This window comes from Blennius ocellaris (genome assembly GCF_963422515.1).
Source record: "Blennius ocellaris genome assembly, chromosome: 10".
Lineage (NCBI taxonomy): Eukaryota > Metazoa > Chordata > Actinopteri > Blenniiformes > Blenniidae > Blennius > Blennius ocellaris.
The window spans coordinates 8880789-9024571 of NC_137659.1; the positions used below are offsets into that span (position 1 = coordinate 8880789).

At 41.0% G+C, this 143783-nt stretch overlaps 11 protein-coding genes across 12 annotated transcripts in view; 3 read left to right on the forward strand and 8 right to left on the reverse strand.

Annotated features, from left to right (window-relative positions):
• The window catches only part of pter (phosphotriesterase related), a 5164-nt gene extending 3062 nt beyond the window's left edge, over positions 1-2102 (forward strand). Inside the window, exons 4-5 of the mRNA XM_080503360.1 lie at positions 831-971; positions 1615-2102. Coding sequence (XP_080359486.1) covers positions 831-971; positions 1615-1825 — 352 coding nt within the window. The 3' untranslated portion in view covers positions 1826-2102. The remainder of the gene's footprint in view (positions 1-830; positions 972-1614) is intronic.
• Positions 2103-4149: 2047 nt separating this feature from the next.
• Positions 4150-5189, reverse strand: c1ql3b (complement component 1, q subcomponent-like 3b; the record flags this gene model as incomplete). Its single annotated transcript, XM_080503362.1, has 2 exons — positions 4150-4329; positions 4569-5189. The coding sequence occupies 2 exons, from the start codon at positions 5187-5189 to the stop codon at positions 4150-4152; spliced, it is 801 nt and encodes a 266-aa protein (XP_080359488.1).
• A 17655-nt stretch (positions 5190-22844) lies between these two features.
• On the reverse strand, positions 22845-47276 carry gpt (glutamic--pyruvic transaminase). 2 transcript variants are annotated; one of them, XM_080503668.1, is made up of 12 exons: positions 47138-47276; positions 41622-41808; positions 33771-33860; positions 33174-33282; positions 32957-33090; positions 31532-31775; positions 29784-29863; positions 29537-29673; positions 29288-29462; positions 28467-28622; positions 26846-26958; positions 22845-24369 (listed from the first exon to the last, which is right to left on the reverse strand). In XM_080503668.1, the coding sequence occupies exons 1-12, from the start codon at positions 47170-47172 to the stop codon at positions 24279-24281; spliced, it is 1551 nt and encodes a 516-aa protein (XP_080359794.1). In that variant the 5' UTR covers positions 47173-47276; the 3' UTR covers positions 22845-24278. The 2 variants fall into 2 exon arrangements, with proteins under 2 accessions (XP_080359794.1, XP_080359793.1); XM_080503667.1 differs by lacking the exon at positions 47138-47276 and having other exon boundaries at positions 41622-42124.
• On the reverse strand, positions 44838-47127 carry fuz (fuzzy planar cell polarity protein). The gene has a single exon (XM_080503669.1). The coding sequence runs from the start codon at positions 46985-46987 to the stop codon at positions 45725-45727; it is 1263 nt and encodes a 420-aa protein (XP_080359795.1). The 5' UTR covers positions 46988-47127; the 3' UTR covers positions 44838-45724.
• Positions 47277-48106: 830 nt separating the features above from the next.
• Positions 48107-51858, reverse strand: LOC308135044 (guanine nucleotide-binding protein G(I)/G(S)/G(O) subunit gamma-5-like). Its single transcript, XM_080502919.1, has 3 exons — positions 51713-51858; positions 50080-50226; positions 48107-48393 (listed from the first exon to the last, which is right to left on the reverse strand). Exons 1-2 carry the CDS (start codon positions 51791-51793, stop codon positions 50101-50103), a joined length of 207 nt encoding a protein of 68 aa, XP_080359045.1. The 5' UTR covers positions 51794-51858; the 3' UTR covers positions 48107-48393; positions 50080-50100.
• A 784-nt stretch (positions 51859-52642) lies between these two features.
• ssx2ipa (synovial sarcoma, X breakpoint 2 interacting protein a) lies at positions 52643-60807 on the reverse strand. Its single transcript, XM_080503188.1, has 14 exons — positions 60684-60807; positions 57780-57904; positions 57446-57609; positions 56931-57140; positions 56142-56252; positions 55921-56056; positions 55775-55850; positions 55516-55696; positions 55285-55432; positions 55065-55201; positions 54383-54556; positions 54184-54301; positions 53150-53285; positions 52643-53061 (listed from the first exon to the last, which is right to left on the reverse strand). Exons 2-14 carry the CDS (start codon positions 57811-57813, stop codon positions 52917-52919), a joined length of 1770 nt encoding a protein of 589 aa, XP_080359314.1. The 5' UTR covers positions 57814-57904; positions 60684-60807; the 3' UTR covers positions 52643-52916.
• A 1469-nt stretch (positions 60808-62276) lies between these two features.
• mcoln3a (mucolipin TRP cation channel 3a) lies at positions 62277-68069 on the reverse strand (the record flags this gene model as incomplete). The annotated part of the gene is made up of 12 exons (XM_080502997.1): positions 62277-62417; positions 62501-62707; positions 62828-62950; positions 63037-63138; positions 63264-63413; positions 64345-64457; positions 65018-65117; positions 65200-65296; positions 65525-65606; positions 66980-67133; positions 67221-67388; positions 67854-68069. 12 exons carry the CDS (start codon positions 68067-68069, stop codon positions 62277-62279), a joined length of 1653 nt encoding a protein of 550 aa, XP_080359123.1.
• Positions 68070-69629: 1560 nt separating this feature from the next.
• bcl10 (BCL10 immune signaling adaptor) lies at positions 69630-73728 on the reverse strand. The gene is made up of 3 exons (XM_080503185.1): positions 73415-73728; positions 72213-72501; positions 69630-71328 (listed from the first exon to the last, which is right to left on the reverse strand). Exons 1-3 carry the CDS (start codon positions 73463-73465, stop codon positions 70922-70924), a joined length of 747 nt encoding a protein of 248 aa, XP_080359311.1. The 5' UTR covers positions 73466-73728; the 3' UTR covers positions 69630-70921.
• Positions 73729-78941: 5213 nt separating this feature from the next.
• LOC308135124 (CCN family member 1-like) lies at positions 78942-81073 on the forward strand (the record flags this gene model as incomplete). The annotated part of the gene is made up of 5 exons (XM_080502998.1): positions 78942-78983; positions 79067-79280; positions 79363-79695; positions 79981-80168; positions 80812-81073. The coding sequence occupies 5 exons, from the start codon at positions 78942-78944 to the stop codon at positions 80854-80856; spliced, it is 822 nt and encodes a 273-aa protein (XP_080359124.1). The 3' UTR covers positions 80857-81073.
• Positions 81074-82718: 1645 nt separating this feature from the next.
• On the reverse strand, positions 82719-88553 carry LOC308135125 (protein BCAP-like; the record flags this gene model as incomplete). The annotated part of the gene is made up of 14 exons (XM_080502999.1): positions 82719-83808; positions 83891-84016; positions 84406-84568; positions 84655-84755; positions 85238-85342; positions 85526-85625; positions 85673-85803; positions 86357-86542; positions 86618-86734; positions 86808-86879; positions 87035-87109; positions 87911-88030; positions 88188-88299; positions 88390-88553. The coding sequence occupies 14 exons, from the start codon at positions 88551-88553 to the stop codon at positions 83674-83676; spliced, it is 1707 nt and encodes a 568-aa protein (XP_080359125.1). The 3' UTR covers positions 82719-83673.
• A 714-nt stretch (positions 88554-89267) lies between these two features.
• Positions 89268-91551, forward strand: ift22 (intraflagellar transport 22 homolog (Chlamydomonas)). The gene is made up of 5 exons (XM_080503186.1): positions 89268-89449; positions 89921-90003; positions 90205-90288; positions 90921-91123; positions 91209-91551. The coding sequence occupies exons 1-5, from the start codon at positions 89411-89413 to the stop codon at positions 91355-91357; spliced, it is 558 nt and encodes a 185-aa protein (XP_080359312.1). The 5' UTR covers positions 89268-89410; the 3' UTR covers positions 91358-91551.
• Positions 91552-143783: the final 52232 nt, after the last annotated feature.

Here is a 143783-nt window from a genome sequence, read left to right on the forward strand (position 1 = left end):
CTAAACCTCTTCTGGTTCTCGTGTTTTTTCCCCCACTGCTTTGACTTTCTTACCAATCCTCTCCAAATTTGAGCTTTTCTTATTGCAAATTCAGATTTATTTATTGTTTGATCCATTCCTCCACCAACAACTTCAACTTCAGTGTCATTTTTGATTTGGTGCTTGTAGAGGCTGTGTCCAATTAACCTGAACTGAAGCAGTAATGCCCATAAAATCCTCCCGTTTACATGTGATTTCACTGCAGCTGCTGATGATTACAATGATTACAGTTGGATCACAACAATGGACTTCAGCAACTTTTTTGTTATATTTAACATGTTTTCAGATCCCTTTCTTTCCACTTTTTGTCAGAAAATGGATTTCCGACCTCTGTTCCCCCCCCCCCCCCCCCCCCCCCCCCCAGTGTGTGGAGGATGTCTTAAAATTTCACATGTCAAATTATCCGCTAATATTCAACCACACTGACAAGGACTCCTTCATGCTTTTTATTTATTTATTTATTTATTTTCAATCGTTCTGCAATGAGCAGTAACCGCTGCCGTCTGAGGACGATCAACAGTTACCATGGAAACCGGAGGATCAGAAACACCAGCTTATGTTGTGATTCGTGTTGGAGACGGAGAGATGTCAACCCGGCCGCTCTGCACGTCTATCACTATCGGCGGAGGCATTGTTTTAACGGCTGGCGTCGAGCCGCTCTGAATTTAATGCCGACTATAGTATATTTATCGCTTGAGTCTCAAGTGAGCCATTGATAAATCAACTGATTCTAATATGTGATTACAAACCAAAGTATCAAACACGTCCGGCGCTTTCTGCCCCTCTCACAGGACTATTTTCGACGAGGGCGAGTTGCTGGAGTTCGCCCAGATGGGGAGTTACCTGGAGTACGACCTGTTCGGTACCGAGATGCTGGACTACCCATACGACCTGGAGGTGGACATGCCCAGCGACTCTCAGAGAGTTCAGACGTGAGTAACTCCGGCAGGTTTCTGTAAAACCTCTGAAATATCCACCGTAGTGGCTCCCTCGACCTTTCAACTCATTACATGTAAAATCACATTTTTAGGAGGATAAAAATCCACATGTAGTCTTTTTCATTCTATTGGCACACATCACTCATTTTCAAAAAGTTCTTCTGTCCTGACTAACGATGGCTTAAAGGGAGCAGATGAAAGAAAAGAGGCTAAAACTAATAAGAAAGGTTAAAAAGGAAAATTGGAATAGGGCGAAATGAGTCAAAATTGGCTTGATCTGCTAAAACCACTTTAAAAACTAACTGAAAAAATATAAACAGCGAAAAGCTGAAATTGCTTGAATAGCTTCAATAGAAAATCAACATATCAAACAGCTTAAATAGCTTAAAATGGTTAAAATAGCTTAAAAATCTAGAGAATAACTTTTTTTTTAATTCATGAAAGAGTCAAAACAGCTTAAATGGAAAAGATGCAACTGAATCCACTAAAAATAGCTCCAGAAAAGGTTAAACTACAAAAGGCTCCATTTACACGATTTCATCGCTCATCTACTCACGCATGTGCAGAAGAACTATTAGCTACGGCCGTGGTATGCATGCACAGTAGCAGGAGTTCAGAAGTTTTTCTCCGGTTCCAGATTGGCGTTTCTGATGAAGGAGGGCTACGAGGACAAGGTCGTGATCGCGCACGACATCCACACCAAGAACCGGCTGACCAAGTTCGGCGGCCACGGCTACTCGCACATCCTGAAGAACATCGTGCCCAAGATGCTCAGGAGGGGCGTCTCGCAGCACCAGGTGGACAAGATCCTCGTGGACAACCCCAAACGCTGGCTGACCTTCAAATGAATCACAGAGAAAGAGAGGGGGGGGGGCGAGCGAGGCAATCAGCTGTAGCAAATTTTTTTTTCGAGGAATGATGACTCAACAACCAAACACAATGAACACTTTGAGATCTTTGTAATCACTACGGTTTGGTTTATTAATGCTTTTTGGACCTTTAGTTCACAAGGTCTCTCTGAGTTCGTCCTTAAGTTCAATGTTCACAATGTTTTGTAAGTTTGTCTTTTCAATCTGAATTGAGGATTACTTTTATAGAGGCTCTTGTTAATTAAAACCTATTTTCCTGGTTTTCATATGTGATTTACTTTTTAACTTTTAAGTCCAGCCTCATTTAATGTTTTTTCTCAGGATGTTTCCTGTCCTGCAGCACTCACACAATAATTAATTGATTTCTTTTGTTTTGGGGGTTTTTTTCCCCCCACACATCAGTGTCATTGTTTCTTTGTACCCGCGAGTGACATTTCTATGAAATAATGAGCGTGTCAGTAATCAGTATGCCGCTCTGCTCCTGTGTTGGATGAGTTGTCCCGTTGCCCCTCAGTGGGGAGGCCACGGGACCCCCCCCCCCCTCCCCCTCGATGAAGGACACATTCTCCTCTCTTCTGGGAACAGGTGGCATCGCAGGGTGACTCCGAGACGTGACCGACGCCGCGGATGAAATTCTTCGATTCTCCGGGGTCAATAGGCGAGGCAACGTCACACATCATATAAACAAATATACACGGCTGTACGTATTTGTTTTCACTTCAAATGGCAGAATTGCTGGAGACGAGCGAGCAGATTGATGGCTTGCTGTCGAGGAAACTGTCCAGTTCTGTGACGGTGACTAAACCACCCGGACCACCCCGTCGCCTCAACCAGCTGCCATTTGGACACACACACACACACACATTCTTACACACACAAGCAAGAAAAATGATCAACAACCATGACACCTCCAACACCACAGTGCCCCTTTAAAGTCTTTTTATCCTGCACAGTGTTAAAATGTCAGATTTACACAAACATGCATAAACAGATTTTGTTTTGGGTTTTTTTTGTTTTTTTTCTTCCACAGTTTCACCCTGATGCAACACATCTTGTTGGAAAAATAACACAGCACACAAAAAACACATGAATATGTGAGTATATGCAGCGTATAACTGAGTGCTTAAAGGTCAATACATCAGTCAGTATATGTTACCACAGCAGCAAGGGGGAAAAGATTCATTGTTTGGGGGTTAAAAAAACAAACAAACATTAAAATACATTTTAAAAACTGCATAATTGATCCTTATTGTTTTAGAAGATAACCTCACAAATCTGTTTATCATTAGCCCACATGCTTTATTTTAACAGACAGAATATGTGATATTGGATTACATTAATGTAAAATCAAGTGGACCCCTTCACACACACACATTGTTCCAAGTATGCACATTAGCTATAGTTTTAATGTAACTGCGGCTCGTCACTGTAAGAAGTGACCAGGCGTTGTTGTGAAAAAAAGAAATATGACTGGAAGCTGAATGCGTTTCAAACAGAAAGTAAAGGACCGAGACCAGGGGTGTCAAACATACGGCCCACGGGCCAAAACCTGCACATCAAAGGGATGGATTCCAGGCCACGTGTAGGTTACCACCAAAACCTTAGCATTCATTTTTGATACACGCGATTGGTTTATGCACAGGTGACACTATGTGTTTGAGTTTTCTAGAGAAGTATAGCACAGTGCAAAGGTGAGATTATAAAAACATGCGAAAGGTGCAAAATACAAGCGACAGATTTTTGCCAAGAAAGACATTTCAGTATTTTTTGCAGCTGAAAGCAATGCGTAATTCTGCAGCTGCACGATTTCTTTTCATTGGAGAATTATAATTTTCCTGATTTTATATGAACTCCTCCTTACATTTGGAGCACTTTTAAAATTTAAAATTTGGCAGATTTTTCATGATCATGTTGGTCCACAATTGGACTGCATATGCCTGCTGATGTGAAATGAGCTTGACACCCCTGGTGTACACTTGTGACCTTGAATCCACATTAAGGATGTACTTAGTAAAACATACTGTGTGACATTTGACAATGCTGAAGTAGTATTCTTGTTTTACATCTTTAAGATCCAGTCAGAAACTGGACCAACAACAGCAAAGTGAATAAATGAAAGTTGTTGTGTTTTCCCCCCCGCCACTTGTCTGTATATTAAAGAAAGGGGTCAGAGGCAGCCTTCATTTTTACCCCCCTTGATGCCCCCCACCCTTTCACTGAACGGAACACGGAGCGGTGAAGCAAAGTATTACGCAGATCAGCTCTTGAATTGGGACATTTCCAGTCTCCTCTTCTCGGTGCGCTCAGTCAGCGTACAGCATGAAGCCGGAGAAAGTGCTGTACTTGTTGTTGTTGCCCCCGTGCGCCTTCCCTCCGTCCAGCTTGATGTAAATCTCGTCTCCGGGCTCCAGGTGGAGGACCACGCTGTTGCTGGCGTAGTCGTAGTTCTGGTCCGCGTCCTGGGCGATGGCGCTGGCTCTCACCTGCAGACAGATGTCACATTTGTGGTGATGAGGGGTTGCTGTTTTTCTTTCCCGACTCGGTGTCAGAACCACGGACAGCTCCGTGTCACTTCTCATTGCGTACTAGTTTTTAAATGCGCCACAGAACGCGTGCGTAAAAGCGCATAAACTCACACAAACGCGTTTATGGATGATTAATAATAATGCATTTAGAGTGAATGCAGCCCTCAGGGTGAAGTTAAAGGAAAAAAGGTTGTTACCTGGTTATTCTTACAGAGGTCAGCCCACATGCTCGTTCCGTCCCCGCCTCGCATCAACACATGGTAAACAAAGAAGTAAATCCCGGGAATCGAACAGGTGAACTTCCCTGTGGACGGATCGTAGTGGTTGCCGAGGTTTGTGACCACGTCGTCGAATTTGAGCACCTCGTATCCTTCGTGCTGCTTCTTCAGTCCCGCGTAAAACGCAATCTTTGGGATGGTGTTGTAAGTGGCCGCGCTGATGGCTCCGGTCGGCCCATTCGCTCCTGGGGCCCCCGGCGGACCCGGCGGACCGGGCACCCCTCTCTCCCCCGGAGGACCCGCGGGTCCAGGAGGCCCGGGCTCGCCGAGCGGCCCCCTGGGGCCCATCCTCCCGACGCGCCCCGGCTCCCCCTGGGGACCTTGGATAAACGTCGGGAGCGACTGCACCAGGCGGTTGTCTTTAATGGGGCTGGTCGCCTTGGCCGTGGCCGTGGCCGCGGTCCCGTGGGAGTCGCACACCATCTGACAGGAGCCGAGCATCTCGTAACGCGCGGGAGTCCCGGCGGAGTTGACCACCACCGGGATCAGAACCACCAGGACCAGCACCAGCGCGACGCCACACACACCAGTTGCGATCATCTGCGCTCTGCGGACTCGCTGCGTTCTGCCGAGTGGATGGTCTTCCAGCCTGCTGGCGGGCGAGGTTTTCGCGGAGGGATGAATTGTACCTGCTCCCGCACTGCGCCGCAACTTTCAGAGGCAGAACAGTCCCTTAAATTTCTGCGCGCAAATGGAACCATCCACAACTTTTCTTCTGTTTGAGTGTTTTATGCGTCGCGGCGCGCGTCCGGCTGATTCATCTCCTCCTTCTCCCCCGCAAGGAAAAGGCGACAGAAAATAATTTGTGAGAGGGGAGGGGAAAAAAAACAACTTTTACAGCCTTGCCTGTTCAAGTCATGGAGCAGAAGTTGGAGCGTCGCACGGTGCCACGGGAGAGAGAGTGCGCTCCAGACGAACTCGTTTGTGGGTTTGGAGAGAGCGAGGGGAGGGGGGAGGTGATGGATGGGACAGAATCCGTGCGTTTCTTCAATCAGAGAGAGAGAAAGTGGACAACATGCAAACTTCCCAGTTTCTGAAACGTGACCGGATTTATTGGATGTCTGTCCGGAGCCGCAATATTGAGAATTCAACCAAGATATAATGCAGTATGTATGACTTCTTCTTTTTTTCCCCCCTATTGATCACTGCACCCATAGCATCCCACCACTTGTTATTATCTAACACTTGTAAAGGTCTTAGGCGTAATTAGGCCAATTTAAGACAAAAAGCTATACCAGGCTGGCACCTGGTCACACCTCAGAGGGCTTCCCTGTCCAATTTATCATTTGGTGAAAATCTATAGAGCCACTAAAAGGAAGAGGAGAGTCACTAGGAGCTGGCAGTGAAGGATGACCTCACACTGATACACTCATCAAATGAATGCTGAAGGCATTTAGATGGAAAATAGTGTGGAAATGACCAGAAACTACCAGGTAGGATTTAACTTTAAGCCTTCTAGTTTCTGGAATCAAAACAAATAGAAATTATCTGAGGACTTGAAAAAAAAAAAAGCCTCAATCTGCAGGGTGGCTTTCTTCTGTGAGCGATGAAGGGCTAATCCCAGGTGAGGAGGGCAGATGATGCGCTCAGGAATGCAAAGGATGTCACTCTGTGGATGGCACCTCCCTGCCAGGTGGGGAGATGGATCACACAGGAGGTAAAATCCACACGTAGTCTTGTTTGTTTGGGAGGAGCCGGGCTTTTGATTGCAGCCCCAAATTAAATTCTGAGGAAGTAGTGGGATGCAAAAATGTGTTGTTGTTTTGGAGGGATTAGAAATCCAACCATGTGCAGCTCAAAAGTGTCAAAACTGGGGGGGGAAAAAGATCAACTTCTGAGGGTGGAGACATAAACAGATAAAAGTGGAGGTGTTTTACAAGCCTGGGGTTTCAAAAAGGCTCATTGGATGATTTTGAAATCAGACTTTGTTTTTCTTTTTCTTTTTTGTAGCCATTTCAAAAGACAAGAAAGAAACAAAAAATATTCACATGCAATTATAGTTTGATTTCACATCCTGACATGGTAAGGATTTTTCTGCTTCACTCCTCCCATGCAGGTCAAATTAATGTTTTGAATTTCAATTAAATTTCAATTTCAGCAGGTTTGTTTTCCAGAACGAAAGCGTTTCATTCCTCCACAGTTTTTATGCAGGCGAAATAAATGCAGCCTCGCTCAGGCACCGTTTCCATGGCAACATTTCAAGTGAAAATTCAGCATTTTTACATTCTGGTTTCAGTTTCACATTCACACAAAAACATTTGAAAACACACAAATGCTGGAAATGATGTCGTTTTCATGTCGGGCTACTGTTGGTTGTTTTTGTATTTAACGACACTGATAAAAAATATTCTACCAGATCAACATTAAAAACTTTTTGAAACTTTTTGCATAATTTATTTGTTGATCAAGGAAGATTGGTCTTTGCTTAAACTACTTATTTTCTAATATACAACATAAAATCCAAGTAAAGTGAACTTTTGTATCTTGTGTATCTTGTCCCTCTATCTGTGGGGAACAGTGATGGCTTATGGGTATTGTAGTGTTTGGTGTTTTAAAATACCAAATGAAACACAGTAAAGATAACAGGATTGTTTTTGGTTGTGTTGATGAAGATCGACTCACCTTACTTAAAACATTCATGTTTGAGAGTAAAAACAGTATTTGGAAAAAATACATTTGACTTCAATACTAGATATATTTGTGTAAAAGCTACTAGGTTGAAATTTGATTGTTGATTTCACAGATTCAGTTGAATTTACTTCAAAGATGTATTCTTCTTGGCCTCTGAATGTGAACACGTGCAGCAGTTATAAAAGCTACCTGCAGATCTGGACTCCTCCAAACTATTACAGATGGAGAATCTGATTATCTAAATGATTAGAACCAGTGGAGTTGAGATCTGGGCTGCACGGTGGGGTAGTGGCTAGTATTCAAGCCTCACAGTGAGAAGTGTCTGGGTCTGAGTCAACGCTGGGCCTTTCTGTGAGCAGTTTGTTTGTTGCTCTTGTCCTTGGATTCACTCTGATTTCATCCCACAATCCACAAACATACATATGAGGCTAATGAGTTATTCTAAATTGTTCTTAAATGTGAATGTGAGTTTGTGTGTGTGTGTGGCTGTGTGGGTGGGATCAAGAGGCTTTAAATACAGTTCGCGTAGTTTCCTTGGATGGCAACTATATATATATATATATATATATATATATATATATATATATATATATATATATATATATATATATATATATATATATATATATATATATATATTATTTTTTTTCCCCTTAAAGTTTCCATGCAGGTATAAAATAATCTGTAGTGATAATTTTAGATCCATCAAGACCTCTTCTTAGGGAGTTTGCTAGTTTTCTCTCTGCGGGTCAAATTGTTGCAGTCTGCTTCAGGTTTCAAACTCACTTTGAGACAAACAGTTATAAAAGCTACCTGCACATCTCTGGAGTCCTTTGAGACTTTTTGGCATTAATCAATCAACTATTCCACACCACTTCATTTACAGCTATACCTCCACTTGAGAAGACCTTGTAGAGCTTTTAAGATGTGGACATGATGGCCGTGCACACCTGAATAGCAAAGAGGGCCGAAATGTCAAAGATTTAAATCAGACTGGGTCAACATGTCACTTTAAAAGCAGGTTGTAATCTTTCACCTCCAATCTGGAATATAAATATGCGTTCACACTGAAGACAAAAGTGGCTCAAATTCAACTATCTCACCCATATATGATTCTTTCTGATGGTCCGATCAACATACAGTCAGGCGACTTTCCTCTGTGGTCCTTAATCTGATATAGGTCAGATTTTCGTTGAAATTGATTTCAGTCTGAACGGTCTTGTGGAATTTTATCCAACTTTCATGTCATTGAAGTAACAGTTCTGTGTCAAAAGAGGTTAGACACGTAGAAAAAATCCAAGAAACTTCATATACCTCGTCTACATCACTCGCTACACACTACTCACACCCACACACAGTGCCCTCAGCTTATTCCTCACATGGATCTCATGCCTCCCTTTAGCTATGGTTTCTCTCATGCTCTGGTTCCACCTGCTCCTCCCATCGTGCGTCATCTTCACCGCCACCCAAAGTGTTTGAGGCGCATCATTTTAAAGCCTTGAAACAGCGCGTTAACAACAACTCCCTGCATCCGACGCTTTTCATCCCCCTGGTATGATCACACTCTTGACATTTGAGTGGTTCAGTCAGGTGTCAAGATAACCCTGATTCTCCACGCTTATTTTCTGCCTCTTATGTCTTAAATACAGTAATCCTGTGAACAAAGCACGCTGTGAGGACCATCACTTCTTTTGCATGTGAAAAACCCACAAAATCTGATCTTAGCAAAGAAAAATGCAAAATGAGCACAGTGTTTCCACCGTTCCACTGTTGTGTGGACTTGGAGAAGGTCTTCGACCGTGTCCCCCGAGATGTCCTGAGGGAGGAGCTTATGGAATATAGAGTACCACAACTGCTGCTTCGGGCTATCTGGTCTTTGTACTCCGCGTCACTCTTCGTGATAGAGTGAGGAGCTCAGCCATCCGGGAGAGAAAGTCGAGTCGCTGCTCCTCCAAATTGAGAGAAGCCGGTTGAAGTGGTTCATCTGATCAGGATGCCAGCCTGGTCGCCTCCCTCTCGGGGTTTACCAGGCATATCTGACTGGGAGGAAGCTCCGAGGTCAACGCACCGGAGAGGTTATGTCTGGTTCGGTCTGGAAGCAGCTTGGGAAAGAAGTTATGGAGAACGTTGAAGGGGGACAGAGATGTCTGGGCTTCTTTGCTCGCTGGACAGCCACCGTGACCCCGTACGGACTAAGCAGGACAGAAGATGGATGGACAGAGTCAAAAAGCCTGCAGTGCTTTTGTAGCTTAATATTATAATCTGAGGGACTTTTTAAACAGAGATCACCACAGGGCTGAATGCACTTTTGCTGTCCATCCATCATCTTTCTAACCCTGTTGGGCAGGCCAGTGTTCCTGGAAGCCGGAGCTGATCCCAGCCAGCACGGGGTGAAGGGCAGGGGACACTCTGGACAGGTCGTCAGTCATCGCTAACACAGAGAGACGCACCGTCATACACGCACATTTTCATACCTGAAGGCAGTTCACAGTCACAAACATGTTTCGTGATTGTGGGAGTCAGAGAAGACAGATGGATCACACAAAACATGCAAGTTGGAACAAGAAACGCTCGCACCACCACTGCACCACCGTGCTGCCTCGTGAGAGAGTTTCACTTCAACAGCATCGTCTCTATTTTCATTGGGATCAAGAAAATAGCCTTGCTTTGGCGCGTACTTGCACTGCAGAGAGCAAAGAGCAGCATTTTCTCTTATTGTTACAGAAAGTACAGATGTTTCGTAAGAGCTTTTCACAACTGAATGGATTCGATCTCACACAAACTCACATCCTGACTTCGGACCTTCTTATTGAACTTCTGAGAAATTAAAACCGTTGCCAATGCGGTTGTGTAGAAAGTTATATACGTGATGTGGGATAATTGGCCCACTCTCCATTGAATACTGTTCTCCTGCTGGCATTTGCAACTAATCTGAAAGCTCCGTTGTGGATTTTATAGATTTAAGGGTGCATGTGAGCACTGTACTGCTGAAGTCATTGCATCAAAAATATAGAGTCATGAGTCCGAAAGTATATTGGGGATGAGTGGAAATAAACTATCATTTAAATGGGCCTGTCTTAGTAATGATAACACAGCTGTATTATTGTCTAAAGTTAGTGTGAGGAAGATGCTCTAAATCAGTGGCGTCAAAGGCGTTTTGCTTCAGGCTGAATTGGATCCTCTTGCTGACCAGTTTTAGCTCATGAGCCTTATGTTTGATGCAATAAAATTCTCTTTTTTACTTTTTTTTTTTTTTTATTACTTTTTCTTCATGTGTGCTGGAATGACCCATCCAATCCAAAACAAAAGAACAATACAAGTTCTAGCACATAAAACCCTGGTTTGAACACTCCTGTTATCGGTGCTATTTTTAATAAAACAGCCACAAAATTAATGCAAACTAAAGCACGATCCATGTGTCTAATTTTAGCTTTATCTTTGTAAATCAGGCCCAAAGTGTTTCTATATAGGACCATCTATATAGCATCTGTTGATCCCACCGTAACTGACCTGGTTATTATGCTCACTTTATAAAGAATTATTTCTCCAGTCGCTGTTGGTGGTGGTGACATGCTGGATTGAGGACATGTGAGGATCACCTGCTGTGGGTTACTATCTTAGTTCACTTGACACATAAGCTTCATCTGCCCCCCCACACACACACAGGTTTTATGATGTGATTAATATACAATGATTCACAGAGTGCTAACATAAAGCCACGTCACAGATCACTGATTTGCTGCATGAATCAGTGAACAAAGAGGATCACTATTGGCCACGGATACATTTAAACGTCTTGTGAAGCCTTTTTTTCAACTGCAACCAGTGAAAAAACGATTACATTTTGGGAACGTGGTGTGAAATACATCGTGTACTCTGCTAGCATTTTTTCCAAATATTCAAAGAACCAGTTGTTTAGATGAGGAGTTAAGATTACAAAGAGAATTTAAAAAAGAAGCTGATGATTATTCAGTTTTATACGTTCCTGACTTACAACTCGACCTCCAAATGGACAATGCTGTCAATCGATGTAGCTTTCAGTCTGACTCTTAGCGTCTTAACATGGTTCTTGTGAAGAAAATAATTGTCGCAAAGCGCTACGAACCAAAGATGCAAGATGATTTGTGTCCAAAACCGAGCCACCATGCGGTTCAATGCAGCCCGGACGATGACTGAAAACCCTGAAACAAATTAAACATTAAAAACTACTTCTTTCAAAGTTTCCCAAAAGAATCGTAAGAATAACAGAATAAAACAGCTAGCATCGTAAATTCTGGCATGAATCGAGTATCAGTGAAAATAACAGGCCAACATTATACACATATAACAGGCCTTTATTTGTTTGTTTGTTAGATTTTGTAATAAACATTCTTTTAATCTTTTTTTTGCATGATGATGAGTTTGGAGTTGTGTAAATTTATAGGCTGTAGTTTTGTTTGACCTCTTCCTGTGCTGGAGTGACTCACTACACCATCTTGTGGCAAAAAGTGGTATTTCCACACTGGAACCAGTTTAAATTAACACATTTTATGAGTGTCACCTGCTGTATGATGGTTTTGCCTGAGATTTGCAATCTACACTTCCATAATTCAAATTTGAGTAATCATGCACAAAATCGTATGTTTTTCACACATTATTTGTTCCAGATGTCCCAGAAATTAACAAAACATTTGCTTATTCACGTCCCTTAACTTATCTGTAAAAGTCTTGAGTTGCATTTTAGATCCTCTTGGATGATCTAAAATATGTTTTGCTTCATTAAGAATTGCCAGGAGAAATACATCATGAGAATGATTGTGTTTTTCATACTGCTGATGTTTTTGTCCCTCCAGGCCTAAAAAACTTTGGTTGATATTTATCTTAAAATTGTCTGAAAATGTTTTGTTTAATTGTCTCAAATAATGTCTGTAGTGAAGGTTTTTCCCATTTTATACTATATAAAATACAAGAAATGGATACTCATTTAATCACATTTTTTCCTTTAAATTTCTATATTTCTTTTAGAATAAAATCCCAAATCTTTAGTTTTTTTCAATGTATCCATATTTTCTTTAACATTTCTACCTCCTTTTGTTTCGTTACAGTTTGTCTTTATTGTGTTGACACCAGCATGACTCAATAAAAGTCTTAATATTTGAGAGATGGGACACAAAACTGAGGAGTCATTTATGGAGAACGATGCAGCCAGAAACAGTGACTTATCAACTGTTTTACAGATTCTCCCCATTATTACTAATCATAAATAGAGTCCTCATGAAAAATTTACTGTGATGTAAATGTTCTTTACAGGGAAAGTCAGGCATTGGAGGAAATAATGTTAAGCAACAGCTGTTATTCTTTTCTTTTGACTATTTTCGATTATTCTTTTGAAAATTGTGTAAATACTTAAATACTAACATATATGTTATGGACATATCAGCAACCAAATCAGGTTTGGTTAGATTTTGTATTTTTTTAGTTAGATGTGCTAATACGAGCTGCCTCCGAACAGGCAATGAGGGAAGCACTTAAAATTTTACTGTGGGAAGAAGAAAGTGAAACAAAAACAGAGATGTCAATTTTTGCACCATATAAACACTGTTAATCATAGGAAATATTACATCATCCCCCCAGAGACTGAAATGTATTGTATTTTGGGGTCAAATTATCTTCCACAGAACAATACAGACATAACTTTTTTTTTTAACAAATATGGCCACACTATGTCTGTCGCTGTATGTCGCTTTGTTTTCAGTATTGTAATATTATATGGAACGGCTAATTAAAGGTCTCGTACAAAGATGTCTCAAAAAGCAACGGCTATTATTGTCTCTTGCTTGTCATTTGTTATGTAATTCGCTAACAGTAGTTTTGGAGAGCCTAAATACCATGATCCTTTTCTCCAGCAACACATTTTCTGTGGGCTGGTGGCAGAGTGATAAATAGAATAGTATATAATTGAATAATATATAACGCAGTGGGACATACTGCTGCGGGCTGTGAGTCAGCGAGCACTTGTTAGCGGTCAGGCTCTTTCCCTCCAGTTGGCAGCGGCCTCGGGTGACTCAGGGAGACTTGACGACCGGCAGCCAGAGCGAACAGCAGTGTCAAAATCCACCGAAACGCTGCGGGAACGCGAACCTTTCATCACCCGCTGAACATTAAGATTTAAACAAATCGGAGGGGAGCTGAAGAAAAGAAAAAGCGACCTCCGGTGTGTCCGGGGGTTGATATTTATCACTCATTTTGGGCGCACCGTATCGAGAGTCTCCTCCGGGCGACGCGGGGATCTGACAAGTTGTTTTGAGCCTCGCCTTCGGAGTTCATTTACAACCAGTCAGGCAGGAGTCCTCCGGGAGTCTGATGATTTTTGACACCCGGACAAGCAGATGTTCAGAGGACATGAATAAAACATGCAGCCCGTCTGACCACAGAGACCGGGAGGCCTTTTTTCTTTTTTTTCTAATGTAATATAAGGCGTGATTTCAATTCTCAAAGGACCGGAAAAAAAGGAGAGAGAAACTTATCTGCCTTTGTCAGATAAGTGTGATGCTGCATGAAATATGTATGACCTTCATGTAGCCTGAGCCGATTGGCTAAGCAGGGTTCAGTTGTGGTTATGACAATCAAACCAGAGACAGGTTTTGTCAGGGAGTTTATGTGTGTTGAATGGGAAGGGGAGAGAGTGAATGGAGCTCCTCATAAACAGTCCGGGGAACATAAACACAAGTGTTACGTGACTGTTTGCCATTGTCACAAGTTATTGTCACATGCCTGTGTCTCTTTATGAAATCAGTCGCAATGACTGTGGCTCCTTCTGTATATTAGAGCTTCTGTCTCTTTTCAATGCCCAGGAGAAAATCATTAGCTCTTCTTAGCCTTTAATCCAAACCTGACTCATTCCTCGTCACAGCAACACCAAACACGTTCCACTGTGAGCCACATTAGCATGAACCTGTAACTTCAAGAAGTTACGACTCGTGTTACTTTTAATTGTCCTTCTTAATCAGGATGTCCTCTCAGCAGCTGTGTTGCTACTGTTTTGACAGCATTTCGTTCAGATAAAGTTCCTTTACTTAGTGGAAAGAAGACGCTCTAAAATGTCAACGATTCGCACTCGTCTTGTAGGGGTCTCCAGACCAGTGTTGCCACAGTTACCTTGAAAAAGTCGTCTGATTACGAGTTACTCTTTTAAAAAGGAACGTAGTTACTTTACTCATTACTTGTTGTTAAAAGTAATTAAGTTAGACTGCAAGTAACTTTTTAGTTACCTTTAGGAGCTGCCGACGACACCATCCATCGTCTCAGCATAAAAAAGGAAACCAGTTTTGCTAAAAATTCTGGAGTAAAAAAAAAGGGGGCGATATATCAGGAAAATTACAAAAATAGTGTAACATCTCTGCAGTTGTGTTCTTGTGTGTTTTGTGTTACATTTATGAACCAGTGAAATAAAGCAGTGACCAAACAGCTAATATAAACTACCAACGTTGCGGACACCAGTGGACCGCTCCTAAAAAGTTAAGACCAACTTCACCCCAGCATGTTAACGCTCGTCACAACTACTGTGGATTCAGGCAAATGCTGATAGATTTCTGTTCGTTTAGAATTAATGCTAAGCTACCGTTATGGCTGCAATACATAAAAATGTGCTGCATGCAAATGCTATTTACGAGGACTGAGTTATTTCAGGATGGAACGTATGCCCCTCCTAAAGGGAAGCATTTATGCTCGTGCTAAAGCTAACAGTGAGGGTTCAGAGAGTTCTATCGCTAATGCAGCAACTGGTTTCATCCTCACAAAACTTCAGTGTTGGCAATCTTGTTATTTACACCACGTTATTCCCAACTTGAATTCATTTTAAGTATTCATTTCCTATACATGAGCTCAGTGGGGTTTTTTCTCAAATGTTTGTGTGAACACACGTTTCCGTCTCCGAGACTTTTTCTGCTCTTTCATAATTTGGTTGGTTTTGTTTATCTTTCCCACAGGGAGGGAAAAAAATAAAAAAGATATATATATATATATATATATTAAAAAGGCTGTGTCAGCCCAGCAGGGGGGGATATCACAGTGCGATACCACACCGCCCATTCAAAGCTGCTCCTGTGCCGTATTTAAGACAGAGAGGAGCTTTTCATTCAAGTGGAAGGGCGGGGAAAAAAAAACCCAGAAAAATTAAGGTGTGATTGTGTTGTTTGCTCTCATTATTTGCCTCCAGCTGCCCATATCTGCAGAGTGGGAGGGAGTGTGGTCGGTGCGCTCGGCGGGCGTCCTTGCGTCGCCTTGTCTCTGAAGGCCTGGGTCTGGTTAAAGACGCGATCCTCCCACGGGAGGCAGAGCGTAATCACACAACACTGAGACCATTCAGAGCCTCAAGCACACTCATCTGTGGGGGGCGGAACACGTTCATTGACACGGTGGAGGCCACGTCCCGCAATGCAATCAGAACGCTATATTAGCAGAAATGATGCAGATATTTTCAGCCCCTGTAGTGAAGGTCTAAGTCATCAATTAACCTCAACATGCAAACTTTTACACAGAAATCGTTACCATATATTTTGGACTACATGTTGCATGTGAATTTAATTTACTTTACCATATTTTTTTTTGAATATATCTTGCAACTTATATTTAGGAATATGGCACATACCATCTGGGACCACGAGATGTCACTGTACGACAGAAAAAAACCTCCATGACTACTGTGTTTAACCAAGCAAGCAAAATGTCAACAAATAAAAATGGCTCCGCAAAAGAATTTAAACTTAAAAGTATGAAACATGAAGAGTAGAAAACAGTGCAGCAGAAAGAGAAGTGTCAGAGAAAAAGGTGAGGGACAGCTTGATGGCAAGAAATCAATCAATGTTGTCTCTGTGAAAGAAAGAATGGCGCCAATTTTTTTTGTATATGTTAGTTGACGAATGAAAATGCGTAAACAACACAAGTCTACTTTGTTTCACGTCCTGGTGCGCTGCGGCTTTCTGACCACAATAGAAGCATATTCCCCCCGTTTCCATGTGGACTGAGTCGTGGCGTTTTTAAAAAGTTGCATTTTCAGTGGCTTCCAGCACTGTTGTCATGTAAACAACAATGATTTCATTTGAAAATGTTGTTGTGTAAACTGGCACTAAGATATTGCAATAACTCAATACTGCCACCTGATGCACAAATGTGCCATTACCTGAATTTTCCATCCACACATGAGTTTAATATATAAACTCTATAAACAGTTCTATTCTCAATTCTTGTTCAAATCCAATAAAATAGAGCATATTGTACATTTAAAGCATTTTTTTGCTATTTTGGTTGTTTTTCCTCGCAGACAGAACAGAACCTGCAACCGGCACAAAACGCCCTCAAAGTTCAACTGAACTTATTTGGAATGTTTGTCTGTTTGGATTTGACAAGCAGAGTTTGTTTGCATCCGAGATATATTCCTGTTAAGTAGCTCTTCAGGCCACAACCACATGCCTGCAGCTCAGCAATGAAGCATTCGGAGTGGAAGTACGACGGGGAAATCACGACACCGGCAAAGAAAACAACATAAATAAGGTGAATAGATAAATATTTAAATAGTTTATTAGTCCCAGAGAAAATACAAACTGTCTGAATGACTCTATATTGGGATAATTTGATGAAAATGCAGCAATAAATTTCCATAATAAAGGCAGATTTACACAATATAAGCCTAACAAGTTTTATTTAGTGTGTGTTTTTTTGGCATCTAACAGAAAGTATAAATACTCAGTAATATACTACATACTAATGGTGACATATGTTAAATTTTGGTCTATTTTATGTACAGTAACTGCATGAAATTTAACTGAGTAATCTCAAATGTAATGATGTAATGCAAGTTTTACAAAAAATAAAAACATCTTACATCTTACTGTATATATTCATAATGCCCATGAGTTGATTCAGGATAATGGTTAAAAATAGAGATTAACATTATCCTCTTATATTTTGGGGGTTTTCAAAGAAAAAAATTTGTAATACTTACAAAAGGCTAAAGGTTAAGATTTTGTCATTTCATTATTTTTAATAGAGGAAAACTGATTTTGTATATTGTTGTACACACTCAAAACAAATGTAAGAATAAATGAAGTTTCCTTATTGAAAATGTCTAATCCTGTGTGCTCGGCACTGCCCCCTACAGAGAGGCAGAGGTACTGACCGCTTCAATTTCTACTTGTCTTATTGTGGTTTTATGTCAGATCAGCACATTTTAGACGTATAAACGAAATTACATTGTCTCTGGGAAGTGAAGACTTTTAATAAAATGTCTACAAATAATACATTGAAGGCACAAAGTACAAATAAGAAGTTACGTTCTACAAAATTGCATCAAATGTGAAAAGTTTCTAGATGTATTCACAATTTTGGGAATTAATTTGCAGGTCTGTATCTGTAGGAAATTTACCATTTCTTTATTTTACTTCATCTCTTTTAATCAATATGAGGGAGATCAGTTTAAAATGACCTGTAAACTAAGAACAATCCAGTGTGACTATTTCAGATCATATTGTTGACTAATCTATAATCTAAACTCTGAGGATTATGTATCCAGAAGGGAATTTATCCCAATGAGAGAAATGTTTGTTGGTTTTTCCACCAGATGTTTCTGTATATAAATGACATTAAATGAACATTTCTGTTGAAAAAGTTTCTCGTTCACTGTAGAAATGACTGCAAAAAAAAAAAATTGTAGCATGGATGTATCGCGAACTTCACGGCTTTTTAACTTCAAACCTGTAGATTTCCAACTTTCTCCCGTCACTGTAAAGTCACTTTCCTCTTCCACGGTTAAAACTTTATGTATCCTGTAACTCAGGATTACAGGCGAGGATTATGATAAAACCAAATCCCCCTTGCAACAACAACGAGGGGTGGGGGTGGGGTGGAGGGGGGGTTAAATTGATTTTCACAAGATGTCAATCGATGCTTTGTTTCTCTGATGGCATCAGAGGGCGGAGTGTCACATTTTCTGCCGATGAGATTGAGCGGCAGCGAGGGGCTTAGTGGCAAATACAATCGAGGAGTGTAAACATACCGAGGGCTACAAGAGGCCGATCAATGGCCCCAGTCTGGGATTGATTAATTACCCCAAGAAAGAGACTGAGGTGCGAGGGGCACCAGAGAAACCTGATCAGAACAAGATTTATCACCCAATCTCTGCATCACCTCGTCCCTCTCTCTGTTTTCACCCCTTTTTATGCTTTTCTCGCCCAGCAAATCTGCACTTCAGTGTGTCGTGTCAAACCGGCGGATTGCCCCTCACTGCTGCTCCTTTTTCTAGAGACGAGGAAAAAAACAGCGAAGGATATCATGACCTTGATCCTCGGGATGTAAAAGTCATTAAAAAAAAAAAAAATCCTGAAAACATCTGATAATAAACTGAAATATTGAAAACACACATTAATATTAAAAAAAATATCTTCTCTTTGTTTATTTTGACATTTTTCATTATTTTTTAAAAGATATTTTTAATCCCAATTAGATTGCGAACAATAAACTCAAAGCTTTTCTTAAATATGCAACACTATGGAAATATTCCAATATCTCATAATTACATTCCTCCATTCAACTCCAATTCATTCAAGGAATATCCTAGTGTAACAAGTTATTAACAATTTATTCAAAATGAGTTGAATGATAAAAACACATCAGTGTGCAAAATACAAAACAAAGAATTCATTTTTCAGCAATTTCTGGTATCAACTCAAGGCATGTCCATTTCGTGATACATTTTTCAAAAATCTATTTGAATTGGAAAAAAGAATGTACTGAATACGAAGATGTGATAAAATGACAATCAATTAGAAAAATCTGTATTCATTGGATTTGTGTTTATTATGGTATAGAATTGAGTGCAGAACCTCAGTGTAACCGTTACATTCTAAAGAATCTTGATTGCATTATTGAGCATAATTGATAGTGTGGATCTTTTTTCCGTTTTTCATTCAAGTTAACAAACCTGATTAAATCTGTAGAAAATCGTATTTTCGAAATCACACGTTCGGGTCACAGTTGTTATCACTGTAAGTCTAAAAAAAAAAACATTCTCACGGAGCAAACAAGCGCATTATGAGGAGGAGGAATCTCACCTCCTCTCATTGTAACACGAATCAACTCACATTCAAACGGCGAGAAGCATAAAAATCCTCCTTTCACAGAAATCAGTAATTACGCCACAACTCCGCCAAAATCATATTGTGTTGGACGTCGTGATTGCAACCGCTCGAGGACTCACACCGCTCTCCTCCGACAAAACAATGCGGGAGTTGATTGACGCTGATGGCTTTGCCAGACTCGTCTACGCTGAACAAACTGCGACACTTCAACCGCCTGCATTTCTGAACCCACAACAAAGACATACGTTGTTTATTCATAATCAGGTTGAAGATTTGATTCAATTTGTAAAGCTGTAGTGTTGATATAAGGAATATCACATAGAGGGTTGACTAATATCTCATACCAACCTGTTAAATCTAGCCGCTAACCGCTAAAGGATAAACTTTAAACCCCATGTGATTTACAAATGACCCTGCATTTCATTTTCAAATCCCTGGGTTGCGTTGCTCTGCGGGGTTTGTAGACGGCTCCACGGTTGTTTTTTATTTTTTGTGTGAGCAAAGAACTGCTATGCTATCGCTATGCTATCGTTTTCCATAATTGGCAGTTCATGGGACTAATCAACGTATTGGTCAAAATCTTACAAGAGGAAGTTGCGGTATGAAAAAGGTTCAGATCGAGCTCTATAGTTGATTAATTTTTTTTCTTCTTCTTATAAAATTTTAAGAAATGATTTCAAGACGATTTAAAGGAGACTGGATACATGAGAATACCAGATGACGGCTCCTTTAACAGATCCTAGTGATTCTAGCCCCAAAACACAAGGCCCCCACAACAAGGACCATGAAATCTTCCTGTCAGTTATGTTTTCTCAGAATTTTTCCTGCAGTACCTGCGTCAGTAGAAGTGACTGGAAGACGTCTCGGAGGCAACATCATCACATGTCCTCCTGCAGATTGGACAAATGTTTGAATCCGCCTATAGTAAGAAAACAAGCTCAAGGTCCTGCTCTTGTTTTGCACACATTTAGGTTCAAACTAATCCCAACTGGGTGGAACACTATAGAAAAGTGTTTCTACTTCAAACAGAAACACTAAGAAATACTGTCATTGTTGCAGCTGCAGTGGTTGACTTGTTTTGTCGACGTGCATTAGATCATTTCCTGCAGCAACCTGGCCTGTATGTATAGCAGCTGTCAGAGCGTACAGATGCATCAGAAAGACAAAAAACGAGCACATTCGTAGCTATTTTGGAGAAAATACCTGAGTCATTTTTCAGCAAATGGGGGGGAAAAAACATCATTGTGCCCCCCCACCCAAAGGATTAGCACTTACACACAGGCATGCATGCGCACACACGAAAGTTCCGTAAAACTATATGGTGTTTTATTGTGAATGCTGGGGATAAAGTTGTCTTCAGTACAAAGAAGCCGTGAGCAGAAAACATGCCAACATATTTCTGAGCTTTATGACTCACTGCAGTGACGATTTTCAGTAATATTCTGCATGTTTCAGTTTAGACTGTGAGCAGTGACGTACGGGACGATTGATCTGTGGAGTGCTGCGTGATTTTTTGGGGGGGGGGATTGACGACAGACTCACTGATCACATCATCTTATGGTACAAAGTAGAGTAAACCACTTTTCCTTGGTTCATGTACTTTTTGTTTGGTTTTATGTTGTTTTTGATGAGTTCTAATAAATACACTTCATTAAACTGAGTCATCACTAATAAGAGGACTGACGTCCTTGCTTGGGCCTCAGAAAGGACTTATTGTTGTCCCTTTTCCGTTTTGAGTTTGCATTATTTTTGAGGTCAGATAAGTGTGTTTTTGTGACATTTTTTTTAAAATTCACATCCTATTTCTATGCTAAATGTCTAGAAAAGAAAAAACAACTGAGTGATAAAAACCTGAAATTGCTTTCAGAGAGAATTTTTTTGTTAATGATTCCTTTGATTTCGTAAACAAATTATTTGCTGTTCAAAGCAATCACTCATCACACCATCTTGTGGTAGAAAGCGGTATTACAACACATTAAGAACTTTTAAACAGTTTGTCACTTTTTCTTTGGTTGTATGTAATTTTTGATGCATTTAAACAAAAAATTTCACTTTAGTATCATTAGAATACAAAATAAATGTTTTAGATCAGGTAATTAGTTTCTTGAGCGATTTTCTGATATATCTTAATTCAATGCCAAATCCTAAAAAGATGGAAGATTTGATTGTGTAAACAACTGAAACACTTCTCACACCTCACTGGTTGGATTGAGAACAGACAGAATGCCAAAAGGCTTCTCTAACCACACCCTCTTGTGGTACAAAATGTTACAAAAAGCTGTTGATTAGCATGGGTTTTAACTTGTATTTTTTTTTTTCCATATATTTTTGATAAATTGTACCACACATTTCACCTCTAAATCAAAAAGCTAATTATAAGCTAAAGTGTTGAATGTCCCTCAGGTGCATTTTTGTGACATTTTCCATGAGCTCACCTTAGATTTCTGTGCTAAATGCCAAAGTAAAGACACAAATCTCTTTCGGCCATCACGCTGAATAATGAACACGGTGGGACTGTCACTTCACAAACATCGCAGGGTGTTTCTTTGGCCACTGGCGCCCCTCGCTCTTGTTCGAGGCCGAGCAGAGCGGATAAAGACCGGCCGCTGTCACGGTCCGGGACGGCGGCGTGACAGCGCTGATGTCTGACTGTCGCTCCGTTGCCCGACACCCACAACCCGACTAATGATGACCTTTGATTCCCGAAAGATGTCAGGAGATGAGAGGAAAAACCGCAAACGCACCCAATTAATTTTGGGCGAGGAGCAGTGGAACGTGTGAGTGCGTCAAGCAGCTGGAGTGAACGGTGAAGGGCTGCAGGAAGACACAAAGCTCACTATAATTAGGATTCAGGAGGCCCTTCGTCAAAGATAATTAAAGCTGACAGCTGCTGCGGAGCCGAGACGGAGAGAGCAGAAAACCCCTTCAAAAACTACAAGCTTCACTTTAAAACACACACTTTCACTCCCTTCCTTCTCCACACACACACACACACACACACACACACACACACACACACACACACACACACACACACACACACACACACACACACACACACACACACACACACACACACACACACACACACACACACACACACACACACACACACACACACACACACACACGCTTCAAAACCTGCGGCACCATCCATCATCCCAACTCGCTCGGAAACTGCAAACTAGGCGATAAAATAGATGACAGATTAATGGAGGCAATAACAGTAGTTGTGCTGTCGAACATCTCCGGCCGTTTGAGCCGGAAACGACTGAATAAGATTATCAGATGTGACAGTTTCACTTCTAACCGCCAATCGCCTCACTCTGTACAAATTCTGTGCAATAACTCAAAATCTACACCAAAATGTCGGGCGGAGCCCTGGATTCAGGAGGCACACGGGGGTCGAGTTGATGCCTTTTTCCTTTTAAATGAAGTGGTGAAGGGTCAAACTGTTATTTATTTCATTAAAACAAAACATTTTCATCAATGAACTGGTGGTACATGTAATGAGGACACTGAAATGACCAAATGAGCTTGGATTTCGTGCGTTCAGAATCATGGAATATCAAGATTATACTGATACATGAGCAGTGAACAGCTTCCCCCCCCCCCCCCTTTCAGTATTCATGAATGAAACTATTTCAAATGTATGATTTTTAGCATTTTTCTTGAATTCCCTTTCATGAACCATGCATGTCATGTCATGGGTCGTTTGCACCTTCTCTGCATGTCTGTGCGTGTTTCAATGCTAGTTTCCTTCTTTATGTATAGGATATAAACAAACAGCGCTTTAGATAAGTTCATTTAAATGTTGTAGTTTCATTTAATGTTAGAGTATATTAGATGTACACCGACTGTATACACCATCTAGTGGTGAAATGTGGCATTACAAGACGTGAACAGTAAAAAAAAAAAAAAAAATACGAGAAAGATTTACAAAAAAAATTCTTTATTTTTGACAATGTTTTGTTTTTATTGACATGATTTTTAAGTTAAATTTATGAATTAAAAAAAAAAGTCCTTAAGATTTCCGTTAAACTATTGAAACAAAATTACTTTTTACATTATGTTTAAACTGCTAACCTGATATACAATTAAGAATTAACCTTGAAAATATCGCACAAATTTGACTAAACTGATATAAGGTCAACTAGCTCAAGACGACATATCCATGTAGTACCACTTTAGACCACAGTGTGGTGCAGTAAGCTTTTTTGCAGATTTTTGTGTCATTCTTGTTTACTTTGCCACATTTCGCGGCGTAAATCACATTCAGGCAACAATAGAAACGTGTGGTGTCCTGGAGTCACAAACGATTTCCGTTATTATTCAGTTTAAACCTCCAAAAGCCATTCCAAGCATTGACACATATATTTATTTTTAACTATACAAGATTCCTCCTAACTTGATCTTCATGCACGAGACGTCTTCAGAGTTCGCTCCTGTCCAGCACAGCCCAAAGGAATGCAATATTTGAACAACTTATACACATACTCACAATTTAGAAGCAGCATCGCCCGGTCTTCCTTCATTTGTACCACTAAGCTAAGCTAAGCTAAGCTAAGCTAAGCTAAGCTAGAGTTCACAAACCTACAGTATATACATCCCCTGGGAGGTAACCAGCACAGAAAACACAGGAAACCATCTTGTTTTTGCTTAGAAACTGTCTGGGAGTTTGTTTGTTTTGTTTTTTCACACTTCAGTTCTGGTTGGTTTGGTGTTCCAGCACAAAAAAAAAAAAAAAAAAAAAAAAGCGGCGTCCCCGCGGTTGAGAAGTCCTCCGACGTCCAGGAGACCAACGCGGAGAAGGCACGGTTCTGATTGGCTGATACTTTCCCGTGTGGTGGAGGAGGAGGAGGAAGAGGAGGAAGAGCTCCTCCCTTTAAGAGTACTGCTGCGTGAATCTGCGGTGGAACTCCTTGACGTTGTTCAGGAGGATCTGCAGCTTCTCTTTGGGAGGCAAGATGGTCATTCTGAGGGGGGAGGGGGAAGCAAAGCGTTAAACACCCGACCAACTTTAACCAAGTCATTATATTCATTCATCGAGGAGAAAAACATGCAATCTGCACTTAATTACTGTTGTCAACATTTTAATACATTATTGGCTGCTACGTCAGTCTGATGCTTGTCCTATAAACGCTTTCAAATGTGGTCCCTTTTAACCAAAATGACTCAAATTCCTTCTGGATAGTTGAATAAATCTGGTCATTTGAAACCATTTTCATTTCTAAAGACACATAATAGAAAACAAATAAAAAAAACAAAAAAACAAACATGTTTTGTATAATTAAACTGATTCAAAAAACTGCTGCAGTGTAAAGCACTTTGAATTTGTTGTTGCTTAAATGTGCTTTACTAATAAAGCGGTCTTGGTTATATAAATAATCCTTTTCTCTCGACTTTCAACGTCATCAATGAGATCAATCATCAAGTTTTTGATGATTTGATCTTCTAAAATAGAGTAAAATTGTAACATTAAATATTTTCTAAGAAGCCTTTTCCAGAGGAAGTCATGTTATATGATTAAAGTGCTATACTCTTTTTTTTTAAAAGATTAAAACACATTTTTACGATTGAATTCGTAGGTGTATCGTATTTTCTGGACTATAAGTTGCATTTTATTTTTGTCTTTGGCTATGACTATATACAATGGTACACACTGTGCTTGGCCACTAGATGTCACTGTATGACAACACAGTGCTGCTACAGAAAAACCTTCAATATTACTGTAATTAACTGACAGAGCAAGAATAAATGTCTCTGACAAGAAAAATCTACAAGAGGTACAGGAAGCCAAAAAACCTTTGAAATGTTTGTGATACAATGAAAGAAATGGTATCAGGCTGCTGTGTGGCATTTAATCAGTTAATTAAAAAGAACCCGTGGAGAATGAATCTTCTTGTGTAAATAAATGAGATTTTTATTTTCTGGAGATCCCTACAGTTACTCATAATTTCAGACATTTTTTGAAAACAGCAGGAAATTCAATATTCTGCAAATAATAACTACTTAGTGTGAGGTGAACATGTCCAGTGTTAATAAACAAACCTCAGGGATGTTCTTTTTCTTTTCATCTTATTTGGTCTTTTGTAAAATTTTATATCACACAGCCTTGAATCAAAAACACTTTATTTTGCATCAAATGCTCTAAATGTTGGTCCCACGACGGTAGAAATAAACTCATTTGTTTCCATCTCTTATTAACGACTGAGGACGTTCACCTTGTTCCTCCTTTTCAGAAAAATGTGATTGAACCTTTTTTCAGGAGCATTTTGCTCCCGAGATGAAACTGAATGTACTTTCCTTCCAGTTTTCAATCAGTTATGTTAAATGAAGCTAATCTGGAACCTTCGATTGTGATCTGACGGATGCTTTTTCATTAAATTCACCTGAATTAATAAAATGTTTATGTAGACGAGTGGATGCCTGCTGATGCAACTATGTCAGATATGCCACGCATTGAATGGAGTCGTCCTCCCTCTCAAACTCGCCGAGTGAAGGACTTTCTACATTACATCACTCATTCCAGAGAGTTGGGACAAAACATGTCCGACAAAGAAAAGCGATTAACAGGAAAAATCAAGAAATTCGTCATGATTGTTATACTTGCATTCAATCTAAAAGCGCTTAGTTATTTTTTTTTAACTGTCATTTTCATCTTTTTGGGGAAATTTTCTTTAATTATCTGGTCTGTGTTTAGAAGGTCCATGTTACTGTATTTATCTTGAGCAAGAGTTCACAATTATTATGAATACATATGTTAAATAAATAATAATAATAATAATTAAATAAAAAGGGATGAAACAAAGCGTTAATTGAACATCAAACAATATTTGGACCCGCTTTCATCTTCCTGGTTGTAATGAATGCAACTTTCCCACACATACTCACATACGTTTTAAACTTTCATAAAACTTCAGACAAACGATGTGAATATTCCTACAGTCCCAGCTGGACCATGTCAACTCCGTCTTTCCGCTGTCTTAAGTTTTTTTTTAAACCATAGTGGATTGAATTTAAGCATTTTAACTTCCCCTTTTGTCGACTTTGTCAAGATTCCTTGTCTTGCAGAGTTCACCGGGACAGTTTTTAACATCTGCTATCAGCAGCAACAAGGGAAGTTAAAGGGCACCAGTAAACAAGCAAACCACCTAATCTGAAACACCGGAAAACTCTTCTCCATAAGAGGGGCCTGGAGAAGGCGTGGGCGATGAAAACATCTTGTTCTCAGTAGAGGGACTTTTAGACTGGATGAAATTCAGGACCAAGGTTGGATTTGAGGAAATACAAGTTGAACACAATGTTTTTAGACGTTTAATGGGTTTTTTTATGTGTTGGTTTTTTTACTTCTGCGAATGCTTAGATTGTTTTTCCTTTTTTCCTCACGTTGTCTTTATACTGTGATTATGACTGACTTCGTGTCATTTTTCACAATATGTTTATGTGTACCTGAAGTGATAAGTTCCATCTTTCTGTCCGAAGCCGCTCCCGGGCACGAGGCAGATCCCCGTCTCCTCAAGCATCTTCATGCAGTAAAACATGTCGGGGGCTTGTCCTTTTTCCTAAAAGAGGAAAGTAAAAAAAAAAAGACTTTAAGAGACGAAAATGTGCAGAGGAGGGGTTTTTTGTTTGTCTTATAACAGCTTCTCAAAAGCCTCTTCAATTTGTTCTCGTCGCCGCTCGTAAATGAATCCTGCCTATTCATGAAAACAATTCCCCCTTTTTACTTCCTGCATACTTCCTTAAGCCGCCGCGTCCTTCAGAGAAGTGCTCGAGCAGCAGGCGGCCGCACAACGACGACAAAAGGGTTTGTGTAAATAAAAAGGAAACAGATGAGTATTGATTGGAGGTCAAATTAATCCAGAGCAAACTTAATTTCCTCTCCGATCAAAAGCCCGCGCGGAAGATTCGGGAATGGTTTTCGAAGCAGAGGACGAGGAGGAGGAGAGGCGAGTCGCCGGGATTGATCCGCTGTCGCCGGGTCAGCTCCACTCTGATCACATCCTCAGCGGACCCCCCACCACACTGAAATTCCTCCAGAGTGCCGAGCAACGGGACAGAAGTCACAACACAAGCTATCGGAAATCATTTGTTCTCTTTAGCCAGCTCCTGGCAGGAGCGCGATACACTGAACTTCTCCGAAGAGCCGCTTAGTCCGCGGCGGTGGAGCCGCAGGTTAAGGAGCAACTTATAGATATGCTTTTGTCTAAATCCTTGGAACACAAGGCGAAGGAACATCAATGACAAAAAAGCTCCTCAAGAGCAAAACCTTTTGCTCATTCTACGACAATTAAAAACTAAACTGGTAAAACTTTAGCTCATAGCCAATCGATGGCCGTCTGAAGTTGTGTCGGCATTTTACGACACTTCAGTTTTTAAATGTGGGCAGTATAAAAAAAGAAAACACGTATATCCATAAGCTATAAAATTCAAGCTCGGTAGAGTGCGATCAGTGCATATTATAAGTTCCTGCCTACCTCTGGGAAGAAAAAAAAAAATCGGTACGACTGTAACACAAAACTAGACGCCAACTTTTAATCTACAATATTAGACATTCAAACACTATCTCACACGTATGGTGTCTTTGCCCTCAATAGCAGTGCAAATTTTGGGAAAAATTCGTTGCCCACCCCTGTTCAAGATGACTCAATACACCACCTTGTGATACAAGCTGGTATTATGGTCTAATTAGCCTGTTAACTTTAGCAGATACTGACGCTGCACCATATATTGCAAATATGATGCATTAGCATTAACTCCCCCTGTAAAACAGTTAGTAGTAGAGTTTTACTTAATAATTATTCATTTTATTAACACGTAACATCTGCTAGCATGAATACGTTGGTGACTTTGACCTACCTGTTGGGAAAAATTATAATGTAGAGCTGCATAATATATATCAAATTTATCATTATCGAGAGTCAGAAGCACGAAAATAAAGAGGAAATGAGGAGAAAAAGAATGACCAAGCTGGTTTAAACAGTAGAAATGTAAAAAAAAAAATGTAAATGTATTTTCTCAACTGGCGTCAGACAGGAACACGCCGATTAAAAGCAGGCCGAGGACTGACCGTGGCCTCCTGGACGGCCTTCTCCGGGATGGTGATGCGAGGGAAGGAGTACATGGCGCCCTGCACGGGGTTGCAGCTGACGCCTTCCACAGTGTTGAGGACCTGCTCGGTGAGTTTGGCCTTTTCCGCCAAGGCACTTAACGTGGCTGTGCGTTCCTGGAAACAAGCACAGGAGAAAGACACGGTGAAGAAAAAGACGGAAGTCATGAAAATAAAAAAACAATTGTTACGGGAGGACTGAATTAGAAAAGAATAAATCAACTTGTGTAGGAAACCTTGGGACTGTTCACTCAAAGTGGCATCACAGATTCTCGCTAGCTGGTTTGGCCGATTTCTTTTTATCTTTCTGACTATAAACAATACATGAATGGTATAATCCCTATTATAACATCCACGTGTAAAATGTACACATATCGTGGAAAAACTGGCTGGACTGTGATAAATTGTGTTTCCATGCACAACCGGGATGCCAGTTTTAAATATAAAAGGAGTGCAATTTTCTCAATTAAATCAAAGGAACTTTGTGTGTCTATGATTAACATTAAGTCCAATCACATCATTATCGCAACACTCAACATTATTGTATATTGCATGCTTAATTAATAATCATGTGATGATGTTTTGTATACGGACACACAAAAAAACGCAAAGAAAATGATTGATGGGCCCTAAAACACAAGCATTGTCACAATTTAGGTTGTGGTTGAGCTTAAAGTAGAAGCAGGAGATTGAAACACAAACACCTAAAGCGGCCAGCAGAGAAGGAGCAGCATTTCTGCCACGTAAACTGAATATAGTTGACGACGTTTCGTCCTCGGTACCTTGATGAAGTTGTTGAAGGAGGGCTCCCCGGGCTGCGGCGGGTTCACCACCAGGTCCATGAGAGCCTGCCCGGGAACGGGGGGACACAAGCGGACCGACACCAGCTTGATGAGCTGCGCTTTCACCTCGTCGTCCATGTTGATGATCTCCATGTAGCCCCCACGGAAGCCACATCTGGGAAGAAACGAAGCCACGTGAGGACGGGTGGCGACCTCGGGGCCGACAGTTCACTGATCCGACACGCTTACTCTCCCATGTAGCACTTGGAGGTGGAGTGGAACGAGACCAGCTCCACCGTCTCAGAGTACTCGGGCCCCATCTCGAACAGGACCTTCTTGAAGGAGTGGAACTCGCAGCCGTCTGCGTAAACGTTGTCCTGGTACACCTGTGGGGAGACGGACGGAGGAGGCGATGAGATGAGACGAAGGAGGAGGAGGGGAAGAGGAGGAGGAGGAGGAGGAGAGCTGGTTATGGAGGACGTGCGGGTGCGGTCACCTCGTCTGCCAAGAGGAAGAGGCGCTCCTTGGCCGCGAACCGGATCACATCCTCGATGCACTGCCTGCTCTGCACCTGACCTGAGAGGAGGAAGACGAAGAGGAGGAGGAGGAGGAAGGGTAAGAGAAGGTAGAGGGTGAGAGAAGCTGAGCTGCTGCCATCTAGTGGCGACATTGAGACTGCGCAAGAGAACAATGCAAACCGTTTAAAACACGAAAACCTTTAAAGGATATTTCAATGTAGATAAACACTATGTCTTTCTTTTTCTCTTCAGATTATCCGCATGAAACCAAGTTAAAATTCTCTAAAATAAAAAAAAAAAACAGTTTCTTATTAAAAAGAATAAATAATCCACAACAAATCATCTCCAGTTGACCATGTATTTTTTGTGACATATACATGATTAAATAGCAGTATTAGAAACCTGTTTGATCATCGACAGTCATTATAATCTTTTTTCTTAGGTTTTAAAAATTGTGATTCACATATATTCAAATTGATTTTTTTTGTCTCACCAGACTAGTTTTTTGTACAATTATAACTTTTGGAAGAAACACTGAGAAATGCTGTGAGTTACTAAATATTGTCATTTCACATGAAGTAAGCATTTGTTTATTTAATTTCATGAGCCGTTTTATATTGTTTTACTTCTCCTAAAATGTATTTGGATTTATTGTTGCAAGACGCCAGTTTTACATCAACTTTGATATTTTTAACACTTGTTTTTTATTCCTTTTTTTAAGTTATTCTCAGTCGAAGCAATTAAAGCCTCCTCCCTTTCATCCGTATCTTATTTTTACCGTTTACTGCTTTGTTTGTTTATCACTGTGTCGAGTCTCTGTTAACAGTGTTTCGAATTGAATAAAGTGTTTGACACTCATGAACAATATATCAATATTGTATAAGTATATTTTATAAGTATATCACTGCTTGTGTTTCTCCTACTTTTCGTTCAGGGGTTTTAGTGGATTTTATACTTGATGTGCAAATTGGATGAGACTTAGATTTCGCTGTCCTCGTCACAATGACAATAAAGATATTCTACTCTATTGAGGGATTGTAGCATCCGTCTGCCCTCAAACTGTTTTAGTTTCACACTTTCAGCAGCTTCTTCCAATTTTTGTGTGTGTCTGTTCCATCTGTGTGTCGAGACCTGCTGCTTCCTCATTATTAAAGCCCTGAACACGCTGTACGCCTGAGCGACTCTTCACACACCGTCACGGTACAAAGTGGCATTATTAGGCTGCAGCCAATCTCTAAAGGTACGAGTGGAACATTCACGCGATGTATGATCTCCTCACACAAAGTGTCAAGATAAAGATTAGCGTGTAATCTGATTACGTATGCAACTACAAATAATGCTGTTCTCTTCTGAGGTTTTACCACACAGGACAAAGTTGAGTAGATAGATAAAGTATATAAACACTGTTTATATAGACAGATCATATCTCTAATTGCTTTTAAAGAAAATAAAAAAAACTTTACATTTTGTCCCTTTACAGTCTGTCAGGTTTTAGAATTGGGAGCTTAATCACACAAACCATCTGTGATGATGCTAATACGATTAAACTTTCAGGCTTGACTGCTTAATAATTCAATGGAGCATCTGTTACTGCGACACTGCAGCTCAAGCACAAACACAACTAAATAAAACGCATTAATCAATGCAGAGACTTGATTTCATATCTTTTTTTCCATCCTGAACTTATATGTTTGTTTGTTTTTTTTTGTTTTTGTTTTCTCTCCACCTGTGGGGTTCCCGGGGTTGATGATGCACAGGGCTCGGGGGTTGCAGTAGCGGCGGGCCTCGTTCAGGGCGCGCTGCAGCTCCGAGATGTCCAGGCTCCAGCACGCCTCCTCGTTCAGGTAGTAGTTGATCTGCACGGCGCCCAGCTCGGCCAGCGCCGCCGAGTACAGCGGGTACTGGGGGATGGAGATCATGACGCCAGTGCGGCTCGCACCTTCACCGCACACCAGCAGCTTCAGCATGGTCTGGGAGAGATAGAAGATGCATTTAAAAACAAAAAAACAAAACAACAATTAAAAAAGGACAATCAGAGCGCCAAAATCTTAGGTTGAGTTCTTGGCTTTTTATAATTTACGATTTATTTTATTTAGGAATTAACATGATTGCAAAAACAATTCAATATACATCATCAAACTATAATTTCACTGGTCAGATCACAAGTGGCCCTTAAATTAAACGTAAAAACAGATGATAAATAAGATGTTATGGTAATAAAGGAGCAGAGGGCAGCAGATATTGTTCACTGGCCTGTTTATTAAGCTCCAGTTTCAACTTTAATTTCCAACTCTAATTTGGAAAACCTCTGTCATGCATGTTTTATCATCAGGGGTGTGAAACATAAGGCCCGTGGGAATATTTCTTCAAAACCATTTCTGCCAATATTTCTGGGATTTAGTGCTGCGCAACGTCAGTTAAACACGAGAAAACGATGTGGAGGATCACAGTAACAATAAGACTGGAGATAAATACAAAGAGTAGATGGTACATTATTACAAAAAGTGGCAGATTATTAGAAAATGCAGTGATATTATATGGGTTGAAGAATTATTACATTATTACATAATGTGGCGCTACAGGGTCCAAGCACTGAACGTGTAAAGACTCTATTAAAACTGCTCAGACTTTTTTTCCCCACACATACAAATGCATTTTTGAAAAATTATTATTTATATTTGTGTGTTTAACACAAATTCTGAGATAATTAACATAAAATAATAAATACATATATTATATTTCCATTAACTTTTCATGTACATAAATATTTCTAAATTGTGTATGCATGTATCTAAAATATTAAATATATACATATATAAAAATAAATGTGAATATATATATATTTTAATTTATTCAATTCATACTTTTTTGTCATTTTGATAGGCAATATAATTTAAAATTAGCAGATTGTGACTGCACATTGCATATACACTACTTGTTGCAGTTTAGTCTTTTTAAAGTATTTACACATGAAACGTTGATACTGCAACACAAAAAAATTTGTGATACATTGTGCAGCCCTCCTGGGAATCCAGTTTAAAGTGACGGTTTGTGTTTTTAATAGAGAATTATCTCCGTTTCAACATTGGGTGTGAGGTTTTCAGTTGCTCTGCACTGCGGTGGAGCTGGATCCCGTGCAGCCGGGTCGTACCACGATGCCGTCGCTGGCTCCGGTGGTCAGGTAAATGTCATCGGGGTCGCAGGGCACGCCGCCGTCCCGCCGCTTGATGTAGCGGGCGACGTCCTCCCTCACCGAGTCGATGCCCTGGCTGGCGCTGTACGAGCCTGAGGGAGAGCCACGCCGCCGTTGCGTTAGAAAGGTGAAGTCGGCTGATAATGAGCATGTGGAAAAGGCTGATTGGGCTCACCCATGCTGTGTCCTCCACAGGACTGCAGAATGCGACACGCTCTACTTTTAGCATCCTCGGGGAACGTGCTGTCACTCAGGAGTTCAGGGTAGGAGCACAGAGCCAGGACCTGAAAACGCCGCACACCAGCTAATTTCAGAAATCAGTTTTAAGCCCGCGACACACAGACTACCTGCAATAAAATTCCGACATCCGGGGGTGACACACACACAAATACACATTTTGTGGTTACAATGGCAAAACATGTCAAAGTATGTAAAGGAAAACTTTTTTGTGGTTTTCTCTCCAAACACATAAATGCCACAAGAGCTCCGTTCATGTTTCTTTGTTGTGAATTTCGCTCATGACATTTTACTCTCGTGCACTCAGGTCGAATCATCGACATCGAAGGCTGTGATTCAGCGTGTTTTCATCGTGCAATCTGCACACAGAAAACTTCATGTTGCAATTCCGTTAATTACATTCATGTCGTACAGTGCGACTCGCTGTAAACTCGTAAGATGGTTAAAAAAAAAAATCGCACAGTTTGTGGCCGGCTTCACGCAAACATTCCAGAGAGGATGGACTATATTTAGAGGGGAAGGTTGAGGAACCCACCTGTCTGAAGAAGGTGATTGGCTGCTGGCCCATGGCGTGCGCGTCCCCAATGTTGGCCTTGATGACCTCGTCGAAGGGTTTCTTCATTCCCTGCCAAATATACACACAATGTCTACAAATGTATAGAGAGAACACAGTGCAGCTTCTTAAAGGGACAGGCGTCCGCTGAGCGTAGCTCCATGTGTATAAAACACACACACACACACACACACACACACACACACACACACACACACACACACACACACACACACACACACACACACACACACACACACACACACACACACACACACACACACACACACACACACACACACACACACACACACACATTTTGAATATGAGAAGTAATTGAATGGTTGAGTAACTGGTAAGCTAAATGTGTCACCTCTCATGTTACTCGCTCAGTGTTGCTCAGGTATGAAATGTTAGAAAGGATGTTTTCCCTCTGGAGTGATATAACGCTGACGATCGGTTCCTTAAAGTGAAAGAGTCACTTCCTGCCTGGGAGGTTTATTTCTCAACTTTTGCTGTTGACTTGTCCTCTGTTGTTTTTGTGGGTACTCGTTTACGTATTTTATTAATTTTGTTACTCTATTACCTAAATTTTTTTTTTATGCATTTAAATTTAATATATATATTTTTTCCCATTACGTGGATTTTGTTTTATTTTCTTTTAAATTAACTAATTAATTCCCATCACCAGTAAATGTCTGTGTGTCCAACCTGGTGGGTGAACTAAAATGAATAAAAATGCAACATTATTTTTGTAAAATAATAATATAATCAAAAAGATGTTGAGAGACATAAGCAAACAAATTAGCAAATAAGTAATGACCAAAAGATAAATAATGGAATTAAAAAAATGGCAACAAAAAAAAAGTGAATACAGTAGAACGGTTGACACAGTAACAATGGCTAAATCAGCAGAAAAACAGATAAAACTGGTGGGAAAAAATTAAATAGTGTCAAGAGACAAAATAGCTAAAGCAATTAAAGTCACTGAAAACCTTGATGGCCTCAATGCATCCCAGTCCTCAGCTTGACAGCCAAAGCTCCCACGCTCAGTTTAAAACATATTTCAAGTGAAAATGCATTTTTTTTTTGCTTTGTTTCAGAAAGGTTTTGCATTTCTAAGGCAACGTTTTCAAAATGACGTTTGTTTACATGAAAATGGGGGAAAAAAATGGTATAAACAATGTTTTTAACATGCCAGGCCACTAGAGGGTGCCGTTTGTTTTTTGTAATGAAACTACACACATGCTTGCAGAGCACAATATGCTATAAACATTAACAATGGCGAGCACACGCGACATTCATATGGACAGACGGCGAAGTTGGATTGTTATTACGGTGACTCAACTATAAAACTACCAAGTCCCAAGAGAATATGGACTCGGAGTCGTGGCACACTGGAGGCAAACATTGTTTTTATTGTCCATCCACTCACGCATATGAAGAGGAACCATTTTCAGTGGCTCCAAGCACCGTTGCCATATAAATGGATGCACACAATGCATCAAAATGTTTGCTTTTCTATGTGAAAACAGGGCCGTAAACACAGAAAAGTTTTACCCCTCCGATTTAAACTCACTACTTCTCTGATCTGAAAATAGACGCCTCTGTCGCCTGACGTAGAAAGGTTGTGTGAGGTTACTCGCTCCCACCGTACCCGTCTCACACAAGGACTGAATTACATTTCTACAGTGCCACACATAAGGAAGTGTTACATAAACACTCGACAGAGAACAGCCGGCTTATGAGGGAGGAGACGAAAGCGACTAGATATAAAAAGGTATTGGGTGCAGTTTCTCAGCCTTGGCGAGTCTGTGCAGACGTGTGCACGTTATCACCGTGTAGCACACAAACACAGTGACATACATTACGCAGAGGCCAAACGGGGCGTATGAACGGAGTCATTCACCGTCCTCTGGGTAAAGAGTGATGTTTGTGCAGGATTATCTCTGGCTCGCAACACACACATTGAACACCAGATGTTTCAGGCCACAGCGTGAAGCTGCAGAGAACCCACAAAACAGCCTTGTTTTTCTTTGTCCGATCATGACGAGATGTGAGGAAACCGGAGCGGCTCGCGCTCTCATTGGCCGAGAAGTGAGGCGTCTCTCGGGCTGAACCAGTCAGGTCGCGCAGGACAAATAACCCCCCCCCCACCCACCATCTGGATCAAGGTGGTCTCTGACTTTGCTGACTTCTCATCCCAAGTCATTCCTCTTTTTTTTTTTGTATTTTCTACCTATTTGCAAGAGATTTACTAAGAAATAACCCCCCCGATTACCCAAACAAGCTGCTCATTAGACAAAACAAAGAGTGCTATGTAATAAGCACATGCAAGGCATTAATCAGTGGGTCAAAGTGTGGCCGTGAACAGCGCGTACTTTGTGTTGAGATTTTACAAATCTTTGACCGCGAGCCTCCTGAATCTGGTGCGGGGAGACGGGAGCGAGCCATCCCGGCTCATTGTGTGACCCCCCCCCCCCCCGAACAAAAGGGAGAATACCACAGCGAGCACTTTCCCCGACGTAATCCAACACCCACCCCGTGAACTGTCCGCTGAATAGAGAGGCGAATAAAGGAGAGAGAGTGTGTGTGTGTGTGTGTGTGTGTGTGTGTGTGTACAGCGAGTTGAAGTCACAGTCACAAAGTGTTTGGAGTGGATGGAGGCGTCAACATGGAATCATCTACCAGGACTGTGGATGATTATGTTCCAGCCTGTTGGCAGAGGTACTTTACTTTTATATAAGTCTGGCGCCAGGACAAGTGAGTGGAGTGACTGAAGACACTCCACCCCCGAAGCACAGAACTTAGAACTCTGTGTCAGTTAAAGGAGATCTCCCCCCCCCCCCCCGTCAAGTTCACACATTATATTGTAAAATTGTCATTATCACGATATCAATATTGTGTCTGACCAATACAGTCGCTCGTAAATGTACTCGCACCCTGAAATAAAACATACTGCCTTCCTCAATCGAGTCCACCTGTATCTAATCTCGACAAATCCAGCTGGTCTGTGAAGGCCTCAGATTAGAGAACGTTTGTGAACAAACGGCAACATGAAGGCCGCGGAGCACAGCAGACGGGTCTGGGAAAACGTTGTGAAGACCCCGTTCACACCACAACGTATTCCAGTGCAATTGGAACATTTAGTAAAGACTCAGACTCCGTGGAAACGATGGACAATACGAGTGTCATGACTCCCAGACCATGTTCTCCTTGTACTTAGTAGACTTAGAGTTGACATTAGCCCATAGGGATGGGACTTGATGAGCAGAATGGAAAATGGAATCTGAATTGTAAAAACCTTGACGATTCGTTACCGCTGGCTTGAGATTCCCTCTGGAGCGGATTGAAAACGCGACACTGATTCAAAGTTATCGCTGCTGTTGGCTGCACTGGTAAAAGGACGTTCCCACGCATACTTCTGCAAATTTGGCAAACTATCCCAAGGAATTAAAACCCTGCGAACCGGTTCTGAAGAAGAACCAGTTTTCCATTCCCATCCCTAGTCTGCACTCCACAAATCAGGCCTTTATGAAATAATAGCATGAAGAAGCTGCTCCGGTCAGAGGAGACCAAAACTGAACTTGGGACTACATTCAAAACAATGTGTGGTGGAAAACACACATGGCTGTAAATTAGAGGAAATGAGAGTAATTGGGAAAAACAGATCTCAAAGCACATGTACATTAATATAATCTACTTAAGGGTTTGTACACTACCACAAATTATATCATCATCACAATACTGAACAATATTGTCGCACCCGATATCGTGCAGCCCTTCTTTCTATTCTTTAGTCTCATCGCCAACATTTTTCACGCCAAACTGATGACAAACACGGAGATTATTTCAACACAGTCCCTCTGTGTGAATGGAAGTTACCAGGCAGAAGCTCATACCAGCCTGGGGCTGCAGGTGCCACCTATATTTGTTTGCTGCAGGTGTGGCAGGAAAATAAAAATTTGCAACGCATTGTTGCAAAGGGCAAGAAGCTCACGATAGCTTTTGTTAGAAATTGTGCCAAGTTGTTTCCACACCTCAAAGATTACACCCTGTGTCTCCATTCATCAAGTTCAGGAATGTGAAACATGAGGCCCATGGGCAAAAAACCGGCCGGCAAGAGGCTCCAATCCGGCTGCCAAAGGAAACCAAGCAAATGACGAAAATGTCAAAGAAAACCAACAGATTTTTTTTAAACAAATTTCCTCAGAGTAGTCGACACAATTGGACATTTCACTGTATTTCGCACCAGAAGGTTTCATTAAAATTGGCTTCATGTTGAGATCTTAAGTCATTTTCCATATTGTTTAGTTTTTCCCACAAAAATATAGACATTTTCATCAACAAAGAAAGTTTCAGTTTAAAGGATATTATGGCACTATTTTACCACTCACAATGATATTTGTCTGTATGTGGCCCCTGAACTAAACAGTTTTTGACACACCTGATCTAGTTGCTCCATTAAGTTGGACTCACGGCTGCAAAACATGTCAAAGTCTCCTTGAGCAAAACACTGAACCTGAAATTGCTCCCAAATTATAAACGAGGCGTCTCGCATGGCAGCCGTCTCCAGTGGTGTGTGAATGTGATGAACGATGAAAAGTGCTATGGGATTACTCAGGCTATTGAAAAGTGCTATATAATTGAAATCCATGTAGCATTTTAAATTATGTTCCAATGCATTATGCCTTTGTGTTCTGCCAATCTAATGAGGTGCGGCCCTGGTTTGGTTTCACGTAAACGTTTGTTTGAGGACACATTACTTAGTTTAAACAGAATAAATGAGAAAAGCCTCAATATATTCATTTAAAAATTCAATCACTTGATGGAGATGAGCTGCGGATGAAACATTTATTTCCATTGTCTTTCAACGAGAACCGGATCGCAGGCGCATGCTTTCCGACGCAGAGCACTCGATAGAGGACAGTCTTTCACGGCAGACTGCGCTCAGTACACAAGCAGCCGGTTGCCACATCACCGTGAGGAGTGTGAGAGGGTATGACCGAGCAGATAACCGAAAAAGAATCTGATGTCAAGGAAAAATCGACTCTCGAAACTCCGAACGAGACCTTCGGTCACAAGGACTGCGGTTCATGCTTTAAGGACGTCAAACAGTGAAGTAAATACGCACGCCTGGTTCAGATTGTGGACTTGCAGGTGGACCGTCATTCCACAAACAGCTGGGGATCGGAATCATAAAGTGGGTCAAAGAACACAAGGTCTTGGTGAAAGTTAGAAATTAACCCCAAGCAGAGCACAACAGAATATGATGACATGACACAGCAGCTGTCAATGTTTCACAGGTCAAACTTGACAATTAGTAACTTACCGATGGACTTTGAAAGGCTGGGTAAACAGCTCAAACTTCTTAATATATATTTTTATTGTGCTTATCATAACAGGCTCCCCAGTCAGGGAAACCACAGATAGTTTTGATAACTATGCAAGTTCAAGGTTGAATCACATTATATAATCTTAAAAACCATCAGGTTTATTGCATTTCAAAAACTTCTAAGGCTTTCCACTATGTATTGGGGGAGATGTAATACTTATGTTAAACCAATAGCCTCTTCATTTATACACTAATTGACTTCAGGATATGAACACCTAGAATGTGACGTGGGTTTTCTCAATCAGTCATGTGACACTGTACAACACACTCTCAATATCAAGTCTGTCCAAAGAATAGTAATGAAAAAGGAAGCAGCAGGAACTGAAGCTGTTGGATGGAACTACAACAAATATTTTAAGTCCTTAGCAACCACTACCTCAAAAGCAATGCAGTGCAAATCCTTCCAGAGCCGGGGTCTCCAACACATTTTAGATCAGGGGCCGCATGCAGCCCACTTCCACCTTGAGTGGGCTGGACGGGGAAAATATTGCTATAATAACCTTTAAATTTGGAAGTTGTGGCACTTTGTATTTGTGATGAAAATGTCTACATTTTTGCAAAACCAAACACTTACGACTGAAAATCTATTTTTAGCTGACGAGCTTAATGTCCGATACCCCTGGAGTACTTGTAATATGATGGCTGTTCTGTTCACCAGTTGGGATGAGTACCACCTGACTTCCAAATACTCTTAGAGCTGGCACAAAAGCTACTGAACTCCGTGTTTGAACTTTTTTTTTTAAGATGACAGTCAACAAAAGGGATGTCTGAAAAGTTACAAGTGAGATAGGGGCAAACACTGGAAGGTACAATCATCAGTACAACCATAAGTAAAAGTCTTGGCCAACGGAAATGTGTCACAGCGTCTATTGCCTCACAAGCCTGACATGCCACGGTTGGCTGAGAGTTTGGGTTTGCGTCATTCAAGAGACTTCAAACAGCAGCAACTGCCAATAAGTTAATCTGCCCCTGCACCCCCCCCCCCCCCCCCCCCAAAAAAAGAAAAGTAAAACCCTCTGAGAATAGGACTGAGACCAGACTGGTTGCTACAGCGGCTCGCCACACAAACCCAACGAAATAAGAAAAGGGGGGGAGTTTATTTTCGTAAACATGATTGTGGCAAGTCTCCATCATCCAGTTTGTCCGGACCCAAATGAAAAGCCTTTTCAGATTCCGGTGCCGGTGGACTGAACGCTCAATGGCAATTATTAACTGTAAGTAGTTGAGCTACTTGATGAGATCACCAAGTTTGTCTTTTAATTAGTAATTTTGCTCGGATCTAGCCAATGTTTTGTTTGGCAATCATCTTACCGGACAGACAAGATGTCAAACCGGATTGAACAGGCTGGGGCAAGTTATCAACACTACAACACAACACCCACCCGACGCCTTAGTTACCTTATTTTGCCAAAAACTGTGTTAAAGTGTTCTTTGAAAAAGGCACAGTATGCATTTTGTTCTACTTCAATCAATTGCAAAGCCCCTGCAGAAATTTAAACACTGAAGTTGTCAGTCTGGCTTGAGGTTGTCTGGCCTTGTAGTACCATTTTCTACAAATAGGTGGTGTCGTGAGTCAGTCTCATCTCATAACTTCTCACTACATACATGTGAATTGAATATAAGATGTTCCTTGATGCTTTTAAAGTGAATATGAACTAAAAACTGAACACACTCAAAAAATGAGGCCCAGTTTACACAATCTTTCAAGTGAAAAAGTATCATTTTAGCATTTTCGTTTCAGAGCAGTTCCATATTTACACGTCAATATTTTGAAATTGATGTCTCCTTCCAGAGAAATGGCCGAAACATTGAAAGCCTTTTGCATGCTGGGCCACGAGAGGCTGCTGTTTTTGTTTTTTTTTGTTTTTAAATGAAACCACACATGCGTGTGTGCAGAGAACAATAAACTTTAACAATGGTGAGTAGATGGACATAAGTATGGACATATGACCAAGTTAGATTGGTCTTTTGGGTGACTGTCAACAATAAAACTTCCAAGTCCCTGGAGAATCTGGACTGGGAGTCATGGCACTGGATGCCGCCATTGTTTATACTGTCCAAACACTTGTGCATGCACAGAAAAACGTTTTTTTTTCTTATTGCATATGCAGTTGCAGCGATTCAGAAATGTTGCATTTTCCCGGTTCCCCACATAAATGGGGTGTTTTTCCTAATAGTTCCACCTTGGTAGCCATTTTCAAAAAGTTGCGTTTTCATTTGCTACAAGTACCTTTATGTAACTGGACACCCCCCAAAAAAACACTGAGTTTTGCATTTTCACTTGAAAAGAGCCTGGGGCTGAACACTGCCACCCATTGGGTCAAAGTGTTATTTTCTGTTTAATTTATTCTTAAGAATTGTTTTTTATTATTTCTAGTGCTTAATGAATAAAAAACAGTGAACCACGCTGACAGGGAGACAGGAGCTGTGGTACCCACCTCTGAGAGCTCCCTCTCCAGCTCCACGGCGCGCTGCACGATGGGCCCGCGCACCGCGTACTCCACCTTCTTCACGGTGGGGTTCATGTTGTCGATCGTCAGCACCTTGGTGCGGGACATCGTCCCGTTCTCGGTCATCTTCTCCTTGGGGAGTCCCCGGCGGGTCGCGCTCAGACTGGACAGGGCTCTGCCGGGGACAGAAGAGGGGGAGGCGGACGGAGAGGTGAGGAGCGGGCGCGCGGCGGGAGCTCCGCCGGCGCGCCGGAGCAGCAGCTGCATCCGTGTGGCCGACATGCTTCAAAACTTTCTAGTTTGCAAAGAAGAAGAACAAAAAAAAAAAAAAAAAAAAAACTTTTAGCGTCCTCAGCTGATGCAACACGTCGGCTGTTACTCCGGCTGAAGTGGTGGACGCGGAGTCGCCGCGCTGCTAAAAGTGAGGCGGCGCTCGAACCTTTGGACCTCCGGAGGAGGAGGAGGAGGAGGGCGGAGCGGAGCACATGTGGGAACAAAAACGCCTGTCAGAGTGAAGTTTTTATGGAGGAGACGGGGGGAGAGGGAGGAGGAGGAGGTTGCTCACATGGCAACACTGCAGCCAGCTTGCGTGGACCTCCCCTCTCCACCCCCCCTCCTCTGGCTCTGCACCTCCAGGGGTCATCGGCCGAGCCAGGCCGACTGTCGGACGCGCTTCTCCGGTTACCGACAGTGATAATCTCCGGGCCAGTTTCAAATGCGCCCAATCTGACTTTCACCATCTTCACTCGTGGAAACATTTAAATGAAACCGAATTATATTAATTCATAACAAATAAATACACATTTTCTTGATCCCTAGAATTAATTCAAGAGGGGCGCACCGACAATTTTATTTTACTTTCTTCTGTATTTGGAGTGAAAGTACTGGGAACTTTTTGGATGAATCTTAGATCTGGTATGTCAAACATAAAACCAAACCACCAAACAAATTGTAATGGTTTGATATAAAATATATATATATATTTTTTTTAACAAATTACTTAAGAGTGGCAGATACAACACTGAGACACAAGCTGATATATGGATGATGCTGCCATGAAAGTCAGGTGTCAGGGTGAGTTTATGAAAACAATGCATAATTCAACAACTGTTGAAGTTTTTTGTTTCCTTGTTGTTGTTTTTTTTACATTTCATCATATTTTGCAATACATTTCAGAAGTAATTGTTTGGTTTTACAAAAATATATCCACTTTGATCATGTATAGACACTATTTTACCGGTCTGGCCTGGTCAAAGATGAAACTGGATTAGCTAAAACTTTATTGATCCTTCTGGAACAAACCCCTCAAAGTAATTAATGTTCTGGCAGCAATGCCAAGAGAAAGCTTGATGGAATGTGGTTGGCTCCTGCTCCATCCCATCCTCCCTCCTCCGGTTGCCCCCCCTACGTCAGCAGAAGGGTCACTTGGCATGTGGGACAAAGGAGTCCCAGCCCTTCAGGAGGATTCATGTAAATTGATCTAATTAATACATTAAAGCTGCATTTACTGAACAAGTCGCTCTGTCTTGTATCTCATTTCTGCAGATTGCATGATGGGGTCAAATAGTGGGAAACAGGTTTAGGTTTCTGATTTCTCTTGGAATATTATACAACATGAGCTCAAAGACCATGAGAGTCCATTGGCTGAAAAGATTCATTTAACAATGGCGCCTGTGGCTTGTTCCACAGTGCCACCATTGTTGGTCCTGTGGGTGGAAATCTGAGGCCCTTAGCACACGTATGTGAACACCCCCAAACACTCACTCTTAAGGAAAAGTTTTGTTTCGTACTTCCTGAACATAAACATATTTCTGTCTTTGGTTATGCCACCCTGATAAACAGCTGCACAGTTCTGGCGAAATACACCAATGTATGAAATGCATTTTTTTGTTTTTAACTAAATGTGACACAAATGTAAATCTGATAATTACGTTGGTTTTTCTTGCCTCTCGGTAGAGCGCAGACCTTCGCCAATGCCACATTTGATAAACAGGATGGAGGGAGGAATGAATGTCAAGCTGAACCTCGAGGGAAAAATGCTGAGTACCGGTAAAAGGTAAATCAAGGTCTCAGGCTCACCAATGCACAAGCATGGCTTATATCTTACATACTGTATCCTTTCACCTGTGAGGAAATGAGAATATCTCCTTGCATTTTTAACCCCGACCAAGTCTTTCAGTACCTCTTACATCCATGTTAAGGTGCAGTTAGTGTCTCGAGTCTAGTCGGTACCTGCACCCACCGTCTCTCATCAGGAAGTGCCAACACTTGAAAGATGGAACAATAAACACAACAGCTGAAGATCTTGAGAAATATCAACTAAAATTGGAGCAGGCGTCGATACCCAATGTACCAAAGTGCCATCATTGAAACCTAGAGATTGTACCTTTAAATCAAATCTGAAGCACACTCTTTACAAGATTTGACATTGAGTTTTGTTCTTCCAAATAGTAGCACACGTTCCCATTTCATCTATACTTTTTCTTTTATGTGGCAATTGCTAATTTTTGTGTGTAAACGTATCCTGTTTTTTTTTCAAGTTTTCGTTTATATTTAACTCATTTTGAATTTCTAAAGTAAACAAATATTTTTGCAATATCAATATTACACGCTTTGATCGTGATAACGATACATGTATTGTGCACCCATACTTGTACACGTTTCCTCTTTCGTCTTTTCAATCCAAATGAAAAAGTGACTAATACACCACCTTGTGGTATTACATAGAATTGCAAGTCTAGACAGGCTTGGGCCGAGCTGGTTGGTATACCAACTTTAGATGCTACATCTGCTGCAAAGTACCCTGGTTCATGGTCAAAGTTATCATTTTTGCCACATTCTGGTATTCAAGGTTATGTTTAAAATGTTTTGAGCAGAAATATTAGATATCAGCAAATAGTAATTAAGTTCTGCTCTTGTCTTCAGCTTAGCACCTCCCCCTGGCCCCCCCAATCAAAATTCAGTTGGCTATCGGCCTCATATACAGCTACACACTTTGTGCAGTCATGCAAAGCACCACCAATCCGTTGGCTGAGCAGACCTGGATTAGTCCTTACCATATCAGCAGTGAGAAGAATGCAAATAAACCACTCGATGACGCCAAACCTTAGAGCAAAACTTACACTCTATTTAGAATTCAAACCATTCCAACATCTTTAAACTAAATGATACAAAGTGTCCAAACAGCATAACTTCCAGTGTAAAGTTGTGACATCATGCTCTAAATTCAGCGTCAGGTTGGCTAACTTATGGCTGTGACACAGAAATGGCCTCGAAGTCAAAATAAGTCAGGCAGAAGCAATTTAACTTTTAACTACAATGCAGGTTATAGCACTTTGGAATCACATTTTAAATTTTTGTTATCAGTTTTAAAGAAATAATAACTGTTAACTTTGCTACTTGTCGTCTGACACTTACTCGTGATAACTGGTTATATTTATCTTTTTAGATTGTTATAGTTTTATTCTGTTTTGGGCAGAAAACAAATGTTTTTTGTTCTTCTCATACAGAAAAATCTTTTTTATGAACCTTGACACCAAAGTGCAAAAACTGAAATGCTAGACCTCGAGTATCCAACACTCTGTTATTGTGTGGAAAAGACCTCACTTGCAGATCTTTATCACTGTCTGTGTCCAAAATAAGGTCAAATTAATGCAACATCTTTCCAATGAACCACTATCTTCAACACACACACACACACAACAACAACAACAACAACAACAACAACAACAACAACAACAACAATTATAAAAGCTGCTGATTTCTGGGATTTTCAGAGAGTTCCTTGTGCATCACCATTCGGCTCTTTGGTCAAAATCGCATCCAAATGTCAATCAATCTCAGAGAAGTCAGCAGTTGTTTCAAATGGTGCCACTTCCAGCTTTTGGATTTATTTCTGCAAGTTAAATAAGTTCAATCTCTTTCTAATATCGTGGAATTCAAGAAAGGTGAATTAACCACATCTGGAACCAAGTTTAACTCCAGTTACTGCTTAAATAATGTGAAACTAAATGCATTTTAAAGGTTGAATTAATCAAATGCCAACAATTTCCATAACCAGATTTGATTGGATGCTAAATTGCACTGTAGAGTCAAAACCCTGTTGCAGCCAGGATATCAGTCAGAGTCTGTGTCGCCAAGGCCTGGAGGGTAAAGGTGGGCACGGCTGGTGAGCTGAGTAAGAAGAGCTGGTGCTGTGGCGTTTGAAGCCCAAAGCTTTTGCATTCTTCTGTAACCAGGTAGCACTGCTGTGGCTGGTGGGTGAATCCCTGGAGGAAGTCTCCGGCGTGAGCCTGCTCCTCAGAGGGGTCACACGCCGTCTCCTCTTGGCTGAAGTAACGGGAGGTGCAGAAGATGTAGAAGGACCTGAGCAGCTCCCAGCAGCGGGCTTTGGGGAGGGTGTGGTGATGGGGGAACATCTGCACGCAGGAGATGGAGCGACGGGTTTCTCGGTTGATGAGCAGGAGAGCCAGCACGTCGGGCCGCAGGGCCACGGAGTCGGGGAGGCACCGCTCTCCCAGGGCCACGCACTCCCTCAGGGTCTCCGCCAGGGGCGACCAGAAGCTGCCCACCAGCCCGGCCTCGGCCCCATGAAGAGAGGGCGTGGGCCCGCACAGAACGCACACATCCACCCCTGGAAGCAGCTGGAAGCGGAGGAGCCGGTGGGCCACGGTGGGGCTGCCCTGAGGGAGGAACACCGGGTGGTCACAGGAGACCGAGCCAGAGCTGGAGACTGATCGGATGAAGGCGGAGAGCAGGATGACCTCCTGCGGGGCCAGACGCCACCACTTCTCAGTGGCTGAAGCAATCCGTCCATGGACGATCAGGCAGCCGAACTCGCTGTCAGCAGCCCGGGCGAAGCCGTCCACCGTCTCCTGAAGGATGGAGGCGTTCGGGGGCAGCAGTGAATCCGCGCAGTGGGTCAGACTCCCCAGGATGCCCTCCAGCTTCTCCTCCAGCAGCTGGTCGATGAGGAAGAAGCAGGATCGCAGTTCCTTCTTGAGCCTCTCCACGTTCTTCACCTGGACGAGCTCGTCCTGGCCAAGAACCAGCACCATGCAGCTCCACGCGTTCTCCAGGAGGCGCCGCAGCCGGACCTGCTGCTCCTCACCACCGCCTCTGCTCACCGCGATGAGCATCACGCTGTCCCTGAACACCCGCCACACCACGCTGCCCCCGGCCTCCGTCTCGCAGGAGGACAGCACGGCCCCCTGCCCGCCTCCGAACATGTGCACGCCGTTCAGGGACCCGATGACGGAGAAGGGCAGCTGGCGCGAGGCCCCCCGGGTGAAGAGCGGCACCCCACTGCTCGCCGTGAGGCAGAGGAGCTGCGTGGATCCGTCCTGGAGCATCATCACGCGCAAACCCGCAGCTTCATAAAGAGCCCGAGTGTTGCATCAGCATCACATAAACCATCCACACATCCAACACCACGTAGCCGCAGCTCGTAAACGCGGCGCGAGCCGCGTCTCGAGCCACCGCGCTAGGTTAACAAAACAAGTTACCGTTGTTTCCACAGTAACGCGTTTCCATGGTTCATCCTGAGGGTGGCTTCATCCGGCTGACCGAGCGGGAGCGGTGGGACGACCTGGGTTCAGCTCTCCGGGCTGCCGCCTGCTGCTGGGCTGCCTCAGCTACATGCAACCGACATCAGTCAACGGGTAACGCGAGAGTTCCGCTGCACGCAAGGCGCCAGTCCTCTCAAGTATCGCGAGAGTTCCACCAGTCTGCGTCGCCATGGGAACACGGTTAAGTAAAGAGGGGTCGGGAGAGATCCCGCGCAAATCTCGCGAGACAAACCAGCTGAAACCGAGCTCAAAACAAATTTTTCTCAAAATTAAGTGAAAACGCAGACAAAAGATAAAACAAAAGCCCACCACATACAAAGAAAGATAAATAAAATACAATAAAAAAGCACAAGTACAAAAAGTCTTGTATGAGGATCTTTTAAACAGCATAAAATGTCATGTGAACATTTCAACCAATATAGACTTGTAGTTCTTGTTTGGAAAACTACTGAAGTAATTGTTCACATTTTCCTTTATTCATCCATCCATCTATACTGCTTCATCCCGTGCAGGGTTGCAGGACACTGGAGCCAATCCCAGCCAACTATGTATGAGGGCGGGACACACCCTGGGCAAGTCACGAGTCCATCACAGGTAAAAACAGTCAAGAGAAAGGACAGTTAAAACAAGAAATCTCAATGACCTGATATACTGTATATAATTCAGGCCGAGATCAAAGATTAAACCATCAATACCTTCATCTTCAGTGTTACATCAACCATGACTAACAATGGACTCTAGTGGATTGTGCAACTGGCATAAAAATAGATTAAGTACTTTTTTTATGAGCAAAAATAAAATCCCAAACCTAAAAGCACATCACCTAACCTGTGTGTGAAATCCTCACAAGTCTGTTCAAAAATACTGCTGCGGTCTTTGATAAGAACAAAGAAGATAGAAACAAAGTAGTAAAGACTGTTTTTATTCCTTGAATACAAAAAAAGTCCTGAACAGTGATGACTAAAATAGAACAATAGAAAAGGCACGATAATTGACTGGAAAATCACACTGTGCCATAAAATTAAAATATGGTCTTCTTTCTTCTATGGTGGCTGGGAAAAAAAGGCTTTCTTCTTCTCTGGTGTGGATGTGACTCCAGTGTTGTACAGTGGAGGGATCCTGTGGCAGTAGGATGGCTTGGCATGAGGAGCAGTGTTGAGGTCGACTTTTCCCTGTAGCATCAGAACAAAGGCCTGCCAACACACACACATGCACAGAACAACAAAGGAAAAAGTGTATTCTGTCAGTAGTTTATGACTTAGTACTGTATTGTTATAGTGTTACAGTGTGAAAACAGTGCAAATACTGTAGATGCACACTTGTATGTGTAAAATATATGTAATGCCACATTTGGCCATTGGTTGGCAGCAGTGAGTCAATATAGTACCCACTTCTTCTGTCGGCAACATTTCCACAACATTTTCAAGTAAAAATGGAAAACTGCCAGTTTTTTTTTTCCTACTTCCTAAATGTTGTTGTGTAAACAGGCCCTAGTTTGTCAGATTTAGTTCTTTTGTTACTTCATAATGATCCAGAATGGTAGTGTGTCACTCAGACAAACCTTAAAAATGTACTTTTATCTTGCAAATGTTTTAAAATGTTAAAGACCAAAACTGCATAAATTCACAGTTAATTCTATTTCTTTAACAATTACAATCTGCAAACTGATGCGTTTATCATAACTATCCTCCTCATATTTTTACAAAATACATTATTACTAAATTCTTAACTGTGCAGTGTATTTACTACTGATGTGTTTTATAAAATGTTATACCTTCTTAAATTTCCATTTTTAACTCCGTTAAAAAACCCTGCGAGTCTTGTTAAATCATTTTGCTCAGTGGGGTGAACGTGTTCCTTTTAAACCTCAGAAAGCGCGACTCGGGAGACTCGCACAACCTTTGTTCTGGAGGTCTCAGCGCGCTCTGAAAGCTCGGCGCGATGACAGCACACACTTAAATAGCAAAGAGAAGAGCAGAAGCCTGAATGTCAGAGGTTCAGATCAGACTGATCCACCCGTCGCTCCATCTCCACGGACTTCTAATCTGGAAGCTCTGAAGATAATCTGCCAGCTTTAAGTGTGTCAGAGGCATGTGCGTCAAACAAATACAGTTTACTGAGTGATTTGTTTGACAGGGTCACGTGTATACGTAAGCTGTAAAGAAACCACAGCACTTAAATTTCCTCTGCGATCAATAACCTGGCGATCCAGCTCATCACAATGGTGTCTACTGTCTCTAGACATCCAACTACAGACGACGCTCCAGCCTGCTGAAGCTACGAAAACTATCAAATCCTTCACCAAATCTTTATGATCAAGCTCTATCGGATATCCACCTGCAACAGTATCGTAAAATTTTCATTTGCTGTGGTTCAGAGTATATGTGATGACAATGTATATATGTTTACAAAAAACCCTGAAATATATGAATGATTTCTTGAATTTTATTTTTCATTCAATGCGGGAAGACTCTTTTGCCTTCAGTTTGATGGATGAATTCTTGATAGGTGGTGAAAAATAAGTAGCTAAATGGCAAATACAGTATAAAGTACAAAGAAAACAACCCAAAAATAGTAATGTAAACTGATAAAAAAATGACCAAACAAAACAAATGGCTGTTTGCTTGGACAGGCAAAGAGTTTCTAAAATTGGTAAAATTGTTCAAAACAGGCTCAAACTGGTGAAAAGAGCTCAAACTGAAACAATCAAATAGAGCAACACAGCTTGACTGGTCAAACTGGCAAATTTATTAAAAATTATCCTGATTGTAGTTTTCAAATTTCGTCAAGTCAAAGAAGAGCAGTTATTTTGAAGTAGTTTCAAGGAGTCCATTTGATTTGGTGGAAAGTGGAGCAAATGTAAGCGACGCCGGCCTCACCATTGAACACAGTGGTTGGTTTCACAGGAAGGAGCAGACCTTCTGCGGCCTGAAGGGGTTGGTGCTGGAGGACACGCCGGTCAGCAGAGGGTCCTGCAGAGCGTTCTGCTGGCAGAACTGTTGGAGGTCAGCAGCCGCCTGAGAGACCTGCAGACACCGAGGGGGATTCAAACCGTTCTCACTCATCAAATCAAAACGAAACGGGACTGTTTGAGAAAAGGATTCTGGTTTCATGTGGGACAGCGTTTCCAATCTAAACGGTCATAAAAACCAGTTCAAAACTACTCGAATGAGGATTTGTGTCCGTCGCAGTATTTTAAAAGTTGCTCTGCACAGAGAATTCGCTGCGTTACGGTATTAAGGTCGCTCATGAAGGTGTTTATAAACTGATCACATAAAAGAGGGAGGAGAAACCCAAAATGGAAAAAAAAAAAAACTTTTATTGCGTTTTGAGTAACTGTTTACACGACAACGCTGCTCGGAGCCACTGGAAACACTCCTTTTTGAAAACGGCTCCCAAGGTGGATGTTTTTGAAAATGCAGTTTCCGTGGCAATGGGAGAAAACACACATTTTCTGAAACGCTGCCAGATTTGTTGCCCATTATGCACTTCAAGAAAAAAAAAAATCTAAATACAAGGTCAAGAAAAAAGTAGATGTTTTTAGATTATAATAGCCAGCGCATGTGACTGCTTCTACAAAATGCCTTGCAGGCAGTTTGATGAACTGGTTCGACTATCCTTCAGAATCGGCTTTGCTAACAAAGAAACTACACATGAGTAGCCCTAATACTCTATCATAGCATCCAGATGATGGTGTAGTAAATATACACGTTGTCCATTCAATTCCGTGAGAAACATATGCAGTACTATGGGACCTGCCATTTCTCACACATCTGCGGGGGGGGGGCAAAACAAACTATTCATCTCTTATTCAGAGGCTGAGAAGTTTTCAAATGATGGCTGACTGCAAACAGTCGTGTCTCAATAATCTTCCACTTCTGTTCAACGACATCAAAAATATACCTACATATAACATTTCTCCGACTTAACTTGTTTGGACAGCTAGATAATTCATACAGAATAAAAGGGAATAGTGCGTAGTGTCCCTTTGCATTCCAGTTATATATAAGCTACTGAAATCGAATGGTATGAGATCATTTCCATGGAATTTGATCGGACTCATGTTGATATTTATTTTGCTACCCGCTCTAATGTCGTATCCTTGCTTAACGTAATTTTATCTGCAAGTACTCAGATTTCTTTACTCAGTAAGTTTCACTGAGCCAAACCTCCAGATGAGTGAAATAACGAGGCGGAACTGACAGAAATAAAGAGGGAACTCACACAACAAGCAGGCTATTTTCTTACTGTGGGTGTGATTGAAGGCAGTTCGAGGAATGTCTCGCTCACAGCCTCAACTTGTTCATCTTCGGCTGGTGCCTATAAATCAGCTGTAAATAAAGAAAGAGTTCCCCCTCTGAGGCCAAACAACGCCCCGCTCCTCCGCCTGTTGACTCCGGCTAACTCCGCCGCTAGCCCCGCGGCTAACACGGATAGCGGAGCGGGTAACGGAGGAGCTTCTCTCTCACCGGGGAACGGGACCAAAGTGCGGGCGGGGAAGCGGGGACTTACTTTCACTCTGTTTATGCTGGCCTCGAAGCGCAGCTGCTGGACCACTTTTTTCATGGCCACCAGGTTGGAGGAGCCCGACATAGTTGCAGGAGTTCGGAGTGTTTGGAGCTGGACGCTGCTGGGTGGTGGACGCTGGAGACAAAAGCCCGGATGACGACGTCACGATTCCGACTGCAGCTCACGTAGACGGACATCAGGGGGCGCCAGATCGCACGCAACCAATAATTCCCATTTTTAATATTGGGAGAGCCAGTATCGTGAAAACTGAACAATGATGTCATATGTATATTTTTCTGATATATATGCGTTTGTATTTTTTCAAACTATGATTAGGTCATGTCTGAAACAATCTCTTGATAAGCAAATTGAAAAAAAATTGTTAAAAGCTGTAGTTATGTTTTTTAAATTATCTGAAAACAATTACATTTTCAATAATGCAAGAAGTTGTTGAACTGTTCTCAAAATGCCCACCTATTATTACAGGTTGCTTGCAACCGGGGGTGAACAAGTACGGTGGCACAGAAAGGTCAACACAACCACAAAACCATAACACAACAGCCAAATCCACAACGGAAGTTAACTCACAATGAAAGTGCCAGACGGTCAGAAGAACAGCCTTTGTATTGGGAGAGTTTAGTAAAACACTGCTGCTCAATGACTGTCATTACTCACATTAATTACTACTTATTGTAGTTGTCTTACTTACATTTCTCTAAATTCTCCTGTAAAATAGTATGGCAGAAGTTATTGTCCCCTGGTAACAAAGTATTTTCTTCCAACCACTGCACACTTGCGTTGAACCTTCTGGGCCACCGTAACACAAGGATTTTCACATCATTGTCTCACTTATCTGGTGTATTTATAGGCAAACACATGAACCATACTACTTAAAAACATTTTTATTGTATTAGTATACCAGAAGAGCAACACATTAAAATGCAATATCAATATAGACCTCAATCAAAGATCATTGTAAACAGTAAAGCTACTTTCAAGCTCACTAACATGTATGTGGGATTTGTAATAACAGCATGTCAGATAATGGCTTAAAATCTGTATCTTCAGTGTTAAAAACAAAACTAAAACAAATCCGATAAAGTGCTTTCTTGTTCGACCAGCTTTGGTGATTATCCATGGTAATGGGAGTTCTGCTACAAGTCGATGCGTGAAGTCCAACGTAAAAGGAAATTAAAATGTGGGGTTTTTATGTGAGGCTGTTCTCATCTTCATCCAGAGAGAAAATACTGAGATCGCTGTGTTGAACTCGGCTTTTTGATTTCACCAGACTATCCAGATCTTCAGCGGTGCCGGAAACCTGCCAGTGACCCCGGTTCGATTGTCTGGAGGAGCTGAAAACGGGAAAAGATTAACAATGAATGTCCGAACCGTGGAGCATTGACACACAACACGAGACACAGCACAGTATTTCAGCATCACCTGCTGTCTGGAGTGAGGCGGAGAGTTCGGTAACTGTCAGCAGGAGATGGCACAGCAGCACTTTGTGAAGGAGGGCATTTGGAGGATTTGGCCCACGACGCTCTCCCTGGAGACATCCTGATCTCCGGCTCACTTCCTGCAATGCAGTAGGACAAGAAGTCTTGGATCAATAGATACAAAGACGAGAAAAAAATAGGACACAAGTATTTGTATATTAAAATGCACTGAGCCACAGCTGCCAATGATACGAGCTAGCCACCCTCAGGCCATTCATCTATTTTATAAAGCATGGTCTGACAATATAATGTCATCACGATGAAGACCTCTACTTAACATAATTGGAAGGCGAATAACATTGGGGTGTTATTGGGACAGCTTCAGTGTGCAAACACTGCTCGCTAAGTGCTAACATTTAGCCTTGTATTTCTTTAGTATTTAAAATCTGATATAGTTGAAAAAGAATGGTTAAAGGCTTCAAATGGCTCGTAATAAATAAAATATATTGCGTGGGCAATGTTTCAATACATATCGATATATATTGAAGTGGACAGTCATACAAGGTATACAAATAATAATACATTTTAGAAACAACCATAAATGGTGAATTTTGTCTTATTTGGGATCTTTTTACTACTTCACTGAGAAAAAATTCTCCCAGGGATTAATAAAGTATTTCTGATTCTGAATTAGTTGCCAAGAACATCCTTAAAATCATAATTTTTGAACAATTCTATAGTTTTGATGTTACTATTGCAGGCCATAGTTGTTCATACAAAGTGAAGGACTGAGTAAAGGCCAGATGTTTTTCCATTTTCAACAGACATAATAAACCTGCACTGGTGAAGCTAAAATATGACCGATGAAGTGGTGAACTAATATTACAATACTATGTAGTAATGATTGTGTGGATTTGGAATTGTTGGTTTGAAAACATTGGAAGACTGTGAAATAAAAGACACATATGTGACTGAAGACAATGTTAATGATTGACTACAGACTGACGTCTGGAGACTGTGTGGACGACATTGACGTACTGATTGATAAGGCACTTTGACCGTCGGATAGGGAGCACCTCCTGCGGTCCGTGAATGGAGTCATGTTCAGGAACTGATTCTTCAGCCAGGAGGCGCGGTCCTCCTCGAAGGCTTTTTTCTGTGGACCACAACAAGATTCAACTAACTCCTATTACACTCTGAATGGAACTGGAGCGAGGCATCAAGAACACCTCTTCACCTCCCGGCCCAGGCGAATGGCAGCCTCCGTGAAGTTCTTCCTCTCCCTCTCAAAATTCCTCTTCTGCTCTTCGAAGAGCCTCCACTCCTCTTTCAGACGCTCCTTCTCCTCCAGGGTGTAGCAGTCGTGGAGGAAGGATGCCGTCTCGTCGTCGATCGACGTGTTCAGCTGTTGCTACAAAACCCAAGAGAAAACGCCAAATTTATTAATTTATTCAACATTTTGTATAGTCTTTCATACTGGGAATTTGACCTTGACTGTATTTTTGAGGGTTTTTTTCCCCCACTCAGTGACGCTTGAGCAAGAGGTCTTCAACTTGTTTGAAAGTCATTAATCTGCCTGCTATCAGCAGGGCTGCGTACATTTTGGAACAAAGGTCAGTCCGTCTAATGAGAAACTTTAAACAAGGAAGCATGTAATTGTCACTGCACTTCAAACAAAGGTGTTTCTATAATAACCTCCATCAAATGGCTACTAGCTTGACACACTTCAGGCATCATTTACGCAGAGATTGTGTGATACTAAGATTTGAAAACACAAAGCAGCACATCGGGAAAGCAAATATTTGAAACAGCTACGTAAAATGGTTCTGAAATGATGGTGTAGTAGGAGTCTTTGTAGATACAGGAGTCCGTTGATGAGGTTGTGAGCAAAAAAAAAAAAAAGCAAGGCCGACACCGACCTGTAGGAGCAGCTGCTGCGCGTGGATGAACTCTTTGCACTGCTGGACCTCCTGCTTCATCTTCTCCATCTTCTCCTCGTGGGTTTCCCGAGGCACCACCTCCTTGCTGGTGTCCATCTGATTCTGCACCTGAGAGACTGAACCAAGCGCATCACCAGCTCATGATCGTTTCCAGCAGCCGCTGTTGCGACAAAGAACCTCCCGATGGCAGAGTGCGTACCTTGGCTGTCCAGCTTCTCCACATGTTTCCTCAGTTTCCTCCACTGCTGGCGGATGCTGTTGGTGAGCTGCTCCCTGGCATGCTCGCACGACTGGTCCAGGGCTTCCCTGCTGCCGTCCGCAGGCTGATCCTCACCGTCTGACTCTCTCTGCACATTACACAGTGTAAACGGACGTCATTCTCGGAATGTTGTCGTATGAACGGGGCCTCGGGTTGTGTGTAATTCTAAACCTGCTCCTGGCTGTCGTCGGCGGAGGCTCCTCTGGCCGGGTGCTGTCGCGGACTCAGGATGTGGATCATCTCCTTCTTCATTTGCTGCAGGACTTTCTTCAGCTCGGCGTTCTCCAGCATCAGAGCATTCTGGCTGGCCTCGTAGTCACCCAGCAGGGACTTGTACATCTCGCCTTCGTGACTGCTCAGGAAAAAACATCCACGTTACCGTTCAGACGCAACGTGGTTAAGCGTGCGACAAGGTGGCGTCTCGCGGTACCTCATTGTGGTTTTTGCAGTCTTCCAGTGGCCCCTCCTGCCGTCCGACCGGCCCAGACAGTTCAGCATTTCAACGGCTGTTTTGGGACAAAACCGTCAGCTCGAGATCGAAAAGCTTCACGATGAACCAGAGACTCGTTCCCTTACCGAGCTTCTTATCCCGCCTGTCCATCAAGAGCTGGCTGAGGCGATCCTTGAGCTTGGCTGCTTCTCGCTCCTTCCTCTTGGCCTCATGGCTGTACTGCGAGGCGCGGCGAGCGATGATGTTCTGGAGCTTCTGAACCTGTCCGGGACGGTTGGTCGCATTCAAACATTCTGAAAACCAAACGCGACAGAAAGCGCCTGTGAAGCTTGAAGGGGGAATCTACCTCGTCTTTCTCCGTTTTCAAGCAGCTCTGCAGCGTCTTGATCTTCAGCTGCAGCTGCCGCTCCAGCTCGTGAAGACCCGACTTCTCCCTTAAGGACAATTCCAACTGATCCTGGAAGAAAAACGCACGGATGAAAACGTTTGATCAGAAATACTGTCATCAATAACAAAACAACAACACAACACAACTGAAGTAAGTTCAACAATTTGATTCGGCTGATGTTTACACAACATTTCCATTCCCTTTTCATTTCAAAAGGTTTTGTGTTTATGCTGCCATGTAAATTGCCAGGCCACAATGTACACGGACCTTCATTTGGATAAACGACAGAGCATTTTCAAAAAGCTTCCCATCCCCCCTTGTTACCATGCAGACAGAGCAATTTTTTTTTTCTTTGAAAAGTTGCATTTTCCTCTGTTTTCATGGAGATGGAGTCGGACGGTTTTCAAAAAGTTGTGTTTTACCATTTCCGTGGAGATGCAATATTAGAGCATTTTCAAAAAGTTCCACCTTGGGAGTAATTTTAGAGGATTTTAAAGCGAACCTCCAAAATGCAAAAAAAAAACAAACAAACTTTCCGTTTTCACTTGACAATGTGTAAACGGAGCTGAGAACTCTCCCGGATCTCATCACACCTTTAAGATGAAAGCGATTAAATATGTGGTGATTAGTCAAAAGTTAAAAATCTTATTTTTTCATGACAATTGTGTTTCGTTTCTCACTGAAAATTTTATACATTTCCACCTTATCCGAGCCCTTTGTAATTTAGCACCTGGATATTTAACTTGCCTTCAGTCTGGAGTTGCTGGAATGCATAAGCTCCAGCGTGTTGCTTTTCTTCAGCTGTTCCCTCTCCAGCTCCTCCAAACTGGTCATATTGCGCTTGTGGATCCGCAGCAGCTCGTACACGGCGTTGAGAGCCGGCACCGGGTGCAGGCCGGCTAGGCCCGGCGAGGAGGCCTCCATGCACGAGGAGGAGAGGCCCAGCGAGGAGAGCTCCTGCGGTACAAAAAAAGAACCCGTGTCATTGTTCTGAGGAGCTTTGACGGAGCGACTCCTCAACACACACAATATTCCTGGGTGTGACCAACACCATCAGTGAAAGGGATGAAAGGAAACCCGACCTCACGTTCTCTCCTCCTGAACCCAAAACATGAATACTTCAATTGACCGTTGGCTAAAACCCGCCCCCTCTACCTCAGCTCCGGAGAGAAGCATGAGAGCTGGTGACACCTTTAATGTTCTCTGGGCTATTCAAGTCATTTAAGATTAATTTGACTGCTCAAACTGATGCGTTTGCTGACCTGGTTGATGTAGGAGACGCAGTTGGACACATTCTCCTCTGTGCAGAAGGAGCTGATGAGGCTGTAGGAGCTCTTGGAGAGGGGCAGCGAGCCCACCGACATCAGGTTGTTCTGTCTGGACGGGGACATGCTCACGTTCGAGATGCTGGAGATCTCATAGTTTTCTGAAAAACACAAGGTGGGGTTAAGAAAAAATAGAACCGTGATGTATCGAGGAGCTTCAACTGGGTTGCTGCGTGTAGAATGGGAGCAGAGATGTGGGCCAGCTCGCACAGGGCCCCAGAAAAAGCTCCTGAAATAGTTCAGCCACCGTGTCCTACTAAAGGAAGATTACCCATAGATGTCTCGTTCGTCCACCGCTCTCCCATATCACCGGCACATCTGAGGCTGAGGGGTCATGAGTCTTCAGCGAGGAGGAGAACGGGGGGGGATCTGGTGGAATCCCGCTGGAACGGCTCACTGCAACAGAACATCGAGCCGTGAGACACACCAGCGATACATTATCTGGACCTCATCCGCTCAGGATTTACTGTCAGAACTGTGCCAGCGGGGGGAGAGATTAGGGCTTTAACCGGAGCGCCCCATTGGCTATTGGAAGCAAAACTGTTGAGGTTGGAGTGGGGGGTGGGGGTGGTGGTGGGAGGGGTGGAGGGTGATCCCAGCATCCAGACGAAGGATTTCTAAAGATCACAACGAGAGCTGTGCTTGTGCCTCAAATGGACGACGTATCACCGTACTTACAAACAGGCTGAACCAGATACCCAACTACACACACACACACACACACACACACAAACACACACACACCGCTGGCTGCACTGTCCTGACATGTGTTCAGATCGAGGCCGCCGGGCCCAACGCAGGGAGGAAACATTCTGTTCATGTGCATTGAGACCAGGATCTGAAGCTCAAGTTTGTCTTATCTTGTAAACCAGAAAACACACTACTTTTTATCTGTAGAAACAGTCTGAGGCAGTAACGTGTGTGTCATTTTACACTTTTTCAGCAAAACATAACAGAAAGGACATTTTCCTACTTTTTTCCTATGTAAATCATACCGAACCAGGTCATAGATTTAAAAAAAAAAGAAAGAAAAAAAGAAAGGAGCTATTATTAGAGCATCTATTCTGGATTAACCCAGAGAGACTGGAGTGTCCATGCAACACACAGGTTACACGGGCAGACAAAAACAAGTGTGGCACAACATGTGGAAATCAAGCTGGCAAAGTCAGTCTGAATAGATCTCTCATGCCAGGTTTCATGCCAAAAACACTGATAATGACACATAAATTGTCTTTCTCCAGATTGGCCCCGTTTTTAATCTCATCTTTCTCATTCGGGAGCCACATGCAGCCCAATTCTATCTCGAGTGGACTGGACTGGGAAAATAGTGCCATAATAACCTTAAAAATTTAAGCTTTATAAGTCCTTCTATGTAACAGCGTAGAGTACACGTGATGAAAATGTTGATATTTTCACACAAAACCAGACAATTACGACCGGAAATGCCGACAATCTCAATGCAAAGTCAATTTTACTGAAACCTTCTGAGGCTACTTTCATGGAAGCATCTCCGAAATCTCAGCATTGTGTTCGTTTAGGAAATTTGTTACATTTTTTTTTTTTCTTAATGTCATCTTTGATGTTTTTTACAATTTGCTTGACCGTTTGGTCGGATTAGAGCCTTTTGCAGGCTGGATTTGGCCCTCATCTCTGAAACACATGATCTAGTTAATTTTTTTTTTAATCTTGAAATGAAGCTGGACAGTTTTTCTGACTTACACAAATCTTGGCGGTTTAATAGTTTGTCTGAGAGCAGAAGACAAAGCCACCTACAGACCATCACCTCTTAACCTTTTCTGACAAACGTATGAGCATAAATGTTTCATTTATGAGGACGACTGCAATTGGTTTTTTTTCATCTGTTCTGTAAAAAGCATTAACCAACTGCCACCAGTAATTAATATAAATTATATATTAACAGCAGCTTGTGTTGCTTCCCAGTTGCCTCAGATCCTGGAAGTCTGGGCATCACAACCAGTCGATCCACACAATGCAGCCTTTTTTTTTCTTCTTCCACATGACTTCCACGACAGCCCTTTTTGCCCCGGGCTGCCGAAACTTTGGTTACACTCACAGTAGAACGTGGGCAAGTCCTTGATCCAAGCAAGAGACGAAAACAGGCATTACCAAGGATAAAACAAAGGTCAAAAGACATCCATTTTATTGCCCTTCTTTTATTTGAGACAGTTTTATTGCCTCAATGTCACAGCTTGTATCCATTATATTCTTGATTACCTCTCTTTTATAACTTTTTAAATCACAACGTTGAGTCTCATGAGGCTGCCCGTTATGAATACAATGTAAAAGAGCCACATTTCCAGTAAAACAAGCCTTTTTTGCACACTCTTGAAGGTATAAATCAAAAAGAAATCCCTCATGTTTAAAATCAACAAGCTAAAACATGACTCTTTTCAGGATTATTTTGGATCACATTGGAAACTTTAGTAAATAATCTCAGTGTTTTGTGATATGATTCATCGCATTAAAACTGTTTTTGTAACTTTTCAATGAGAATGATAAGTCTCGTGAAGCTGTCAACGCAATTGCTAATAAATGGAGTAAAATTTAACCAGTTTGTTGTAAATCTGGTTCATGCAAAAACAAAACAATGCATATTTGCACTTGCATACCTAGAGTTTAACAGAAGAAAAACCTCCCAGTAATCAGAACACTTTGTTTTACTCACCATCTACCTTGTTTAAAATCAAGATGACATTTTCTCATATGGATCTGGATTATTTTGGATCACACTGGAAACTTTGTAACAAATATCTCCATTGTTTTTGTGACATATTGACTAAGTCGTCATGTGTTGCACTGCTCTATTTGTACCTGATTTATGAAGATCTGTTAATCTTTTACAAAAAAGCTACAATACTGCATGTTTGATACTTTAATCTAGACTGTACCTTTCGGGATTAAACCAAGATTGTAACTCGACCTCTTTAACCGAAAATAACATCCTTTATAATAAGTATTAATTATTTTACACTTCACTCAGACTATTCAAATTGCATTTTCAACATTTAAGGTACACAATTGACCACATTTAATGTAAAACAAAGCAGTTTGGGTTGAATTTCTCTGGACTTTGCTCCACCTGTGTGTAAACGGATTAGGATTAGGAGCAGGAACGAACCCTGTGGGGAAAGAAAAAAAAAGAAAGAAAACTCACCTCCTCGGAGGGTAAAACTTCAAACAGTCCGCTCGTTTCCAGGTTGGAGCTGAAAGTTAATAAATTATTCCTGGTTTCAGTCACATAAAGCTCAACCACGGTTAACTCGACACACACAAACACACTCTGAAACTGTGAGTGGTGCTGCAGCTTGTTTATAAGTCCAGCCCCCCTCCCCGCCGCGAGGCCTACAAGCCGAGCGCTGATTGGACGCCGCGTTGTCATGATAACAGTAAACGGCCCGCACGTTGGCGGTGGACGTGGATTTTAAAGAGAAGCCGTCAGGTGTCGCCGTCAGGTGTCGTCACGCGGAACAGAGGCGCCCCCGCGCGGCAGCACAGGGGAAACGTCACACACCGAGACCGTATACTCTTATACATTAATCTCTATACCAGTAAACATTATGGCATAATATAAAAGTACATGAGTAGAGTGAATAGAGACGTGGACATATGAAATTAGACGCATAGACATATATAAAAAGACACGAAGCCATAGCAAAGGGGACATTTAAACATATGTAAGTAGACCCAGAAATCACATTCAGTATAAGTGGACATATATGAGTAGACACATAATGGTATACTACAAGTAGCTATACAAACATGTAACAGTAGATGTAGATATATGTAACGAATAAACTAATGTGTTTGTGAGTCTACTGTTACAAAATATATTGTTAAAAATGATTCCTAAAACAGAAAAGTTATTGACAATATTTATTTGTATCTTCATTCAGACTTTGAATGGATATTTTATATCATTCCTGTACTTGGTTGTCATCATTAATTCTCAGCCAATTTTAGATAGTTTTAAATTAAAAGTTCATTTTTTAGAAGGATTAGTGAAACATAATAAAACATGATGAGTAAAATCTGAGAATCTGTACTTCAGTCTTTAGTTCTCAGGAGATATTATTTTGATATGTAAATGGAGGCATATTTTGAATGTATAAAAATATAATTCACCTTTGAATAAACTTTGAGTATCATATATAATAGATATGAAACTTATCTGAATTTTCTGTATACTCACTCTGATCTTCACAATATTAATTAGGCTATACTTGTTTAGATTTATAGAAATACCATTTTATTTGATTTGTAGCATATTTCAGATTCAGGCTTCTCATCTGTAATGTTTTATTTTTTGTAAATTGCCCCCCATTCTAAATTGATTGAATAGCAAACAAACCAAAAATGTAGCATTTTACATTATTGGGCCAAGATGATTTTTGAGGGACTTTTGTCTGAAAGGGACTGGAACTATTAAATGTCTTTAAAAACTCACTTTCTTCTTTATTGGCAGAATTTGTTGGATGTATCTCATTTTTAGGTTTCTCCTGAAATAGATACAAGTAAGTACGTATTCGTTTCATACCATGAATATACAGAACTTATCACATTAAGATCAAACTGCAGTTTTCTTGGGTGATTTTTATGATCAATCCAGCAAATGCAAGAAAAAGTATTACATTTAAATACAAAAGCTGAATATAACATCATGAGGTTGTGAAGTCTTTCCTTCTGGAGATATGGCACTTTATAAATTACAGTTTCCAGTAAACAAAAGCAGAAGCTACATCTTCTGGTTTCATCCCAAGCATCCACATGGAGACACGCAGCAGGTCGGCAGCCCGTCGTCAATCTGGTATCTTCCAGAGTCGGGTTGATCTCTGCACTCTGCGATGAAGGCCTGGAGCTCTGACACTGGTTCCAAGTCCTTCTGGTGGTGCTGAGGAAGACAAGGTAGAACCCTCAGCTTTAAGGATAGATGACATTCTTGCAAGATGCTTGGTGGGTTTTTCTCAGACTGACCTTGATGGTTTCGTAGGTGTCGGTAATGAGCGCGATGAAGAGACTGAGCACCATGTAGATGAAGAGGGAGATGAAGGAGTAGAGGTAGAGCCTGCTGAAAAGCCACACCATGTAGGTTTTGCCCCTAAGGTGCAGGAAGGTGGCGTACATGTCGTCCCCATTGATCAGAGAGAAGAGGCACTCGGTCACCTTGGCGAGCGTTCGAAACTGGAAGGAGAAAAAACATTTACAGACGGATGGAAGATAAGTCAGAGCAGCTATGAGACTTGGAGGGATTCAACAAACCGCATTCATGCTGAAATATTGTCCCGGTTAATGATTTCAGACCTTGTCATGGTAAGGCCCGAGTACGATCCAGCCACAGAAGCAGTACCCGAGGTAGATCATGACCACGCAACTGCAGAAACGGATCACGTTTGGCAGCGCGGCCCTCAGGGTCAAGATTAGAATCTGAAGAACAACCGAGGACAGACGGTTTGCTGCAGTTGAATTTGACTTGTACATGCCGCGTGAGACTGTTTCACTGAAGGTCTTACGTTGTATTTCTTGAAGAAACCAAGGTAACGAATCACACCAACCCAGACCAGCATGGTTGCCGTTCCCAGCAGGATGCTGCAGACGTCGTAGTTAGTCAAGAACTGCCAACAGAAAAGAATCACTAAAGTTCAAGCTGGAGTCCTAAATGATAAATACTCCATAAAGCTCCTTTTTCCAATATCTTATGTCTGGAAGGTGCAATACAGGATACAAAAAATTAACAAACCTTTGTTTGGATTGCAATTTTCAGCACCGATCCGGCGATCGTCAGCGTGTCGCTGACAATGATGAGGATGTACCATCCATTCACAAACTCCAATCTGTCCGACCAGCTTACAATTTTATTGTAATATGCGTGGAAGAATATGTTGAACTCCTGCACATGTAAACAAATTTACAGAAACAAAAGATTACAGACACACTTGATGGTAGATTATATACTGTATTTTCTGGACCATAAGTCACACTTTTTTTTTTTTTTTTTTTATTAGTTTGGCTGGTCTTGGAATTTAAATTAAGAAGCAACCTATGCTAAAATATAACGGTAGATATTATCTGGGACCAGTAGATGTCACTAAGCAAGAATGTTGCTAGAGCGTCACAGAAAAACCTCCATTACTATGGTATTTGACTGACAGCAGGAATGATGTTGCCAAAGAGAAACCATAACTCAGCAGAATTTAATCTATGCAGCAGAAAATGTAAACAGAGTAGCAGAAAGAGTTCACAGTGTGTGAGATACTTGTGAGGTACGGTACTGGAGAAACGCAGAGAAAGCAAAGATGGGTGAAAATCCAAAGAAGAATTCACAGGAGGTTGCAGTTACATCTGTGCACAACAAATAAATACCTCTATACAGCAGTACAACTTTTAATTTTTTCCTCTCAATGATGCTTTTTATGACATACGTGCCTCAGTCTAAAAGAAGTGTAATATTTCCATTTAAAGTAAACCTGAAATTTTGAAGAAAAAATGAATAAACAACATTTTTAGTCACGTTCATGTTTTATGCTGCAGCGATATAAAAGGAAATTAGCAAGATGACAAACTAGCAGTCCTCCATCACGTCTTACAATACCGATTCATACCACTAGGTGGTACAGTAAGTGACTTTGGAAATTTCTATAACAGGATATCAGAGTGACTTACTACGCACAGCTAGTGCACAAAAGTATGATTAACTAAATTGACAATGTACTTTTTAATTTAAAAAAAAGAAGAAAAAAAAGACACAAACTTGTAATTTCATGACGACCATTCTGGAGATTGTGTCGGTGCAGAAATGTCCCGCGTGTCCAGTAACTTACGAACTGGAGCTGGACGCCATTGATAACCGAGCGTGTGCAGAGGACGAGGGAGGTCAAGCAGGCGAGGATGACGACAGAATCGAAGGACAAGAGGAGGTAATCGTTCTTCCCATCTGGAAACCAGAACTGGAAGTTAGTTGTAGAGTTAGCATTTTAGCTGCACAGTCCGAGACCCTTGTCTTTATTCAATCAGGAGGATAAGGAGCCTTTTTTTTTTTTTTTAATTGTAAACACTGCAAGCCTGGAAACAGAAGGTGAAGATAATTGTTTTCTTATTTCTCAGTACACAATTCAAACCTTCTAATAATCTAGTTTATTAGCCTTTATGAGGCTGGGTATAGTAGCAGTCTCACCAACTACTGATTAACACCAGGGTGACTGACACAACATTAAAACAATCCCCATCATTTGATGTCTGGAGCTTTTTAAATCAGTCGTCCACCTGCTGGTTGTTGGTTTGTTCTGGTGTAGTTTAATAAGACGTTGAGATGAAAACAACAAGCGGTGAGTCTCTGATTATCAACTCTGTCACATCTCTTCTAATTTACCTGTTTGCAAGGAGAAATTTGGCTTAACATTGGCTGAAACTGAACAATGATGAAGAAATAAGAAATAAGAACCGCCTCTAAACATACTGAACATAACTGTAACTGTTACATGAGTCCAAACTTACAGCATCCCTCCACGTTCCAGTCTTTGCACTCATAAATCCTCACATGATTCTCCACATCGACCTTGATCCTCCCGCTGTGTGCGCGGTTATCAAAAACAATCTGTGTGTCAAAAACAAGGAAGAGCCAGGTTGGTGAGACATCCAGTTCATGCTTGTTATCTGCGAGAACGGGTCTGACCCACCTTGACATTGAAGTTGTAGCAGTCGGGGAGCTCGTGGTGTCGCACCGTCTGCAAGTTGATGGTTTTCAGAGTGAGGTAGATGTTCACTGATAGCAGCCTGCACACACACACACACGCACGCACGCACGCACGCACGCACGCACGCACGCACACACACACACACACACACACACACACACACACACACACACACACACACACACACACACACACACACACACACACACACACACACACACACACACACACACACACACAAAAGTGCGCATCAGCAGACTGCACTATCACCACCGAGCGGGAAAACCTGTATTTTCAGTCCGGTCACCTTTTGAAGTCCAGAGAACAGTTGACTTGTGTTGGCAAGCTGTTGTCATCCAGCCATTGCTGTGGGTATATGGAAACACAGTCTGTACGGGGGCAAAGAGGCCACGGGATCAGAATCAAGCCCATTTCTTCATATCACTATATACCACAGTGGTTTCAGTGCTTCCTCTTTTCATGTCTGCATTGTGAATATTTTCCAATCCGGTTATGAATCAGCTTCCATAAATATCTATTACAGGAAACCTGGATACAACCCACATTAGCTAGAACAGTACAGATATGTTCCACGGCTGCGATTATTTACCAGTTTGTTAATATTCTAAAGGACACATTGTGTGATAGTTATAAAATGATCACCAGAATGTGATGATATGTTTGAGTACTAATGCTGCAGAGGTGTCAGATGAAGTTTGCCAGCTAACCAACGAGCATTACTCCCAAAACATTATATTAATTTAAGGAAACAAATCTTTAAAAGATACTGGCAAACTTAATTGGTAAAATGGCAAGAATAACTAAAATCAATAGAAAAGGTAAAAAGCGCATATGGCCGAAATCACAAAAAAATAGTAAAACATACAAAAGAAAGTGAATCTGCTTGAAACTTATAACATTTTGTATAATTAGCAAGAACAACCTAAAATATCTAAAAATACTAGAAAAGGTGAAAATGAAATCACCCAGAACTGCTGAAATTAAGAGAAATGTTCATTTGTCCCAACTTAAGATAAAATTCTAACTGCTAAAATTGGCTAAAATTGTTAAAGCCATTTAAACAATCAAAATTGCTAATACTACTAAATACATACAGAATGGCATCAACATTTAGGAATGCCTAAAATAGCTGATACTATAAGAAAATGCATAATGTGAAAATTGCTAAAATTGCTTGAAATTGTGAAAAAACAGTCTATAGAAGGTGAAATATCTCAAATGAGCAACATTTGTGAAATACATCAAAACATGTTAAATAGTTCAGAAAAGTCCAAAATTGCTAACATTTAAAAAGAAAATAGGTTACATTTCTGATAATGATTCAAGAACATACAAAACAAAAACAGTAAATTCACCAATATTTCTAAAAGTCGCTAAAATGGTTTAAAACAGCAAAAATACAAAAAAAATTTAAAAAAGCAAAACCAACTAATGAGGCTAAAATTGCTAAAACTTGCAAGAATGGCTCTAACAGTAAATTGTTAATTCCCTTAAAAAATGGCTAAAATAGCTAAATCTACTTAAAAAGGTCAAAATCAAAATAGCCAAAATGACTAAAATTGCTAGAAAATGGCAAGAACAAGTAAACTTGCTACAATTGCTAAAACGGTGAACGAAATTAAAATGGCTAAAACTACTAAATCTATTTAAAATGGTTACAGGGGGAAAAAATAGGAGAATGAACTCTACAGTTAGACTTCAAGCACAGAAGTAGTATACTTAGAGTATCTTGTGTTTCTACCTTTATCGATATGGGGGTCGATGTTGAAGGTGTCGTTCCCGGGGTCGATGTTGCTGCTTCTGTAATAGACTTGGCAGATGGTTAGAGGAGTGTATTCCCCCTCAACCTCCTCATACGCAAGATTACTCACGGTCAGGTTTTGGAGATTGATGTACTAAAAAAAAAAAACATAGAAGAGTGACAAATATTTCAGGCGGCTAAAATCACACACAAGATGCGACAAAATGTCAAAGTTCAGTACCCTGTTGATAATGTGGTGGATGTGATCGTAGACGTCTGTCTTAGTGTAAAGTGCGTAGTTTCCCAGTGTGTGGTCCTTGTATCCTTTGAGAAACAAATGTCGAAACGTCATCTGACTTTCGGCTTTGAACGTGACCATCATCTCGTTGCTCAGGCCAAATGAAACTAACTGAAAAAAGAAAAAGGGGTGAGCGTGTAAGGCAAATAACTAGCGACTATCTGTACATACGTAAAGGTTACGGGATTTTGGGGGGGATTTCTAAGAATTTAATGTGCTGCAAAAGATCAATTGGCCCTCGCTTAATTTTTCACAACGTGGTAAAAGTACAGGCAAAACTAGCGTCATTATCAGTCCTTCATGTTGGAAAAAACAAAGGGATGGAGGTTACAGTGGCTAATATTAAAACACAAAGCATTTTATCAATATAAATATAATTTTAGCAATACCACTGACTTAGTGAGTCACTCTAGTATCTAGTCTGTTCTAAGCCTGACGAAAGAAAAAGTGTACCAGCTATTTAACACAACAATACAGTAACTCCAGAGGAAACACTAAGCTGCTCGAACTCAAACGTTCCAGACAGGCGACAGTGAAATCCTTCACAGAGAAGTAATGACATATAATCTGCTCTACCTGGGCCGTGATGATTGCGATTTTCAGTATTTGCAGCAGGAGTTTCCAGGGCTTCCGGCCCCGGGCTCTGTACTTCTCACAGGGGTTCATGAAGAAGTATTTCAGTCTCCGTCTGAGATCCTCCACAGCTTTAGAGTCCTTGGCGTGAGCCCTCCATCCGCAGTGGCCGTTCCTGTCGTCCGGCCTGGGGGCCATCAGCGGGCCCGAGTCGTCCATCGCCTCCATCCACAAAAGATGTTTGACAAACTTCTTACTTTCCTTTCACTATACATCTGAAATCTTTCAGCCATTCCAGTCATACTGATGTCTATCAAACTGGTTCGCCTGCTTGTGTCACTCTTTTCTGTCTCATCCTGGGGTACATACCGTGCTACAGTAATGTAGAAAAAAAAAACCCAAAAAACCATGGACATTGTGGACTGTAGGATTTTTAACCAGTGAAATCAACATTATTCATGACGTACAGATGAAATGACGGACCTACCTGCCTGCGCCTGCTGCACACCGGTTGCCCAGAAATCACTGAGCAGGATCTCTCTGCGAAGACGATGGTTATCTGCTCACCGCAGCAGCTTCACCACAATGACAGTCACTCCTCTGTGTCACTCTGAGCCTTTACACTTTTTCCATAAGAGACAAAATAACAAAAGCCCCGGGTTACAGGATCCTCCTCTGTACACGTCTTCCTGATAAAAATATGAACACATTCTCCATTTGCAATACATTTTTAATGTACATTTTGAATAATGATTTAAAAGATACTTTTGCTTGAATGAGTTGTTTCCCAACAAACACCAACAGTCTATTTTCTGACATGGGAACCTGTAGAACCACCTAGTGTTGAACACTGGTACTACAAGTCTCAGGACATATTTATGTTTTTTCTGTACATTTGACCATCTTTAGTTGTGTATTTTTGCCGTTGGTTGACACAAAGGCTTTGCTAGAGTGAAAATGGCACTTTTCAAAAAACACTCACAAAGGGCACAATGTTTTTAAGAGTGCAAACGTTTCTGAAACAAGTACTACATGAGTAATAGCACACGTGTATCATCAATCATGGATCCAAGAGTGATGGTTATGTTTAATACTTCTCAAACAAAGTATATAATTACTAACATTTACCACAATATCATCTGCATACATGGAAACATATTTCTAAAATACTCCAAATACTGAGGTGGTTTGAATACTATTAAAAATATGACTGTTTAATGGAGCGTGATTGTTCTCTGTAGAGATTCAGGTGTGGTCGTACAACAACAAAAAAACAGCAGCCACTAGTGGCAGGATATGCAAACTACATTGTTTTCAGCATTTTTGGTGTTTCTGTACATACCTGAAATTCAGAAATTCTGGTTTCCAGTTGATTGTTCTTGTTTAAATGGGGTCTAACTAGTAACATTTCCACTAATTCGAGCCTCATGCAGGAATGTGCTGCAATGGGAACAGAGTTGTGATCCAGTCCAGTCTGGGAAAGATTGTGTTGTTTCTAAGTGCATAGTTTATAACGCAGTGATGGATCTATAATTGAAGAGTTGAAGTCACTATCCTAAAACACTACAAATGAGTGACGGTCTCTTCAGTTCACCTAGAACAAATTTAAAATAGGCTTTTTTCCCCCCTCAAATTTGATTTTTCAAAATCATGTATTTTCAGAGAACATTGCAACATAATGAATGAACCTTCTATATCTCTGCTGATGTGATAAAAAAACAGCTAAATATTAATTTTCCTAATACAGTCACCAATAAAGAATCACAAGTTGAATTCATACATAAAACCTTTAGTAAGAAACAGATGATTGTACATGACCAGTGAATAAAGACAACAGTCACATAGTTTTCCCACATTGTGATTCACAAATCATGTAGTGATGGGGGGAAAATAGAAACATTGATAAAAGCATTTTAAAAGACCAAACTGGCTCATTTTATACACAGACACGTTATATGCCCAAGGAGTCATTCCAGTGTATAAGTGTTTTATTCTGTCTGCAACTAAACCACAGCTGCCATGATTTTAATAGAAGAGTAGAAAATGTTTGCCAGATGGAGAAATGTGAACATCTTGAGTACTATTGTAAAGTGTCGGAAGAGCTATTACGTATTAAATAGTCCATCAAAAGAAGGACTTGCATTCTTTGTTTAGGAAAAACTAATAAAAAAAAATAAAAAAAAATCAACATAATGGAAAGAAACAGTAACCATGAAGATCTCAAAAGACACGGTTTATTTTTTTTTTTTTTTGGGGGGGGGTTAGCAAACAAGCCTGTCTGCTCTTGTAATGTCAAATTGAACCACTAGGTGGTGTAGTGAGTTAATCCATCCACAGCCCCCCCCCCAAAAGAGACTAAACACCAAGCAACCAAAACACACTTCCAAAACTACAGAGTGAGGACAGACTGGAGGCTACAGCGACTCAACGCCTCCACCAACACACAAAAGAGGTGATCACACACGCTATTCAGCTAAGATTGACAACACAGCGGTGTAGTGATTCGTTGTTGCCGCCTAATGCATAAAAGTGGGTAGATACTACCGTCAAAGTCAGTGGCATCCATTGTGGAAATGCTACTTTAATGTCCTCTAGCGTCTTTTCTGTCCAGGCTGCAAATCCTAGTGTGAGCACCATGTTCCAACGCCAAAAGATGCAAATCTCAACACAGTGATAGCAGAAGCGAGAAGGACCCAGTAATGCAGAAACATAGAAAAGTCTGAGCAGAAGCGAGAGCAACCTGAGGGCAGCTTTGGTTGAATCTTTAAAACGAGTTTGATTAGTCCCACAGCACAGTTAAGCCTTTCTAGCATCTGGTCTGTCCCGGTAGTGAGACTGAGGGGCAGACTGGATGCTCTAGTGCTACCAAATACAAAAAAAATAAAATTATATTACTTGTAACTTACATATTTTACCTTCAAAATTGCTTCACGTTGTCTTTGAAAAAAAAAAAGTTTTTTTCCTGTTTAACTTGAGAAATGTTAAAAGATACAGCTGATTTTTAAACATCTTTTGTGCTTTTTTTTTCTTGACTGTGCTTGTTTGTCTCTTTTCACTGCGTCACAACCGTCTCAGAAGATGTTTTTATGTGACGTGGGGGTCAGCGAGCGCGACCGCAGCGGCTGGAAGTTGGGATCCCCGCCGGTGCTGGTGCAGCCCGGCGTCCCCGCGTCCAGATTGGAGGGAGACTCCACGATCACCTCGTCCGGCAGCGGGGGCGCACCGGGGTCTCCGGGCCGCGGCAGGCTGGACGAGGCGGTGCCTGCGGAAGCCACGCTGGCGCCGGCCACAGAGGCCAATTCGCCGCCCCTCTGTAGCGACGGCAGGGTGAGCGAGGTGCCGAGGTCCGAGGCCGACGGGCTCTGCTCTCCATCGGGGTGGAAGAGCAGGGTGGAGTTGTGCGAGAAGGAGGTGGGGAGGTCGCTGGTTGAAGTGGGAGTGCTGAGGGTGGCCTGCCTTGACGAACTGGATCCCCCTGCTGTTTAGTGACAGAAAACACGACTTACTTTTACAGAAGTGACTGTAAACTAGCATGCTAACCTCTGTAGCCACGCCAAACAAGAATAATCAACAAACTATTACAAAACAACAGACGCTGCACATCTAAGACAATGTTTTCAAGTGAAAAGGCAAAACTTTAGTTGGGTTTTAGATGTTTGAAACCGTCCCAACGGGGAAAATTAAACTTTTTAACAACTCTCTGCTACATCGGATAGTGAATAGTTCTTCTGTGCGAATAGATGGACAAAAATAACAATGGTGGCCTCCAGTGTCATGACTTCTTGCCATAGTAAGTGTTTATAGCATGATGTTTAAGGATAGACTGGTTAGCACATTCTTCTCCCCAAAAATTCCTCATACTGTGGAAATATTCATATTTTTTAATAGTACTTGACAATAAACCTTATCCGCATGTCGCTAATATTGTCGTCTGTGCATGTTTGTGGTTATATTACAAAAACAACAGCACCCACAAGAGGCCTAACTTTGTAATTTTCAGTGTTTCTGCTGCGTAAACCTTTCTGAAAACGATAAACTGAAATGTGTAAACACGGTCTAAACCTCTTAGCTATTGGTTCTAGCATGCTAATCAACTGGTTAAAAAATATCCGGCCCCATAATCGGACTTTTGACCATTAACACAGTGTTTATAAGGAAGAAAAACAAACAATAGTGCTAAAATCCATTTCGTGTAATCAAAAGTAAAATTCTTTGGTGTGTTGTGCGACATTTCTTCTGGGATCAGTCAAGTCAGTAAAAATATTATACTAACAAATACAGATGTAGCGCAATATAAATGCTAAATTCCTTTCAAAGTATCTAAAACACGCCATAGGTCTAAACTGGGTTTGTGACTCTCACCTCTGAGGGATTCGATCTTCTCGTTCTTGGCCTTCTGCACCTCGTCTGTGATCTTGGTGATGATGAAGTTTTGTGAGCGCATCTCGCGGATGGAGTCGACCAGGCTGTCCAGGCCGCGGGGGTTCTCGGCCAGGATGTCCAGCAGCAGGCCCGTCCTCTTGGACTGCGTGGTCCTGCAGCTGATGTCCTCCGCGTCGTCCCGGGTCAGGATCCTGCGGGAGCGCAGGAAGTCCAGGTGCCGGTCGGCCCGGATCCTTTCGCAGAGGTAGTGGCGCATCCTGGTCAGCACCTGGAAAAAGTGCCATAGTCATGAAGGAACTTACTCGACGTTTTTGTGATCATCTGGATCAAGATCACAGCTATGAACATACACAATGTGCTTAATCTCTGCATCCACTGAATCATCTCTCATAAATGCTTCATCTAAATTGAGATTGCAGGAGGCTGAACACAATTTCAACCAACTATGGGCGAAGGCAGGGACAGATCACAATCTGTCCACCCTTTGTGGTCCATGTTTGAGCTTTAAATTCTGCCCCTGCGACATATGTTTGACATATTGCCCCTCATGTCAATAAGGAAAATGTAATGAATAATTAAATTAACAGATTGTTATTGTCCAGCTGCTTGCCCATCTTGCAGAACAACAGTTTACTATGGCCGTTGTGAACATATGCTGTAGCAGTTTCCTACATCTACATTGCGATATTAAAAGTCAAATTTTTGAAAAGTTCCACCTAAGAGCCATTTTCAAAAGGTTTTCAGTCACTCCGAGCACTGTTGTCATGTAAATGGACCCCAAAACGCAACGAAAGTTAAGTATTTTAACTTTCACAGTGACGTCTCGGCAACGGGAGCCTGAATTGACTCACTACTGACACCCTCAGCACAAAGGTGGTATTACTTCAATTTCACACGCTGCCCTTTTAACAAATCCACAAGAAATCAGATATTATGAATACATCCGTGTAAAACAGCTAAACATTTTTACTTATGCCATGTGTTTTCCTCCTTTTTTTTTTTTACATGAAAAACCCCCGTGGTGTGGCCACACAGAGGGTGTGGTGGTCTATTTCCTCCTTCCACGGGCCTTCAACGCCAAAGTTTCAGCACAAATCCATTCGACACCCCCCCCCCCCCCCCCCCACCTCGTTGGAAAGCTTGTGTATCTTCTTCTTCTCCCACTTCATCCCGATACTCACGTCTTTTTTAATCTCTGCCATTTCGTCCTCGGTGAGGCTGGGGGCATCCATCCTCCTCCGTCCAGGTATCGAATCACGACAAAGTCAAAGTTAATCCCCGCCGAATTAAATGAACCCGGAGTGCCTCACGCGCCGAGACGACTCATTATCTCCTCTACAAATCAACCTGTGCCTGCCGGGTTTTTCGTCTTTTCAAGCCTGGGGGTGGAAAAGTAGAAATCCCCGGACTTCCTGATTGTGTCGAGGTTTGAGTGCGTCGACGGGAGAAGAGAGAAGTTCACTCGGTTTTTCACATTCACTCCCGCACCTGCTCCCAGAGGCTGAACCGGGACGGCAAAGTTGATTCTCTAAGCCGAATCATCGCCACGGCTCGAGGATATGTTGATGAGGGGGGGGGGGAAGCAATGTTTTAATCCCAGAGAGCGCTACAGAGTGACTTCTCTGCGTTTCCCACACTACATACAGGTAGAGAGCTGGGTGCAGTTCCACCTGAGCTCCGCTGGGTGCCGCTGTAGCGCCTCCATACATATAAAACCACTCATTTAAATACAAGAGAGTTCAGGAAATATGAGCCACAGGATGTAAAAAATATAACTTATGGAACGTGTTGTCTCTTCAACCTTTATTATCAATCATATAGTTTCAAATGAGTCTGAAAATTTTAATCTTTCTAAACTAGAATGCTTTTTTTTTACAATTGAATTTTTTTCATATACATTTTCTACTTCAAGCGTCTATACAACATAATACACATAGAATCACTGAAATATTAAAAAAGAAGAACAGAAAGAGGCTTGAATAAACGTATAGATAAGTATAAAATGAAAAGGGTAGGGTATCTCTGTAAGGTTAGCAGTGCTTATTTTTCTCTATTCATTTCAAAGACGACCAATAGAAGCATAGTTCCTTATGAAAAATGTGAACAATTCCTTTTAATATATCTCTTTTTGAGTATATAGAATTTTCTAGTCATTAAAATTGTGTTGATGGCCAAATCATGAATGTAACAGGCATACCAAATATAACTACCATTAATCTCAAAGTCATGCTGTTCTTGTGAGTTTGTAAAAACGTGCTTTTAGTTGTTATGGATCAACAAGTTTGATTTTATCACAATCTGATGCAGGTTTTTCTGTCATTATGGCATAATGAAAGCACGCAACAGTCACATGATTGAACAAAAGAGCATCACAGCAATGCATATGAGTAGTGATTAGCACCTGCTGCAGGGGTAAATAGTGGGTAGGTTTACTAGTGCAGCAATTCACAAAGATGTTACAGAACAAAAAAATTGCGCAAATCTGTATTGCATAATATCACCAAGAGATTCAAGGAAATCTCTGTACGCTGCGATTCAACTGAAAAGCAGTAGATGGTCATGATTGAACCTTTATGGGGAACTCATAGAGGATTTCAATTGGTAATATTTAAAGAAAGAGTTTTTAAAAAACAAACATTTGTGGCTTTTTAGAGTGTATCTTAAAGAAACAGAACTGAATGTTGCTTCTATATGATAAAAATCACAAAATAAGTGGAAAACTGAACAAAAATGACATGGTAATGTAGAACTTATTGTTTAAAAAAAAAAAGTTTAAATAGGCAGAAATTGTCACCGAATGTCTTAAAAAAAAAAGACCCAAAGTTTTGCTTAAAGTATTGCATCGTTTCCCCTCATAAGTCTGCTCTGAATACAGTTGTGCAGGAAGCGTGGAGATACCCTCCCACACCAGTGGTTGTGGCTGATTGGAGCAGCCGTCTGGGAATGCACCTACCTCTGCCTCACCGCTGCGGTTTTTGGCCGTTGGGATCCATGAGCAGTAAAAAAAAGTTATTATAGGAAGTTTTCTAATGAGAGGTTTTGAGTTTCACAGTGGAAGTTATGTGGTTAGAAATTGGAATAATCATACACTAATGGTTTTCTATTACAACATATTTTATACTTCAAATGTATCTTCATCATGGTTCTAAAAATGTATATTTCGACACACCCACTTCTGGGGAATCTTCACAAATCACTTGACGGTTCTGAGACATTTTAATTAGTTCTGTATGTAAGTTCACACATAACATTATAGCATGTAAGAGCTATGTAATGCCTCTTTTGGCCAAATGGGGCGAAAATGCAAGGCCCGTCTTGCCCGCCATGCAGATGGCGGAAATGCTGCCACTGCACACGTGCAGCACAGCCGTAGTAAATAGCCCCTTTGTGTTTGCATGAGTAGATGAACAATAACAACAATGTTTGCCTCCAGAGTGTCTTGACTCCCAGTCCATATTCTCCTGGGACTTTGTAGTTGAGAGTCACCTGTAATCCAACTTCATCGTCTGTCATCGTCTTGCAGCGATTCAGAAAAGTTGGGTTGTTCCTCGTTTACACGGAGACCAAGTGTTTTCCAAAAGTTCCACAGAGTTGAGTTTTCAGTTTGTTGGGTAAACGGACACCCAGAATGCTATGAGAGTTTTCTGTTTTCACTTGAACATGTTCTGTAAACGGGGCCTAAAACACAAAGTTCCTGTGACGGTTCCCACTATCTGAGGAAAGTTGTTGCGGTTTTTATCCCATCAAGGAAACATGATTTCCCTCCAATCAGGGGGTGCCACAAACAGAGAACAGTCCCTCTCCTCTGGGCAGATTGTTGTCAGGCTTGTTTTGTCATGTCCTGCAATTTGTGCCACGTCACTGAAAAATGGAGAGCTGTGCTGCCTTTAAATCAATCTGTGGAGTTTTGATTCCCCTTTGCAGGATTTTAATGTGTTTTAACAATAATGATGGGAACTGGAAGGGAAATCGAAGCCCTGATAAACACGTGTCCTCTGCTCTCTGTTGTATTCAGGCACTTTCTGGAAGGAGAAGACGCCCTTTAAATGTTAGGTGGGTGTGAAAAGGTCAAGCCGACTGGAGACTGTTTTCCCACCAGAAGAATTTCTTTTCCTCATTGTTTTTCAATCAAGAGTTTCTGTTTTAATGGGAAGTAGCAGAAGTTAAAGATGATGTCTCTTAATGCAATTGAGCCTCCATCGTAAAGAAGCTGCATATTCCTCCATGTTCTCCACCGCGTTATTCAATCCAGACTGACTGTGGGTGTGTGTTGAATAAACTGAACAGTCCATCGCAGGGCAGAGAGACCACACACATTCACACCTATGATCAATGTATATCGACCACTTAACCTCAGGCACATGTTTCTGGACTGTGGCGAGGAAACCAGAGTCTCCAGAGATAAAATACATTGACCACTGCTATAAAGTGTGGCACAGGAGGAAACAAAAAAAAGATCATTAAACAATCAAAATGCCCAAAATGTATGGAATTGAGACTCGAAGAATAACATTTTCGTTGAATTAAATGTTCACAAGGCTGCGTTTTTATAGTGTATTACTGTTTCTTACAATATGACATAGCGTGGCAGTTTTGCAAGGTATTATACTAATCTAACCCATAAACCAATCTCATCATAGTTTATTAATCCCCTCATACTCATACAAATCTGAGTACTTCTGATAGACAGTCACTGTGCACTTGTCTCAAATATATAAGGTTATTGAAATTCAAGAACCAGAAGAAAAACACAGACTTTTCTGAAACTGGAGCCAAATGGTTTTAACCTCATCACGATGATCAAACAATATCCTTGTTCCTGTCATCGACCCCCGACAGCCTCTGGGAAACTTTCTCTGTGACTCATCGTGGCTAAACGTAACTGGAAAACTACTGGTTTCTTTAAGAATGTTGTTATACAAGAGAACTACTTTCTATAATAGCTTCTCATTCTCTTATGCACAGTTGACCAGCAGATTGTTGGAGTCAGAGAAGCTAAAATCAAGGAAGCTATCCGACCTTCCCCTTTCACTAAACGTGATTCAGAAAAGAGGAAGCGGTTGCATGCAGACAGTTATGAAACAATGACAGGGTGACTTTATTAACACAAGACAGGACACTTGGCAAAGCTTCAAAATTAATGAATGATTCTCAAAGTTTATTCAGTTCTGCTTTATAATGTTAATATGTCCCTGTTTTTCTTGTTAAGTTTATGGAATATCTCTATTCGTAGTTTTGAATATGTGGGAGTCCTTTATGCATCATCCAGTCTGTCTTCTTTATGTCACGTCTATAAACTAAAAAAAATTAAATTAAAAACATTGGGGAAAGAAATATTAAGAAAATGTAAAAAAAATCACTGGTTCTATGAATTTGAATGGAACCTGATGTATTTTTTTTATGACTAGTGATCTTATCTTTTGTTCGTACATTTTCTTCATTTCAGACATTTAGACTTCCATGTATTTGGTGAAAAATCGTAAAAACATTGCCTTTTGTTCCCTGCTCAGCACATTCTTCACATCACAGCTTGAGACAGAAAAAGTTTCCACTCCAAAACCACAACTGTGTTCGCGGTGTGGATGGAGGAGGATACCACTTTCATCCGGAAAGGTATTTCAAAGGAAACCATCTCGGGGAGGAATGTTGCTGCAGGCGTTGCTCAGCTCCATCTTTTCCTCCTGTGTTTCTCATTCCGGATGCTCTCCTTCATCTCTCTAATCTAAACTGTGATCCGTCTGTGAGTTTTCTAACGGGAGAAAGAACAAACATAGCGATCACGCTGACTGGAAGCAGTCTCAACACACGTAATATGGAGCTTTTCCTGAGTGTTTATGTGAGAACTTGTGGTATCCTGGTGCTAAACTAGCGGTTCACAACTTATGGTCTGGACACCGGCTGGGAATAGTCAAAGGGTAAATTAGCTAAAAATGGCTAAACTCACTAAAACCACTAGAAAAGATATGATGGGAAAACAAGCCAAATGCAATAAATCATTAGAAGTGTCTAAAAACTGTTGAAAAGGGAAACTGCTAAAATGACTAGAATGGATAAAACAGCTCAAATGGCAAAAAAAAGAGGAAAAACTGCTAGAAATGGTTAAAAAGCAAAAACAGCAAAAACAAACATGAAGAATCAAAATAGCTAAAATCAATGAAACACTTATCAAATTTGCAAAAATAGGTATAAAGGCTGTAACAGCTACAATTGCTTATTAAAAAATCTAAAACAGCGAAACGGGAAAATATAGTACAGGTTTACATAATTGGAAAAAAAAGACAAAAAAAAAGACAAAGACACAGGACATCTGATTCCAAGTATTATCCACTCCATGACAGTTTACATTGTGTAATACTGGATTCCAGATGACCGTGGTTTTCTCCGCGGTGGAAAAGTCAATTTCAGCTTATCTCGGGTTTAAAGAGTGACACAGTGGAGAGGAAGCCTGGGCGGGGGTGGGGGGTGGGGGGGGTGGGGGGGTATAGTTGGCGTGGGTCTTGGCCGACAGAGAGGAGGAGAATGCCTCACGCACTTGAGAGACATTCCTCTCATAGCTTTGGGACACCTCTTCAGCCATACGTCAGATCGCCTTGAATAAAAGAGCAATGCGCACTCCAAAAGAGGGAGAGAGCCAGCCCTTTTCTACCTACCGACAGGTCTGGACGCTCTTCTCTTTACCCCCAGGACGGATCGCCTCAACCTCTCAAGATGTGGAAAGTCTTAGTCACGGAAATTCTTTGTGTTACACTGGTGAGGAAATAGTCAATAAGTAGCTTGTTTGGCTGTTGTTTGGGAATTTTGTCTAAAATCAGAACGTTTTTGTTTCGCCACAGGTGTCAGCATGGTGTCCGAAGCACTGCCGGTGTCCATCCGAGGTACCTACATGTCCCAGAGGAGTCAGTCTCATTCTGGACAGCTGTGGATGTTGTAAAGTTTGTGCCCGGCAGCTCTTTGAAGACTGCAGCAAGACGCAGCCATGCGACAGCGCCAAAGGGCTGGAATGCAACTATGGAGGTGGTTTTGTTTCGGTTAAAGGCGTCTGCAGAGGTACCCTGACTTCTTTTCTCTCTGTTTTCTAGTATCTGTCAGTTTTGTTTTCAAAGCCTCTTTTTTTTTTTTGCCTTGACAGCCAGATCAGAGGGGAGAACCTGTGAGTACAACAGCAGAATCTTCCAGAACGGGGAAACCTTCCGTCCAAACTGCAAGCACCAGTGCACTTGCATGGACGGATCCGTCGGGTGTGTCTCTTTGTGCCCTCACCAGCTCTCATTAGCTAAACTGGGCTGTGCCAAACTCAAAAAGGTGAAGGTCCCAGGAAGGTGCTGCGAGCAACTCGTCTGCTCCAAGGAAAAGAAGATGGGGAAGAAAGAGAGGAGAAAGCACAGGAAAGACCAAGAAAATGATCCAATTCCCAAAAATGAGCAGGGTCTTTTCAGGAAGGAGGAATCCAAGTCTTATTCTGGTGAGCATAACAAACTAAAGGTGTGGAAACATGTGCTGAACATGTCTTGACTTTTCCGACAGTTAAAGATTTGTCTCATTTGTAAAGTTTTCTTTGAACACGTAAAGAAACCTGAGATGGCCGGTAAAATGTGGCAAAGTTAGAATCATGTCATTGACATTGATCATAACATGTAGCCTTGCAGCTCAACAGTAGCGGCTCGCTAAAGCCCTAAAGCTAAACTTAAAGCTGTTTTGCGGCTCCACATTAATTTATAAACAATGAATTCCCTCATATTCTGTCCAGCCTTCAGGAATCATGTGATGGGTCACTCCGGGGTCCGTTGTGTACCGCGGACTACAGCTTGGTCTCCGTGCTCCAGGTCCTGTGGGGCAGGAGTCTCCACCCGGCTGAATAACAGAAACGCTCGGTGCCAAATGCAGAAAGAAACGCGCCTCTGTGAAGTCCGACCCTGTAAACCAATGACCCTGAAGGTACGGAGTATTTATTATGACATATTTCCAGCAATTTGTGTCTTAATTATGGAAAGATGATAACAAGTCATTAGATGAAGTATAATGAGGGAGGAGATGTAGGTTGATCGAGGGTTCATATTTTAAAGGTCAAGCTAAAAAGAATTTGGACACTCAGCTTTTTCTTGTGCTGCAGGTGGTTAATGCTGATACACAAGGCTGCTTACAGTGAGATATTGTTCAATTTGGCTGAAAGTTAAAGTCAATTCAGAATTAAAGTGGCAATCCTCATCCAGGAATTAAAAGTTTCGTTAATTAGGGCACCACAATGTTTAGAGTGAAAATGCATCATTTTTGTGTTTTTGTTCCCAAAAGATTTTGCAATCACGCACAATGTTTTGAAAATATTGTCCATTTACACAGAAATGGCCACACGAGGGGGCTGTTGTTTGTTTCTGTCTTGAAACCACACACAAAGAACAATACGCAATACACACTAACAATGGCCAGTCCACGGACAATTTCCATTTTTTTTCTTGAAAATATTGTCCTTTAAATTAGGCCTAAGTTTGCAAGTTCTTGGTTGATGCTAATGCTAAAGATAGAGACAGCTGCTCTGTGACTAGTTTAATGTTCTAAAGTCTCAATATTGTCTCTCCTCCAGAAACATCAGAAGTGGACAGACACAGAAAGTCCAGCCAACCTATAAAACTGTCCTCTCCACATGGCCCGTCCACTTCCTGTCCAGGAACGAAGCGTGATTCACCAGGATGGTGATGAAGATCAAGTCCTGGATGCGGAACTCAGACAAATACTCTCTACTTCTGCTTCATAAGATTGGAGCTTATTGCTTTTGCTTCGTTAAGAAGCCCATATAATGTAGATGTCATTTTTTTTTTTGAAGTGAAATTAAAAATAAACAAATGTGTCCACTTTTATTTCAATGTTTGTATTTATGGATCGGAAACAATCTGGTCCCTCTTTACTCAACACGTTGCCATGTTTGTGTTGATTTTTTGTTTGTCAGGGATTGACTTTATTTAAAACTTTCATTTAAGTCCATAGTTAGCTCGGATTGGCTCCAGCCCCCCTTATAGGTACTTAAAAAAATATCGTTTTGAATGCCAGTCACTATATATGTATTGAAGAAGCATTAAAATAACCAAAATCACACATATTTAACTAATTATGATACAAATTACTTCAATTTCCTGTCAGATTTCTGAAAAAAACATTGTGCACTCTTGCTTTGCATCATCCTTTAACATATTTGAGCACAACAGTCACATAATATAATAAATGCACTACTAGCTAGTTTTATGTTGAACGCATGAGTGAAAAAGGGTGGAAACAGCTGCTTCGGTGGTCATTTGAGGCGTGTGAAAGCAGAAGTGTGCATTTTCATGACTTCATCACATTCTACAAATCCCACACAAGCGTCTGTCAATGTTCAGCACCGTTTCATGAACATGTGAGTCACCAGCGTCTGTGTGGAGGAAACAAAGAAATCATTCATAATAATCATCTTTTAAGAACTTGTTCCATTTATAAGCCACAATATGTGACAATGGCTTTTTTCAGACGTAAAAAACAGAAAAATGTCAAGAAATATTCAATTTCTAATATTTACTGTATCTAATAAAATTAGCACAATCACCTGGCTCCCCTCATAATATAATTGTATACCACAAAGAGGTGATTTAAAGAGGATCATGTCTTTTTCAAGCAATGGGTTTCTGACCAGAGACAATGAAAGGAAACATGTCGGGGGTACAATCATCATATTTTTAAGACACGACTGAGATTAAGATCACATGACAAGCCAAACGACTTAAAACAATTTGTAATTTCTAGTCTAACAAATACGGTGCTTGATTTATCTTTTAAGTGCAAATGTGTCCTCACAGTCACATTCTTCACTTCCTTCCTTGACCTTTTATTGTCATTGGTGGATTAATCGTATTCCCTTATTGCCAAAATGTATTTTAACTTGCTCGTCTTGTCTGTGAAGATTGTTGAATTTTAACTCTCGAGTTTGTCTTTCAACTGCCAAATCTTTATATCTCTAAAATACAAAGAAGGAAACAAACTCAAACCGTGTGGGTCAACCTGCCATAACATTATGATATGAAGTGATCACTGTCGTGACAGCTGGAGCTGCTCATCATCCTTTTATCATTTAAAAAAAAAAATCATGCAACCCTCTCACAGCATCATCTTGTAGTAAAAATTGGTATGACACATCAAAATACAATAATAGGTTGCAAAGTAAGCTGATATAATTAACTCACTGATATCCTCACTATCGATTCTTTAAGGTTTAATACAATTACAATATACAGTTTATAAAAAAAAAAAAAGATTGTACATATAAGCGTGCTAACTTAGAAGAAAATATGACTATGATTCAATCAAAATAAAATGCATACGGTCTGTGTGAAGGATGGGACTCTGAGGGGGAAATGATTTCAATCCAAATAACTTTTTATTCAAGAAAACACAACAAATAAATAAAAAAAACAACAACGCATGGGTCATTGAGCTCATAATGAGGACAACAGATCAGGAGTATTCATAGTCATAATAATAAACCGGAAAAGCAAATTCCCAAAGCGATTAGCAGCATTGCGTAAAAGTATGGAGAGGGAGGAGGCGGAGATGAAATGCTTCCATCCCCACGACGGTGGAGCACAATGCAGCTTTGTTACACGCAACAAGGACAATCAGAGGTTCAGAAGCACAGATATAAACTAAAACTGCAACACAGACAACTAAAGCATCGGTGTTCAGTTCCAGTGTTGCAGTGATTGCGATTCACGGAGTTAAAGCACCTTTATCTTTCATCTCAGTCCAGCAGAGAATGCGCTGCATCTTTTTGTAAAAGGCAGGAAATCTCTTTCATTCAGTATCATCTGTTTCCCATGAGTCTGATCCACCAACGTGAGGCAGCGAGTTCACGTCTCCACTGGGCTGCTTCCAATTACCGTCACAGCTTCTACATGTGGCAAAGTCTCCTGTTTGGGGAAAAAACCCCACAATCATCCTCTAGGATGCCCTGATCCGATGGCCAAACTCTTCAGGATTCTGAGAAGAAAAGGCAGTCACAAACCATGATGTGCTGCATTTTCAGGGTGTGCAGAGCCAGTTTGCTCCTCTGTGATCTTCTGAAACCATTACATTAGGTCCCGTTTACATGACAACGTGAAGTGAAAATGCAAATGTTTCAGTGCTCAGAGCACCTTTTTTAAAACATTTTTTTAAAATGACTCCCAAGGTGGAACTTTTTGAAAACAAGATCGATAGAATTCAGTATGACAGTGGCATAAACATCCAAAATGTTTTTGCCGAGCTGCAAAAATCACATTATTCTGTGTGGAATAGGAAGACAAGCAGCTATGACCTCGGATAAACCTGCATGTTACACTCAGTGTTGGAAAAGGAACTAACAGAGTCTCTTGGTGATTTTGCAATTTGTTCTCGGGGCGAATGTGACGACCTGCAGAAGATGGAGCCAACCTCCGTTACGTCACCCTTCACTGAATAAGGTCCGATAAGACTTTCTGAGGAAGTCCACGTAGTTCTGGATGCTCTGCTTGTGGCTCTCTGATCGGTCCAGGCTGAGCTGCAGCTCCTTCAGACGCGCCTCAAACTGTTTCTGTGCCTGCAGAAAGACACACAGTTTTTCCTCAGAGATTCCTGTCGACGAGGCCGCAGCTCGCCGGGCTCATGTTCTTCGGACTCACCGTGACCTTGCTGTCGCGCAGCAGCCTCAGCTCGTCCAGCTTCTGGCTCCTCTCGTCCTCCAGATGCAGGATTTTGGTCTGCAGGGCTTCTTCTCTGGACGCCGCCTGCTCCTTCACCCTGATCACCTGATGAGAAAAATAACCTGAATGTTGAACCATGATGGGAAGTGTGATTGCTCATCTTTCAAAGGCTGAATTCAGGTTGTTTTGTGTCCCCCCCCATTGACTATTCAGTTTCACTGATATGTCTCTGAAGACATTTGAGTTAATTGTGATTGAATCTGAAAGAAGAAATGCTGCTTTTCTTCAGGTGACTCCTTTAGATGTTTTTTTTTTTTTAATCTTGTATGAATCTCTCTCTTCATTCTTCTATTTCCATGCCTAATTAAGTCCTCTTTTCAAGTTGGATGAAGTGTTGTACCATATCCAAACATCCTCAAACTGTGGGCTAACTTCAATAAAACCTCCACGGGTGGCTCAGATCTTTTACTGCTCATCACCAGGCCTTCCAGTACCTGCTGCCTGACGTCCGCTAAAGCCGCCTCCAGCTGCTGGTTCAGAGTCTGACACTGGCAGGACCGTTGGTCCAGCTGCTGGCTGCTGTAGCTCAGAGCTTCATCCTGATCCGCCAGCCTCATGACCAGCTCCAGGTTCTCCTGCTGCAGGCTGCCCATCCTCCTACACACAAACACACACAATTAAGCAAATTCCATGCAGGAAACCTCACCAAAAAACAAACAAACATTTGAACTCTGCTCTCCTACTTCTGGAGAGAATCCACGTATTCCTGCAGCTGTGAGTTGGCCTCCTCGATGGAACCTTTCATTTCTACGGAGGAGCTCAACAGTTTGGCTTTGCTCTTCATCTGTGGACGGAGTTACAAAAGAACTTAGAAGGCCTTATCACAGCAGCCACTTGCAGGAGTTAAAACACGCACATGGGGAAAGCACTGCCACCTGGTGGCAGACTGTGGCACTGCACTGCACTGCACTGCACTCCTTCATGCTGCACACCTTAACCTGCAGTTGTCTAATGGACTGGGACTTTTCTGAGCTGCTCTTCTCCAGGAGTTGCAGGTTCAGCTGGCAGTCGGAGAGACTCCGCTCAGTGTCGCTCAGTAACCGGCGGTGTGCCTTCAGCTCGTCTACTCGGCCCTGCATCTCCCGCCTCGCCTGGCGTGTCAGGATCAGATACACGTTCACCGACAAAAGTCCACCACTTTTTAAAGAGCTGCACCACTTTGCCTCCTGAGATCGACACTTTGTTTTTGAGTAGCGTGGATTTGATTTGTTCACACAAGTTCAGGTGCAACAAATAAGGCGTCATTAAGAGGAAAAATAGCACTACCTTCTCCACTTTGGTTTCCTCTCTTTCCCGCCACTTCTCTGTCTCGCTCACAAGATTCACGTATTTTATCCTCCATTCATCAACCTCGGCCTCCAGCTCTGCGATCTACGGACGGAAATATGGAAAATCATGACAAAACCTGTACTATTTTAGAAATATAAAACAAAAAAGCTTCAGATTTTGTTTGTGCATCTTCTCACAGAGACAAGAGATATCTGTCTGCATTACTTAGTTAACAGTAACGCGTGTATGCAGGAATCAGTTAAAACCCGCTACAGTAACTCATACCTTGAGCGCTGCATTATTAACGTGGAGGTCTCCGTTGTCAGAAGCCGCCGTCAGCCTGTCCGTCTCCTCCTGTAGCCGCGCTGTTAGCTCTGCAATTTGACTTCAGTGGAAACCAAACACAGTGAGGACGGTCAGCGGGCTGCATGCGCGACTATCTCAATCACCAACCTGTTCAGTGAGTCGACATGAGCGGAGAGTCTGTCTTTCTCAAGCGTCTCCCGCTCTGCCTGCAGTCTCCTGGACTCTCTTTCTTCGTGGGCCTTGGACAACCGAGCATCCTGCACCAACGGAAGTCAAGTCAAATTCAAAATCAGCGACGAGAAAAGCTGAACTGCTGCTTTAGACGCAAATGTGAACAAGTTGTCAATCATTTAAAGATTGATTTGTCATTCAAATCAATAGAAAAAACATTTAAAAGATTAAAATTGAAATATATGCAGAGTAACTGATGATAATAACTTTAACGAAAGCAAAGACTTTAATCTCTATATAAAGCCAATTTCATTGAAACCTTCTGGTGCCAATTTTAGTGAAATGTCCCACAAAACCTCTCCTATAGCTGTTACACTATGTGTGTTTTGTACAAACTCACCCTGACAGCATGGCTTTGAGGCTAATTTGATAACAACGTCTTGGCTAACTTTCATGGTAGCATCACTGATATCTCAGCTCAGGTCTCAGTGTTGTGTTGCGTCGGCTACTCTTAAGAAATCTGTACTAAAAAAATACACTATATTTGAAATGTTTCAAATTTGCTTGCTGGTTTGGCCAGATTGGAGCCTCTTGCGTGCCGGTGTTGCTCTACGGGTTCTACTTCTCCCTCCCGCGCACCTTCTCCCTCAGCTGAGCGTAGCATTTCTCCACGGCAGCCTCGAACCTCTCGGCTCTCAGCTTCTGAGCTCTGGCTGCTTTCTTCAATGATTCCTTCTCCTGCGCCGCCTTCTCACTCAGGGAGGTGATGGACGCTCTCAGGTCAGAGATCTGCAGCTTCTGCTGAGTCACCGTCCTCTCGAGAGTCTGGGGGAAAAAAACAGGTCACCATGAACCCACAGAAGACTGGACTTCTGCCTTCGCCGTCGGAGATCCTCGTACCCGTAACTGGATGCTGAGTCGGTTGTTTTGAGCCTCCTTGTTGCGCAGTTGCCCCTGCAGGTGAGCACGACTCGTCTCCACAGACCTGGCGATATGGGCCGCGCTCTTGATGTTTTCCTGCGGGAGGGTGCGCTTTTAAAACGGCAATGTTTTGATCCATACATGTGATGGAATGCTTCACGATCGTTACCTGTTCTTCTTTCCTGAGAGCCGTCAGGTTCCTCACTCGCTCTTCACTTTCACTCAAGTTGTTCTTCAGATGCTTGGAAAGAGAAACCGGAGCAATCGGGATGAAACAGAATAAGTGGAACTGATTTTAAGATCCGTACATTTCTGTTAATGTTGTGGTCCTCAAGCACACACACACACACACACACTGGATTGAATGCCTAAAAGCATAAACAGCATAACTCTCACCTCATTTTCACTCTCGGCTTGTTCAATCTTCTTCTGCAGGATGTGGATCTGATGGTCTACGTCACTTTGATCAGCCTATAGTGAAATATATTGATCATGTAAAAACATGTTGAGGACAGATTTGATCTTATTTACAAAGACAGTTCAATCGGCGCAAATGTATTGCAGTAAAAACACAGAAGCTCATTAACCTGAGAGGAATGGATTACTAGACTGAGGGTCTGTTTACGCGACATTTTCAAGGAAAAATTCAAAAGTTTTGTGTGTCTGTTCACACCACAACGGTGCTCGTAGTCACTAACATTGTGACTTTTTGAAAATGGCTTCCAAGGTGGACCTTTACTTAAAATGCTCAGACTGGAAACGGGAGAACAATGCTAATTTTTAAAAACACTCTGGCTCCTTTTTCTGAGGAAATGAGGGAAAACGCAACTTTTTGGGAATGCTGCGACTGCACATGTGCACCACGCCTGCAGTAAATACTTCTTTGGAATATGCATGACTAATTAAACAATAACAACGTTTGCCTCCAAAGTGTCATGACTCCCAGTCCAGATTATCCTGGGACTTGATAGTTTTATAGCCGAGAGTCTTACGTGATAAAAATCCAGCTTCATCATCTGTCCATTCAAATATCTCTGTAGCTGCCATTGTTAATGTGTCTGGTTTCATGACGAAAACAAACAACAGCTCCTACTGGCGACCCTACACTCCAACATCGTTTTCAGCGTTTTTGCTGTTCCCGTGTTAAAACGTGGCAGTGTAAACGCAAGACTTTTCTGAAACGAAAATGTAAATAACGATGGATTCTCTCTTGAAACGTTGTCGTGTAATTGGGGTCTCGGTTACTGATAGTGGTGTAGAAATTTAACCCACCTCTGCATCTTGGAGCTGTTTGAGTCTCTGACGCATAGATTTGTTGACTTTCCTAAAATCCTTCAAGTCGTCCAGCAGGAGCTGAAGTTGTCTTTGAATCCGCTGCTTGTCTTTGGCACACTGTTTCAAATTATTAACATGGAAACATTTTAAGCAAATGAAAAGCCAGTCTATTTAGTTAAATAAGATTTTGCTGAAAAAAAGCACCATATTTCATTCTGTTGTGGTCAAGAATGCATCGCAAAACAATACTTAATCCAACTTCTGGTAAACCTACAGCAGAGTCTTCCTCCAGGGCATCTTTAAAAGACAGAAGCTCTATTGCAGCAGAATTGGCAGCGACTTCTGCATCCGTCAGTATTTGTACGAAGGAGCTTCTTCTTCTCAAGCTAAACAACAGAAAAAGAAGATGAAAACATGTCAAATCATACTGACTTCTGGTTCTTAGTACAAGCCTCCATGTTCCACTGCTCGCTTACCTTCCGATGTCAGACTCTGAGAGCAATATGTGCTGACTGCTGTGTGCTCTCCTGCTTCCTCCAGGATCATGACTACTGTCTAGATCACACACACTCATTGGAAACCCCTCTTCTGTGGAGTTTAAACCAAAAGAGGGACTGTGGAGTTCCTCCTCTGCAGACATGCCTCTGGAAAAAAAGGACAAGATGAGATTTTTCTTCTAGTGTTTAAAGGGAAATTACCCGTGCCATGACATTTCATAGTTTATCTCAATGTGGATGTCAATGTGTGCCTTTGTGTTCGTTTGTGTTGGGATGTGAATGTTTGTGTGTGTGTCTATGATAATGTGTTAATGCTTGTGTGTGTGTGTGTGTGTGTGTGTGTGTGTGTGTGTGTGTGTGTGTGTGTGTGTGTGTGTGTGTGTGTGTGTGTGTGTGTGTGTGAGAAACCCGCCGCCTTAGCAACACACTGGGTTATGCGGCTGACAATGTTTTACTAAACACACCCAATCCTTTTGGTAAATTGTCCAACACTCCGTTTCTGAAACCACTGTTGGGATAATTACACACAAACGTTGTCAAAAGAAGAAAAAAAAAAAGCTTTAGAAAGAGTCAGAAAGCGTATTTATTACTCACTCTTTCGACTTATGTCGGTTGTGAATGACGCCTTAGTGGAGACGTACGCCCCACCTCATGAGTTCGAATCGGATTGGCTTGATTTTAAATGACGTCACGACGTAAACCCGACTCCCTCACTTATGATTGGTTTTATGAATATAAAAAGGCGGAACTAAATTTGATTGGTCTTACGAACAGCCAATGACTGCAAAGACACAAAGGGACTGACTGTTACCATGGAAATGAAACGGAAGTTTATCCATGGAGCCAGGCACAGAGACTGTGCGCACGTAAACGTGTGTTTTTAAAGACTTTTCGGGCAGTTAGCTGGGATTATTGGACACCGAGACGAACTAAATGCTTTAATGGTATAACTGAGCATATGCAGAGCTTTTTAAATCGACGTTAGCTGGAGGAACTCGACATGTTTAAAGCAAAAATCCTTCTCGTTGGTCCCATTGAGGTAAGTGACTGTATTGGGTGTCCTGTTAAAAAAAATGTCATTAGAATTGTGTAAGGGGGGAAAACGTGCGACAATAGCATGAAGCTGTAAAAGCTTTGCAGAAATGACATTCGTTGTCTAATAGTTGTGATCATAAGACATCAGGCAACACTGCATTGAAAGGACATGTTGTGGAAACCACTGCAACCACTGTCAGTGAACACATCACTGCATCCACTGGATCAAATGAGCTTGAATCCAGAGAAGAATAAAAAAAAAACTATTACTAATAATGACAGATGATACGAGAAAATAGAATTTGTGGTTGACATAGCACACACAGCACTGAGACGCGTACTTCTCTCTGAAAGTCTCAATATAGGACTGTCACTAAAAAAAAATCATTTTCAAAATAAAGCATCAGCTGCAGTTGAGCCAACTATGTTGTTTCTTTCCTGAAAACAGTGGAAATCTTGTCTATTTGTCTTCCAGAGTGGTAAAACAGTTCTCGCCAACTTTCTCTCGGACATGTCTGAAAACTTGGGAGGAGAATACAGACCGACTCAAGGAGTCAGGTAAACACCCTGCATCAATCGCATGGAACCACACTTCACTCACATAACCAGTTAAAGGACCAAATCTTTGGAGATAATGACAAAATATGAAGAATATTAGATTACTTTAAATCAATGATCTGATGTTTATCGTTTCTCTATGATATGTGACAAGTTAAATTCCTTACAAAGCTAAATGCAGCTGTTTTCTACTGTTTCCAGGATAGTAGAATTTGAGTCGCAGCCTGAGGGCAATGGGGAGAAGACATGCGAGGTTGAACTTTGGGACTGCTCAGGGGATTTCAAGTAAGTCAACTATAAACACACGTAAAAGTAACTTAACCCTTTTACTTCTATCACACAACCAATGACAAGATTTGACACTCTTAGGCTCCATTTACACAACATTGTTTCAAGTGAAAACGATGTCTCTTTACACGACAATGCCCGAAACACTAAAAACAATGTAGTATTCGACTAAGGCCCTTGCCGTTCTAAATTTGTATGTTGTGTAATGTTGGTAAGTCACTTTAGTCTCTGGCCTGTGCTAAGCTATGCTCACAGAGTCTTGGATTTTTATTAAATTTGTTTTTTTTTTTATTTTTATTTTAGTCAGTTTTCACAAAAGTTAGTTACTTTCATCATTTGTATGTTTTTATATTCTAGCTGACGCTCCTTGTTTTCCTGACCAAACATGAGACAGATCCATTATAAAAATGCCCCTGATATATATTGTATCTGTTATTAAAACTCAATTTTAATTTCAGACTGGCCAGAGAAGAAAACACCAAAAATAGACTCGGCACAATGCGTTCAGGCTCGATTTAGGATTAGGCGAGATAGAGAAAAACTATTATGGCACTATTTAATGGTCACAAGATGAAATTGGGCTGTATGTGTATGTAGCACAAAACCCATAGAATGTCTTCTTCCTGCAGGTTTGAGGTTTGTTGGCCCGCACTGATGGAGGACTCCATCGGCGTGGTGATCGTCTTCAACCCCGACGTCCCCAGTCACCTCAAGGAGATCGAGTGGTGGCACTCGATGTTCGTGTCCTCCCAGGGTCTGCAGGACGGCCAGTGTCTGTTGATGGCCCACCACAAGCCCGGCAGCGGGGAGGAGGAGGGGCGACTGCCTCTGGGTACAGCCGGCACAGATCGGAGCCGCCGGAGGAGTCGATGAAGAAGTCATCCACTAACATCTCTGCTGTTTCTCACCCCCCCCAGCGTCACATCTGAGCAGACTGTCACTGATCCACTCCAACCTGGAGAAGGAGCCCGAGGACGTGAGGCGCGCTTTCTGCAGATACCTGAGGAAGGTTTTGACCACCGTGTCGGAGAGCCGAGAGCGGGAGGAGATGTCCATCATCACGTGAAGGAAATCTGATCAAGTATGCAGCCTAATGAAGAGACATTAGCCACACCGCTCATTATTTACCAAATAAATGTACATTATGTTGTTTTTCATTGTTTTTAATAAAAAAATCTCATTCTATTCTGGAGACACAAAACCAACTTGTTTTCTGACAAATATCAATTTGTATTTTTGGTGCTCACGTTGTTAAGAACGAATAAGGATGTTCAGACGTTGAATCCAGTGATGTGTTCCTTTCTCCAGTGAGTCTTTCTGTGTGGAGTTTACGTTTTTCTGAGTCTTTGGTGACAATAAATTGTTTATAGGTGTAAATGTGAGTTTATTGGATTGGATATGAATACACAACTGTGCGAGCTACATAGTTGACATCATTTTTTTTCTCCAATCATCTTTTTATTGAATTTTTCAAACTCTATACAAACATATAGATCCCCCAACTGAAGAACAAAGACAAAATGAAACATCTACAGAAAAAAACAAAAAAAAAACAAATGAAGAGAACCAGAACAACAAAACAAACAATTAAAAAAAACCCAAAATCAAACATTGGGGCACAGAGCATGGTCACAATGGTGTTTTTTCGTTGTTGTTTTTTTTATTATTTGAAAGGACAATTCAAATATTGGTAGAGTTAAAGCTCAAAAAAATATTTGCAGATCAGTTACTTACAGTTCCTGTTACGATGGTGTAGCTTGTTGTACTTTACGTTGAAAAAAAATAGGAAAAGTCAGGAAAATAAATAGAAAAACTGACAATTCAACTCTTTTCTCAATAAAATTGTGACATGAACTTAAAGGAGTGGGTCAAGTCATGTCAATAGAAATTCTGGTCAAGTAATAAAAACAGAAATGTATAAATTGCTGAGGATTTCCAGTCAACTTCTTTTATTTTTAAACTAGTCAGGATGATAAATGTCATGAAAAAACGATCTATCGAAACCAGGGGTGTGGGCCAAAACCGGCCCCTGCAGAGGCTCTAATCCAGCCAAACCACCAAGCAAATTGCCAAAATTTCAGAGAAAACATTTTTTTTTAAACACACTTCTAAAGAGTAGCAGACACAAAACTGAGACAGATATATGAGATGACGCTGCCATGAAAGATGGCTACTTCATTGCTGTCAAACTAGCCTCAAAGCCATGCTGTCATGATGAGTTTGTAACAACATGCAACAGCTATAGAACACTGTGAGTGACAGCATCACTACTGGGAATAGATAAAAAAATAAGCCGCCACACTGGAAGACAAACATTTCACTGTATTTTTTTTTTTTTACCAGAAGGTTTCATTAAAATTTGATCTATGTTGAAATTGTTCGAATTTTCAGTTGTAATAAAACATAGACATTGTGATCATGTAACCTTTGAAGTTTAAATTTAAAGGTTATTACGGATGACCACTCCAGATGAAATTGTTCTGCTGGTGTGTTGATCTAAACCCTGGACGGGGAGCCTGTTGATAGAGACAAGCACTGACACATCAAAAGATGTCAAAAAAGAAGTCAGACATGCACACAGAAAACATGCAAACTCCTCTCAGATTCAACCAGAGTATCCTCTCCACCAACTGACCACATATTGAAACAACTGAAACCTTTGAAAAACACGTATTCCAAACTTTTGATTTAAATTGAATCTACTTTTTAGGTTTTGAAGTGTCTGGCACTCAGCTTTAATAACAGAATGTGAAGAAGCAGCCGTTTGACGCCTGACCGGCCTTGTAATACCACTTGGTACCACAATATAGCGCTGCAGTGAGACACTCAAGCACTTAGAGTCTGAGACAGCTAGTCCTTGACAAAAGCCAACACATTTCAAGCTGTTGACAACTGCCGTTTGATATACTCTGTAAATTGAGAGCCGGATTGAGGTCAGATTTCAACACAATGCTCACAACTCCCCAGACTTTCGATTGTGGATACTGTAACTTTGCAATGGATGTCTTCTCAGGGAGCTTATAAAAAGTTGTGTATAAGGCTCAGAAAGGGAGAACTGCAGAGTTTATTTCGGACTTGGTGAATTTCCTTGAACATCTACATTTTAAAGGACACGTTCGCGTGTTTTCAAAAGGCATCAAAAGCCCATGCCATCTGTGTTCAGTGCCTCTGCACTTTATTATTATAATGAGTAAGAATGACCTCAAATTACAAAGCTAAACGAACAAAGCAGGTAATTATAGGATTAGTATTGGCGTGGGTGTGCCCTTTGTGTGAAAGTGTAGAGGAGAAGGGAGTGAAAGGCAAAAAGATAATGTCTCCAACTCCTGTCTGCATATGTGTGTGTGTGTGTGTGTGTGTGTGTGTGTGTGTGTGTGTGTGTGTGTGTGTGTGTGTGTGTGTGTGTGTGTGTGTGTGTGTGTGTGAGAGAGAGAGAGAGAGCGAGATAGAGACGGAGTGTCTAAGTGTGTGAGTGAGTGTGTATCTTTGTGTATCTGTGTTTTTGTATCTGTGCCTGTTTGCATCTGTGTGTGTGTGTGTGTGTGTGTGTGTGTGTGTGTGTGTGTGTGTGTCTGTCTAGTATTTTCCATGAATGATTGAATGATTACTCACTCTCCTGTGAGTCACCCTGTAGCCCACATGAAACACAAAAGAACTGGTGTGCCAACAAGAAAGAAGGGCAGATGTACTTTTCTCAGGCAGACGCCCAAATACTGGTGCCACCCGGCTCAGTTCAGACTCTGTATACATATAACTGAAAACACTGAATAAAAAGCTGCAGAAATGTCCAAATTCGAGAAATGTGGACATTTCTTTGAGGAAAAGGAAGCAGGTTGAAAAAACACCTAACTCTCTACAGAGAAACGGATGAAGGTGAACATGAGCTGTAATCATATTCTCTAATGGTGAATCAGCAGAGGGAGCTCTTGAATAGGATGCAGGACTGAGAGGACGCTTATAAAACAGAAATAATTTCTCAGCCTGGATTTCTGCAAGAATATTGTCTAGATGGCTGCTATAGTGATTATGTGGAATTGCTTTTTTGGTTTGTTTGTTTGTTTTTGTTTTTTACAACTGGAGACATTAAATATAAAGTAGGGGGATTACCTGAGATGCCTATAATATTCCCTAGACTAAAATACTTAGGGCAGTCCTTCCACTACTATAGAGTCAACTGAATCCCTTGCTGATTTCATCATTGCAAATTCATGCCTGATTGAAAAACATTGAAGTTAACCAGAACACTTTTTTGGGGGGAACAGTCAGTGTTTCTTGAACTGCCAAATATGTGTCAGTCTGAATTATGATGAAATACCATCAAAAGCAAGAACATAAAAAAAGTTCCCAATCGCTTTAAGAACTTTCCATTTCCAGAAGCCAGGAAAATGCCACCTCGGATTTTCCTCAGAGTAACTGTGACAGGCAGACATAGCTTTTTGTGCAGAAGCAATATCCAGCCTGTTGATTGGATGGATGCTTAAGTGTCTTGGAGGAGACATTTCAGGGAGCTTTAAGACGGAATTTCAAGGAAATATTGTCACAATGATCGTGACTTACTGTGACGCATGGCACCAATTACGCTGCTCTTTGTGTGGGAGTGCCTGAGGAGACGCTGCTTGATTGCTTTTTTTTGCTGAACCTTAATGGCATGTGTAAAAGTAATAAGACTATTAGGAGACAGCAGGGGTTTTCCATTTTATTTGGAATGTGAAACAAAACACAATAGTCTCTGAAACTCGTGATCCAATCACTATGTGATTCTGTCAAAGAAGCATCACATAGAAGAACGTCAAGATGAAGAGAGGATAAATACTGAGCGACGGACAATTGTGCAACTACGGGACATTTAGAATCAACTATTAACCCAAAGTACCTACAAGGAAAACACCAAGGTACAAAGAGAACATAAAAACTCCACACAGAAAATGTCTCAAAGCACCTAATCAATTGAGCCATTAATCAAGTCATCAATCACGCTTTGTTCTGGGGGGCCACCAGCCCAAGAAACTGTGTTATCAATACGTCTTCTTTCTAGCTCAACACGGATCACATCGTCAACATGGAAAGTAAAGAAGCACAGACCTCCCGTACCCCTAAACAAATGAGAAATATTCTCTCTCCTCAGTGCCTCCTCGCAATGGCCTTCTGATGGGGGGTGACCAGGGGCCATCCTAATCAGATGCCAAAAACCAGGGCTGGAGGAGAAGTATTGACTTGACTTTTTTAAGCTTTCCTTGATGGTTGAGCATAAGGACCGCCACCCTGTGGATACCCCCCCCCCCCCCCCCCCCCATAATTGCAGACAGTTATTTTCCTTAACATCATTCTTTCAGTCTTGACCCATAGTTCATGATGGTAGACGAGGGTGGGAATGTGGATGGACTGGTAAACAGAGAATGTGTCATGGTCTTTCTCTTTGTCACTGGAGAATAACAACTCAAGATACTTGAACTCCTCCAGGTGGTGATGGGGCCCGGTCCTTACTGGACGAGGGATCAGCACTGTTTTCTGTCTGAGAACATATGACAGACTTGGAGATGCTGATGTGGATCACGTGGTTGTATATATGGTGAGTAAATAAGTATTGAAATTGTCACCCTTTTTCTAATTAACACTTCATCAGGCGTTGATAACAGCCCACACAATCTACACATGCAAAGAAATCCCACTATAGATGGCCATGATTTTGAACTGGAATCCTTTCAGGTGGTTGGCTGAGCCTTTAGAGCATTTTATTTCTTATTTTCTTTCCTGTGCTGTGTCAAAGATCACCATCAGACTAAAGTGTCCTCCCATGTTTCATCTTCTTCATCCTGACAGATGGAAGCTATTTTTATCAAGAACATTTCACTATATTTTCCATTTCTCGCACTTATATCAAGGTTGCCAGTATACTTTAAAGAAAAAAAAAAACCAGGATGTTCCCACCTCCAGTCTTCACTATTAGTTTGGTGCCAGATGTAGTGCAGTAAACTTTAACCCAGCTTTGACGTACTTGTTCTTCAGCGTCAGAGTCTCACATGGCGAGCGTGCATACAGACCTTGACGTTTGATAACATGTGTTTCGGGTGATCAGATCACATGTGGCGAGCCCTGATGCAGACTGTTTACACTCGTCCATATCATGTGTTGCTGACCGCTTGAGCACGGATTGTATAACAAGAGCCGCTGTTCCACGGGAACCACGGGAACCACGGGAAAACCGACCCACGCCCCACGACAGAAAGTGTGGTGGAACTGCCAATAGAGGGCACCGCGCCTACCCGACAGCAAGAAGGAAAATGGGAAAAAAAAAAAAAAAAAGACTAATACTGTTGAATTATGTTTATGCCAACGATTTACTTGATTGAAAGAAGAAATTTGTCTCAAAAGCTGCAGGTCAGGTTCAACTTTCTCCAGTACAGTTTTTCTTTAATTGCACACAAACAGAAATGGGTTGAGAATTTTGCAAGTGTGTCCAGATTTGTTAATCTTTATAAATGTTTGAATGCTCATATTTATTAATGAGTGAAAATCTAAGAGCTTAATAAGTCACACAGTTTATTTGGCTTTTTTTTTTTTTTTAAAGGTTTCTTTCAAAGCATTCTAGAATGCTTTAAAAAAAAAATGGATTGATGCAATCTTTGAAAATATACCTGATACACCTTTTGTTTTTCCAAAACTCAGACTAACTGTGATTTCCCGTATACCCATAAACGCTCTCTGTGCCATTTCACATTATTACACATCATTTAAGGGAACTTGTGGATTGAAGTCTTTGGATTGCATGGGTCGTTACCAACATCTGGAGAATAATTCATCTCAATTATTAAAGTTGAACACATATTTTTACTCACTTTACGTACAATTAAAGTGACATTCAGTTGGGGGGAGAAAGTCATTAGCATTTTGTGAATGACGCCAAAGTGAAGTTACACCCGTTTTGTGCGCTCCACATGTGGCCTGCCGACACGGAGGGTTTGTGAGTCATCAAACCAGACGGAGATGGACGTAGACGGATGGGATCGGTGATATACTGAAATCTTGCCTTTCATGGTCTGAAGCCTGCACATGCAGATGAGATCAAAACAAATGACATCAGTACCTCGGCCTCCCCGGTACTGCGGTGGATCTGCGGCGCAGGCCGATAATCAGTCACAGTCCCTGCAGACAGATAAGGGCCGCATCCTGTGGGGAAGTGTCACGCTGATTGCGCCGACTTAAGTGATGAAGTCATTTGTGTTTGGTGTTCTTACAATCCGACAGATTAAGCCATTGCACAGATTTATTACATGTTTCTAATTATCATATTTATCCTGGAGTGTTTATTTGTTCTGCTCTTTTTCTGGCTCTCTGGCTTTATGTCTGGCTTTAATGACCACGTGAGGTTGATCCATCACAAACACACTGTGGTTCTGCATGAAATTTGATCCCAAACAACACAGGTTTGGGTTTGGATTTTGATATCTGTGGCAATACAGATGTAGAAGAGGAATTATTGTGTATTTCCATAAAACTGGAAATGTGGGAAAGGTAATAAACGGGAGGAGAAAAGTAGGCACTTCATGTGGGAGCAGCTGTTTGTAGCATTTGCATATTTTTTTATCAGGATGGAAATCTAACAGTTGGTTTTATTTTGCCAAAGCTCTTATGAGAATACTCACTGTAGTTTTGCTTTCAGCTCTCACTCGTGAAAAATATGCCATACACAACCCAGATCCAAATGTCAGATACATAAATTTACCCGCAGTTAAAGCGTCAGATACTGATGAAAAGACAACAAACTACTTGACGGATCGTATTGCGGTTTGATCTTGATTCTTCAACATGTCTCATAAGTTTAATATAATCATATTATGCCTCCTCTGCACAGACAGAAAATTCAGTTTTATAAGAAAACCATATCTTTATATAACCAAAGACACAAATGCAGGGAATCTTCGTAGAGGTTGATAAACGTCTCACTTAAACAAGGTCTATGCTAAGGCTAAGAGTATTAGCCTTAGCATACTGCAACATCATACTTTACAGTACACTGTGCAACGTGCCAGTCAATCTAAATACATATTTAATAGTTAAAAAAAAAAAAAAAAAAAAAAGTAGAACTTTCATGTATTCATTAAAAACAAAACAAAAAAATCGCTGGACAGGGTCTGAAAAGTTGGACACGACCGGGCAACAGAAGATGTTTGGTCATGCTTAATTAAAGAAGACTACATTCGTCAATTGGCAGGAAACGCCAGCCGAGAAGAGTCATTCGTCATACATTGCAGCTGCAGTGTGCCCATGTTACTGTGTCATTGTGCTTAATGGTGGGAACACTTGAGGAATGTAATGCACAGCCAAAACTAGATTGCAGCGATGATTAACAAATATGGCTTTGCAATAGCTGAGATCGGAGTGAGTTTGAAACCGTGCCTTGGCTGGTATGTGAATTAAACCACATGATATATCAGAGGGACAATTGACAGCCATCACATCACATTACTCAACAACACTGTGTCTAATTGTACGTGATGCAGTGATAATAAAGAATCTAATCGAATCAAGTATAGCTCCTTTTCCCACAAATGCTCCTCAGGTGCCAAACAGTGGCTGCCCACTGCTCCTGGATTCAAAGCAGAAGACTAATTGTCACGACACCACTGAGAAATTAATTCTTGGATTAGTCAATACTCATGCTACAAAGTGCTAATGGCAGTTGTTGGGTTTGATGGCTACTAATGGGATCAAAATGTCCCCCAAAGAACAATTTAAAATGAATCTTTTTTTTTTTTACATGAAACACTATCAAACAGTAAACTTAGGTAGGATGAGGCTGCAGTAGCTAATTTAAGATTTCTGATGCCTTTCACAGAAGTCACGGTATTAAATTCCTTCGGATATTGTCATTGTTCGTCTTCTGATCATGTGATTGATGTTGGTGTAACAAGTAATTACCTGCCTTGCCTTGTAATACCACTTTGTACCACAAGAGGATGTGGAGAGAAGAGAAAATGAGGGAGATGTTGAAGATGGCAAAAAGTATTTTAACAGCGTTAACGGATGTTAAATTGACAGACTTTCACCATCCAGTGCCAGTGGATCAGTAGGACGTAAAGTGGGGGCCTGCAACCTGCAACTGTGGAACCACATGTGGCTCTTCAGCCCCGCTGGAGCCACTCCATGAAGCTTTCAGAATATTATTAGTAAATTAACATCTTGGCCTTTTTTTTTGTATAATTTTTGTTTTATTTGCAATGATTTTCAAAACTGGTCTCACCTACAGGTGTGAAAATGCAGAAAAACGTGAAACTTTTCTCAAACAAAAACTTTAAAATGATTTTCACTTGAAACGGGTCGCAGGTCAACATCACTCATTCAAAATAATGAGACATATATGCATCACTTTTTTGTAACTATAGATTTGCTTCCTGAGGGAACTATAGCTGTGAAATACTGAAACTATGTTCATGAATCACGGGCAGGCTGCATTTGTGAACAGCATGTTTTTTTTTGCTACAAGGTAGGAACTGAAGCGCCGCCGTTTTTGACCAGCCAGTCCATCTCATAATGGGGCACATTATTGAAGAGGTACATTTTTATCATCCCACACGACAAAGTACATGCAAATCAACTGTATGTTCTCAACAGAGCAGTCATACATGGAAGTAGATAGCAGCTCCGATTTGTGGATCTCTAACCCTGGTTTTTGAGTAAAGTCGACGAGCAAAACGGTTAGAAATGATCTTTTGTAGAAGTTTATGCTAATCTCACTTTAAAGGAAGGCTGATGAAACATTGAATAGCTTTTCAAAAGCAGTGAATTTATTCTGTTTCAGACACACACACTCTTTTATCAGGCTCATGGAGAAGGTCAGAAATATATATTCTCTGAAGTGTTCAGATCACTCAGTAAAAAGAGATGGATGTCACCAAATAATATCATTCCTTTGTTTTTAATCTCTGAGGTTATATTATTGTGTGATAGATCAAGTGAACATTTTTACAACTTTGTCAGTGTTTTATGCTCGAATTCTATTTGCATGCGTGGGAAGTAATAAAGACAAAGTACCTTCTACTGAAAGTGACAATATTTGATATGCTAGCATTTCACAAAATGGAAAAAAAGATTAACAAATTGGAAGAAACTGCACTCAACACTGAAACATGCTGTTGGGATGTCTACAGGAGGTTGAAACTAACCAAAAATCCAGAGACAGTCTTGTAATACCACATTATGCCACCAGATGGTGTATGGACTTTGGCTTTAGTCCAAGAGAAAAACTCTGGTAGGACAGACTGGAGACTGCAGTGACTAACCACTGTCGTTAACCTACATTATATGATGTTAAATATAGGTTTGGAACTTTACGTGATAATTAAAAATGATTGATTATGGAATAAATAATGCATTTATATAAATGATCTAACATTTATTCATGCACCTGAGAAAGTTCCTTTATACACCAACAACACTGTAGGGATTCTATAATGCTCGATGTGTTTAGCAGCAGTCTAACGATGTGATACGGTGATGACAGTGGGTGGAAAGTTTCAGTTTAAACTCTGCGGGATGAACCCATCAAAGCACAGCTGTATGCAAAATGCGCAATGAAGAATTCCATTTGCACAAAGCTAGTCAAATCTTCAGCACCAACTCGGTACGAAACAATAAGCATCCGGGGAAGCTTGTCCAAAAAGCTGGCTCAGTGATTGGAAAGCCTCTGTTGGAACTGTGGCAGACGATTGCACAAGGGTCAAGTTAAAAGCTATTTTGGACAATGCTAAACATCCTCTGCGCAGCATCCTGGTGGGGTAAAAGAAGGAGCTGCAGTGAGAGACATTAGGCAATCTCTGTGCTTATATGTTTTCGTGGGCGAATACTAAGCATTTTAAATTGCATCGTTGCTGATATTTGCCATATAGAAGAAGTAACCTTTCCCCTGGTTGAATCAGTGTCTGTATATTTGTGCCAGTGAGTCATCAGTAAGCCTGCTTCGACTTTGCAGCTCTGACTGAAGTCACAGTGTCCGTCTGCCTGCAAATTGATGTTGTCAGCAGCCTGTGTGACAGAGCAGTCAGCGCCGTCCACTGATCGCTTGGAATTTCTTGCAGTGAATTAGCTCATTTTCCTATCGGCTTGTGCAATGCAATATTTTGATATATTTACTGATGAAATAGGTATATAAATTATTGTGTGAATCAAAGATTCTGCAGCATTTTTTTTCCCTTGTGTGAAATCACATCCAAAAGAGTTGTGTTTGTCGATACTACAAAATAATAGAAAAACTAAATGGTTTATGAGAAATGTTCAAATGAAGCTTTTTCAATTATTTTTCTATATCTGTGTATTGTGCACAGATACAACGATGTTTTCTGAAGTTTGTGAGCTGATACAGTAGCACCCACTTAACCACTCTTACAAGTTTGTACCACTAGAGGGTGTCACGAGTCACTGTAACGTCCCATCTGCCTAAACAGAAGAGAAACATACCAACCGCAGTATATGGAGTAGTAAAAAGACAAATACTAAAAGCAAACTCTCAAAATCTGAGACTTTTGACTACTGACAGGCTGGAATTTACACAAAACCTCCAGACAAGAACAATTATGACTTTGGGAATCGTCTGGGGGGGGGGGGGGGGGGGGGGGGGGGGGGGGTTTGAGTTGGGAAAATGTAAATTTGGAGTTTCACGTACATACAGGTTTTTTAATGAGCAATAAAACATTAGGATTGTTTAATGGTTAATTTACTCAAATTTATGACTAGAATGCAGATGAGATATATGATATTCTATGGCTAATTCATAGAAACAAAAAACAACTTTTTTGGCAGTATACTAAAACTAATCTGAATACAGTTCGCCCTAATTTGCTCAACATAAAGCATTTCAAGTTATATATATAGTTGGCTCGCATTGTAGATATTTGTGATATACTTTCTGAAAGGCACCACCGTCATTTATCATGAAATATGTGTGAGTTAATAAACCTGAGCTGTCGTGCTTTGGTTTTGAATCAGTTACAAGCCAGCTTGACATAGTTTTGATTTATTGAAGACAGATTTGCACGTACACACACACACACACACACACACACACACACACACACACACACACACACACACACACACACACACACACACACACACACACACACACACACACACACACACACACACACACAATTCTTACTGGAAACACCTGAGCAGGTTTTGCAGAGGCCTCTTTCAAACAGAAAGGACAGCCCTTTGTTGCAGAAATCATTTTTTGTTGTGCTTTTTCACAAAGATTTGAAAGACAGTCGCAGTACGCTGAGGCTTTGACGTCACAGAGTAGGAGTGAGGATGCAGGGCTTCTTTGTGCCAGGTTGACCTGTGAAATAGGAAGCGTTAAGTAAGCCTTACATAAGAGTTCGTGCTAATGTGGATTCTTTGATAACAAACATCAGGTATGTGACTCACCCCTGTGCCAATGAGACTGGCAGACGGGAAGAAGAGGTGCTAAAAATGTCTTGAATTTTTTTCTTATAAGGAATAAAGAGCAGAAACAGGACTGTCAAGTCTAAAGCAGCTCTTACATAATAATCCACTTTCTCAACAAACAGCATAGAGAGGATTTTATTTTTAACATCAACCATAGAATCTATAAAGTTGAAAAGAACATTATTATTATGATATTATATCATAGCAGCATACAAAGTTATATCACCGTGAACCATGACAAAATCTTCCATTGCTGTGAATGTAGTTTGCGCTCGCTCAACTGAGGCAGCAGACCTGTAAACATGATACTGTAGGTGGAGAATCTTTTGAATTAGAAACACAGTCTGACAAGGTCTCATCTGTTGAACAGCAGAACCTTCAGTGTATTTTTGTGCATTTTGTGTGTGTGTGTTCACGACGTTTGAAATGAAAATGCATCGTTTTAGCATTTTTATTTGAGAAATCATTCACGTTTCCACTGCAACATTAATAAAAATAATGTCAGTCGACACTGAAATGGCGGAAAGGTTGAAAAACTGTCATTTTCATTCTTTTTTGGGCCACTAGTGGGTATTGTTGTTTGTTTTTGTAATGAACCCAAACAAACATGTGTGCAGAGAACAATATGCTATAAACATTAACAATGACGAGTACAAGGACATTCGTAGGGACAGACGACCAAATTGGATTGTTATTACAGTGCTGTTTTTATGTAATAAAACAACTTATATATGCATGATGAACACTGAAGCTCCTATAAACTGTCTTTCCTCCTACATTTGGCCCACTTTCAGTTGTTTGTAAGAAATACAACTGTACATGTGTCTGTTTGCACGGAGATGGAACATTTTCAAAAGGTTGCATTTTCAGAAGCTCCCACCGCTGTTGTTATGGAAACAGACACGCACAATGCAACAAAAGTTTAGCGTTTTCACTTTAAAATGTTGTGGTGTAAATGGGGCGTTAATCCACATGTACTGTATTTTGTCAAGGTAATTATGAGCTGCCATAATTTCACAATGAAAAACTTCCAGAAGTAATAAAACTGTCATATAACATTTAGTTGAACAGGTTATTTAATTCACCAAAATGTCTGTTTTCCCCCTTCAAATTCTATATATTTACAAATTAGCCAAAGCCAGGAATCAAACGGAGGATATTTTCTCTTCGAGACTGTTTTAATCACTCTAAATTGGTATTGTGATGTTAAAAGAAAATCCCTACAGAGTAATACAATTAATAAAAGGAGAATGTATTATTTTAAAGGGCATTTTAAATGTGCAGGTCCTGTTTTAAATGGCTCTTAATTGAATAAGCTGAATACAACTACACTTTACTCAAAAACATTTTTTTTAAATCTTCACTGTGTAGTGAGCAAACAGGCCGGAATATGATAAAGCCTTAAATTGCCATCATTTAATCCACCTCTTACGTGTTCAAACCCATCAGGTAATCTGAACAAAGGATAAAAATCACACGATTATTTGAGGTGACGTTTCTTTACATGATGATTTCTCAGACTAAAGCTTTCATCCAGTGTCACGTATCGGCTCTTTTCAGCTGAATAAAGGAGGAAACTACTGGTGAGAGGCGACTGAGTGGTTTTCTGCTCTCGTTCAGACCGTCTCGGCCTCAGCAGCTCACGTCAAAAGCCGACCTGCACTCACTCTGACAGAAGCCTTGATGCCACTCAGATAAGTGGACCACAGTGAGGTCGACCGTTGAAAGCAGGAGTTAATGGAGCAGACACCTGAGTGGTAAATTACAGTATGAGATTCTGAAAGTGGAGGGAAAATATAAAAGAGTATATTAATTGAAACAATGTAGGTCCAACTTTTTATGAAGGAGGGGAGCAATTAGAATACTTTTGTAGCTGGGTAACCTGGAATTTCATGAGCACTGTCTGACGACGCCAGTAAATATAAAGACGATCCACCTGTCTATATATGTTTTTTTTTAACTTTAATTATCCGTAGCATGAAAATTCTGCTTTTGTTGCTTGGAAACATAATGGTGATTGACGTGCCGATTTAGAATCCTTGCCTCAATTATCTGTAGCATGCTAAATTGGACTTTAGTCTTCAAAGTTCTGTTGGTGGTTTTTCAGCCAATAGTTGGGCTCAGTAGAAACTTTCAGTGCTAAAGGACACTGCGTCTTCTGAACATGTTTCTGGAAAGGTTTCCCACACCTGTGATTATAAATATCATGTAATAGGGTCCATAGCTAGATAATCTTTTCATACATGTGTATAGCCTGTTATGTAATATTACTATCTGTAAAAATGAGTGTCAAATATCTCAGAGACTAAAAAACACTTTTCAAATTATGCAAATGCTCTTAGTAAATATAATGACAATCCACGAGTTTGTATATCAGTTTTTCACCTACTAAAATACTATTACCGGTAATGTGCTGCATTTTATTAATTCATGCTGTGTCCAGCTAAATTATGCTAATGCTGCTACTAAATATAGTACTGATGGACTTGTCTATATAATTTCTGTCTCTATTAGCAATACCATGTTGTATTTGGCTAACTCATGCTAATGCTTTTGGTAAATCTGAAGTTGATCCACCTGTTTATATATATTTTTGCCTCCATTATCTATAGCATATTGCATCCGACTAAATTATGCTAATGCTGTGATGATCCACGTGTCTATTTATAAATACTATTACTATGCTGTATTTGTATAACTAATGCTAATGCTAATGCTACCAGTAAATAAGATGAGAATTATGACCCACTTGTCTGTAAAAGTGTTTTAGTCACTTCCACACCAGCACCATGCTGTGTTATAGATAACGCTAATGCTCCCAGTAAATTTGACGATACTCCACTTAAAGGTTTCAGAAACATGATTATCAGAAGATAATGCTACGTGGCTAACACAAACAGAGACACAATGTGAAAATCTCTCCATCATTTCATACTCTGGCAGAATCTACATGGGAAAAATACAACATGTTACCATTCTAAAGAAATACCATTCTAAAGGAAATTTGTCATTACACTTCCAGCACTTCCAACATACCCAGATTTGTAGACATTGTGCGGTAAAAGAAAAGCCCGAAGATTCCCGAGGCAAGATCCCGTTTGTACACTTGATCTCACCAGATCTCGATTCACACTGGAAAAACGATCATTTTCACAATATTTAATATTATTCTTGACTTGAATATTCTTTATTTGAGAAACAGCTTTTTGTTGGCTGAGATAGTCAAATGTTGATATTTTCACTGGTGCCATATTTGATACCCCAGAAACTTTTGAGGCAGATTTCCAAAGATGATGTCAGTTAGCAAAACATAAACACAGTCTGATGGCTACAAATTCCAGTTTGTTTATAAACATAATCAACTTTGGTGTGATCTATTTGACAGACTGTGGCTTAGATATTTGTGGAAATGACTGGTAATGGTCTTGTTTTCGTGTATTGGTATTTGTATTTTTTCAAATTTTTTTCTGGTAGAATAACTTCAACCTGTCAATCAATCTATCCTCTGTCAATCACTGGTGTTGCTGCCGGGTGTCTATTGTGACGTTGGATAGATCGGGATGACGAACTTTTTCTCAACGTCTCGATGATGGATTTTACATCTGTAGGATGGATTCCATTCTTCTGTATTGCAGTAAAATAGACACTTCAAAACAGAGATTAATAGACAATAGATTGACTCACAAGAAACCGGACTTGGACACGCTTTGTTTAATGCACACACTTTTTTTTTCACTGTACACAGTAAGTGTTTATATTGTGGGAAAATAATTGATACATTGATTTTGTATAAAGGTTTTTCCTGAGTTGTGTCCCTGTACTGTGAACCCTTATACGCAGAGACTAACTAGTTGTATTTAGATGTATTTGCATACATTTTTATAACCTTATAGCTGTTCTATCCACATTTGATATATTACATTATTACCATTATTTGATTATAGTTACCTGTGTATGTTTCGTGTCTTCTTCGTCTTTAGTATATTTCTGTGTTGTTGTGATAGCGCCTCCCAGGTCTTGTGGTCAACCTGGTTAAAATACTCACACTCATACTTGTTATTTTGTGTGAAAAGATTAACTTTTTGAACGAGTTTTGTGTGTTTTCACTTTGTTTGAGGTATGCTTCTCCTGTTGCTCTTTATTTACACAATCAGTGTCTCTTACATCCTGGTTGGTTTCAGTTGAATTCTCCAAGGAAATAAGATGAGGAAATTAATACCTCAGCTATAGACTATAAAACTCATTTGTCCCTGTTTGGATCCGTTTTTAAGGTTTCATGTGTTTTGTTTTTTATGGGCTGTGAAACTAATTATCCGCTTGGGGCAATGATAGAGATTCTTGAACTTGAAATGTGGGTGGAGCTGCTGATAGCCCTTTGACATTAAATCATGACACAAAAAAACCATTACATACCTTCAGCAAATGTAGCTGTAACAAACCATCCATCTCTTTAATGAATACTTTACAGTCATGTCTGTCATGCGTCCCACCGAACATGAGAGGCCGTGAGCAAAGCACGATTATTGGAGTAGTGTATATAGTACATGAAATGATCGACACCCGGGGGAGTTTCCCTGGAATCGTCAAGACGAATACAACTGGAAAAACTCTGCTCCTGTGATGTTTTAATCAAACCAAGCCAACAGAAGCAGATTTCCTCCATCACGAGCTGCAGGGTGTCAATCCACAGAGGATGTGTGGCCACATTGATGTGCTTCCTCTGCCCTGATTAATGGACGATTACACAAATGACCTTGATGACACTGTGTACAAAAAAAAAAAAAAAAAATCAGATAAAAACCCAGGAGATTTCTATCTGAGAGCATCTGGAGCAGCAGGGGTTGTTTAAAAAGTCTCAGCGTATTGAATCCTCATGGGACAGATGATCCAGATCAGTGGACAAAGGTTTGGTCGCTGTTTCTAGAGGGCCTAACTCCGGTTCCTGCTGAACTGAGCCAGTGCTTGTTTAACATCAAACTGTTATCAGCTCAGTAGGCACAGGAGGTTAAGCCCAGGCAGCCGCCACGCCCTGTTTGAACCACGAGGGGAAGAAGAAACGTACTCAAGCAATACAGCAAAGAATATCTTACACCAAATACAATGTTATAATCATTCTGGGCAATTTGCCGTGCTAACTAGTTAGCTTTGGCCAGCTTGTTAAATCTCAACATTTCAAATACTAGAATTTGCAAAGTAGCACAAAACCTAGTAGCATGGTTTTCAATGCTGAGTTACCATTTAAATACCAAATATCTTTTGAACAAACTTTTTACCTGCGTACTGGATATTGACACATTCATCAGTGAACTCACTTAGAATTTTTGAAAGCTGATTTTAAAAATTGCAGATGATAATGCTAAAAACAGCTAATTGAGACTAATAACATTAAATAAATACTACTTTCAAAGGTAACGTGTAATATATCAAATGCTAAGGTTTGAAATGGGTAGAGGTTTTAATCTATAATCTTTTATATCCAGACTAAGTATAAGCCACGAGGAATCCAACTTAAACATTAGCTTAGTGTTTACTGTATTATAGTTTACTTTTAGGGTAACATCAGCCCTTTGTTGTATTTCAACTTTAAAAAGCTTTATTTTGGGGTGTTTTAATGTAAAGTTTTGAAAAAAAATAAGAGCAACTTCACAGAGTGAGATATATAATGTTCTAAAGAGAAATCTTATAATCTCTCGATGTTTTTATCAGTGTTTTTATCAGTGCAGCACACACGCACATAGATACACACAGTGTGTGCTTTGCTTTCATGGCCACCCAGACAGTAAACGAGCTCAGCCTTCACAATTACGTTGCTACTTGTTTTCCCGATGGGACATTTCCTGTGCTTCCTTCCTGTATGACTAAGACCTCCACTCCCTGCAGCCACGCCGACCCGTCTCTTTCTCTCCCCAGAACGCCTCATCTTACAGAAACACTGGACAAAAGAAGAAAAATGGACTGTCTTACAGTCGCATAATATTATTACACATGGAACCATGAAGCAGGAAGCCCATCAATGTTTATTTCCCTGTTAAGTTCCTTGTGGCGGGTTGTCACGGCGCGTCGGTTCACAGAGAGCTTGTTTCCTCGACGGCTTCTTACAGCTGTGGTAACAGCATTGGTGGGGTTGCAGAGCAGGAGAAAGCTTGTGAGGAGCGGAACTTAGCCACTGTGAACACAGGCTGAACTGAACTGTTCACGGAGCGAGCTAAGTCCTCCACCTCAGACAAGCGTCACCCGAAAGGGCCGACTCTCCTCTACGTTTATCATCACAGTGACCATATTCCCTCACGCGGTGGCATCTCTTCCAAACTGATAGCAGCAGGTTTAGGATTCCTCAAAATGATGAACATTCAAGGCACATCTGCTTTAAAGTTCTGATAATCAAACAATTCTACCCTTTTGCCTTGATGAACTCTTTCTCAATTACTTAAGAATATATACAAAATATTTGGTCCTGTGCTTTGACATCCTAAAGAGAACTGTGTCGTAATTCACAATATAACATTAAAATCATTGTATTTTGGGAACCAATAACACCAAAATCCAGACAGAAATACATCACCTAACATTTCATTTTCATAAATATAGTAAGTTTTTCACTTGATTGGAAATGATTGGATCGATATTAAATGACTAGATTACAATTTTCACTGGTTTACAAGGCCAAAGTAGTGAGAAAACCTAATTATCGTTCCATTAAACCTGATTTAAGTAAGTGGTCCATAAATGGTTAAAGATAGAGCATGCAAGATTTAAATAAATCCAAATTCTTGTGATTTTCAACTATAGTGGGTCATAATTTTGTATCTTCCATTTCAGGTTTGCTGAGATTAAGTTGAAAGCAAATGTATTTTGAAGAAAAAGTGCAAACTTTTCAAGAATCTCTATGAATGTTCCTCCTGCGATTTACATTATAATGAAGTGTATTTGTCTTGTAATCAATAATATTTACAAATGTTTTGCATATAACCTAAAATTAAGCAGTTAAATAGTTTTTTTTAACATGTTATTTGCTGGTAATTAATGAAAGCTTTACATGAAAAAATTAACAAAAAATTACTATATGTATGCTAATACAACTATAAAAACTATAATAAAGCATAACTTCCAACTGTTAACAGTAATTAGGCACAGTTAAAGTTATTTTTCAGTTCAAAAATAGCTTTTTTTGAAAAAAAAAAGCTATTTTTTTTGCCTCAAATGACTCCAGGACATGAGCATATTAGGATTAAACTTCAAACCAGTTCTTGATGTGTCAGTGCGTGATATGCCTCCAGGCTCCAACACATCTGATTCAAACAAACAGATTGTTATCAGAAACGGCTTTTATATGAAAGTCTCATAGTCACGCTGTGTATTATTCTGTAGCTTTAAGGAGATTTAATGGTGATGGAGGCGATATCAAGTTTGCTGGCAGTGAGTTAGTGTCGCAAAGAATGACAAGACAACACCCTCAAAGGCCAAGGTGGTTATAGAGAGCGATTAACAATATCAACCATTGCACCGCGGTAAGTTTGTGTGGTAGCCGTTGGGTGTCGGAGGCTTCAGCTGTAGCTGGTTGGAAATCCCTGGCAATGTGATTTACATGACATCACAACCAAATCACTCTGCCAGGAATCCCTCCAGTTAAAGCAGTCGACGGGCTTCCTGTTTGGAGAAGACTGGAGGTGAAAGAGACTGCAGGTGTCTATCTGAGCGCACACCAGCATGACTGGGTAGCTTTACTCCTTCACCACTCTGTAATTATAGGACTTTTGAATGTTAACACTTGTACACGCACACACACACACACGCACGCACGCACGCACAGACGTCAGGCCTGCGCTGTGAATGCAAGTTGATGGAGTTTTTTCTTTATTTCTCTGGGAGCACCTGGACAAACAGAAACGCGATGCACAGCTACGCACGCCGGCTGATTGCGAACACGAGTGGGTTCAGGGGCGCTTGTGAAGCTGCGTGTGAGTAATGCATGAAAGCTTCGTTTGTGGGGAATTATTTATTGGCCACAGAAACGATGAGAGGAGCTGTTTTGTGATCATTTTCTGAAAGTACTACTGGATTTTAGAAGAATCCTACTGGATTCAAGCGTCATATTCAGAACTATAAGTTAGTCATTGTGACAGAATGTAGCGCAGCCTTTGTTTGAACAATGTCTGGTTGGTTTTTAGCTGTTTATTTACACGACAACAGCATCCAGAGGCTCCGTTTACACATTTCAAGTGAAAACACATTGTTTTGAAAATGATGTCGTTTTCCTGTAGGGCGACTCGTAGGTCTGGTTCTTCTGTACTAAAACCACCGATGTACTGTATGTACTCTGTAAAGATTGAAGCTCATTTAAACTGGCTCCTTCCCACTCAGCATTGGTTGTTTGCAAGAAGTACAGTGTGTCTCCACCTGTGATCCAGATGTTGTAGTGCAACGTACACTTCATAGTCTCCATGTAAACATACAAAACAATTGAAACTTGTCACTGTGGTTGCAGTTACAATGAAGATAAATAACAACAAATTAATCTAGTACTGAATAGAAAAAAGAAGAGCCAGAATGTTTATTTCACACTGTCCTCTGCATGCATGTGTGGGTGGGTTGTATTGCATTCCTTTTCCAAATTCGATTTCATCTTTTTGGTGTTGCAGAACAAATTTTGAAAAGATAGTTAATGGTGAAATAATTGTATTTACACATAAATACTATCAGAACTGATTTTTGTTTTCATGTAATCCCTACAGTTTTGGGGGGTTAAATATAAAATGTTTAATATCGACTTTGGTACAAAGCCCAAGTGAAACAAATGTCAAAATCGCAGCGTCTTTCGACAACCAAATTCTCAATGATATCTTACACTGCAAAAGTAAAAGTCTCGTATGTCCTTCACACTTTAAGAGGAGAGATTTATCACCAGTAATAATAAAAACAAAGATCCTGGAGGGTAAAGAGCTTTGAACAGACAGTAGTACCCACGTCAACGATTCATGCCTCGCTAACTACAAAGACGTCTTGTTTGGTAATAACATAACATAAAACTAGAGCATGTTTTTATTGTTTTAAGGAGAAAAATTTAATTCACTCACAACATGATTCATAACACTTTCTTATTTATCCATCAAAGCTTTTTACATTTACTTTACTTAATAGCAGTGTGTATTGTAATGTGATGTTTCCAATGTACATTTTTAACCACTATGTGTACTGTGTACTTCCATTGTGTGCATGATATGCAGCCACAATGTCTTACTGAATAATTTTTTCCTCCTCATGTTTTAATTATTTGCCTTTTAAAAATGTTCTTCACTTATTAATTGAGTAATAAGTAATTAATTAACTCAAAGCTCCCTTGATGAGGTAATGTTATAGGGTTTTATAAGTATCTTACCCTATAGTAACCTTTGCAGAACAAAATTTCCCTCGTAACTCATGTGGTTTGCAGTTATTCCTGCATTTATCACTGCAGACTTCCTGTAAGACAGGGCTTATGTGAGCCGGTGAAGAAAAAAAAAATACAAAGAAAAAAACCAAACAATCTTCTCACACGGTTAAACACTGTCAGTCACATGAAAATGGTAACTGTTGTCATTACTTTTCAAGAGAAGCGTTTAAATAATTAGGCTGGTTTTTGTTGTTTAGAACTGGTTGTACTTGCTTGTTGCGACAGCTTCTGGCTCCAGGTACCAGAGTCATGAATCAAAATGTGAAATGACTTGTGGGGGGGAAAAAAATGAGTTGAACTGCTGCCTGGTCTTCCCCACGTCCCAGAAACAGGAATAGAGGGGTCCATGTGGCGCGCCTCTGCATGTGTTTATCTCTAAGCAGGGTTTGATCGAGGAGGAAATACGAGTGACCCAGAGTAAACAGCAGCCTTCCTGTCCCGCTTTCACTGATATGCTCGGCTAAATGCTTCTGCGGCTGTTGGCAATGGCTTGTGGAAGTACTATTACAGATCAATTCAAACTGTAAGAGTCTGTTTATATTGGTGCACACAACAAAGGAGGGTCTGAATGTGTTTGGGCCAACTGTTTCACACACAGTTTGTCTTTTTAAAAGTTGAACAATGAGAATGTTTTTGTAACTTTAGAGGTGCAACATTCAAAATGTCTGCAGCTTTGAGGAAGCATTTATGGTCCATTTCCCACTTTAACCAACAAGTTGCAATTGTGCAAATCGGATACTACCACTGTGCACCACTAGATGGTACGTTGAGACAATAAGTGATGTTTCCTCTTTGGCTTTGATGGGTTTTGAGTGACCTCCCCCCATTTTTTTTTTCATTTCTGAGGTTACAATTTGCTTTAATTAGCAGTTCAACATGCTTTAACATGAATTACAGGTCTTGCTACAGAAATTGCATGTGCCAGTGCTTCTGGATGGGACAATAAACTCAATTGCTAATGTTCTTTGCAACTTCTAATTAGAAACTGTCAAAAAAAACAAACAACTAAAGACAGACTGAAGCCAGACTGAACCCTAAAACAATTCATTACCACAACCTAAAGTCCTGAAGTTCCATTTCGTTTGTATTTGCATTCACTAAAATTTCTAAATGATTAATGCTCCTAATGGCATTGCTATGTGAACCTGAATAATCAGAGCAGGAGTTCTCACCTCGAGATGACACGGCATGCGGTTCGACTGGCTGAAACTTCTCTGTGCAGATAATAAATGCTCTCTGTTGGCATGTATGATTGTCTATCAGCTAGTTTCAGCCTGTGACAGAAACTCAATAACCAGGCACTCTCTGCCTTCCTCCATCTATCCTTCCATCTTGGTTACATCTGTTGCCCTGCAGTCTGGAGGTTTATTTTTAGGCAGCAGTGCAGGATAAAGCGTTTCTGTACTGCATTACTTCTGGACGGAACCATGAATCCTGCACATGAACCTGCAGCTCCACCAAGCGAGCCAAACCGACGCAATTACGGCAAGACGCAGCAAAGGCGAGGCATGAAACAACACAAAGCCAAATTACCCTTGATTATAACCACCGAGGGTCGATCACATGTCTCTAAAAGTACACTCACATGACAGTGTTGTTGTAAAGTCTTGCATTTCAACCCGTAGAAATCTTGTTCAGTCCTCGCCTCTGGCTGCCTCTAGCTGCCTCTGGCTGCCCCGTGGTGGTGCCTGTTTGACAGCTAAATGAGCAACAATTGGTCTGGCTGTGGTCCAGACCGCCTGAGTTACTCAGAAACAGCAGGAAGTACATACATGACTAATGTCCTCAGCTCACTCGTCAAACTCTTATTCTGTTCTCTTCCTGTCGGACTTTCGGCGCAGTTCTTACTGCACTGTAAAAATGGACGAGCTGGTTAAACTTTTAAGCAATTACAAAGACGCTGAAATAGTAGGGGTGGGGGGGATAAAGGTGAAATTTATGCCGCAACGTCTCTTCGTTCTATCTGCCAATAACGTCACATAATCGATGAAACAATGATCTTCACATCATCTGGAAGCGAGATTTGCTCAAGTCACCAAGGTCACCAACTCGCCCCACACAGTAAATATTGAGGAACAAACCAGTTGAGGGATAAAGGAGCAACTTTAAATGTTAATCGTCACATTATGAAAGACTTTACCAAACTGTTTGAAGTTCCTGACTTTTTTCCAAGTAAGCTGCTCGGTTATTGACGTGACTCATCTCAGTTAGAAGATAATTTCTGAGAACAGCCATTAAAAATGAGAAAATCCAAAATCGTTGCTTTCAGCACTGTACTTATTTCTGGCTTCGCCAAGAGCTTGAAAATGTCGTACTTTCAGTCTGAAACTCATTTGCTGGGCTGCTTTTACCACAAACTATCATCCCAAATCTCTACATCCATGGGCGCAGGCCTGCTGTTGCGAATGACGGCTATAAACTTTGCAGAAAATTGCTTTTTTTCCCTCTCCACCCTGTTATCAGAGAGAAAAGCTTGCTCCAAATGTAGAGTGCCTGAAAGCACACCCAGGCCCTCGAACATCAGCAGCTGCCACCACAATCCGGGAAGGCATTAACCCAACACTCAACACAGACGGACCTCACTGACTGTGAAACCGAGCCCGCCCTCCCTCTCCGGCTCCTCTCGGCTTACCTTTCCACTCTCTGGAGAGCGAGTAGCAGCCAGAGCTCTTCTCTTGTGATTGCCCCGTGATTTCAACAGCCTCAGCTGTGCTATATTTTGGCTAGACGCTTCTGTTTCTTTGGAAGCGGGCCAAGGTCACACATGATTGGCCGGGGTCTGTCTGGGCCGTGTACATGGATGATTTATCCCAGTCTGACCCGCAGCGACGGAAAAGAAAGGAAAAAAAAAATATAGCCGCAAGTCACTGGACAGTAAGATCAGATTTGCTGAAGGATATTGGACGGATTGAATGGATGATGGTGAATTTGGTACAGGGACGGCGTGAGGTGTGGCATTGACGTACACCTACAGGAGAGAGTTTCCTGACTGGACACGACAGTCGGCTCTGGGGGGAGGAGGGGGAGCGAGAAAGGGAGGCGGATGCAGGAAGAAGGAGAAGAGGAAAGTCGGAGTGGGGAGACATGACGTAAGAGCGGACAGTGAGAGCTTCGAGAGAACTCGGCAAATGCAGAGATTCTGAGTCAGATAGCCTCCGGGCCACATTTTCAGACTTTCACTGCAAGGCCGCAGACGCACAGTGAGGTATCAAATACTTTTTAGCGCCATTAGCGTGAGAGTACCATTGTTCATATCTGGGGACATGCTCTCAGAACAAACTGTGACTTCCACAGGCGCCACTTTTATAGCGATCACAACATGTGAGCAAGGCAAAAGGAGCAAGCATGAGGATCTGATTGGGTTTGATGAGGGCCAGATTGTGATGGCTGGTTGACTGGGTTAAAGCATCTAAATACAGATCCTCTGAGGCTTGTCCCAGTCTGCGGTGGTCAGTATTTATCAAAAGTAGTTCATGGATGGAAAAGCAATCAACGTTGTCACGGGCGGCCAAGACTCATTGATGCATGTGGTCCCATGGACCTCCAAACTCCCTTCTTTGAGGATTTAAAGGATCTGGGGCTCACATGTTGGTGTCAGATACAATCAGGACAACATCATTGGACAACCACACAATATTCACTATAATGTGAATGAGATCTTTCAGATGAACTCAAGCTGGCCACACACCTGTAAATAAATACGCTCAATGTGTTTAATTATAATAATAATGTCGGGATTACTTCACTAAAACCTTTGCCCCAACTCCATGGCCTGAATTTGGTCTCAATCCACACCCGATCTTTAGCTGGTCTCTCTCTTTAATAAGAAAAAGGATGATTCAATGTAATGAATAGGGATTGTAAGCACTCTAATTACATTTGTACTTCCTGTCAGCGACCATTACACGTACATCTACAACCCGCTTTTCCCTATTTTGTTTATTCACCATTTTTGGAACATCTCGTACAACAAACCAACCAGAGTAGCTCTTTGATCCTCTTTGTGATTCAGGAAATGTGCTTTTTATTAGTACTTTAAATCGTCTCTTGCATTCATTTGAAGGTTTCCGCTTCTTAATGTAACCTGAAATAGATTCCTTTTCCAGATAAAGTCTCAATTGTCAACATATGTGTAAATGAAGAGGGGGGGGGGGGGGGGGGGGCTAAAAATAAGCCTAATTACAAGATGGCTCACATTTGCCTGTGAAATAAATCAACAAAAATAATTTGGTTGAGGTCTGACCACAGCAGCCAAATCACTTCTGCAGAAAGTCTTTGCCCACTAAATGTCTTGCAGGCCCACGTCCCAGCCAATCTGGAGGCTAAGAACCTCTTAAAGAGCCCTTAATTTTAGTTACCTCTCTGCATGGTACCAAAGGGAAGCATATGCCTTATTTTAAAGGGTCCTCCATGGAATTCAAAGTCTTGGATCAGGACTCCACCAGGAGACCAAATTACTGCTTTGAGGGTTTGGAACCAAACAGACCTTTCGTAGGCCCACAAATACTCCACCAAAAGACTAATTTCATACATGTATGAACATATTTTATGGTTATTATTCATCATTTTTAATTAACTTTTTGATGAATATTCTCACAAATGCAGATATAAATGATCAGAGCAAAAAAATATATCTGGTTTCAGAGGCCAGAGGCATTTCGCAACGAAAGGAAAATACGACAAAATCATGAATGATCCGTCTATAATGATACTGATAAAGTATTTATATGGTAATCACAAATAGCTCAACTTAATACTGTAACCAGCCCAGTATAACAGTCAGTAAAGAAAACAAAGACATTTTACTAGTTTACATAGTTTGAGTGGTTTTGATTGGAAGCTCGGAATAATATGTTGGAGCTCAAATAAGAAATTCAACAATAAAGACGAGTCTTTAATTTTCTACCAATAGAATCCAAATGACGAGTTAAACTTGTGATGCCCACATTCAATGTCTTTTTTTTAAATAAGAATGCAAATTGTGGAAAAAATTAAAAAGACATGATTAAAACCAGCTACTCAATTTCCAGTGATTAACAAACAACCTAAAATAATCAACATGATACAATTACAATCATATTGTGTCATGTCGAAAAATCTCTATTGTCCTTGGAGGAAATCGACTGAAATGAGCAAGTTCTAGTCTGTCCAGCCTTGTAATACTACTTTGTACCACAAGGTTGTGTAGTGAGTCACAGTAGTAGCAGGTGGATACACCAATAAACACAACAATGGTTAAAACTCATGGCGCCTACTAAATAAGACCCTAAGCTGTACCAACGAGAAAATAAAAATTGCATGTTTTCACAGTCACTCACATAAATGTGGTTTTTATGGCAACGCTAATCTGCTGTGGAGTTTTGAATCTTACTGTTCAGTTCGGACCTCTAGTGGACAAATTAGGAATGGCAGTTTACATGTGTTGAAATGCATGTGCAATACGTGCATGCTAATCTACTAACAAATCAAACTTTATTGTAATCTTAGCTGTACCATAGTGTATGTAAAGCTCGAGGTTGTTTGACAGACAAACATTGTAAAATGCACCATTCATTGGGCACACACACAAACGAACACAAACTATTTATCTTGCGTTATTTGGACTCCTTATACAAATTAAATCTTTATAATGTACCCCATTTGTTATTGTAATTTAATGCTTTGAAATATTAACATACAGATTTGATAAAGCTCTGCAAAGGCCAGTTTTAACCCACAAACAACATGTTTGAGAAATGACCAAATAAGCGGACGTAAACACTAGCTTAACGGTGTCAGACAGTTTCGTTGAGGAGACACATACAGCTCAATTTTATCTCAAGACGGCCACACCGGTAACATAGTGCCATAAAAACCTTTAAACTTAAATTTTAAGGTTTTTCTTTGTCGTGGTGCTGAGTATACGTGATGAAACTTTGAGGTATTCTCACAAAAACCAAAACAATTACTACTAGAAATGGCTACAATCTCAGCTTCAAGCCAATTTTCATGACACTTTTTGGTGTAAAATACAATGAAATGGTGAAAACATTTCACTATCTGATCGTTTGATAACAGCAACGTAGTTGGCTTTTATGGCAGAATCATTGATATCTCAGCTCTGGTCTGTCTGCTACTCCAAAAAAGTTCTTTTAAAAAAGTCGAAGTTTTCTTTGAAATTTTTACAGTTTGCTTGGGGGTTTGGGCTGTTTTTGCTTCATGGGCCACACACACACACTCACACACACACACACTCACACACACAGACACACACACACACACACACACACACACACACACACACACACACACACACACACACACACACACCGCCAAAAACCACAGTGGAAGACGCACCCTCAGTAATTGCGTGTCTGTGTGAAGTGTTACACTGTGCTTAGAGGATTGACATTTGTTTGTTGTTAAAAGCACTGACCTTAAGAAACCTGACAGAAACGCATATAATAAACTGTATGAATGCCACACACACACACACACACACACACACACACACACACACACACACACACACACACACACACACACACACACACACACACACACACACACACACACACACACACACACACACACACGCACACACATGCACAAAGTTCCAGACAAACCCCCACAGGCAAAATGAATGTTTCAGGGGGTGACATCCACAGTCAACACACACGCAGTAAGTGTGCAGTTCACTTTGACGAAACCCCACAAGGAGAGCCACCCCGAGCTGAGCAGCAGCAGCAGCAGTAGCAGCAGCAGCAGCAGTAGCAGTAGCAGTAGCAGTAGCAGTAGCAGTAGCAGTAGCAGTAGCAGTCGCAGCAGCAGTAGCAGTAGTAGTAGTAGCAGCAGCAGCAGCAGCGATCACAGTTTCCCACACATAAATGAAGGTATAGGCAGTTTACAAGCCTTGGAAAAATGCAATAAAAAGCCTTTCTGTGAATGCAGCCATCTGTGGGACTTCCTGTAAACAAGGCAGAGGAGAACAAATCCTCTCACACTCGTCCGGCACCCCACCACTGCTCCTCCATTTTTTTTTTGTTTGTTTGTTTGTTTCCCACCCCTGCTTTTCGATTCACTTTCAGACTCAAAGTGTGCCCTTCTCTGTCCGACCGCTCGGCCCTCCTGTCTTTCTCTGACATGTCCTCAGAGCACCTTGCTGACGTAAATGTTCTTGTTCTTCCTCAATCATACTTGCGGGATCTTTTAACAGCTTTATGGCACATTTCAAAAGGAGGGAAATGATCTCCATTGTTACATTTTGTTAAGGTGGAGCAGAATAAAATAGGTGATACATTTTGGTGTATATCAGATGTTAATGTTTCCACACTGTAAAAAGTAACACATTTAGAAAAAAAAAACTTCCATTCCAGACTCACGTTTTCTTAATGTTGTTTGTTTAAGTTTTTTTTTATAGATTTTTTTCCAACATGATTTTCCAGAGTAAATCCTATTTGTGACAACATAATGTGAAAATACTTCAAACTGAGATAGTTAGGTTGTATGGGCTAAATTTAAAAGGAGTTATGCAGTATAAATATAAATAATGATAATTTATAAGTTTCTAATAATTTATAAGTTACAGACATAAAGTAATATAAAGTTACAACCAGTCAGATCACAGCATTTTCAAAGATAAAAAAAAAAGTTGATTTAACATTGTTGTATATGTTGGTAAAAAGTTGCTTAATTATTTTTTATAAAACTGAAAAAAGGTACTTTGTTTTACCAACTAAATTCCCAACTCAATTTGCATGAACCCAAATAAATAGAAGTTAGAGAGATACAAACATAAGTTGTATAAAGATAATTAAACTGGATAAACAGTCAAAACAAGTTGTGTAAACTTGTAAATATTGGTTAAAAAACATTTTATTTTAACATTTTAACATTAATTGGACTCAAATTGTTCTGCAATAATGATAATTATTAAAGATATGCAAATAATGGCTGTTAAGTTATGCATCACCATGAAAAATTTGCATTTTTTAAAATGCAAACTGATTACAAGATCCACAAGCTTAAACTGATCCCCAAAGTTGTGTGCAAATGTTGTTTAATCAACTCATTTATTGAGGTTAGATTCCCAGGACCAGTTCACTTCATCAATTAGAGCATTCCATTAAAAGCTCGTTAATTTTATCAACCAAAACCTCAGACATTTTTTACAGTGTACTAGCGCTGGTAGACTAAACAGGGCGTGGCGGATTTAAAAAAAACAAACTGTGGTGAGTCACCTCCAAATCTGGATTTCTTCTTCTTTTTGGGGAAATTCGCTTCTCGATCATAACCACCGTAGCGCAGTTTTGCCAAAATGCGTATATAGTGTATTTCCTGTAATTTCCCAGCAGACGTTCACACACGTCATCTCGAAAAGCAGCCTGGTGACATTTTCTCTGCAGTTTCCCCACTGTGCCCATGAAATATCCCACTAATAAAATTCAATCGACGGGGGCCTGGACGTGCTCACAGCGCACCTCCACTGATGTGTTCAACTTTATTAGGTCTCCACGTTGATGGAAAGCAGATTTACAGTGACGCTACAGACGGATTATGTCAAATTCGGGGATACGTTTAAGGCTTTTAATGGCAGAAATTGGTTGTTTTCTTGAAGATACAAGTTATTTTCAAGTTAATCCCAGCAGCGAGGTTCCACGATGGCAAACAATTAAATATTAGTGCCGTCGTCTACTTGCAGAAATCTTGAGCCTCACAGCAAGAGAAATCATTCAAACTGTGCCGTTAAAGCAGCAAAACCAAAGAATAAGTCCGTTGGCCTTAAATCCATGACGTGACGTCGGTTTTCGTATCAAAGCTGCAAAAAGACAGAAACTTTTCCCAATTGTAAGCAAACTGGTACAGGCAAAACGTTACGGGCGTGGGGATCGCATGTAAAAACAGCTGCAGACGCTTTTCAGACATTTATCCGGCTTTATTTTCCCGTAAGCGGTAATCTGTCAGAGTGACAAATCACCGCTCACAGTGGCCTTTCGTTCAAGGCCTCAGTTTGTTAGAGAGCTTTAATCAGCTCTGGACTGTCTCAGCACACTCCTACCGTAAGACACACACGCACGCACGCACGCACACACACACACACACACACACACACACACACACACACACACACACACACACACACACACACACACACACACACACACACACACACACACACAGTATAGGCAGGTGTGCCTATATTGGCTTTTGTGCTTTGCCTTTCTGGACAGAATCACCTAAGTTTCAACCGCTTGCTGAGGAAACCCAGATAGACCTGTAAAGCCGACAGAACTAGACTTTTGTGTCGCTCGCACGCACGCACGCACGCACGCACGCACGCACGCACGCGTGTGGTGGAAAAGACTGTCTGCTTCCGCCGTCTGTGCCAGCCTTTCAACGTATGGAGAAGAGGAAGGAAGACAGAAGCGTGAGGCCACATGGTTCGAAGTGATAGTTTTTTTTTTTTTTTGGTTGTTGGAGAAAACAGTTGAATCTATTTATAAAAGTTTGTTATTCTGATTAAATGAGAAAGAAAGCTGAGGAAATCCAAGAATGAAGAATGAAGCAGCCAATCAGCTCCGGCAATTGAAACTGTTTTACAACCAAGAAAAACCACTTGCGAAATATTTCAACCGTGTCCAGAATGCACGAGTTTTGAATGCGTTTTACAATAAGAAGTCAAGTCAAGTACTTAAACATCAAATCTTTTACCTTGATCACAAATGACTGAATGGCTTTCATGAGCTTAAGCCTCACGGGCGACTTTTTAACATGCAAATTTTACACAAAAGCGATTAAATTCAAGGAAAATTTGCTTAGAATTTAAAATTTTGGTCAGTTTTGCTTTTTTAAGAGCAATTCTGCTGAATACAACAAAGTTCAAGAAATCAACCAACAAATAAACTGGTCCAATGGATCAATATGGAATTCCCTTTTTAGAAATTCCTTTTAGCTTAGCATGGAAAATGAAAAGTGGCACACATGCACTCACTGTGTCCAACTTCTTAAATCAAGCGCTCCCAGTGAGGACAACTTCCAAGACATCTGCAGCATAAATGATCTCTTTCATTTGCACCATCCACTGACCTCCAGAAACAAGAAGCTCGAGCTGCTCTCATACTTTGCTCGGGCCTTTTCAACGGAGATCAAAAAAGAAAAAAGAAAAAAAAAAGAGAGAGAGCAAGAGAGACGCCGACCGCACGAGCGCCTCAGGAGACGTCCCAGAAGTCAGAGAGTGCAGGCAGCGAGGCAGTGCAGGTCACAGCGTGCCGTACATGTCGCTTCACGGAAAGCCTCCCAGCTCAAGTCCAAGCTCCAAGTGTGCTCCCGAACGCCAAACGTCGGCCCCGCCTCCTCCAAGCCCTCCGAGCTGGAAGGGTGTGGACTGGAGTCGAGGCTTAGACTGCCGAGTCCACATCATTCACACAAGTTTGCCTCTTGTAGACCACACCCAGTCAGCGAGAGAGAGAGAGAAAGAGAAAGAGAGTGAAAGAAAGAGCGAGAGAGAGAGGGGGGGGGCAAAGTTTTCCTTCAATAACAAGAGAGGAGGAATGAGGAAACTTCTGGTTTCAGGGTCACCCAGAGCCTAGAAATAACCGGGTTGCAGGATCTGTTATGAAAAGAAAATTATGACGCAGAGTGGCGGTCAATTCAGGATGTTTATGTTGCCGGGCTGGAGTGAGGCTCCTCAACTTTTTAAGATGGCGGTGGGCGTCCCTCCCCACCCCCCCACTCCCCCCTCCAAGAACGTCAGATCACTGCAGATAAAAGGGATTAGTTGGTCGGCGTGTTTGTGTGCTGCCCGTGCCTCCACACGCTCGCAAACATACGTCGATGTGTGTTTGAGTGGGCACGGCCCGCAGCCTATAGTTTGAGCGGCTGCCTGCGCTGATGGCAAACAGCTGCCATCTCCTCTTCCTGTCTGAGTGGGTATACAATCCATGCTATAATGCAGTAATCATACAGTATGCCGACATCTGTTTGCCGTTTGCAAAAACACGTGTGATCCCACAGCGACTCCTCTGCCCCCGCCGCTTATTTGATCTCACTTTATTATCGCATAAGGCCCTGATTTGGTTGCCGCTTTCATCGGACGTTTTTTTTTTTTTTTTTTCTTCCTGCAAACTCGGGGAGGATCGGTTCTCGCGTTCTCGTCTTTTCGGTCGCTTCTCGGTCGATCTCGGATTTGCGTCGTCACAAGTCAGCGTAGATGAAACTAGCCGTTCTCTAATGGTCCGGATAAATTTGGCAAAAATAAAAAAGTACGAGTCATTCCCAGTACTTTTCCTCTGTCTGTGACGCCTCATTTGTTCCAGCTTGTTAGGCAACGTCAACGTATTTTCACAACCCACACGCTCGGCTCAGGCTAGGTTGAGCCAGCATTGGGTTAAAAAGGCAATATGGAGAATCTTAAATCTCTACATGAACATTCATTGACTGTAATCTGAGATAAGTGCTTTGTCTGGAAGAAGTAAAGAACTTGTTTGTCTTTGAGAACTTTTCGTTGCACAATTTAAAACACGCAGAACTGAAAACAGAACCGTACACAGACATAAGGAAGTGCCGTGCAGGAAGATACGTTTCTTAAACCGGTTCAAAGCTCTACAGTACAAGAAGCACATAATCAAAGTGGGAACAGATTACAAACTCGCTAGAGCACATTTCACTTTTAAATGTTGTCGTGTAAGCGGAGCCTTAAAGACTTATCACGGATGTCAAACTAAAAAAACCTCTTTCTATTGTATGTGCTCAATCACAGAGAATAATAATGTCCCTATATGTGAAACAGGCGAGATTTTCCTCCAATCAAAGTCATCCGAGAAAACACAGTTTCAGGGTTTTTTCCCCACATTTTCTCAAGAGGATTGATGATTTGGATTTGAATGACTTCCCCGTCTGAATCAGAGGTTTTGGATGAGTAATTCCTTCCTGTAAATGTTCCCAATATATAATTGCAGCCTAATTCTCATCGTCACGTTAATACATTCTGCAGTTTGGTTACTATTAATGACGACGGGAAGTTCCATTCCAACTTTTAATTATTTCTGGACAACAGTGGAGGCCCACATGCAGAGGGGCAATCAGGACTTGGCTGAACGTTGTAATGGGATCAACTTACTGGATTTGGGCTCGTTTTCGGCTATCAAAAGCTTCTATTAAAGCGATAGAGATTAATGGATAGATGCAACCAGTTAGAAATTGCACAGAGGCACAATTGAACACAATATTTATATTACAAGAGCACGTGGGAGGAAGAAAGCTCTTCTGTCTCCTGCAAAGATTCAGCAGCCTGATGGCCGAAGCAACAAAGGACCGAACAACACAATTTGTCTCCATCAGTGGCAATAAAAAATGTCAGCCTGAGGGCGTTACGATAAATTCGGAGGAAGTGATGTGGAAACTACTCCCCACTCCTTGTTTTTCTTTTTTCTTTGGACCACCTGCATTCAACGCGGGGAACTTCAGGCTCTCTGCTGGACTGAACCCACAAATGACAAAAAAGAGTTCAACGTATTTTCAATAAAGAAAGGTAAACGACATCAAATGTTTTCATCACACCAGGTAATAAAGTCGGGTGAGACGCTAACATTGTCCCGAGTCAAATTTTTTTTCTAGAAAACCTGCAGCTGCCTGTGTACATGCTGAATATAATTGTAGTCAGGAATCAGCCCTGAGGTGACCCTGAACGGGAAACCCGAACATCTGACATGACGCTATTAAGGAAAGCAGTTTCCTGTCAATTAAAAAGCTGAAAAAAAGGCAATTAATATTGGTCAGGTTAAAATGGGGTGAAAGACATCCTATTAAAAACAAGTCGAAGCCAGATGTTTTGGGTGTAAAACAGGAGTGTCAAACATAAGGCCTGTGGTCCAAAACCGGCCAGCGAGGCGCTCTAATCCGGCCAACCCAACCACCGAGTAAATTGTAAAAAGATAGAAACTAAATTACACAAAAATAAGTTATTGTTTAGTTTACGGACAGTGTCATTACACTTTGAGGAGTTCTTATTATTTATTGTGAGCTTTGTTTATGGACCAGTATGTCTCCCTTTGAATTAATCATGTATACATTTTGTTATGAATAATGGTTCAGGGTAAAGCGAGCGTCAATGTTTCAGAAAATAAAAAATGCCCGATGAATAAATAAATGAATACGTGCATGTTTGTCATGTGTTTTTCGGTGTGTATGTCTCGATAGGTGTGTGTAAAATATAGTTCTATTCACAATTTAGTATTTTGAATTTTGTGTATGTTTGTCTGGAACTAATTATGAGTAATACAGAAATAAGAAAACAGAATTTTGTTCGTGAAGCAATGTGTTATTTATCTATTTTTTTTTTATTCACCCAACCTAATTTTAAGTTGTTGAATAAACCACAAATATTACAGGAAATAAAAACATATTGAACTTTATACTTATTTTTTTTAAATCAATTTAATTAATTAAATATTTACATATAAAAGTCATATAAACTTACAAACAAATCGCTTGCGTGTTCCAAAAATGAGAAACAGCACATCTTCTCCTCTGTAATCTCCTTTCCAGAGATTTCCTTTGCTTTATATTCACATCATAATTGGGGAAACATCCTTCCTTAGTGTAAGTTCACAAAAATGGCCATTAAAACCAGAGTGGGTGTTTGGAAGTTAACCAATGTTTATCCATTAGCGTCTATTTGTGGCCAAATATTATGTTGCTAGGGAAGTGTCTGTATATCTCAAACCTCAAAGACCCAGATGGGGGGGGCTCCTCAAGAGGGATTCCTCAAGGTCGTTTTGAACGAAATCAGCTCCATCAGAGCCACACAAAATCTAGTAAACTGTGTTTATTTGTCTGCTCCGCGTAATTTACTCTGAATGCATGGATGCTGAACTATTGACAAATCTGATCCAGGGAACCCCGTCGGGATCCATCTCAATGGAGGAGCGTTTCTCAAACCTGCCATACCAAAAAAAAAAAAGGTCTTCCTTGGCGTTCTGCCTGGACGGCGTGTGAAAACAAAGGCCGTTTACGCACATGCCACGAGCGCCAGGACAAAGACGTGCCAGACAGGCGATCCCACTTTCACCTGCGCCGCAGACCGCAGGGAATGCAAAGATATTTATTACCTTTGGCGTTTCCATTTGGCATTTCCTCGCAGCTCTTGCGGGGTTGCGTGTCTTCAGTTTTCAGAGGTAAATTTGCCTTTAAGAATGCAACAAACAGTGTGCACTTTGTGTGTGTGTTCCTGTTTCCCCGTGTATGTCTGAATGAGTCATCCGGGAGTAGCCCCACCCTACGTGGGCGGCTGATTTGGCGGGCCGGGGAGTGTTTGGCCTCTGTCAGTCTGCCTGTCCCAGAAAGAACTGCTCACATAACTGGGCTCTTTGTTCCAAATGTCACTCCTCTCAAAGGAAGAGAAGGGATCTCGTCGCTGCCGCTGGTGCTCCTTCTTCCCTCCAGTCTGGCTTTGTTCTGCCCGGTAACTCATGCGAGCCTGCGACTGGTTGCAAGCGAGCAAATCTTCAAGGTTATCAGGTTTTTTTAGTGGTCACTGAGACCAGTGAAGAGGAAACTCTGAGCAAGTCTTTACTACCAGTAGGTGCAAACGAACCAAAACAAAACAAAACAAAATTTGGACTTGCTCTGGCAGGCTTTATTGCGGCTTCCAGGATCCCCGACACAACCCGGGTTTGTTCAAAGGTCAAAACTGACGACAGTCGCTGCGTCTTTTGAATCTCAATTATAATAATTACCAAGAGGAGCTTTCAGTTCTCCTCATGAAGCCTGGTCTTATGTTCTCTCCTGGATAAATGGAGATATCTGACAGGTAGTAATAACACGAGGCAGGTTCATAACAACCCACTGGGGTGATTTAAGTGTGTAAATGAGGGATTGGCCTCCTCAACCTTCTCAAAGCGAGCGACTTTTCTTCAATGTGCGGGAAGAAAAGTTTTATGGCCTTTTGTTGTCTTCTCTCCTGCATGGAAATGGCAGCTCAGAGGAACTTTTGATCAAGGCAACACCTCTTTTGCTTGTAAAAGACCCCGTTTACACAAAACATTTAGAGAGAAAATCCAGCGTTTTCAGATTTTACAGCAACATTTTGAAAACAATGTCCGTTTACACAACATTGGCAAAAGACATTGAAAATTATGTAGTTTTCCTGTATTTAGCACGCCAGACCCAGAGTTTTTTTCCATAATGAAACCACACGTGTGCAGGGAACAATATGCTATAAAGGCAAGGCAAGGTCATTTTATTTAAAGAGTACCATTCACACACAAGGCACAGAAAGTAAAGCGAGAAATACATTAAAGCTTGAAAAGAAATAAACACAAATACTCTGAATCTTTACAAAGGAATAAAAGAAATACATTAAAGCAAACAATTAAGCATTTTAATATCATCTTTAAAACATATCACACACTCGCATCCTTTTCATTGGATCAACTTTACTTTATCTCGTATTGCTGTTTGGCATCTGGAATCACCCGCTAATATTACATCCTCTCGTCACAGAACCCCACTCTGGGTACCTTCGCAAGTAAAAACACAATTATAGATTAATAATTTACCACAGAACAAGATATAAAGACATCAGAGATAACATTCTTCAATCATACTCAAAGCTGTTGTCTAATCGGAATGTTTTAAAAATATACTCAAGAAGTAAAGGAAGTTCCAATCTAGAGGTCACCAGTCCATCACAACAGGACAGATCATCACACATTCACATCTTCAGGGAGCCGACTTCAAACTATGTGAAGAAACTGGAATCGTCTGAGAAAACCCATGTGTGCCCTCAGAAAACATGCAAACACACCAGTGCAGCCTTTTCAGTTTGAATGTTCTAATATTCTTCTATTCTACCTTATGATATCATTTCGATTTTGCCTTTTTTTTTTTTTTTTATATACATTTGACAATAAAATGTAAGTTGTATGATATAAGTTTTGACAAGGTCATTTTTAATAAAGGTTTCTAGTTAAACTTTATATTTAGGATGAGAAATACGGCAAAAAAAAAATCACATCAGCAACACCAGATCTGCACAACCAGGAAAAAGTTGATCTGAATCTTCCGTCTGTGCGAAGTTCTGTTGAATTACACGTGAATGTCTTTGTAGTGATCCGGCAGGCGTGCAGGCTTTCTATTGGGCCTCGGCTCGGCACCGCCTGACAAAAGAAACCGTCGTCAGCGAGTGGAATACAATCATCTACGATGAGAATGTGAAGAGGGAAACATTTGCTGTCGCACACCACGCTGTTGTGGGAGTGGTGTGACAGCAGATTATTTTTGCTTCCATTTATGAATCGCTCGCTATTTGTGTTCTCACCCTTTGAAGTCTCGGCTGTGAGAGTCGAGGCCAGAATGACTTGCACAGCCGCTTAATGTCCCTTTAATGCCTGCCATTAGATTCCACTTCTGAGTGGCTCGCCGGCAACATTCCTGCAGCAAACTCCCTCTGAATCCAGTGTTTACATGCACACCAACCAGTTCCAAATGTAGTTTTCAAAACACTGTTTTCCTCCCACTTGTCACCACTTTGTCCGTCTGCACATCAATCTAAATAATTCGGAAGCTTGCTTTCTGCTCCTTTTCTTTTTTTTTAATGGGTCCTAACAGGGTGTCAGAGCCTCTGCTCTCTGTCTCTCATACTCAAACAATATGCATATGAGAAATCCTCAAAGAAGTCCATAAACCACTCGGCGGGAAGCAGAGAAAAGTCAATAAATCACAAAGAGCAGGCCTGCGAGCTGCAGGCTGCAGGCGCTCTAATATTCCAGCAGCAGCCACCGAAAAAAAAAAAAAAACAAGAAAGAATGAAGCCTTTTTATTCTTTTTTTTTTTCTGTGTTCTTGTGCCAAGGAACATTAGGCTTTCCCGGTTTTTAATGGCACGTGAAGTGGCCAGACGCAAAGGTCACACGTAAAACGTACAACTTGAAGGCAGCAGGGCAATATGGAAACACTTAAACAGTGAGCTCCATTAGTCCTACACTGTGTGTGCAGCCACTGGGCGGAGACACGCTAAACGTCCCACTCATCAAATCTTGTGTGTGTGTGTGTGTGTGTGTGTGTGTGTGTGTGTGTGTGTGTGTGTGTGTGTGTGTGTGTGTGTGTGTGTGTGTGTGTGTGATGGACTAGTGGCCTGTCCGGTACGGTGGCCCAGAGGTGCAAACCTACTTCACAAAATGTGAAACACTTTTACAATTTTTTTTTTTTTTTTTGAAAAATTACATTGCCATAACACATTTACAAGTCTGGAAACAAATTAACAAAACACTTTTACAAGCACTGAGACAAATCTGTAAATACAAGCAAGCGAACGGTCCAAATCCAGGGTTCAATATGAGTTGTCGATGTTGGCGAAGGAAAGTGACCGAGCTAGGTTTTTTCCTGTTATTGTCACAGTGCACAGTTCTGTCTTGTCTGTTTCCTGTTTTATTTTGTAGTTCACGCTGTCTCTCGTTTCAGTCTCCTTGACTTCCCCCTCCTCATGCGTGATTGCTGCTACCTGCCCTGATGTCTTTCACCTGTGCCTGATTGTGTGATTGTTTCCACCTGGTGACTGCTCTTTAAGTTGGGCTTCAGTTCTGTGTCTTGGTGCCAGTTTGTCTGTGTTGTTCCACCGGTCGCTCCAGCCTTGTACTCTGTTTCATGGTGTTTTTTTGATCCTCTTTCGGGACACACATGATTAAAACAGAAAGAACAATCATGAATTAACCAAAAAGCAAAATAACTCAACTACGAGACTGAACAGACAAGTGGGTCTGAGTACTGCATCTTTAAAAACATATTGTATGAGCCAGGCTGTGTATAAAAACATGGCAGGTTGAATATTTTAATGAGCACAAATAGAATTTTCTGGTTCCACTGACATGCACAAACACAATTTCCATGTGTTTTGTGAAACTGCTAGTGCAACGTATAGAACAAGATGGGAAATTGCATTGTGGGTGTGTTTGCATTCAAATTACAGGGTGCAGTGTGTATGTGTATATATATATATATATATATATATATATATGTATGCAGGATAACCGAAGAACAGTCTGTGCCCACGCTATGTTGCAGCTTCAGGCGGTTTTTGTGAAAGGTGTGCTTACTGACTATCATCTTGATAATTACATATGAAGCAGGTTTGAATTGCCTTTATGCTCACTGCGTCATACAATTGCCACTGAAGGGAAATCGGCCTTTTCTGTTTGGACAGGCATATAGCAAACAAATGAGAGTGAGTCAAGGGGACATGGTTAAACAGTCCAGTGTCAACACCCCGCTCTGAATGTGAGGTCCACGCCCGACCCCTATAGAAGACCAACCTCCTCAGCCGTGCGAAGAATGTGGCGGAAAACCTTAAATACAGAGTCACACGTCAGCGTGGAGATTAGCGGCATGACAGCAGCCGCGCTGCGGGTCAGAGGCGTACAAATTACCTCCATTTATCCTCCACGTTCAGTCATAATGCGCTCTTGTAAGGGTTGTTCAGATCAGGTTACACATGTCAGGGTGAGTAATTGTCCCAAAGATATAAGTTGTTAAAACGCAACTGGAGCCCATCGGGTCCAAATAGACCCATTGTGGAATGCCGTCCCATTAACGGTTACAGCTGTAAGTTCATCAAGACAAATGCAAATGAAGCACTTTATCAAGTTGGGAAAATGTTTTTTTTAAAAGCTTTTTACAAATGAAACCATCTTGGCCATCTTTTGGGTAATCTCAATAAATCTTTATAAAGATTATTTTGTCTCCTGCTCTTTAACATTGTGAAAAGTCTTAATTGAAATGTACAATTTTGGAATTAATCTAAAACAACTAAATTCTAGGCCTCGTTTACCCAACGTTTCAAGTGAAAAAGCATCATTTTTGCCTTTTTATTTCAGAAAAGATTTGCCTTTACATGACAACATGTTGAAAACAATTTAGTGAGCATGCCAGGCCATGAGGTGGCACTGTTGGTTGTTATTGTAATGAAATTACTAGATTTTTAACTCCGGAAGTTACCTCTGTTGTTGTGCACAACATAAATTATTGAAGAATCTCTTTTCAAAGGACGAATTAGTTTGATATGCTATTTTGCCTCCTGGCTCGTACACATTTAGAATAAATGTAAATGTAAAACTTTAGGTTTTAAAATCAACAATTACTGTTCACAGATATTAAAAAAAGAAAGACAACCAGACCAGGGCATCTTTAAATGTGCAAAAAATAAATCGGAATCAGAAGTTTATTTATTCACATAGGGCAAATTGAACATAACAATATAATTATGTAATTATACATTAAACCAGACATAAACCATACCCATTTAATATACTTTGGCATCACACTGTAAATAAATGAAATTATACTCTTTCAGCCAGTTCTTGACAAAAACACATCAGAGAAGTTTTCTCTTGTTTTTCCTTCTGAACAACTTCACTAGTTTAATTTTTGTTTTTTATGCAAAAGATTATCTTTTTAAAAGAAGGATTCATTGCTTATTTTCATCCCCCCCGAGGCCATACTGTGTTTTTGTTTTAGTTGGTCTTTTAGGGTAAATGTCAAAATTCATAATGGTTTTACTGACCAAACCTAATTTTTTTTTTTGATGTTCATAAAATTACCCATCTGTTACATAATAGTCAAGATCATTTGAATTACACAGTTTCTCCACCCACAGGCCAGCGATGAACATACCATGTCTGATTTACTAAGATCCCACATAAAATGTTAGCACATTTTATGCAAATATTGGAGTGGAGCCGAGTTCAAAAGATCACACACACCAAGGTTCTTGGAGGCAGACTGAGCGGACACTCTCCACACCCTGAGGAGTCTCCTGGAGTTATTTCAATGGCCACAGCTGGTGGGCGGAGCTGAGCCAATCAGCAATCATCCTCCAATCAGAGTGCTCAGATTGGATCAGGACAGGACAGGACACTAATCACACTTTATCACCTGAGGAAATTCCTTGACCAATCTTCTTTAAACACCAAGGACGTAGTAAAATCACTGGCATAAATTTGTCTGTCTGTCTGTCTGTATCCACTTTGGGAAACTATTTTTTTTTTCTGAGGCCAGGTCAACCTTTGGTGGACGTCAGAAATCTCAACCAATCAAGTAACTGATCTGTCACACAATTGTGAAAAGGCTTTTCAATGAAGCCCAGTTGAGTCAGACTCCATTTACATGACAGTGTTTCAAGTGAAAGCACCTAATTTTTGTGTGGATTTTGCTATTTTTTTTTTTTTTTTACACATCAATAGTTTTGAAAACGAAGCAGAAAAGCACAGCAGTTTTTCTGTAGGGCCTCGAGTGGGTGCTGTTATTTGAGAACAATATGCTATAAACATTAACAATGGAAGTACAAGAAGATTCATATGGATAGAAGACGAAGTTGGATTGTTATTAAGGTCGCTCCCAACAGCGTTGCCGTGCAAACGGACAACCAAAGTTTTCTATTTTCACTTGAAAACATTGTTGTGTAAACGGGCCTAAATGACTCAGCATATTTACAGCAGCACACAAGCTGATTTGCAGCTTCTTTTCGACAAAAACCCAAAATGCAATATCAAACCGTGTATTCAGACATAGCCTCTATTAGCATAACTCCAGTGTTTTGTGGAAGACACTAGCGTTATCCTATTGAAGGCAAATGTGCCAACTATGTGTCATTTTGCATGTTTCTGAACCGCAACCTTCAATTAGTCCGCTTAGAAAATGTCTCTATGCACGATAATATGTTTATACACATGCAACTCCTTACAAGATCTGTGTTTTCCTCTTCTTTACACTGGCTCCCAGCCTCTGAGAGAATATCTGATGTCTGCATTAATTCTGTTTATATTGGGAACATCCCAGTGACTAAAGCCAAAGCCTGCGTGTGTACGTGCCAACCGTTTTGGGTCTTATTTACCAGTGATGGGAGGAAGGATGGTGAGGTTGGCTTGGCCAAGCAGTTACACTAATGCAGTTGGTGTACCGGACTGTGGCTGGTCTGTTTACCGGTGTTTCTATGGCCTCACCCTCTAGAGAGTCGAAGTAAAGCCACTTCTCCTCCACACTGAGGGGAGAAGGAGATTCAGGCTTCTGATTAGGATTCCCGATTGGTCCCCTTCCTATTGGAAGTGACCCAACACAGCCAACTGGGATGAGGCACCAAGACTGGTCCAGGTTCTGCTGGAGAAATTCGAGGGTGCCCCTCTTGGGTTCTCAGGGTCCCCAAGAGGAGCCGGAGGACATTGTTGGGAACAGTCTGGACCTCTTTATTTTTGACACTAAGTGGAAAAGAGGATGAATTGATGGTTGAATGGTAGTTGAAAATAACATTGGAAATGTCAGCATTGTGGTCTCGTGAAATTATGTCCATAGAGATTTTTCACGAAGCAGAAAGAGATGTGGGTCATTCAGGGTTACAGCTCTACTATTGATTGGGTTTGGTCCCCTCAAGGTAGGTGAATCTATTTAGAAATGAAGATTGTGAGAGTTTCCCCATTATTGGGGAAAATATGGAACAAGTTCTGACTAATTTATAGTACATACGCAAAGGATACACAGAGGGAATATGTAGGTACCTCCTAAAACTGTCTAAATACGTGTCAAAGCTGCTCTACTTCATCATGGGGTTGTTTAAGAACACACTCAGTGAACAGAACACGCACTGCCCAAGGGGTAGGGCAAATCATTCTGGTTCCGGATCTGACCTATCAGCTGTCCTGACCTCAACACTCAACTTGGGCATTCTGTTTGTGCCAGAATGATGAACGCAACCACGTTTCTTGCCGTATGCCATTTGCAAGAGCTACCAGGCTGTTGTGGCTGTGTGTGGTTTGCTCACATGCTACTGAAACTCCTGTTTGCTAAATGAATAAATTCTTAAAGAGTCAATATGTTTTGTTTCCTCAGAACTCATACCATCCAATCCATCAAACACCACAGAACAAACCACATAACTCAACTCTGTTGCTAATCCCACAAATTTACGTTACTTATGAAGATGGCGCCACTTTAAAAAGGGCAAAGATCCGGCTTTCCAGTGGCATTGCCAAAAAGTTTTGTTAGTGTTCCAAACACAACTGTTCTTACTTTTTGTGCTTTAGTTATTAAACCTCAAAAAGACACAATGACACAAAACATTAGACTTGAAAACGGACAAGACGAATGAAATATCTACGTGATTAAAACCCACGATCAGACCAAGATCAACCCGTCCCAACCCGAAACTTTTCCTATATTGATTATTTTTTTATCACAATCCTAATTCTTGCATTGCAGCTGATCTAACTAACAGGAGATACTAAATAACTTATATGCTACATATTAACTTTTTTAGTTAGAGAGTATAACTTCAGGAATATTGGCTGTGTCTTTCAGATTGGTCCAAATACTGGGAGGAGTTCATGCAAACCGTTTAAGGCCTCTATCTCTGTCATTTACTCTCCCTCTGTCCTCAAACCCCAACTGGAGCAGCAGAACTTCTAGTCCTGGTTCTGCAGGTTTCTTCCTGTAGCAAATGTGGAACTGGGGTTTTCTCTGTAAAAGTGCCTTGAAAGCCTGGATTCCACCTTGTGGTGTTATTCTTTATTGATCACCATGCAAACTGAAAGTGCAATCTACTCATCATACATTTTAGCACATATGATGCAGGATGGCATTAAATCAGCTCCTTAACAGTAGTAATACAGTATCGCTCGTTAAATATTCATTCTTCTTTTATAGTTGGCTCAGTTTTCCCATTGATGCATATTTCTTCATTAATACAAAGTTATTTTTTAATTTGATCAGTTTTAATGAAATGTGATCATGTCCCTGTGCAAGTGGCTCAAAAAAGATGAATTATTGTTTTTGTTTCAGTTGAATCTGTTTGTACTTCTGTGTTCTAGAGTTCAATATAACACTCAGCTACACAACCGCATAAGTAGAAGCCTAATGTTCCACTGTTTGGTGGATCTCGTGTTGTTATTGATTCGCTGGCTGTACAAAACTGGATATTAAGATATTTCTGATGGAAACCAACAACTCTGCCAGTTCTCAAATCCTGCTAATCTAAAACATGGACAGTGAAGCCTGTTTGCAGCTGAAACATTTTCACCTCGGCCAAAATTCTTGGAAAAACCAGGACCAAATAATAGACTGCAGTGTAAACACTCAGAACTCCTGATACCGCCATGTTTGTGCCACGAAGGTGAGCTCCTCTCCGGGTAACGGACGTATCGTCTGTGTGACGTGCCGCCGCCACTGGAAAATCACTTGAGGAGCACCTGAACGCTTTGTGTGTGAGTGCTGGGAACACACACACACATACAGTATACAGGGGCCGACCGTGTGAGCCGTGTGCTTGAGGATATCTGTTGGCATCTGGCTCTTATTTCCTTTCTCCATGTCACAGACGCAAAGGCTTTGAGCGTGAGTCACTGGCCTCAGACCTCCGGGGCATCAAGCTCGCCTCTAAACACACAATGCAGGACCAGAGAAAATGTCAAAACCACTTCGCTGCTTCACCTTGATGCCAAGTCGGACACTATAAGGTTGAGAAATGCTTTATCGCATGGGAGCGATGTGTCCTCGCATTCCGTGAAAGACGCTTCCTACGATTGCATGACTTTTAAAACTATTTGATGGGGTTTTTTTCTTCCTCTTCGCAGTTTGCATGCTGTTCTTTCTTTTGGAATCCGCTCTGAATGCAGATGCTGCACACACAGACATGAGAAAATAAACAAGACGTCCACACACAACAAGCCGGTGCTAAATCTGAAACTAGCACAATGTGCCTGAACCCAAGTCCCGCCTGCCTCGGATTTTCACGAGAACTTGACGACATCCGATATGAGAGCCACATGCCATTTTTGTTCAATTTAAAACAATTGCCACTCCACATTATTAAATCCCAGACTGATTTCTTTTCTTTCTTTTCTTTTACACATGCCAGCAGAGACATAAAATCTTTTTGTGGACTGTGTGTGATCACAGCGGTGGAAGTGTGGGAACAGCAGTTTGGGCCAGAGGCCATGTTTTGTTCTCGCTCGACCACGTTCCATCTTCAAAGGTTATGAAAGTCTTTCATGAACACTCAGGTTCGTAACATTCAGCGCGGCTGTGCAGGTGGTGAGGAGATGTCTCGGAGAACTCAGGTGTGCAGGATTTCTCAGTTTTTATCATTTCACTTTGGCTTGAGGTGCTGTGCAGGGCGCAATATGTGAAGTGAAAGAAAGGGCCATTTTTATTTTTTTGTTCAGCTTTTTTATTGTTTTTTAAATCACTGTAAAACAATAACTTATTAACGTCCCAATGTCATGTATCTGACAATTAAAAGATGATCACAAAAACAATTGTGTAATTGGTACAATGGTTGCAGGCCCCCATTTCTTTGACAACGTTTTTAAGTGAAAATCGAAAACTTTAGTTGTGTTTTGCGCGGCCGTTTACATGACAATGGCGCTCGGAGCCACCGAAAACACACATTTTTAGAAATGGCTCCCAAGTTGGAACTTTTCTTGAAAACACTTTGACTCCGTCTCCATGGCAACAGGAGAGAACGCAGCTTTTCAGAAACACTACATTCACACAACAATGGCGGTCTCCAAAGTGTTGCAAGCATTGAATTCAAGCTATTCTAATTTTTTTTTTTTATTTAGTTGTGGGGTTTACAAGGTTTTGCATATGTAATTTTGGGACTTTTTGGGATTAGATAAGTCAAATGTAATGAATTGTGTAATCAAGAATGTTTATAGGAGTGGAGTTTAGATACAGTCCCAAATACAGCACTGACACACCTGTATACACACACACACACGCACAAACACGCGCTCACGCATGCACGCAAAGTGTAGTTACCTCAGCCGACCCCGCCGCCACATGCTGCTTCTATTTCAAAGGTGGAGGAAGAGCTCAGAGGGAGAAACCTGAACCGTGGCCCAGGAGTGAAGTCATCCAAATGTGTAACATCAGTAGAACACTGTTTAAGATTAGAGGCAAGTCAAAACAACGCCAGTACACCCGTGATTCAGACGCAGTGTTATTCTTCTGTTATTCTTACTGTCGTTGAAATAATACCGCAAAGAATCATGTCAGCGAAGGCACACAGTTCACACTCTTTATTTTCCTCACTCGGGATCATTTCATGGAGGCGAAGTACCGGGAAGCTGAGGGTTGGAGAGCATATAGCAAATTTTAGTAGCTTTTTGTGATTTTGTTTTGGATACAAATCTACGTCAATCCATCTTCTATCTTGAGCCCCGTTTACACGACAAGCATTTTTGTTATGTTTCGGGTGTCCGTTTCCATGGCAACGGTGCCTTTTGAAAACGCTCCGACTCTGTGTAAACAGGGAAACTGCAACTATTTCAAAACACTGCTACTGCTCACACTGGAGAAAGTAGTGCTTCTGAACCAGGGTTGGGTAGTAACGGAGGACTTGTAACGGTGTTACGTAATTTAGGATACCCACTTTTTTTTTTAACTGTAATCCGTTACAGTACATTAAAAAATATGTAATCCCATTACAAGTATATGTGATAAAAAGTGGGATTACTGATCGCGAAAATCAGATGGAATAAACAAGAAATGCAGCCGTCACATGCACCGTCCCCTGGCATTGCAACACTTCCCAGCGCTTTTCGGTAACGACAACACACTTGTTAGCTGGCCGGCACTGACGCGTTGCCATGGATGTTTTGAAGTGGGAGAAGCTCTTAACCTCTCTGTACAATGCAAATTATGCCTCCCAGCCGTGAAAGTGCTGTCAGCGGTCTCACCTGAAGAAACGTCTGCAGGTAAAAAAAAGAAACTTGCTCACTTTTACTGATACACACGTGGACTCTGTCAACTAGTTTCATTAGCTCGCTAACTTGTCAGTAACCTGCCAATACCATTACTTGTGCTGATGGTAGGAAGCCATTCTCAATACATTTAGAGGATCTCATGTTTTAGGTATTAATTGGGTGGACACTCGCCATGACTTTTTCTTTTTCTTTTTTAAAGTCTGCTCATTGACTCAGTGGGTTGTTCATTTATTATCAATCAGTGATTTATGCTGCCAGATACAGCCGCTCATCAAACATTCATATTTAGTCGGAAAATAAATGAGAGAGAGAGAGAGAGAGAGAGAGAGAGAGAGAGAGAGAGAGAGAGAGAGAGAGAGAGAGAGAGAGAGAGAGAGAGAGAGAGAGAGAGAGAGAGAGAGAGAGAGAGAGAGAGAGAGAGAGAGAGAGAGATGAGAGGAGAGAGAGAGAGAGAGAGAGAGAGATTTGAAAGTGTTTTGAAAAGATGAGCATATTTTCTTGAATAGAAATTGTTTTGAGGATGAACACTTGAATACCTGAAAGATTTATTTGTATTGGTTTTGATTCTTTAAAAAAAAAAAAAAAAAAAAAAAATCAGTGTTAGACACCTGATTTGTTACTGAGTTTTGATAGTTCAAGTTACTATCCATTGTTTAAGTTACTGATTCCATTTTTCGACAGGTACCTTGTAATTGTAACTGAATACAATTTTCAAATAACTTTCCAACCCTGTTCTGCACATGCTCAGTAGATGGCCAGTAACAAGTTCATTCCAAGTCCACATTCTCCTGGGACTTGCTAGTTTTATAGTTGAATCACATGGAGTAACAATCCATTGTAGTCATCTGTCCATATGAATGCCTGTTTACATTTGTACATTGTTAATGTTTATAGCGCATTGTTCTCTGCGTGCATGTGTGTGAAGAGCTGTCTGCATTTGGTTTATTTCATCTGCTTGGTCTGATAGTTATTACTTCATACATCTTTAAACAACAACAACAAAAAAGAAACAACCCACTGGCATCCAATCTAATCCACCTTTATTTATAAAGCTCAACTGAAAGACACTAAAGTGGACCAAACTGCTTTACAAAGAATAAATAAGATGTGAACAGTCCACACGTTTACAGAAGACACAGTAAATACAAAAAAACAAACACAGTTAAAACAAATTAAAAGGGCTAAAAATGTGGGGAATACAAAAGACATTAAAATGATCAGTAAAAACCATTTAGAATTAAAAAAAGTCAACAGCTCACATGCCATAGAAAACCAGAGAGAAAAAGCGGCTTTTAAGGTGTGTTAGAGGCATTTCAAAGCATCTCAGTTAAAAAGCGTCTTCCACCCACTAAAATTAACTGATGTAACTAAGTACATTTTCTGCAGCTTGCACAACACTATTCAAAGGTTATTTCAATTGCAATTACAACCAGTTAGAAAAGCGATGATGAAGCAGAATGGACCGTGTTTCTTTTTAATCGGTGTCGGATTAAGTGCTAACATCTGTCACATTGTTGAACGTAAAACCCCTGAAGGCCATGAGTCATGCTTTTGAGTAAACTTTGCTATTATCGCCTCGTGTTAACTGTCATTATTCACATTAATGAAAAGGTCTGAGCCGCCCATTCTTTAGTGTTTGACCAGCTGAACCGTGAGGCAGATGTCGAGCCAAATCACTTGTGACAATATTCTTACAGGTGAATTCTTTTTCTGTGGGATCTTTTGAGTCACTATTCAACACTCCATGTAGCCTAACTGTTTAACTCTTTTCAAAATTTACCCCACAGGTTTGATCTTTTTTTTTTTTTTCCACAGCTATTTATTTCAAGAACAGGACAGAAGTAGGTTTTATTTTCTTCTCCTCCTCCTCCTCCTCCTCCTCCTCCTCCTCCTCCTCCTCCTCCTCCTCCTCTTTCTTGCGAACTTTCAGCGGCGTCTTCTGCTCCAGATGATTTCGCCTCTGGTGAAGTGGACTGGCAGACAGCCCACGTTCAACTGCAACCATCTGGGGGACACTTTAAGCGCCGCTAGTCGAAAACATCCGAGCTGCGATTTCACTGCGTTATAAGAGACCGTCTTCTTTCTCTTTGTTGTCCTCTCAAGTTGTCAAACACATGCATGAGATGAAAAAAGCACTTTGAATATAAACAAGGTTCCACAGTCTGATGCCTTTTAATGTTTCAGAAAGAAATGTACATATTGAATTTTTTTTTTGGTAAATGTGTCTCTACATTCAAAAACCAATCAAAATCGATCTTATATACTTATATACACATCGGTTGGAAGATCCAACTGTTAAAAATACAAGAGTAAGTGTAGAATACAGTTCATATCAGAAGAAATTCAGGTTATAAAGATTCACAACAGGGTGCTCGTGTGCAGAGATAACGCCTTATAAGTTATTCACTGGTGAATATAAACTGAGTGAAATCACACTATTTATAACCACAGATATACTTCATCGTGTTGATGTAAACCCACTGTGAAGGCCATACAGTGACTTTTCAGGCCACATTTACACGACAAAGTTTTCAGGTGAAAAAAGGAAAAACTGTTCCATTTTGGGTTTTTGTTTATATGACAATGCTGCCCGGAGCCACTAAAAACACAGTTTTAAATTTAATACTTATCTCCCAAAGTGAAGCGCTTTTTGAAAACACTGCTAACTGCACATATTAATACGGTATGGTTGTTCTGCACAAGTGTGTGGTTTCATTACAAAAACACCCAACAGCACCCCCTTCTGTGACCTGGCATCCCAACTGCATCGTTTTCAGCGTTTCTGCCGCGTAAACAGATTGTTTTCAAAATGTCGCCGACTTTCCTCAAATGAACACGATGTGTATTCACTTAAACGGGGCCTCAGTTTGGCACTGCTCTCACGTGCGTAATAAAGCTGAAATCTTGTTCAAGAAAAGAGATTTCTTCTGAAATTATATTGACTCAGAACTCAAACATTTCTCAAGCCAATCAAATACATTTTTCCTACAAAATTTACTGCTGAACTTTAATCCTATAAATAGTTGTTTTCGATAATTGTTGATAATTAGTGATCTTTTTGGCTGTTCGTGTGAACACTACATTTTATGACTTTGGAGACAACTTAAGATATGGTGAAGGCTGCATGAAATCCGTCACTGAGGTGAGTCAATATGCGAGATGCTAGAAAAAACTAAACCCACAATGAGTTGCATCTTGGGACACTTTGGAAATTCCCACCTCTGTTATACTTCACACCATGCAGGTTTGTTTTGACCGCAAGCCGAACTCCTCTCAAACAGCTCACAGGCTTTCGGCTTCTCTAAGTGAAACAGGCTCTGTTTTTATCTTAAACCACATGGCCTATTGTGCTTTGAATTAAAAGAAAAAAATATTACCTGAGCAGTTTGTTTGTTTTTTTTTTGATGAAGAGCTTTAATTGTGTGTCCCCCAAAAAATGCACAAAATCGAGATTATTCAGTAGCATTTATTGGATTGGTTTAAATAATCCACTGGCTTCAGCCTGCTCTTTTTGTCGGTCATTTAAAGTGAACAATGTTTGTATTTTCTATGAGTTGACTTATGACCATTCATTCATTCATTCATTGATTATCTCATCTCAGTAATGTGTTGTGCCTGCTTTGCTTAGAAAAAATGTGTTTAAAAAAAAATGTTTTCTTCTTTATTTGATGGGCCGGATAGGAGACTCTTGCCCACTGGTTTTGGCCAATGGACTTTATATTTGACAACTCTGGTGTAAAGCCTGCAAAACCCTCAATGCAATGGCATCATTCTTACTGAATCACCTGCAAAATGCACACAAACTTGATCAATTATTACTCAAACACGCAATTTGCCTTTCTGGTAAATGTGAATGAAAGTACTTTACTACTACACTGGACGACCTCCCTGAAACTTTTCCAGGTTAAAAATGAAATTCCTCTTCCCCTCGTCTCTGGATAAGTGTCTTTTATGAAAGACATTAGAGTAAAGACCACCGTGGCTCTTGTGTTTGCTCTTCCAGGCGGCGATACGCCTAAGGTCCCGCTCAAACAACGTCACCCTGATTCGCAGCCATGAACCGTTTCCCCCCCACCCCCCCCACCGACTCAATTTGCCCGCTCTCTACCCTCCTCCGCCTCTCCTCTGGCTCCCGCCCTCGCCGCCACTTCTTTCAGCTCATTTACCCATGAGTCATCGCTGTGGTTTGGACGGGGGATCAAGACACTGCAGATGGATGAGTACGTCTCGAAAACAAAACCGGCTAAACCCGAGAGTTAGGGGGGAAGCCTGCATGGAAACCGCCGCAAAAGTTTCTCAACTCGACAACGTGCCAAAGTTCCCGTCCAGCCATTCTTTTCCTCCTTGATGCCTTCGCAAGAGAAAGTGAAAAACCAGAGTGCCAGTTTTTTTTTTTTTTTCTCAATGTGAAGAGTAGGACCCTCCACTGAGTGTGATCCATTAGCCATGTGCATCCACCCTTTAATAAGGGGTTAAGTAGCGAGGCTCCACACCAGAGACAAATTAAGTATTACATTTCAGCTGAGTGTTGAGAAAAGTTTGATTTTAAACAAAGGTTCAAAGAGGACGAAACCACGGCAGGGAAAAGAACACATCATTCTTTCCAAACCCCGCTTCCTGTGTTTTATTAAAGGCACAATATTCCATATTTTTAGATTGAAAACAGTCAAAATAAACTTGAAATGCTGAAGACATCATGAAGGAATCATCAACTGTTGAGCGAGGCCTCAACTGTTTAGTTTGTATCAGACGGTTCATCCACCAAACACTCGGATGACATGATCCGATGGACCACTAAAGACAACCATTTAACAATAAAGTAAAGCGTGATACAATTTTCCAGTGAGATTTTACAAGATTTTCAAGTACAATTCAAACCATTATAACGAGTTATCACCCTTCACATAAATACATTTTGACAATATATCATCACATTAAAACACTATGAGTCACTCTGACATGGTTTCCTGTCCCAGCCACGACAGAAATACACTTCAGTCGTGGTTGCCACCATTCTTTACGCTGCAGCCCAACAAATTGGCTCGAAGTCGTACCTTTTCAGAGAAGTTGCTTTCCCCCCGCATTCGCATAGACTCTGAGTGTTTTCAAAAAGAATCTATGGAGATGGAGCCAGAGCATTTTCTAAAAGTTGTGTTTTCAGTGGCTCTGAGCACCGTTGTCGTGTGGACACCACCAAATTTCCAAAATAAAAGTGTTTCATTACTATTTTCTAAACAAAACCAAAGCAACTATAAACAGTTGTTCTAGCTATAATTGATCTTTCATTAATACTCATAATCTAAAAAATCCATTTAACCAGCAATGATTGGCCTTTGAAAACTGAATAAAAAACTAATAGAGATGTTTTATTGTCTCAACAGGATTTTTTTAATGACTCCTGAATAGCCATTAACCTTCACATTAACCGAAGGCTGCGGTGAGCCATTAACACTTGAAACCAATCTCGCTGTGCTTGTTGTTGTGTATGTTTCAGTATTTGTGTAAGGCTGTTTACGTGTAACTTTTGGAGTGTTTGGGAGGTGTGATTATCCTGATCCTCCCACCGTGCTGCTCTGCCGGCCACATTCACATCAGTTCAAGGTGAATTTAGAAGTTTTACAAGAGGCAAAAATGTACCTCTTCAACTATTAAAGAGTCACAATGACTTCATTTGTGTCTCTTCAACGATGAAACTGACTCTCCCCCAGGTAACACCAGCAAAATGACCTGACAGATGAGTTTCATCAGTCCAGACAGCATGCTAAGCTAATGAGTCCCTCACCCCCGTTAGGAGATGTCAGTTTATTTTTCTGTAATTGGGTGCAGTTTTCATGGTCATCCGTTCTTCTGGACCTAATTGGGCACGTTTTACATGAGCAGGCTTGACAAACA

Coding starts and splice junctions, on each gene's coding strand:
- fuz (XM_080503669.1), bottom strand. CDS start 46,987: ATGATGCTCCAGGACGGATCCACGCAGCTCCTCTGCCTCACGGCGAGC.
- ift22 (XM_080503186.1), top strand. CDS start 89,411: ATGTTTAAAGCAAAAATCCTTCTCGTTGGTCCCATTGAG. Junction 89,450..89,920: donor TTCTCGTTGGTCCCATTGAG/GTAAGTGACTGT, acceptor TTTGTCTTCCAG/AGTGGTAAAACAGTTCTCGC. Junction 90,289..90,920: donor GACTGCTCAGGGGATTTCAA/GTAAGTCAACTA, acceptor TTCTTCCTGCAG/GTTTGAGGTTTGTTGGCCCG.
- bcl10 (XM_080503185.1), bottom strand. CDS start 73,465: ATGGATGCCCCCAGCCTCACCGAGGACGAAATGGCAGAGATTAAAAAA. Junction 72,502..73,414: donor TGGCAGAGATTAAAAAAGAC/GTGAGTATCGGG, acceptor CACTTTTTCCAG/GTGCTGACCAGGATGCGCCA. Junction 71,329..72,212: donor GAAGATCGAATCCCTCAGAG/GTGAGAGTCACA, acceptor GTCACTAAACAG/CAGGGGGATCCAGTTCGTCA.
- ssx2ipa (XM_080503188.1), bottom strand. CDS start 57,813: ATGGGAGAGCGGTGGACGAACGAGACATCTATGG. Junction 56,253..56,930: donor CCAGCAACTCCAGACTGAAG/GCAAGTTAAATA, acceptor TTTTTCTTCCAG/GATCAGTTGGAATTGTCCTT. Junction 54,302..54,382: donor CCATTCGCCTGGGCCGGGAG/GTGAAGAGGTGT, acceptor TGTGGTCCACAG/AAAAAAGCCTTCGAGGAGGA.
- gpt (XM_080503667.1), bottom strand. CDS start 41,915: ATGTCGGCCACACGGATGCAGCTGCTGCTCCGGCGCGCCGGCGGAGCT. Junction 33,283..33,770: donor CAATCACCTTCTTCAGACAG/GTGGGTTCCTCA, acceptor CGGCGTTTTCAG/GTCCTGGCTCTGTGCTCCTA. Junction 28,623..29,287: donor CCTTCAACAACTTCATCAAG/GTACCGAGGACG, acceptor GCTTGTTTCCAG/GAACGCACAGCCACGTTAAG.
- LOC308135044 (XM_080502919.1), bottom strand. CDS start 51,793: ATGTCGGGCTCCTCCAACCTGGTGGCCATGAAAAAAGTGGTCCAGCAG. Junction 50,227..51,712: donor CCAGCATAAACAGAGTGAAA/GTAAGTCCCCGC, acceptor CGGTGTCTGCAG/GTCTCTCAGGCGGCTGCTGA.